Source organism: Salvia miltiorrhiza, chromosome 1 (assembly GCF_028751815.1).
Source record: "Salvia miltiorrhiza cultivar Shanhuang (shh) chromosome 1, IMPLAD_Smil_shh, whole genome shotgun sequence".
NCBI lineage: Eukaryota > Viridiplantae > Streptophyta > Magnoliopsida > Lamiales > Lamiaceae > Salvia > Salvia miltiorrhiza.
In genome coordinates, this window is record NC_080387.1 from 46,517,635 (window position 1) to 46,639,648 (window position 122,014).

General features: G+C 34.3%; 7 protein-coding genes and 1 non-coding gene across 10 annotated transcripts; 5 read left to right on the plus strand and 3 right to left on the minus strand.

Annotated features, from left to right (window-relative positions):
- Positions 1-34,400: 34,400 nt before the first annotated feature.
- Positions 34,401-34,534, plus strand: LOC131007423 (small nucleolar RNA snoR83). The gene has a single exon (XR_009096124.1). It is a non-coding gene; the product is annotated as a small nucleolar RNA snoR83 (small nucleolar RNA).
- An 18,577-nt stretch (positions 34,535-53,111) lies between these two features.
- Positions 53,112-55,593, plus strand: LOC130987049 (uncharacterized). Its single transcript, XM_057910608.1, has one exon. The coding sequence runs from the start codon at positions 53,337-53,339 to the stop codon at positions 55,185-55,187; it is 1,851 nt and encodes a 616-aa protein (XP_057766591.1). The 5' UTR covers positions 53,112-53,336; the 3' UTR covers positions 55,188-55,593.
- A 5,867-nt stretch (positions 55,594-61,460) lies between these two features.
- On the plus strand, positions 61,461-76,002 carry LOC130987055 (myosin-17-like). Of its 2 annotated transcripts, XM_057910631.1 has the most exons (40): positions 61,489-61,646; positions 61,731-61,886; positions 63,622-63,750; positions 64,541-64,684; positions 64,787-64,932; positions 65,056-65,212; positions 65,346-65,404; positions 65,568-65,727; positions 65,824-65,973; positions 66,060-66,196; positions 66,280-66,426; positions 66,543-66,644; positions 66,724-66,781; positions 66,871-66,972; positions 67,134-67,171; positions 67,385-67,511; positions 67,611-67,781; positions 68,656-68,787; positions 68,884-68,993; positions 69,120-69,180; positions 69,679-69,856; positions 70,204-70,409; positions 70,506-70,625; positions 70,710-70,808; positions 70,900-71,121; positions 71,515-71,654; positions 72,610-72,727; positions 72,803-72,853; positions 72,942-73,022; positions 73,141-73,311; positions 73,467-73,622; positions 73,711-73,920; positions 74,255-74,392; positions 74,503-74,573; positions 74,686-74,785; positions 74,860-74,916; positions 75,011-75,067; positions 75,168-75,248; positions 75,342-75,427; positions 75,518-76,002. In XM_057910631.1, exons 2-40 carry the CDS (start codon positions 61,884-61,886, stop codon positions 75,639-75,641), a joined length of 4,599 nt encoding a protein of 1,532 aa, XP_057766614.1. In that variant the 5' UTR covers positions 61,489-61,646; positions 61,731-61,883; the 3' UTR covers positions 75,642-76,002. The 2 variants fall into 2 exon arrangements, with proteins under 2 accessions (XP_057766603.1, XP_057766614.1); XM_057910620.1 differs by having other exon boundaries at positions 61,461-61,886.
- A 210-nt stretch (positions 76,003-76,212) lies between these two features.
- LOC130987064 (vacuolar protein sorting-associated protein 52 A) lies at positions 76,213-84,217 on the plus strand. Its single transcript, XM_057910645.1, has 20 exons — positions 76,213-76,439; positions 76,614-76,696; positions 76,796-76,856; positions 76,961-77,056; positions 77,359-77,460; positions 77,834-77,917; positions 78,415-78,495; positions 78,612-78,755; positions 79,080-79,171; positions 80,290-80,371; positions 80,829-81,008; positions 81,463-81,578; positions 81,917-81,975; positions 82,139-82,239; positions 82,526-82,576; positions 82,802-82,981; positions 83,095-83,229; positions 83,356-83,430; positions 83,698-83,755; positions 83,852-84,217. Exons 1-20 carry the CDS (start codon positions 76,413-76,415, stop codon positions 84,154-84,156), a joined length of 2,112 nt encoding a protein of 703 aa, XP_057766628.1. The 5' UTR covers positions 76,213-76,412; the 3' UTR covers positions 84,157-84,217.
- LOC130987068 (glycerophosphocholine acyltransferase 1-like) lies at positions 84,139-87,378 on the minus strand. Its single transcript, XM_057910657.1, has 8 exons — positions 86,987-87,378; positions 86,706-86,825; positions 86,314-86,371; positions 86,123-86,223; positions 85,600-85,695; positions 85,419-85,512; positions 84,767-85,004; positions 84,139-84,675 (listed from the first exon to the last, which is right to left on the minus strand). The coding sequence occupies exons 1-8, from the start codon at positions 87,080-87,082 to the stop codon at positions 84,315-84,317; spliced, it is 1,164 nt and encodes a 387-aa protein (XP_057766640.1). The 5' UTR covers positions 87,083-87,378; the 3' UTR covers positions 84,139-84,314.
- An 11,518-nt stretch (positions 87,379-98,896) lies between these two features.
- LOC130987075 (protein PLASTID MOVEMENT IMPAIRED 1-RELATED 1-like) lies at positions 98,897-103,034 on the plus strand. 2 transcript variants are annotated; one of them, XM_057910670.1, is made up of 3 exons: positions 98,897-99,021; positions 99,395-101,642; positions 101,734-103,034. In XM_057910670.1, exons 2-3 carry the CDS (start codon positions 99,409-99,411, stop codon positions 102,875-102,877), a joined length of 3,378 nt encoding a protein of 1,125 aa, XP_057766653.1. In that variant the 5' UTR covers positions 98,897-99,021; positions 99,395-99,408; the 3' UTR covers positions 102,878-103,034. The 2 variants fall into 2 exon arrangements, with proteins under 2 accessions (XP_057766653.1, XP_057766659.1); XM_057910676.1 differs by having other exon boundaries at positions 98,945-101,642.
- Positions 103,035-103,126: 92 nt separating this feature from the next.
- Positions 103,127-105,306, minus strand: LOC130987085 (ankyrin repeat-containing protein BDA1-like). The gene is made up of 2 exons (XM_057910691.1): positions 104,354-105,306; positions 103,127-104,054 (listed from the first exon to the last, which is right to left on the minus strand). Exons 1-2 carry the CDS (start codon positions 104,942-104,944, stop codon positions 103,239-103,241), a joined length of 1,407 nt encoding a protein of 468 aa, XP_057766674.1. The 5' UTR covers positions 104,945-105,306; the 3' UTR covers positions 103,127-103,238.
- A 2,843-nt stretch (positions 105,307-108,149) lies between these two features.
- LOC130987090 (PHD finger protein ALFIN-LIKE 4-like) lies at positions 108,150-111,465 on the minus strand. The gene is made up of 5 exons (XM_057910703.1): positions 111,120-111,465; positions 110,842-110,874; positions 109,903-110,131; positions 109,110-109,245; positions 108,150-108,653 (listed from the first exon to the last, which is right to left on the minus strand). The coding sequence occupies exons 1-5, from the start codon at positions 111,214-111,216 to the stop codon at positions 108,402-108,404; spliced, it is 747 nt and encodes a 248-aa protein (XP_057766686.1). The 5' UTR covers positions 111,217-111,465; the 3' UTR covers positions 108,150-108,401.
- Between the last annotated feature and the right edge of the window lie 10,549 nt (positions 111,466-122,014).

Sequence of the window (122,014 nt, forward strand, 5' to 3'; positions counted from 1 at the left end):
TTGTTGCCGGAGGTCCGCATTTGCCATGTCAAGCGAGATCACAATGTAATCGCTCATTGTTTAGCGAAGTTAGCGAGAGATTTTCTTTCACATCATGTTTGGAATGAACCCCCAGTTTCTGTGGTGGGTCATCTCCATGTTCCATGTTCGTGTGATAAATAAATCGGTCTCTCGTTTCTCCTCAAAAAAAAAATATTTATATATGAAAGTTTGTGTAATTATTTTATGAAAAAATGTACATACACTGAAATAGAATATATATACATACGAGCAATAATTATTTTTTAAAAGTTCCTATATTGTTGGTACGTGATAAACAATGTCGTAGTGTATTTTAATGACAATAAAAAAATTAAATTAAATTAAATTAAAGAAACTACGGTAAAAATGATGTAGACCTTGTGAAATGTGAAATCTTGCTAAGGAATAATTAAAGTTAAAAGAGAATCCTGAAAATCTGAGCTTTTCCATCAAGTGAATTTTGAAGCCACGAATTTAAAATCAGCGTGTGTACATTTTTCATACAAGCATGAGAAAATGTGGCCGGAAACTGTTTCCGTGATTAAAATCAGAAATAATTAAAAGATTCAATATTTATTAGTAGAATTTTTTTATTAAAAGTTAAAATTAAAATATATTCAAAATTCATGATTTTATAAATATAATTAAAATATGCTTAAAATTCGTAATTTTACGTATGATTAACTCTTTTGAAAAAAAAAAGAATATAAATCGAGTTTGTAAAATTACGAATAACTTGTTCATTTAATATTTTATGTAATTTTTAAATTCTTGAATTCGCTTTGCACATCACTTTTGCAATTATGCTCGCCCGAGTTATGCGTGAAGGCAAATAATATTATTATCACGCAATGAAAGAAATTTGACTAGTATTTGTAATGCAGACAGAAAGGAGAGAATTAATTTAAGTTGAGTTTATCCATAATTAACTTGATTGGTTAATATTTAATTATCAGAGTTCGAAATTTTATTGTCACGTGAGAAAACGACACAGGCTGCCAATTCCAGCTGTTGAGGATTGCTTCGTGGTCGTGGGGGATCATTGTCTTCTTCCCAACCTGTCCCTTTTTCTATTTAATACTATTATTTTTATTTTAAATTTGATCAAATTACATCAAACCTGCAATCCGACACGTGGGTAATTTATTTTCCATAATCATACAATATTCACGCAAAGAACTCATTAATGTTCTGATCATTTTTATCAATCATAAACGATAGTGACAACTGATTAATTACTAAAGTTTTCTTGAGTATCTTCATAGTATCACGTATATTTATTCTAACACTATTTGGAAAAATGCTCAAGTACAATTAAACTAAGACCATCCACAGCGGGATCCAATAGGGGGAATTCGAGTCACCCCCGAAATCGGGTCGCCCACTGCAGGATGAAGGAACTCGAGGGAGGCCTGATAGCCAAAATCGGACGCGCGTGCTATGCACGTGCTGTATTTAAAACAAATAATAATAAAATTAAAATTTGAAATTTGAAATAGCAGTTAACCTCATTTTTAGTTTTTTTTTTTTAATTCCAACGGCTTCATAGCCGTTTGTCCACTTTTCCTTTTTTTTTTCCCTCTCTCTTTTATAAATACATCCACTCATTTCTTCATTCACACACAAATTTATTTCTCTTTCAATCTTCTTTCATTTCTCCTTCAATCTTTTTATTCTCTTTTTCTTAAAAAAATGGAATGGTTCGATGATAATTCGTCGTCTTCCTCCGACGAGGTAGCGCAGACGATCAACGATGAGATCCAAGAGCAGAAACAATTGCTTGCTCAAATGTACTCCCAACCGACGCCAGAACGTGTTGTTCGTCACCGATAATACGTCCACCGTGATCGTGAGGCTGCCCATTTACGTCTTATGTAAGACTACTTCAACGACAATCCGACGTACGAGCCTATATTTTTTCGACGTCATTTTCGGATGCAGAAGGAGTTGTTCTTGTGCATCGTCGAGGCTGTTCAAGGTGAAGATACTTATTTCCAGATGAGCCATGATGCACGAGGTCGGGACTCTCTCACGCCTTTGCAGAAATGCACGACGGCCATCCGTCAATTAGCCACCGGCGTCAGTGCGGATACTTTCGATGAGTATCTCAAGGTCGCCAACACGACGTGGCGTCTATGCCTCAAGAGATTCTGCAAGGCTGTCATCCGGGCTTACTCAGGCGAGTATCTTCGACGTTCGACGCAGGCGGACATCCAACGCCTTCTTCAAATGCACGAGGCGCAACACGGATTTCCCGGGATGCTTGGGAGTCTCGATTGTATGCATTGAGCGTGGAAGAATTGCCCAAAGGCGTGGCATGACGCATATACACGCGATGATCAAGGGGAGCCCGCCTTGATCTTGGAGGTCGTTGCATTCCACGATATGTGGATTTCGCACGCCTTCTTCGGTGTCGTCGGTTCGAACAACGACATCAACGTTCTGAACCAGTCGCCTCTGTTCTCCGACGTGTTGGATGGAACGGCGACGCAGGTGATCTTTGAGGCCAACCGACACTACTACCAGATGAGCTACTACTTATGCGACAACATATATCCGGAGTGGCGCTGCTTTGTCAAGAGTCTGCCGATAGCGACCAATCAAAAGGAGGCGAGGTTCAAGAAAATGCAAGAATCAACACGGAAGGATGTCGATCGAACGTGCCTTTGGAGTGCTTCAAGCTTGATGAGGAATCATTCGAGCTCCGGCGCTGGAATGGTACGTCGAGAATCTCAAGGAAATCATGATGTGTTGCATCATTCTCCACAACATGATTGTTGAGAACGAAGGTGAAAGAGCTGCCCATTGGAGAGATGGCACGTCTAGCAGTGACTCGTCCGAGAGTGCTCGAGCAACACCAAATTGCAATTTAAATTTTTAAGATTTATGTAATTTTTTATGTAATTTTTAGGATTTTAAAATTAATGCAATTTAAATTTGAAGTAAATTGTGTTATTTAAATTTGTGCAATTAAAATTAAATAAAAAATACAAAAATCAAAACTAAAAAGATCAGAGTCATCCCACTGTGAATTCTCTAAGCTTGCTCTTGTTAAATTGCATGCTTGCTAATCTATATTTATATAAAAGAGCGGTTTAACTGTAACTTTTTCCTGGCAAATTTTTTAAACTCCATAAAAAGATTAAGAGAAGAATGAGAATTAATTGACAAAGAAAATGGAAATTTAAAGTACACAAAAGAAATTCAAGTGAAAAGTAAATTAATTGATGAAAACTTAAAAAGAACATACACGAAATTCCGGCAAAAGAAATGGAAAGAAGAATCACCAGGCTTCATCTCCAACATACTCATTATTTTGCAACTTACTGCAAAAATGCATTTTGCATAACATACCAACTCGATCCATAAGACCAACTCAAACGGCACTACAAAACGCAAAATGCAATGAGAAATTGGCTCCAATGATACTCCAAATCGCATGGCATTTTGCATTTTTTGTCAGGTTTCAACAATAGATTTGCAATTTTACGTTTCTACTGTTCCAAACACACATCTTTTTCAATTTCTAAAATAGTGCATTTGAGTCCCAAACCTTTTTGTATTTCAAAGAAATATCGAATAAAAGATAAATTTCGAAGATGAAGAAGAAGCCTTGGGGAAAAAAAATCTGTAAAGAGAATAAGCTTGGTGTGGCGGTTCAGAGAAGTGAGCGTGAAGAAGAAGAAGAGCGGTCGGCGATTCTGAGAAAGGCGGCGTGAAGAAACACATTTGACTTTTAGATTAGGGATAGTTTCTTTTATTGCTTGCATTTTATGATTTTTGGGCCTAAATTAATTGTTAGATATAATTAATTTGGGCTTCAAATTAATTGTTGTATTTCTTGGCTTTGAATATACATTCTGGGCTATTATAATTTTGTTAAATGTGAGCTTATACATTTTTTAGCTATTAATTTAATATATTGATTTATTCATGCGTTTTATTTCATTTGAATCACATGTTTATTCTATGAATTAATACAAATATCAATAATGATTTCATAACGAATTTTACGTTTGGGGCAATAGACGCATTCCACTTTATATATGTGTCAAAATTAAAAATTCACCTCTATTATTTATAAGAATTAAGAAAAATATGATTGATGGATGAAGGAGAAGAAGAATAATAAAGAAGAAAAAGATGTGTAGTGATTATTTTGCAAAAGATGCACAAAGAAGAAGATGTATAACGACATACCACTGGATTTGGACGAATTAAATGAATTGGGACTTAACTATTTAGATATAAACTTTAACAATAATATAGTTTACAGTTATTTTTGCTTAATTTAATTATGCGTTTAAAATTGTTGATTTTAGTGTGGCTACCGATTAAAATCATAACATTGACATTATTACAATAAGGTTAGTATATATAATTTATACTATTTTATAAGGTTATAGGTTTTATAATAATTAAATTGGTGAACTGTCATTAAGTTGACTTTCATATTGGAATATGAAACATTTTAGGATTTTGATTTTATATGTTTTAGTTGTGAAAAGGTGGGAAGTGAAGATTAAAGCTTTTATTTATAGGTTGGTCACCTCTTCTATATTTCAAAATAACTTCACTTAAAAATTTATATTTAAATAAAATGATGGAATAAATATAATTTGAATGCCCGTTGAAAAAATATGTATAAATTATATGCAAATAGATGATTTTAGAATATCTTTTATTTCTGATGAATTTATATATTTAAGCTTGTTGGTTGGGCTTCTTGGGGGTCGAAAATGAATTGGCTTTCATGTTTTAAGCCTTATATAGTTTGAAGTGGTCGAAGATTGAAGAAAAAAAAGTTCAAAAAAGTATGTTGAATTGTTATCAAGGATACCAAATTCATTGAGCGATGCAGTTGGGATCATAGAGTTAGAATATGAAAACAAAGTTAGCAATATAAGATCCAATTATCCAACGTTGCTCACTCATATAATATGACTACTTAATCCTCCTTTGAATGGCATGCAGTCTGTGTAGTTTGATATGAATGACGTGGAAGCCTCCTTACCTGACCAACATCTTCATATTAAAGCTTACACTTGACAATGTATAGCCTTATACTCTCGCTCACAACCTCCTATCCCTAACCATGCCCACCCTGCACCCCACCTCAGGTAACGGCGGATGGAACTGTAAGAGAAAGATCAGTAGTGGACAAATGAATTATAATATTATAAACAATCATCCAAATGTCATTCAAATTTAACAACATATATTTGTGGCGATTCAAGTAAGGCCATGACACAAGTCACTAGACAATTTTTAATGTCAATTGAATTGATAGACTCAGTACTAAAGTTAGGACATAAAAATATAAATATAAATAATATTCCCTTCATCCGCTTATAACGTTTCCAAAAAAATGGAGCATGCAAATTTAAAAATGTATATAAAATAAATAAAGAGAAAAATAGAGAAAATAATGAACAAAATAAAGGGATAATCGCACGTAAATACACAAACTTTGACCAAAATTTATTTTTGACGCGTATTTTAAAAAGTTCAATAAAATACATTCACTTTATTACTTGTTCAATTTTGACTCCAATTTCATTTTTTTCAAGTTAAAAAATGACATGACGTCTACGTGGCTCGTCAGGATTGACATGCGTCTACATGGCATCTACGTGGCTCATCGGAGTCAAAATTTGGCAACTAATAAAGTTCGTGTATTCTATTAAACTTTTCTAAGTACGCATCAAAAATAAATGTTAGCCAAATTTTGTGTATATTCCTACAAGTAACCCAAAAACAAATGAATATGAAGTAAATGAGGAGAGAGAAAGAGAGAGTAGATAAAGTACTAATTTATTTTCTTTTTTGGATTGAGACATTATAAAAGGGACGTCCAAAAAGAAAATTGGGACGCTATAAGCAGAACGAATGGAGTATATATTACTTATAACTTAAATGGATCTATAAGTCAGATTGGATCTAAAAAATCATAATCCAAATTCAAATCCAAAATTTAGAGCCCTAGCCCAAATTTAGATCCATTGGATCCTATTTTTGGAAGGTCCAAATTCGAAAGAATGGATTTGGATCCACAGATTTAAACTGGGTCCAAGATCCATTGCCATCGTATGATGGGCGAAATGAGTAATTTTTTAAAATTTTATATATGCACTTTTATGTTTATCATTATGCATTTTTGTGTTTACATTATGTATTTTTGTGTTTATGATTAAGCGAAAAAAATTTAAATATGCTCGGACTTCATGATGAAATATTAAAATCGGAAGAGATAAGTTCCCGATTATAGTTACTAGTATAATTTTTTGAAAATATCCAAGCATTTTTTAATACAACTCTATACATATTGGTATAATGGTATTTTAACGTATTTATGTTTTACACTGTGCATCCTAAAAATGCATTAAGAACTTAAAAAATGTAAAAACTCTCAATTATCATATATTTATATATGGAACAATTATATCCTTTAACTCTAAAACTCAATAAAGACTTTAAAAACGCGAAAACATCTCGGCCATCAATTTTTTAAGATGTGTAGTTAAGAGACCTATATGATTTCAGCTCGAAAATTACATATGTAATTTATCGTGGTCTTCTCGAGAATACAAATAAATTACTATTGGATTTTTCACACTCAAATCCTTTAATTAACCTGAGCTTCTTTAAAAATCTTCAAGTCTTAATTTCTCATCCCATATTTCATAGTGTATTACTCTTTTGCAATCTCCATGTGCAAATTTAGGGCGTAATCAAGACCAAGTCAAGTCTAGAATTTGAAACTTGAATCTTTGAATGTGTATGTGGCTCACTTAATTGTTAAGTTCACTTCAACTTTAATTTATCAATTATTTTTAGGACCCATACGTCTATTTAAGGTCACTCGAGCCCTAAGAAGGAAATATCTTCTTTAAAACACAATATATAGTTACCTTTTTTTTTCTAGAATTACAAGATATATTATATAATTAAATTAAATAAGCAACTCGCACGAAGGCATAACCTTTACATCACACAAAGGTGGGAAAATTATCCGCACGCAGACGGAATTGAATCCAAGACCTCTCACAAAGAAGAGTCTTTGAGTCCCTCAACTTTGTCAAGCTCAAACTTGAGCTAGGCCTTATCGACACAATATATAATTACTTAAACATGCATGTTATTTTCTTACAATGATAAGGCTAACTCTATCATTGTTTATTTATTTCTAATAGAAGTAATATGGAAAATAACCTAAATATCACATTAGTTCTTTAATTTTTTTTAAGACAACCTATTGTTTTCGAATGAGTTTGTTCAGGAATTCATGGGTCACGTATTATAATTTTCAATTCCAAGCTTAATTAACCTATTTTATCATTGATAATCCTTCTTGAATGAGTTCGTGCAAGCTTGTAAAACTCAGCTGATTTAAATGCAATGATAAAATTCAAAATTAGCCCAAAATATGTATTCTCTCCTACTTATGAGGTTTGTCCCATTTCTTTTGAGCACGATTATTAAGGACATTATAATTAGTGTAGTAAAAGTGTAAAGGTGTGGAACGATATTGTTTGTAGGGTAAAATTATTACCCAATATAAAAACAAGACAAGATCAATGGAACAATCCAAAAATAAAAATAAGAAAAAATTACGCTTGAATAGCTTCAAATTCCCCCTCGTAGTATGTCATAGCACAACGAGATATTAATTATATTTAGTATTAAGTACAAATTACAAGCCAAAATGTTAACTACAAAAAAATGATGATATAAATAATACCCTCTCCGTCTTATAAAAATATGAATATTTGTCAGTGGCACGAGTTTTAAAAAATATTAGATAAAAATGTATTGTGAGTGAAAAATGGGTCTCACTTTATAAAAAAACAGAGATAAAAAATAAAGAAATTGTGGTGGGGTAGCGTGTAAAAATAAAAATATTTATATTTTTATGAGACAATTCAAAATAGCAAAAAGTTTATGTTTTTGTGAGAAGATTGAGTATTAGTATAATATAAGTGAATAAACTTCAATGTAGAATATTTCAAAATGTAAATAAACTCTAAAAATATGCACATATGCTTTCATAATTTTGGGTGATAAAGTGGAAGAAATACATCCGACTTTTCCTTCGCATCAATGATTACACAACCCCACAAGTAATAATATACTATCGTATAAACTAAGTCGTAAAATAAAATATGAGGACGTTTGTACTTCCATACTTTGCTCATAAAATCAATCAAATCTTTTAATTTGGATTGCCATTGCGTCCCGCCAAGGAATAAAATAGTTGAATTTATATATATATATATAAGAATAAAATAGTTAAACTTGTGATTATTAATTGAGAGCAGCTGTGGAGAACTCCCAGCCACATATTATACATTACTTCCTAATTAATTATTAGAAATTTAGAATGATTCAAACAAGATAATGTTATTTGCATTTTACACCCTTATAATAACTAACTTTGGAAATTATCTTATCCGACATAGAAATATGTCTGATCAACATTTATATATATCGCATCGCACGTACTTCAAATAAGTACAATTACTTATAAAAACAAAAATTAATATATAGCTCGCAAAGTATATCGATGCAAAAAATTTCAAGACAAAGCATCAATACATAAATACATAGTAGAATCCCCCTATAGAAATAAGTACTTTATATAAGAATAAATTTTAGAGTGGATTTTGAAAATAGCCACTTTGGAATAGTAAATTTAAAAATTGTCCATTAAAATAAAAATTTTAAAAATTATTTATACTTCCCATTTTACCCTTTAAAAAATTCGCGCATTTCACAACCAGTCGAATTTACAATCAGAATTTATTTTGGTTGTGAATTCAAGTAGTTGTGAATTTGAATTTTAAAGTTTGAATTCACAACTAAAAATAGTGTTATTCGTGAATTCGCGTAAATTCACAACTAGAAATATTGTTAGTCGTGAATTCAAGCTTTAAAACTCAAATTCACGACTACTTGAATTCACAACTAACAATAGAGTTGGTCGTGAATTCGATATTTAAAACTCGAATTCACAACTAACACTAGCAATTCAGTCGTAAATTCATCAAACTGGTTGTGAATTCTAATTTTAAAACTCGAATTCACAACCAAAACAACTAGTTGTGAATTTGAGCTTTAAATCTCGAATTCACAACCAACACTAACGATTCAGCTGTGAATTCATCGAGCTGGTTGTGAATTCTAGTTTTAGTTGTGAATTCATATATCTGGTTTTGAATTCAGGAATATTAAGTTGTGAATTCATCGAGCTGGTTGTGAATTCAAGAACATTAAATTGTGAATCATCGAGCTGACTGTGAATTCATAGATCTAGTTGTGAATTTAAAAACATTAATTTGTGAATTCATAAATCTGGTTGTGAATAAAAAAAAATTAAGTTGTGAATTTATAGATCTTGTTGTGAATTCAAGAACATTAAAAAAACAATTGGTGCTATTCGTAAACATTAAAAAAATATTAAATTCATCATATTCAAAAGTCAGCCATGTCGAGTGAGATCCATACCTGCCATCTCGTCGTCGGGCGAGATCCGAAGAAACTTAAGCTTATGCAAAGCGTAATTGAAACAGAATCGATAGAGAGAGAGAGAGAATCGAAAAGAAGAACCTTTACCCCTACTGCTGCACATTCTACCCTTCTCACAACACATACCAGCACTCTCACAACTCACACATCCAAATGTCGCTGCCTTCCTCCATTCTCTCAAATTTTCCAGCGAGCAACGGCGGAGCTATTGCCATCACAACTCCCCCAAATCTCTCTCCCATCTCTCTCTTAACACTCAGCCCTAGATTGAAAATTGCCGCCTCCAATTTTGATTCTCGGCGCCGACAATCACAGGCCGCCACCGCCGTCGCTCCCTCTTACCTCTGATGGCACGGCTACAAGCAACTCCTCCACTTCAAGCTCAACATCCCAGACCCCTTAGTCTCCCTCCTTCTTCACCGACAGACCACATCGTGAATTTTTTAAAATTTTTGAGGGAGGGGTATTTCTGACTTTTTACATAAAAATTGGCCAGTTTTTTAAATTTTCATTTTGTAGACCAAATTTTAAGTTTATTATATAAAACTGGCCAAATCTATATATTGCCTCTAAATTTTATATGATAAAATAATCACGGTCCGACTCAAACCAATTATATTTAGGAATAAACTCCTTTTTTCCAATTTATATATCTTAAGGATTTATGTCTTCATATAGGAACAAATAATAATATTTAAAAATATATTTATCTCCCTTCCAAGGAACGTCTCTTATCTCGAGGAGTTTTGGTTGGAGGCGAGTGTCCGATTTGTGGTGTTGGGTATGAGAATTTGTGGCACTCTTTCTTGTTCTGTCCTTTTGCAGAAGATATTTGGAGGCTTAGTAAGTTGAATGTGGAGATCAACATTATTGTCTCGAGCTGTGATTCTTTTGGCTCTGCTCTTTTTCAGATTATTGGTCATTCGAGTGGTGATTTTAAGGTGCGAGCTTGTATGTTACTTTGGCAAATCTAGAAAGATAGGAATGGTGTTGTTTGGAATAATACGACGCCTATTCCTGCGCGTTCGGTGGTGGCTGCAGGGACGGCATTGGCTGACTGGAAGCTTGCTCGGGACTTACCTGCTGCCAGCAGTCTGATACCCCCTCATCTAACTCCATGTCTTGGTTGGCATTCTCTTCCTATGGGATCTTTCAAGTGTAATGTTGATGCTGCTTTTTTTGCCGAAGAAAATACGATGGGTGTTGGGATGGTGATCCGAGACCATGAGGGGAGGTTTGTGGTTGGAAAATCTGTTAAAATGTTGGGCTGTCGAGGCATTGAAGAAGGGGAGTTGCTGGGCATAAATGAAGCTTTATCTTGGTTCAAAGACCTTGGCTATACGAAAGGAATAGTGGAGTCCAATTGTAAGCGTGTCTGTGATGCCATTAGTTCGAAAGAGAGGAATATTTCAGAGTTGGGAATCATCGCTTCTCTATGCCGGAATGAGCTCGCTTTGTTGCCGGAGGTCCGCATTTGCCATGTCAAGCGAGATCACAATGTAATCGCTCATTGTTTAGCGAAGTTAGCGAGAGATTTTCTTTCACATCATGTTTGGAATGAACCCCCAGTTTCTGTGGTGGGTCATCTCCATGTTCCATGTTCGTGTGATAAATAAATCGGTCTCTCGTTTCTCCTCAAAAAAAAAATATTTATATATGAAAGTTTGTGTAATTATTTTATGAAAAAATGTACATACACTGAAATAGAATATATATACATACGAGCAATAATTATTTTTTAAAAGTTCCTATATTGTTGGTACGTGATAAACAATGTCGTAGTGTATTTTAATGACAATAAAAAAATTAAATTAAATTAAATTAAAGAAACTACGGTAAAAATGATGTAGACCTTGTGAAATGTGAAATCTTGCTAAGGAATAATTAAAGTTAAAAGAGAATCCTGAAAATCTGAGCTTTTCCATCAAGTGAATTTTGAAGCCACGAATTTAAAATCAGCGTGTGTACATTTTTCATACAAGCATGAGAAAATGTGGCCGGAAACTGTTTCCGTGATTAAAATCAGAAATAATTAAAAGATTCAATATTTATTAGTAGAATTTTTTTATTAAAAGTTAAAATTAAAATATATTCAAAATTCATGATTTTATAAATATAATTAAAATATGCTTAAAATTCGTAATTTTACGTATTATTAACTCTTTTGAAAAAAAAAGAATATAAATCGAGTTTGTAAAATTACGAATAACTTGTTCATTTAATATTTTATGTAATTTTTAAATTCTTGAATTCGCTTTGCACATCACTTTTGCAATTATGCTCGCCCGAGTTATGCGTGAAGGCAAATAATATTATTATCACGCAATGAAAGAAATTTGACTAGTATTTGTAATGCAGACAGAAAGGAGAGAATTAATTTAAGTTGAGTTTATCCATAATTAACTTGATTGGTTAATATTTAATTATCAGAGTTCGAAATTTTATTGTCACGTGAGAAAACGACACAGGCTGCCAATTCCAGCTGTTGAGGATTGCTTCGTGGTCGTGGGGGATCATTGTCTTCTTCCCAACCTGTCCCTTTTTCTATTTAATACTATTATTTTTATTTTAAATTTGATCAAATTACATCAAACCTGCAATCCGACACGTGGGTAATTTATTTTCCATAATCATACAATATTCACGCAAAGAACTCATTAATGTTCTGATCATTTTTATCAATCATAAACGATAGTGACAACTGATTAATTACTAAAGTTTTCTTGAGTATCTTCATAGTATCACGTATATTTATTCTAACACTATTTGGAAAAATGCTCAAGTACAATTAAACTAAGACCATCCACAGCGGGATCCAATAGGGGGAATTCGAGTCACCCCCGAAATCGGATCGCCCACTGCAGGATGAAGGAACTCGAGGGAGGCCTGATAGCCAAAATCGGACGCGCGTGCTATGCACGTGCTGTATTTAAAACAAATAATAATAAAATTAAAATTTGAAATTTGAAATAGCAGTTAACCTCATTTTTAGTTTTTTTTTTTTAATTCCAACGGCTTCATAGCCGTTTGTCCACTTTTCCTTTTTTTTTTCCCTCTCTCTTTTATAAATACATCCACTCATTTCTTCATTCACACACAAATTTATTTCTCTTTCAATCTTCTTTCATTTCTCCTTCAATCTTTTTATTCTCTTTTTCTTAAAAAAATGGAATGGTTCGATGATAATTCGTCGTCTTCCTCCGACGAGGTAGCGCAGACGATCAACGATGAGATCCAAGAGCAGAAACAATTGCTTGCTCAAATGTACTCCCAACCGACGCCAGAACGTGTTGTTCGTCACCGATAATACGTCCACCGTGATCGTGAGGCTGCCCATTTACGTCTTATGTAAGACTACTTCAACGACAATCCGACGTACGAGCCTATATTTTTTCGACGTCATTTTCGGATGCAGAAGGAGTTGTTCTTGTGCATCGTCGAGGCTGTTCAAGGTGAAGATACTTATTTCCAGATGAGCCATGATGCACGAGGTCGGGACTCTCTCACGCCTTTGCAGAAATGCACGACGGCCATCCGTCAATTAGCCACCGGCGTCAGTGCGGATACTTTCGATGAGTATCTCAAGGTCGCCAACACGACGTGGCGTCTATGCCTCAAGAGATTCTGCAAGGCTGTCATCCGGGCTTACTCAGGCGAGTATCTTCGACGTTCGACGCAGGCGGACATCCAACGCCTTCTTCAAATGCACGAGGCGCAACACGGATTTCCCGGGATGCTTGGGAGTCTCGATTGTATGCATTGAGCGTGGAAGAATTGCCCAAAGGCGTGGCATGACGCATATACACGCGATGATCAAGGGGAGCCCGCCTTGATCTTGGAGGTCGTTGCATTCCACGATATGTGGATTTCGCACGCCTTCTTCGGTGTCGTCGGTTCGAACAACGACATCAACGTTCTGAACCAGTCGCCTCTGTTCTCCGACGTGTTGGATGGAACGGCGACGCAGGTGATCTTTGAGGCCAACCGACACTACTACCAGATGAGCTACTACTTATGCGACAACATATATCCGGAGTGGCGCTGCTTTGTCAAGAGTCTGCCGATAGCGACCAATCAAAAGGAGGCGAGGTTCAAGAAAATGCAAGAATCAACACGGAAGGATGTCGATCGAACGTGCCTTTGGAGTGCTTCAAGCTTGATGAGGAATCATTCGAGCTCCGGCGCTGGAATGGTACGTCGAGAATCTCAAGGAAATCATGATGTGTTGCATCATTCTCCACAACATGATTGTTGAGAACGAAGGTGAAAGAGCTGCCCATTGGAGAGATGGCACGTCTAGCAGTGACTCGTCCGAGAGTGCTCGAGCAACACCAAATTGCAATTTAAATTTTTAAGATTTATGTAATTTTTTATGTAATTTTTAGGATTTTAAAATTAATGCAATTTAAATTTGAAGTAAATTGTGTTATTTAAATTTGTGCAATTAAAATTAAATAAAAAATACAAAAATCAAAACTAAAAAGATCAGAGTCATCCCACTGTGAATTCTCTAAGCTTGCTCTTGTTAAATTGCATGCTTGCTAATCTATATTTATATAAAAGAGCGGTTTAACTGTAACTTTTTCCTGGCAAATTTTTTAAACTCCATAAAAAGATTAAGAGAAGAATGAGAATTAATTGACAAAGAAAATGGAAATTTAAAGTACACAAAAGAAATTCAAGTGAAAAGTAAATTAATTGATGAAAACTTAAAAAGAACATACACGAAATTCCGGCAAAAGAAATGGAAAGAAGAATCACCAGGCTTCATCTCCAACATACTCATTATTTTGCAACTTACTGCAAAAATGCATTTTGCATAACATACCAACTCGATCCATAAGACCAACTCAAACGGCACTACAAAACGCAAAATGCAATGAGAAATTGGCTCCAATGATACTCCAAATCGCATGGCATTTTGCATTTTTTGTCAGGTTTCAACAATAGATTTGCAATTTTACGTTTCTACTGTTCCAAACACACATCTTTTTCAATTTCTAAAATAGTGCATTTGAGTCCCAAACCTTTTTGTATTTCAAAGAAATATCGAATAAAAGATAAATTTCGAAGATGAAGAAGAAGCCTTGGGGAAAAAAAATCTGTAAAGAGAATAAGCTTGGTGTGGCGGTTCAGAGAAGTGAGCGTGAAGAAGAAGAAGAGCGGTCGGCGATTCTGAGAAAGGCGGCGTGAAGAAACACATTTGACTTTTAGATTAGGGATAGTTTCTTTTATTGCTTGCATTTTATGATTTTTGGGCCTAAATTAATTGTTAGATATAATTAATTTGGGCTTCAAATTAATTGTTGTATTTCTTGGCTTTGAATATACATTCTGGGCTATTATAATTTTGTTAAATGTGAGCTTATACATTTTTTAGCTATTAATTTAATATATTGATTTATTCATGCGTTTTATTTCATTTGAATCACATGTTTATTCTATGAATTAATACAAATATCAATAATGATTTCATAACGAATTTTACGTTTGGGGCAATAGACGCATTCCACTTTATATATGTGTCAAAATTAAAAATTCACCTCTATTATTTATAAGAATTAAGAAAAATATGATTGATGGATGAAGGAGAAGAAGAATAATAAAGAAGAAAAAGATGTGTAGTGATTATTTTGCAAAAGATGCACAAAGAAGAAGATGTATAACGACATACCACTGGATTTGGACGAATTAAATGAATTGGGACTTAACTATTTAGATATAAACTTTAACAATAATATAGTTTACAGTTATTTTTGCTTAATTTAATTATGCGTTTAAAATTGTTGATTTTAGTGTGGCTACCGATTAAAATCATAACATTGACATTATTACAATAAGGTTAGTATATATAATTTATACTATTTTATAAGGTTATAGGTTTTATAATAATTAAATTGGTGAACTGTCATTAAGTTGACTTTCATATTGGAATATGAAACATTTTAGGATTTTGATTTTATATGTTTTAGTTGTGAAAAGGTGGGAAGTGAAGATTAAAGCTTTTATTTATAGGTTGGTCACCTCTTCTATATTTCAAAATAACTTCACTTAAAAATTTATATTTAAATAAAATGATGGAATAAATATAATTTGAATGCCCGTTGAAAAAATATGTATAAATTATATGCAAATAGATGATTTTAGAATATCTTTTATTTCTGATGAATTTATATATTTAAGCTTGTTGGTTGGGCTTCTTGGGGGTCGAAAATGAATTGGCTTTCATGTTTTAAGCCTTATATAGTTTGAAGTGGTCGAAGATTGAAGAAAAAAAAGTTCAAAAAAGTATGTTGAATTGTTATCAAGGATACCAAATTCATTGAGCGATGCAGTTGGGATCATAGAGTTAGAATATGAAAACAAAGTTAGCAATATAAGATCCAATCCAACGTTCCTCACTCATATGAATGGGAAGAAGACGTGGAAGCCTCCTTACCTGACCAACATCTTCATATTAAAGCTTACACTTGACAATGTATAGCCTTATTGTTAGAAGTAATTCATGTAATTACCACAAAGTCTATGATGATAAACTGAAATTAATTAAACCATAATCACTAACCTGAAGTCATGATGTTTTCTGTATGAAGATTTGATCTTCCAGGAATACAGTATCTTCTTTTAGCGTATTTCTTTTGATGGGAAAAGAATACAGAACGGTACAGTTTCCCGGGGACCAGACCCCATATTTATAACTTCTCAAGTTATTCATATTTATTATTTGGTCCCTCAACAAATAATAAATATAACATTTAATATATACATAATATGATAGTATTTATTTACATTAATTATATATATATATATATATATATATTTGTCCACTAATTGGATTAATTAAGAATTTAATCCAACAATCTCCCACTTGGACAACATATATAACATAATAAATGTAAGACTTTATGAGCTCTTAATCTGCTATCATAAAATGTATATTCTTTAACAATCTCGTCCATCAACTATATACATATAGGATCAAAGCAGTTTTCGTCATAAAAAACATGACTTAACTCATCAATGGTCACATATACAAATATAGTCAAATGACATAGATCAATGGTCAAACGAAAATAACACGCAATGTTAATCAAACATGTATATTTTCGACTGGTCCTCTTTAAACTAAAGTGAGGTCACAAAAGAGTGAAATACTTAATACTTTATTTCTGCAGAAAATACTCAAATACACAAGCATCTGAAACCAATATAAAACAAATGGAATACAAACTCCCACTAAACCATAATATCATCAAATGATACAACACCCATACGAGCAACATGCTCATGAAAGACCTTGGGTGGTAAGCCTTTTGTTAACGGATCCGCAATCATGGAGTTTGTCCCAATATGCTCTATAGATATTTGTTTATTTTGCACTCTTTCTTTAACAACAAGGAACTTTATGTCGATGTGTTTTGACTTTGACGAGCTCTTGTTGTTGTTGGAATACAGTACTGCTGATTTGTTGTCACAGAATAGCTTGAGTGGTCTTTCAACATTCTCCAAAACGCGCAGCCCAGTGACAAAATTTCGCAACCATATTCCATGGTTTGATGCCTCATAGCATGCTACAAACTCTGCTTCCATGGTTGAAGAAGCTACTAGTGTCTGTTTGACACTTTTCCAAGATATAGCTCCTCCAGCCAATAGATAAACATAGCCTGATGTAGATTTATGACTATCTTGGCATCCAGCAAAATCAGAATCCGAATATCCTACGACCTCCAAATTATCTGATTTTCTATATGTGAGCATGTAATCTTTTGTTCTCTGAAGATACCTTAAAACCCTTTTGGCTGCTCTCCAATGTTCCATACCATGGTTGCTTAAATATCTTCCTAACATCCCAACAATGTACGAAATATCCGGACGCGTACATACTTGAGCATACATAAGACTTCCAACTACTGATGCATATGGAATCTTCTGCATTTCTTGAATTTCAAGGTTACCTTTTGGGCATTGTTTTAGACTAAACTTGTCTCCTTTAGAAATAGGGGTATCACCTGGTTTACAATCTTGCATGCCGAACCTTTTGAGTATTTTATTGATATAGCTCTTTTGTGATAATCCGAGGATGCCTCGAGAACGATCACGATGTATCTCAATACCCAAAACAAAAGAGGCTTCTCCAAGATCTTTCATCTCAAATTTGTTTGATAGAAATCTCTTGGTTTCGTGCAATAAGCCCATATCATTAGTGGCAAGCAATATGTCATCGACATATAAAACCAGAAATATACACTTACTCCCACTGAACTTGTGATATACACAATCATCGGCAACGTTCGTCTCAAAACCAAATGAGATAATTACCTGATGAAATTTGTGGTACCATTGACGAGAAGCTTGTTTGAGTCCATAGATGGATTTCTCTAATTTGCAAACCATTTTCTTTGGGTCTCCCACCTCAAAGTGTTCTGGTTGCCACATATAAATTGTTTCTTCAATGTCTCCATTGAGAAACGCAGTCTTTACATCCATCTGATGTAACTCAAGATCAAGATGAGCAACAAGCGCCATAATTATCCTAAAAGAGTCTTTCGATGAAACTGGAGAGAAAGTCTCATTGAAATCGATGCCTTCTTTCTGAGTATAGCCTTTGGCTACAAGGCGTGCCCTATACCTCTCCACATTACCATTTGCATCCCTTTTGGTTTTAAATAGCCATTTACGACCAATTGGTTCAACACCTTCGGATAATGGGACAATTCTCCAAACGGTATTATATTGCATAGCATCAAACTCTTCTTTCATGGCATCCATCCAATTTTGAGAGTTAGAACTTTTCAAGGCTTGATGAGAGTTGATAGGATCATCTTCCATCATTCCATTGTCCTCATGTTCAAGAAGAAATATAATGTAATCATCCGAAATTGCATTTCTCCTTTCTCTCGTGGATCTCCTTAATGACACTTGTTCTTGAGGTTGTTGAGGTTGCACTTCTGGAATGGAGATTTCAACATTGTCTTGTTGAGGTTCTGGATTCACTTCTTGATCAATGGTAGGTGCGGACACCTGAACATCGTCAAAAGTGATAGTAGGAACTGAAGTAGAACTCAATTCCTCCTCAAAGACAATGTCTCTAACCTTATTTCTCCCCCCAAACTCAACATCCTCAAAGAACACTGCAGTTCCCGTCTCAAAAATATTTCTGGATGTGGGATCATAAAACTTATAGCCCCTAGATCTCTCAGAGTAACCAATAAAATAGCTGCTAACTGTTTTGGAGTCCAATTTCTTTTCATGTGGCCTATAAGGCTTTGCCTCAGCAGGACATCCCCAAATATGAAAGTGATTTAGACTAGGCTTTCGACCAGTCCAAAGCTCATAAGGTGTTTTAGCTGCTACTTTAGTTGATACTCGATTTAGAATGTAAGCTGCTGTCTTTAATGCTTCTCCCCAGAGGGACTCGGGTAAGGTAGAATGAGCAATCATGCTCCTCACCATATCCTTAAGAGTCCTATTTCGTCTTTCAGATACACCATTCATGCTAGGCGACCCTGGCATTGTGTATTGTGGGATGATACCACATTCCTCTAGGAATTTAGCAAATGGTCCTGGACGTTGTTCACCTGATCCATCATATCTACCGTAGTATTCACCACCACGATCAGATCTGACGATCTTAATTCTTTTGTTGAGTTGATTCTCAACTTCAGCTTTATAAGCTTTGAACACGTCCAAAGATTGAGATTTCTCATGAATTAGATATAGGTAGCCATAACGTGAATAGTCGTCTGTAAATGTAATGAAATATTGTTGACCATTCCAAGATGCTGTAGGGAATGGCCCACAAATATCAGTATGAATTAATTCTAAGACGTCTGTAGTTCTGTTGGCACCTAATCTCTTAATTTTGGTCTGTTTTCCCTTTATGCAATCTACACAGACATTAAAGTCTGTGAAGTCAAGTGATTCCAAAATGCCATCATGCACAAGACGTTCAACTCTACCTCTTGAGATATGACCTAAACGCTTGTGCCATAATGATGCAGAATTTTCTTTATTTAATTTGCGTTTAGTACCACGTGATTCCACGTGCAAGATTTCATTATATGATGCAATTGTTCCCAACAAATAAAGGTTGTCATAGGCACTTAAATAACCGGTTCCAACAACATTTGAATTCAAAGACAAAGTAAACTGATTGTTTCCAAATGAACAACAATAACCAAATTTGTCCAACAAGGAAACAGAAACCAAATTCCGTCTAAAAGACGGTACAACAAATGTGTCTTTCAAATCCAAATAAAAACCAGTTTCTAATAACAACCTAAAATGTCCAATTGCTTCCACTTCCACCGAATTTCCATCGCCCATAAAGATGTGTCTTTCATCATCACTCGGCTTTCGGCAGCTCAGACAACCCTGCATAGAAATACTTATGTGAGTAGTAGCACCAGTATCTATCCACCAAGTATTTCTAGGTACTGAAGTCAAATTAACCTCAGAACAGACCATAGCAAGAATGTCACCTTTCTTTGCACGCCAAGCGCGATATTTGGGACATTCTTTCTTCATGTGATCAGTCTTGTTACAAAAGAAACAAGCTTTTGGAGCTTGTTGTTGTGTCTTTTGAGTCGGACCCTTAGCAGCTTCATTTGTATACTTTCTTTTCTTGCCCTTATCTTTGGATGTACTAGTATAGTGAGCACTTTCAGTCTTATCACGCTTCAACCTTTCTTCCTCTTGCACACAATGAGAAATGAGCTCGTTTAGAGACCATTTCTCCTTTTGACAGTTGTAACTAATTTTAAATTGGTTAAACTGTGGTGGAAGCGAAACCAAGACCATAAGAACGAGCAATTCTTCAGAAAGCTCAATCTTAAGTGCCTTGAGTTTTGAAGCAAGATGAAACATCTCCATAATGTACTCCCTTACGTTTCCTTGACCCTTATACTTCATAGACATCAAAGAAGTCAGAAGTGATGTCATTTCAACCTTATCGTTTTTCGCAAAACGTTGTTCAATTTCGTCAAGGAAATCTTTAGCACTAGTAATCTCCTCAGAATCTGGACCCCTAAAGGCATCCGGAATGCTGTGTTTCATGATCATTAGACTCATGCGGTTAGAACGGTCCCACCTCTCAAAATCCCTTTTATCATCAAGGGCGTTGTCTGCGGTGAGAGGTGCGGGTTGTTCCGCCCTAAGTGCAATGTCTAATTCCATACAGCCAAGCACTATCATCAAGTGCCTTTTCCATTCCTTGAAATTAGTCCCATTAAGCATGGGCACAGAATTGATGTTAGAAGATATTGTGGCAGCGGAAGACGAAGAAGCTGAATATAAAACAAAAGAAATAAAAACAAGTTCACATCAATATCCATAATTGGATAATAAATTCAAAATAATGGTTAATCCCATCTCAAGATACCAAACACAACATTAATATCATATCTTTGGATAGTAATATTAATTGTAAACGGTACTCTTGTTGCAGTAATCAAACATTGACAATAAGATATGTCGAACAACAAATTAATCTTTGGATTAACATGTTGCCCACATATAATACATATAACTGTCACACATTTATTACCACAAGTGTGTATATAATTCTGCCAAGCATCAATTAACCTTTGGGTCAATTTATAAACGCATGAATTATAAACTCACAACCATACCAAATGTATTAAATAAATTGATCTACATAAAAGAGGTCACTTTGGCGACATTTTACTTCAATCAATTTATTTAATATACAACAAACAATAGATATTATTATTGGGAGACGATCCTTAAGACTTATTAAAATCTATTCCATAGGGAGAAGATCCTTAAGAAACTAATACATTTATCCCAACAAATAAAATCTCCTCAATAATCAAAATCGTATTATCAAATAAAACTTAGGTTTCTCCGCAAATACAGAAGATACAAACATATGCAGAATATAAAACTCGGGTTTCTTCCAAGATTTGATTACAACCAAATTTTGCTTTTAGAAAAAACTAGTTGCGTAACCACTTTTGAGCCATATATACTCCATAATGATTACAACCAATTTAACTATACAATTTGTTAAAACCAAATTTCAAAACTCACAGAAACAACTTTAGGAATTTCGAAGTGATTAGTGGGTTAAAAAATAATCATCACTTTTCAACCAAATTTTCGAAACACATGTTTTCGGAAATCACAAAAATTTGTGCGGCGCTTTGATTATTGAATTCAATCCAAGCGGCGAATTTTCCAGAGTACCAATTCTTTTATTCAAAATCACAAAATTTCGTGAACCATCACTGCGCATCAGTTCGTCAATTCACAAGAATCAAAATACCAAATTTCGTTATCCCAAGTCCCAAGAAACTAAATTCTGAAAGAATTCTTCACTTATACGAAAATTTTTAAATTTTCGTTACATATTCAAATTTCAGAAAATCATCAATAGAGTGGCTCTGATACCACTTGTTAGAAGTAATTCATGTAATTACCACAAAGTCTATGATGATAAACTGAAATTAATTAAACCATAATCACTAACCTGAAGTCATGATGTTTTCTGTATGAAGATTTGATCTTCCAGGAATACAGTATCTTCTTTTAGCGTATTTCTTTTGATGGGAAAAGAATACAGAACGGTACAGTTTCTCGGGGACCAGACCCCATATTTATAACTTCTCAAGTTATTCATATTTATTATTTGGTCCCTCAACAAATAATAAATATAACATTTAATATATACATAATATGATAGTATTTATTTACATTAATTATATATATATATATATATATATATATATAGGGTTGAGTTCAATAGAGAATTATCTTTTTCGAGAGAACGAACAAATCTATATATTTTACGAACAGATCAACATAAGTAATGAACAGACGTATTTAATAAAAATATAGAAAAATTCGCCACCAGCAGGATTCGAACCCGGGGCAAATTGTTGTTCATACGGTACATTGATCTGTTCATTAAAACTATAGATCTGTTCGTTTTTATTTTGCGAATTCTCTATTCTCCACAATATTTAGCTTCTCTGTTGAACCCTTCTCTATATATATATATATATATATTTGTCCACTAATTGGATTAATTAAGAATTTAATCCAACACTTATACTCTCGCTCACAACCTCCTATCCCTAACCATGCCCACCCTGCACCCCACCTCAGGTAACGGCGGATGGAACTGTAAGAGAAAGATCAGTAGTGGACAAATGAATTATAATATTATAAACAATCATCCAAATGTCATTCAAATTTAACAACATATATTTGTGGCGATTCAAGTAAGGCCATGACACAAGTCACTAGACAATTTTTAATGTCAATTGAATTGATAGACTCAGTACTAAAGTTAGGACATAAAAATATAAATATAAATAATATTCCCTTCATCCGCTTATAACGTTTCCAAAAAAATGGAGCATGCAAATTTAAAAATGTATATAAAATAAATAAAGAGAAAGATAGAGAAAATAGTGAACAAAATAAAGGGATAATCGCACGTAAATACACAAACTTTGACCAAAATTTATTTTTGACGCGTATTTTAAAAAGTTCAATAAAATACACTCACTTTATTAGTTGTTCAATTTTTACTCCAATTTCATTTTTTTCAAGTTAAAAAATGACATGACGTCTACGTGGCTCGTCAGGATTGACATGCGTCTACATGGCATCTACGTGGCTCATTTTTAAATTATACGTATTTATGTTTAACACTGCGCATCCTAAAAATGCATTAAGAACTTAAAAAATGTAAAAACTCTCAATTATCATATATTTATATATGGAACAATTATATCCTTTAACTCTAAAACTCAATAAAGACTTTAAAAACGCGAAAACATCTCGGCCATCAATTTTTTAAGATGTGTAGTTAAGAGACCTATATGATTTCAGCTCGAAAATTACATATGTAATTTATCGTGGTCTTCTCGAGAATACAAATAAATTACTATTGGATTTTTCACACTCAAATCCTTTAATTAACCTGAGCTTCTTTAAAAATCTTCAAGTCTTAATTTCTCATCCCATATTTCATAGTGTATTACTCTTTTGCAATCTCCATGTGCAAATTTAGGGCGTAATCAAGACCAAGTCAAGTCTAGAATTTGAAACTTGAATCTTTGAATGTGTATGTGGCTCACTTAATTGTTAAGTTCACTTCAACTTTAATTTATCAATTATTTTTAGGACCCATACGTCTATTTAAGGTCACTCGAGCCCTAAGAAGGAAATATCTTCTTTAAAACACAATATATAGTTACCTTTTTTTTTCTAGAATTACAAGATATATTATATAATTAAATTAAATAAGCAACTCGCACGAAGGCATAACCTTTACATCACACAAAGGTGGGAAAATTATCCGCACGCAGACGGAATTGAATCCAAGACCTCTCACAAAGAAGAGTCTTTGAGTCCCTCAACTTTGTCAAGCTCAAACTTGAGCTAGGCCTTATCGACACAATATATAATTACTTAAACATGCATGTTATTTTCTTACAATGATAAGGCTAACTCTATCATTGTTTATTTATTTCTAATAGAAGTAATATGGAAAATAACCTAAATATCACATTAGTTCTTTAAATTTTTTTAAGACAACCTATTGTTTTCGAATGAGTTTGTTCAGGAATTCATGGGTCACGTATTATAATTTTCAATTCCAAGCTTAATTAACCTATTTTATCATTGATAATCCTTCTTGAATGAGTTCGTGCAAGCTTGTAAAACTCAGCTGATTTAAATGCAATGATAAAATTCAAAATTAGCCCAAAATATGTATTCTCTCCTACTTATGAGGTTTGTCCCATTTCTTTTGAGCACGATTATTAAGGACATTATAATTAGTGTAGTAAAAGTGTAAAGGTGTGGAACGATATTGTTTGTAGGGTAAAATTATTACCCAATATAAAAACAAGACAAGATCAATGGAACAATCCAAAAATAAAAATAAGAAAAAATTACGCTTGAATAGCTTCAAATTCCCCCTCGTAGTATGTCATAGCACAACGAGATATTAATTATATTTAGTATTAAGTACAAATTACAAGCCAAAATGTTAACTACAAAAAAATGATGATATAAATAATACCCTCTCCGTCTTATAAAAATATGAATATTTGTCAGTGGCACGAGTTTTAAAAAATATTAGATAAAAATGTATTGTGAGTGAAAAATGGGTCTCACTTTATAAAAAAACAGAGATAAAAAATAAAGAAATTGTGGTGGGGTAGCGTGTAAAAATAAAATATTTATATTTTTATGAGACAATTCAAAATAGCAAAAAGTTTATGTTTTTGTGAGAAGATTGAGTATTAGTATAATATAAGTGAATAAACTTCAATGTAGAATATTTCAAAATGTAAATAAACTCTAAAAATATGCACATATGCTTTCATAATTTTGGGTGATAAAGTGGAAGAAATACATCCGACTTTTCCTTCGCATCAATGATTACACAACCCCACAAGTAATAATATACTATCGTATAAACTAAGTCGTAAAATAAAATATGAGGACGTTTGTACTTCCATACTTTGCTCATAAAATCAATCAAATCTTTTAATTTGGATTGCCATTGCGTCCCGCCAAGGAATAAAATAGTTGAATTTATATATATATATATAAGAATAAAATAGTTAAACTTGTGATTATTAATTGAGAGCAGCTGTGGAGAACTCCCAGCCACATATTATACATTACTTCCTAATTAATCATTAGAAATTTAGAATGATTCAAACAAGATAATGTTATTTGCATTTTACACCCTTATAATAACTAACTTTGGAAATTATCTTATCCGACATAGAAATATATCTGATCAACATTTATATATATCGCATCGCACGTACTTCAAATAAGTACAATTACTTATAAAAACAAAAATTAAAATATAGCTCTCAAAGTATATCGATGCAAAAAATTTCAAGACAAAGCATCAATACATAAATACATAGTAGAATCCCCCTATAGAAATAAGTACTTTATATAGGAATAAATTTTAGAGTGGATTTTGAAAATAGCCACTTTGAAATAGTAAATTTAAAAATTGTCCATTAAAATAAAAATTTAAAAAATTATTCACACTTACCATTTTATCCTTTAAAAAATTCGCGCATTTCACAACCAGTCGAATTTACAATCAGAATTTATTTTGGTTGTGAATTCAAGTAGTTGTGAATTTGAATTTTAAAGTTTGAATTCACAACTAAAAATAGTGTTATTCATGAATTCGCGTAAATTCACAACTAGAAATATTGTTAGTCGTGAATTCAAGCTTTAAAACTCAAATTCACGACTACTTGAATTCACAACTAACAATAGAGTTGGTTGTGAATTCGATATTTAAAACTCGAATTCACAACTAACACTAGCAATTCAGTCGTAAATTCATCAAACTGGTTGTGAATTCTAATTTTAAAACTCGAATTCACAACCAAAACAACTAGTTGTGAATTTGAGCTTTAAATCTCGAATTCACAACCAACACTAACGATTCAGCTGTGAATTCATCGAGCTGGTTGTGAATTCTAGTTTTAGTTGTGAATTCATATATCTGGTTTTGAATTCAGGAATATTAAGTTGTGAATTCATCGAGCTGGTTGTGAATTCAAGAACATTAAGTTGTGAATTCATCGAGCTGGCTGTGAATTCATAGATCTAGTTGTGAATTTAAAAACATTAATTTGTGAATTCATAAATTTGGTTGTGAATGTATAGATCTTGTTGTGAATTCAAGAACATTAAAAAAACAATTGGTGCTCTTCGTAAACTTTAAAAATATATTAAATTCATCATATTCAAAAGTCAGCCATGTCGAGTGAGATCCATACCTGCCATCTCGTCGTCGGGCAAGATCCGAAGAAACTTAAGCTTATGCAAAGCATAATTGAAACATAATCGATAGAGAGAGAGAGAGAGAGAATCGAAAAGAAGAACCTTTACCCCTACTGCTGCACATTCTACCCCTCTCACAACACATACCAGCACTCTCACGACTCACACATCCAAATGTCGCTGCCTTCCTCCATTCTTTCAAATTTTCCGGCGAGCAGCGGCGGAGCTGCTGCCATCACAACTCCCCCAAATCTCTTTCCCATCTCTCTCTCAACACTCAGCCCTAGATTGAAAATTGCCGCCTCCAATTTTGATTCTCGGCGCCGACAATCACAGGCCGCCACCGCCGTCGCTCCCCCTTACCTCTGATGCCACTAGGGGTGGGAAGATAGGGTTCGGGTATAGGGTACCCGATTACCCGACCCGAAAAAATTGGGTATCGGGTACCCTATACCCGAAAAATTAGGGGTCGGGGTCGGGTTCGGGTATTTAGGGTGCTAAAAAATCGGGTATCGGGTATACCCGAAATACCCGATTTTTTTAATTAATAATTTTAAATTATTTAATTAAATTTAATTTAAAAATCTCTAAAATTTTGAATTGAAATTCAATTTTAATTTCGGGTATTTTTTGAAAATTTTTCAAAAATTTTCGAAAATTTTCAAAAGAAAATAGGGTAATACCCGATTAAGCCAAATCGGGTACCCTAATACCCGAAATACCCGATTTTCACAGTTTGACTTGAAAGATGCAATTTTGACCGGGTAATTTAGGGTACCCGAATACCCGACTCGGGTACCCGAGTCGGGTATTAGGGTACTCGATTTTTTTTCGAGTTCGGGGTCGGGTATAGGGTTTTGGTTTTATTCGGGATCGGGTACCCGATCTCGACCCGATTCCCAGCTCTAGATGGCACGACTACAAGAAACTCCTCCACTTCAAGCTCAACATCCCAGACCCCTTAGTCTCCTCCTTCTTCACCGACAGACCACAGCGTGAATTTTTTAAAATTTTTGAAGGAGGGGTATTTCTGACTTTTTACATAAAAATTGGCCAGTTTATTAAGTTTTCATTTTATAGACCAAATTTTAAGTTTATTATATAAAATTGGCCAAATCTATATATTGCCTCTAAATTTTATATGATAAAATAATCACGGTCCGACTCAAACCAATTATATTTAGGAATAAACTCCTTTTTTTTCCAATTTATATATCTTAAGGATTTATGTCTTCATATAGGACCAAATAACAATATTTAAAAATATCCCTTTCAAGGAACGTCTCTTATCTCGAGGAGTTTTGGTTGGAGGCGAGTGTCCGATTTGTGGTGTTAGGTATGAGAATTTGTGGCACTCTTTCTTGTTCTGTCCTTTTGCAGAAGATATTTGGAGGGTTAGTAAGTTGAATGTGGAGATCAACACTATTGTCTCGAGCTGTGATTCTTTTAGCTCTGCTCTTTTTCAGATTATTGGTCATTCGAGCGGTGATTTTAAGGTACGAGCTTGTATGTTACTTTGGCAAATCTGGAAAGATAGGAATGGTGCTGTTTGGAATAATACAATGCCTGTTCCTGCGCGTTCAGTGGTGGCTGCTGGGACGGCATAGGCTGACTGGAAGCTTGCTCGGGACTTACCTGCTGCCAGCAGTCCGATACCCCCCCAGCTAACTCCCTGTCTTGGTTGGCATTCTCTTCCTATGGGATCTTTCAAGTTTAATGTTGATGCTGCTTTTTTTGCCGAAGAAAATACGATGGGTGTTGGGATGGTGATCCGAGACCATGAGGGGAGGTTTGTGGTTGGAAAATCTGTTAAAATGTTGGGCTGTCGAGGCATTGAAGAAGGGGAGCTGCTGGGCATAAAGGAAGCTTTATCTTGGTTCAAAGACCTTGGCTATACGAAAGGAATAGTGGAGTCCGACTGTAAGCGTGCCTGTGATGTCATTAGTTCGAAAGAGAGGAATATTTCAGAGTTCGGAATCATCGCTTCTCTATGCCGGAATGAGCTCGCTTTGTTGCCGGAGGTCCGCATTTGCCATGTCAAGCAAGATCACAATGTAATCGCTCATTGTTTAGTGAAGTTAGCGAGAGATTTTCTTTCACATCATGTTTGGAATGAACCCTCAGTTTCTATGGTGGGTCATCTTCATGTTCCATGTTCGTGTGATAAATAAATCGGTCTCTCGTTTCTCCTAAAAAAAATATATTTATATATATGAAAGTTTGTGTAATTATTTTATGAAAAAATGTACATACACTGAAATAGAATATATACACATACGAGCAATAATTATTTTTTAAAAGTTCCTATATTGTTGGTACGTGATAAACAATGTCGTAGTGTATTTTAATGACAATAAAAAAAATTAAATTAAATTAAATTAAAGAAACTACGGTAAAAATGATGTAGACCTTGTGAAATGTGAAATCTTGCTAAGGAATAATCTATATAATATATAAAAGAGGAGTTTTTCCCTTCATATTTTCCCTCTTTTTTTCTCACTCTTCTGTTAACCAATTTTCTACTATTTTTTTCTTTTTGTTTTTTATATTTTAATTCTTTTTTAAACATTGTCAAATTTGATTCATGAAAAAATATTTAATAGACAATTTAAATTTATTATAGTATAAAAAAATATCAAAAATGAATTTAAAACGAATAAGTTATAAAAAATTTAAAATTTTTTTTTCTCTCTCTGCATTAAAATTTTATAATTTTTTATGTTTGTATATGAAAATATTTATTATGACGCATCAAACGTGATAATACTCAATAATAATAATGTGTAATGTTAATTTTTATTACACTTAAAGTTGAAAATTACATTTTGAAATTCAAGCTTTTATTGAGTAATTGATGCGGATTATTTTATTTTTAAAACATGTTTCATATTTATTTATATGTTAATTTTATTTATTTAAATATGAGTATCATTTAATTTCGATGTTCGTCGTGCATCGCACGAATGAGCATATACTAGTTAAAGTTAAAAGAGAATCCTGAAAATCTAAGCTTTTCCACCAAGTGAATTTTGAAGCCACGAATTTAAAATCAGTGTGTGTACATTTTTCATACAAGCATGAGAAAATGTGGCCGGAAATTGTTTCCGTGATTAAAATCAGAAATAATTAAAAGATTCAATATTTATTAGTAGAATTTTTTTTATTAAAAGTTAAAATTAAAATATACTCAAAATTCATGATTTTATAAATATAATTAAAATATGCTTAAAATTCGTAATTTTACGTATTATTAACTCTTTTGAAAATAAGAATATAAATCGAGTTTGTAAAATTACGAATAACTTGTTCATTTAATATTTTATGTAATTTTTAAATTCTTGAATTCGCTTTGCACATCACTTTTGCAATTATGCTCGCCCGAGTTATGCGTGAAGGCAAATAATATTATCACGCAATGAAAAAAATTTGACTAGTATTTGTAATGCAGACAGAAAGGAGAGAATTAATTTAAGTTGAGTTTATCCATAATTAACTTGATTGGTTAATATTTAATTATCAGAGTTCGAAATTTTATTGTCACGTGAGAAAACGACACAGGCTGCCAATTCCAGCTGTTGAGGATTGCTTCGTGGTCGTGGGGGATCATTGTCTTCTTCCCAACCTGTCCCTTTTTCTATTTATTTTTATTTTAAATTTGATCAAATTACATCAAACCTGCAATCCGACACGTGGGTAATTTATTTTCCATAATCATACAATATTCACGCAAAGAACTCATTAATGTTCTGATCATTTTTATCAATCATAAACGATAGTGACAACTGAGATACCGATATCTACATTATACTTCCACCCTCGACGATAATTCAAACAAAGTTTTTGTTTGATATCCGATATATATTTTCATTTTTTTTTTTAACTTAGGGGATATTTTCAAAATTCTTATCCATTGTTACTTGCTAATCTTGATTATATAAACATAATATAAACAATGAAATGCAACTAAGTTAGTAAATACTCACTTTATCAAAAATAACCTGAAACTTTCGAAATGTTATTTAAACCCTCAAACTATTAAATTTTTATCAAATATATCCTGCATATATTTTCCGGTCACCAGAAATGTGATGTGGCTCACCAGATGCCACAATGTAATTTATATTCTATTTTTTTTAAAATGACATGGCAAAAACGACTTCGTTTCGTACCATATTCTATCGTGTTTATCCCTAATTCTAGGTTATTAGCGTGAATTTCAAACACGATATAAGTAAATTTTAAATTTCAGACTGGATTTTTTAAAATGATATGGTACGAAACGACGTCGTTTTTGCCATTGCATTTTAAAAAAATAGAATATAAATTACGTTGTGGCATCCGATGAGCCAAATCACGTTTTTGGTGACCGAAAAATAGATGTGGGATATATTTGATAAAAATCTGATAGTTTAAGGGTTTAGAGAACATTTTGAAAGTTTCAGGGTATTTTTGATAAAGCGGGTATACTTCAGGGGTTTTCATGATATTTACCCTTTTCTTTTTAACCAATTAATAGATTGTGAATTCGAGTAGTTTTAAAAGAACTAGTGCGCTTATGTAATCTAAAAAATATATAAAAATGTAATATAAGAAGTATTTCTAATATTTGCTAAAATTATGTCAATTTATTATCACATTGTCGCTAAAATTATAATTCTTTTGATATAAAATTAATTTGATTTCAAAATTATACTATTGATGCTAGCTTAATCATGGACAATGGTTAGTTTATTGGTAAAAGCATTACTTTCACTAAATGAGTCAATGACCACATTCATTTGGAAGGTTTTTATTATGAATGATAAGATATGGTTTATAAAATACTTTAATGATTTAATTTAATTAAGTGTTTAAATTGCATCATTCGGTTTGTGGTGGATAATTCGACTTGCATCTTAATCACGCAATTGAATTATTAATTATTTATCACTCCAACAATGAGTTGGTTATTTAATCATTATTCAATTTTATCAATCTTATCTATTACATTCATTGAATTAAGTATCTTATCAAATCCGACTTCCAAGTAGTTTCACAAGAAGAACGAGTAGCGAAATTCGCTAGACAATGGGCAGCTCTATTAGCCTCCGACGAACATGATAAAAATCATAAACAAAATACGCACGAGCATGAGCAAAGGCTTCAAAAAGATCATCACTAAGATTCAAAAAGATTTTCTAAAATTACATAAGACTTTTTTTTCTTTTTTTTTTCTGAACATAAATACATTATACATGGCCTTTCATTTTTTTTTTAATGGATGATTTTAAATTTCCCCAAAATGGAAGTTGAGTTGATAATTGAAAATTTCAATGTGGCTAAATCGACGATGTGAGAAAAAACGACATAGTTGAAACACATGTTTATAATTAATATAAGTTTCAAATTCAAGAAAACAACTTTATCTGCTATTGACGAGCTCAACGATGGTCTTAAAAAAATACCTCATCCTTCCCATAAATATGTCATCATGTTATGAATATTTTCTCGATCATGCTCTTGAAATATGATCCTCAACATAGTCGTAAATTCTTTTTTTAAACTCGTCGTGACTTCTTCTCAATTGAATAATTTGTGGATTTGAAATTCATATTTAATTATAAACGACAACGTTTTGATGTGTTTGAATATTATTATTTTTTTATCGTCGATCTGGTCGCGACGAAATTTTTGAGTGTGAACTCTGTTTTGATTTGAGAAAATTTGAAATCATGCGTAAAATATATATAAAAAACAGAAAATAAAAAATTGAATGCTACCTATTTCATTGTTCTATAATCTATATATAACGTGAATCGTGAGGGGCTCTTAAACTATTTTACTGCTTTTGATAGATGTAAATAAAATATTGGCAATGAAAATGTGTCATTATCCATAATGTGATTGATGCAATAATAATTACCATTATTTATTCGTCCAACAAAAGCAATAAAGATAATTACTAGGTCTATATAGAGGATCAAACCAGATTCACCCTTCAAAAAGATGATGTATCCGGATAGGATAGTTAATATAATATTGGAGTCTTCTATACTTGAATATAAAATAAAATTCTAATAGTGTGCCCCATACACAATAAATAAATAAATAAATAAAAGATAGGGACATTTACATCTAATGTAACTATAGTAGAGATTTCTTATCGTGAATCTTTTACGCATGAAACTTACTTGCTCTGTAGCTCTGATAATGTAGGAATTCATCCGCGACGCATAACATTACAAATTAATCCTAAGAAATTAAAGTGTCGAATCCCCTAAAAAGGAAATTATAGTATCAAATTTTAGGAACTTAATAATTAAAGTATAAAAGAGTGTTAGTTGCACCAAAAATAAAAATATTTATGCTAATTAAAATGCGTTTTCGACATGATTTTTTGAACAACACCTTTTGATTTTGGCGCGGACTAAACATATAGTAGTATGATTTTTTTTAATTTTTTTTTCCGGACGGTCGGACCTTCCTAATCTATATAATATATAAAAGAGGAGTTTTTTTTCTCCATTCTTTCCCTCTATTTTTTCTCTCTCTTCTTTCACCAAATTTTTCAGTATTTTCTCTTCTTTTTTATAATTTTAATTATTTTCTAAACATCACAAAATTTTATTTATGAAAAAAAAAATATTCAATATGCATCTTAAATTTAATTTTGTGACAAGTTTTTTAATATGGTAAAAACAAACAAATCATCAAAAATGAATTTAAAACGAATAAGTTATGAAAATTTTAAGATATTTTATTTTCTCTCTCTTCGCTAAAATTTTATAATTTTTTTTATTTATGTTAGTCCATGAGAATATTTATTCATTTAATATGTCGTGTAATACTTTATAATAATAATGTGTAATGTTAATTTTTATTATCAAAAAATTTGAGATTATTTAATAACTATGATTATCATTAGACATTATACAAAGTTAAAATTTGTAATTGATGAGGTTTATCTTTAATTTATTTTTAAAATATATTTTGTATTTAATTATAATTTATCTAATATTTATATATTTTTATTTAAAACATGTGGTTGATTTCGATGTTCGTCGTGCATCGCACGAATGGTCATACTAGTATTCTTATTAGTTAGGGTTAATGATTCTTTTTACTAGGGATGGCAATGGATCCTGGACCCGGTCCAGATCCGTGGATCCAGATCCGATTTTACGGATCTGGATCTCAAATTTTTGGATCCACGGATCTGGATCCGGATCTGGATCTCATTTTCTAAAACGGATCTGGATCTGGATCTGGAAATTTGAGATCCGGATCCGACCCAGATCCGACCCGTGGACCCGATTGTATTTAAAATATATTATTTAATTTTTATATTTATTTTATTAATAATATTAAATATATCAAAAATTAAAAATAATAGAAAATTTAGATTAACTTTGAAACCCTAGTTTCCAATTCTAATTTCCCCTAACATTTCTCGGTTCCTCCTCTTCCGCCGCCTCCTCACTCCTCAACCACTCCCATCTTCCTCTCGGCCTTTCCAGCCCGCCGCCCGCCGCCTCACTCCGATCTCCCTCCCCAGTCACCCGCCCGCCACCGGCGAAGGCGGGGACAGCAGCAACTGCAGCACGCGGTCTCCCTCTCTAGTTCGTGCGACTCTGCGCTGCCCATCTCCGGTCTCCCTCTCCAGCCCGCCGCCTCACTCCGGTCTCCCTCTCCAGTCCCCCGCCCACCGCCGACGAAGGCAGCGACAGTAGCAGCTGCAACACACGGTCTCCCTCTCCAGTTCGTGCGACTCTGCGTATTGCCCATCTCCATCTCCGGTCGCCTGCGACTCTGAATCAAAGGTTAAATATATGTTTTTCTATTTTCTTCCGGCTTTTAGGATTCATCTGCAATGTTTTTGTAACATAGGATTCTATGATTTCTCTGCATTTTATTTTTTGGGTTTCTTGGGTTTCTGTAACAACACGAATGGCGAGATTTGGGTCTCCGCTGCAGGGCCACCCCTCCGACGTGAAATATTTCTTTCGTTTGTTTTCGTTGATTTCATTAATTTTGATTGATATTCATTTTGTAGTTGAGTACGTGCCTTCATAATCCCAGATAAGCTAATTGATTTGGTTCTTATCTGATTCATGGGAGGCACAGATCAAAGTTCTGGGAGTTTCGCTAATAACGCCGTTTACTATTCTTAAAAGACGGCGTTTACTAGTAGCTTCACCATACATTATTTTCTCTTCTGTTTTTCCATTTCGTTTTTCGTTTTGCATTTTTCTTTCGAGTATTTGGGTTTTACTCTTTTTTTTTTACGAATGGCGAGATTTGGGATTTGTAGAGACCATTTTATTGTTTTATGAAAGGTTAAATATTTAAAATACGTTTGTTTATTATGTTTGTAGGTATGTATATGTATAAATTCAAACCCCATACTGTCAATCACACTATTATATCATTATTGCAAATTTATAGTGGACATTAATCATTATCATATAAAAGAAAGATCCAATCTTATAAATACCTATTATATATTCTTTTGTTTTTGAATTTAATTTGAAAACACTAGATCCATGGATCTGGACCCGCGGATCCGTGGATCTGACGGATCTGGATCCAAAATTTTCAGATCCGCGGATCTGGATCCGGATCTGGATCTGGTATATGAAAACGGATCTGGATCTGGTATTGACCAGACCCGGTCCAGATCCGGCCCGTTGCCATCCCTACTTTTTACCCATTTTCAAAGACAAAAAAAAAAAAATACCCATTATAAGAGAAAACTATAAAAACTGCACATTTTGAACTTGAAATGACAATATTACCCTTACTTAATTCATAAAAAATACTGAAATCGCGAACTTTGCTCGACATGCATTAGTAAAGCATTAGCGTATTCGTAATAAATATATTAATGCTCGACATGCTCGACTTCTGCGAGTCGAGCAATAGTGGTAAATACTCCAATGCTCGGCATGCTCAATCATTGCGAGTCAATCAATCGAGCATTTGTAGTCGAGCACTCTTAGAAAATACACTAATGCTCGATATTTATCGATTACAAGTCGAGCATCAGTGGTTGAGCATCAGTGCAAAATACACTAATGCTCGACATAAGCGCAAAAAATGTCCTAAATGAATATACTTATATATTTTATAAAAAGTGAATATTTTTTATATTTTATCTTTCAAAATGGTATATATCATTTTACCCGTTATTGTTATTTGTACACGAGTATACTGCCTCACAAAACATATCTACTTGGAACACAAATTAAAGTTGCCAGCATTAAAATCAAATTACCGAATTTTTTTTGGGCTTGTTAAATATCGTGTTCAATTTCTAAATTGAATCAATTGATGTAACGACTGTGGATTTTGGTGCAATAACCCTATAAAAATATCATTCAAAAGTAAAAATTGATACTTTCCAATAGAACTAATAAAATTTTCGATCCATTGTAAAAATGGATAATGGTGCGCAAGTATTTGAATCATTAAATAAAGTTAATTGCCAAAAGAATTTAAACCTTTCAAATTTGTTATAAATTAGGTCCAACTTATAAAATATTGCAATGATGTTTCTAATCGTTTTCTTTTAAGATAATGTTTCTAATGTTTGGTAATGTAGCAAATTCAATAATAATTCATCACCCCAAATTCTTTCGGCAATCTAAAAATAACGTGGCAATCAGAAAATTTGTGTGGAACAAAAATGATGTATTTGTAATAATAATAATAATAATAATAATAATAATAATAATAATAATAATAATAATAATAATAATCAAAAGTAAATTCTTCGACTCTCTCTCTCTATCTCTCCTTTCCCGTCTGAAATGTGGTAGACTGGTAGTGTCTCTCGCATTACCATTCCTCTTATCTCTTCCAATCTTTACGCCATTGTAGGTCCACTATATAAAAAAAAACAAAATTCACTAGTGACAACTGTGACATCATCTTGGTAGCTATTATGTGTGTCATAAAAATTAGTGATATTTGATAATGTATTTAATTATCAATAGTTATATTTTTAAATGTCACTAATTTTTATGACATGAATATTAGCTATCAAGTCTCATGTCACTAATAGAAATTTTTATTAACTTTTATTGTAGTGGTCGTGTCTAGTTTATAAAAGATCCACCCTTTATTTTATTTTTTAAAAAAAATACTTAGAACCGATCATTTTGAAAAGAAAAGGAATTGGCATCAATTGTTTTGTTCTGTGTGCGTTTTTTTTTTTTAAATAATTAATGTTCAAACTCATGATTTCTAGGAGTGCATTGTTATAAATGAAAAATAATAATAATAAATGTCATGTTTATTCAATTATTTTCAAATATTAAACTTGTAACTATTTCAATATATTGTGATTTTTCTGCACCGGATCCTAATTCATTACTTGTTGGACGTTGTGTCCATGTATGTCACTATGCTGGTCGTCAGATATATAATGAGAAGGGTAAACATCATTTTAAACCTTGAATTATTTTCACACTATTAATTATATTATTAATTATATTATGAATTATTTAAAATATAGTATAGCTTTTTATTTATGAACTATTCAATTTTATATTTTCTCCGTCTTATTATAAATGTCTAACTTTCCATAATGGGATGTCCCAATTACAAATGTCAAATTCTTTTTTTGATAACATATTCTCTTTCTGTATCTAATATTTAAATAATTTCCATCAATTCATTTTATCTATACTAATTACACATTTCTTAATCTCTATGCCCAAAAGTAATAAGACATTTGTAATTAATGGGATGGTGGGAGTATCAATTACACTTTGCGTTCATTTTTCGCCTTCAAAAAATTGACGTGACTCGTTAGATAACACGATGTATTTAATTTTCTTTAACTTACATGACACAAATTGAGCACAAAGCAACATTGTTTGTGTCAAATTGAAGAATTATCGAGGATTTTTTTCTTCTAATTAGTAAGACACAAAATGACATCGTTTTTTACGAGCCACATAGATTTTTTGGAGTCAAAAAATAGATGGGGTACAATTAATATAAAATAAATAATTCATTATTTTAAAAAAATATTTGACATAATTCAAGATATAAATAATTAATAATACGAAAATAATTTAGAGTTTAAAGTGATATTTACCTTTTTAAGAAATTATATCTAATTTGCAATTTTGATCAAATGTTGTGATTTATGGTACAATTAATTAAATCGGAATTTCATATTTTAAGTTTGATTGCATGTCAAACCTTTTATTGGCCTACGTGTAAAAATTAAATAATTTTGCTCGATTTTCAGTATTCGATTCGATTTTTTAATACTTGAAAATATATCGACCCACTGTTAATAAATAGTAAAATAATAATTAATATTTTAGAGTACGTTAATTACAATTTTATTATTCCAATATATCTTTCATGGATTGTATGAGTTGAAAGTATATTACGTGACGTAGATGAGTATATTGATATAAGATTATGAGTATAAGAAAGATTAGAAGTATTAGAGATATGCATGTATTGGGGTTGCTTGTGATTATGCAGTAGTTCGTAACTCAAAATCATGGGACCTTTGTTTTGTTTATATATTAAAAAATGAGCGAACCCCTCTCCAAAATGGACACGCCATCGATGAAATGGTTGTTATATTTTCTGATCATAACAGCTAGCTTTCCACCAAATTGTGCTTATTTTTATGCCCAATTTATGGGATGATTAACGAAATTCATACAATATGTACACGACTAATGAATGTATTTTTTAGGGTAGCTGTTTTGCGGAATCAATGAATTATTTCAAATATATATTTAATAACCTTAATTTGGAAGGATAAATGATGATTATGAATTTATATATGATGAGAAGTCCCTTGGCCATACTTTTATTGATTTTATAAAATTAAATGCTTCAGGGTTCGAAGCTTTAATGAATTATATATGCTATATTCGATTATTTAATTTTCATAAAGAAAATTCATATATCACTTCATAAAATTACTTTATATATACATATTTGTAAATTTATGTCATTCAATACTTGAAATGGTGAAAGCCTGCTCTTAGCTTACTGCGTTAATAATAATAATAATAATAATAATAATAATAATAATAATAATAATAGGGCAAATAACGTCAAAATTCATGTAGTTTCGCTCGTTTCGCATTTTTCCCATGACCTAAAAATTTCTCGTTAAAATTCATGATCGTTGCTCTGATTCTCGTTTTTCCCTTAGTGACGTTTTCCGGCCATTAATTAGATGACGTGTCACCAACGTAGCACACTTATACTGAGTAGAATAATTAGAAGCTAAACGGCATCATTTTGCGTCTAACCTAATAGCGTCAAAATCCCTGAAGTTTGGCGCGATTCTCGTTTTTCCCTTGATCTTAAAATCTCGCGCGAAGGAACTACGGAACAACACCAACATATTCTCCGACGCCCGAACGTTCGTTGGGTTGGAAACGAGAACGGATCCGCCGAAAACTCTGCAACAATTTAGAGCAGCGATCAATACTATCTTATACGTCTTCCATACTGTATAAAAACCTTAGTATAGGGAGAGAGAGAGAGAGAGAGAGAGAGAGAGAGAGCGCTCATCACGAATTGAAAACCACAATTCCATGGCCATGACCACATACTACTCGAGCGTCGGGGTGACAGTTTTCAGGGGCGGATCCAGAATTTGCCGACAGGGGGACTGACCTTGAAGGTATTAAGTGGGGGTTCAGGGGCGGTAGCCCCCGAGCCAAAAATTTTGGACAGTCCGTATAGTTCATTTTTATGTTCAAGTAGAATTTTAATAGACTTAGTATTAAAATTCGATCACCTACTATAATAAATAATTATTCTCTTTCTATTGATTCAATAACATATACAATGAAAGCATATAAAAAACTACTGCTATATGTTTTTTAAAAAGTTAATCTAGCTTCTACAAGAATAAATTTATTTTTATTAGTATATTGAAAGGTATTTTTATCTTTTTCTGAAAGCTAGACTAGGCTAAGACTAAACTATATAGATATTAGGCTAAATATATTTAATATATATAAGACAAAATTTTGGGCTTGCAGCTCCCATGTAGATCCGCCCATGATGATGATGAGGAAGACATGACTATTTTTCGTCTTCAATGGCTGACAATGGTTTGGAGATTTTTTGGTGAAAAACCCCTAATTTCAATTTGATTTCATTTAATCCCCAAAGAAAATATAAAACAACAATGTTTTATATTATGAATTAAACACTGTCGTTCATTTCGCCGGAAAATTAAGCCTACGTGGATTTTCGATTTCCATGTCAGCATTTTATGGGAAAATTAATAATCGGGATTAAGTTCATGGATTTTAACGAGAAATTTTTAGGTCATGGGAAAAATGCGAAACGTACGAAACTACATGGATTTTAACGTTATTTGCCCATAATAATAATAATAATAATAATAATAATAATAATAATAATAATAATAATAATAATAACGTGAACTATAAAAAAAATTGAACTACGGAAATGTTACAAGTTCATACCATAGTCCATTACAAATACCATAGTCAAATATTTATTCCTGTGCTAATTTACAATATATGAATCAACATTTTAATTATAATTTTGTGTAAATAATCTTCGGTCCACTTTGGTTCGCTGGCTTCCTCCGGAGTCTCATTGGGTGAAGCTGAACATTGATGGTTCATTCGATTCACACACACAGCATGGTGCGGATGGAGGAGTGGTTCGTGATCATACGAGAGCTCTCATTATTGCCTTTTGCACCCCTTGTGATGCTACTTCTAGTTTTAATGCTGAGCTAGCTGCTCTGCTCGAGGGTATTAGGTTGGCTATCACTCTCTTTACTCATATCTGGGTTGAGATGGATGCAGTGACGATCGTGTTGCTCATGTCCGCTAGACGTCATGGTCACGCTAGTATTCGTCATACTGTTGCTTGGGCCCGACTGCTTACTCAGCTTCGGTGAGTCCGTTTCACTCGCATCCTCCGCGAGGGAAACCGACCTGCTGATTTTATGGCAAGAAGAGGGCATCAGGTTCAGACGTTAACTACTTTTGACTGCTCTTATGCTCCTCAGCAAGTTCTTGCTCTGGTTAGGATGTATCAGCTTGGCTATCCTAATTTTAGATTCAGTTTTCATGTTGATAGCTAGTTTGCTTTGGCTTGTTTCCTTTCTGATTTCGTTTCTTTTGTCTTGTGGATGTAGCCACTCTTGAGTTACGTCTCTTTATATTTTTGTTCGGTTTGTTTTATGTGTCTCTTTGTTTAAGACCTCTGGGCGTTGTTACTTTTGGGCACCGCCTTGTATGGGACAATGGTTGATGATTTATTTATAGGTTGGGAGTCTGCCTAACCCCTCACCCTCTTGGGTGTTGTTTTTTTTTTTAAAAAAAAAAAACAAATCTCAATATGTTCATATCTTATTTCCAAGGAAAATATGTTAGCTAGGCTACAATAATTGATTAAGTATCCAATGAAAAACACAGATGATTAGTAGGTGTTAAGTTTATTTTAAAGAGCTTATAAGCTTTAACAACTTATAAAATATTTCAACAGTTTATAAGATTCAAATTATCAAAAGTTTATAAACTATCAAAGTGTTTAGATAATTAAGGTTATAAGCATCAACATTGGTTGAGTTTCTCCTTGGATCATCCATGCTTTGGTCCCACTTATGAGCCAACTGCTGCATTAGTTTGACTCATAATGCCGACTAATATAAATTAGTTTTGATTTTTTGAATTTGAATTTAATTTAAATAAGAAAATTATATTTAGGCCATTACATAAATTTAAATAAGGCAATTAATTAAATTTAAATTTAATAAATTTAAATAATGAAAATCAAACAAGTCCTGCTCCCCTTCGTGCGAGAATTCTGTTGACCCTTTGCGCTGTATTTCTATCTGTTCCGTTGTCGTTCTCGACATATTCATGAATTTAGAATTTTGTTGTCATCACTACCTTGCGTTTGAGTCGGTCCTTCTCCTTGTTGATCTCGGCGAGTGCAGGGAGATTGACTTGTATCTCGCCCAAAAAGTTCAAAATCTCAGTGGAGAACATCGAGGCTTAAGTTCCTTTTCCCTTGGCCGCTGCCCTCGCTATCGTCTTCGCCGCCTTGTTACCTATTGGCCGGGTAGATGAAATTTGTTCACCCGACGCAGATATTGTTAAATCGCCGTCATCTGACGTTTTTGTCCTCTTTGAGGAATGAACATCGCTCTCGAGATACAATGATTTGAACTTTCGGTTGTGTTGTAGAATCTTCCACACATTCCACCACTTGAACGGAACACCCTTATTTATGGTTGTGAACAAGGTTTGCGCTTTCTCCCATCGCTATGGTCACTCGGCCACTTGGCATGAGCTTCAACCCATGTTGTCTTCCAAAGTTTCACTTTGACGATGACACGCCCCCAATGATTTTTCACCTGTCACTGCGTGAACAGCTCAGGCACCATCGCGTTGATCTGTTCCATCACCCTCCCCAAATAAGCATCACCTATTTGGTCGACACTATGTATGACATCGTTCGTTTCGTCGATTCAAATTTAGGTGAAGAGGTCAGTTTCTTCGATCATGTATGACGCCCCTTTTTACCGGCCTTTTCCCCTTCCTCTGTGGCCGCCTTTACCATTCTGGAACATGAGGTGACCGTTGGATGGCAATTTTTCATTTTCCTTTATTAATTTTCAACGTATTGCACTGCGCTTCAACTCACCTTTACCCGCATCGACGAGCTCAACGCCAAGGTCGGTGATAAGCCCCAACCGATGCATATGCTTTAAGCTAGATAAAGATTTTTGCGCTAGAGATAAAATCCTTATTACAATGCATAATGAAAATAACAAATCAAAGTAGATTGATTTTTGTAAAATAATTATTGTATATAAGAAATTTATTTTTTGAGATCTTCTAAGTTGTTGGAGTTTATTTTTACAATTTATAAATTGATTAGGAATTTATTTTGTCAAATACTTTGAATAAATTTATAAATTCTTTAATTTTTCTTTTACAAAATTCTTTAAAATAACTTTAAAAAGCTTATATGCTCAGTCAATCACCCTAGAATGATTAATGGAGTATCTTTTTATACCACTGTATTCAAATCAAGCTATATGAATCTTTTACAATCCAAGAAAAATATATATTTATATACACGCAGCTTTTCAAAGAAAAACGTTGCATAACTTTTGCCACACACTAAGAGCCATGCATGGATTATTAGGATTTCTTTTGCAATTTTACGCGGAAAACATGATTTATAACGAAAAGTCGGCTTAATAATGCAGCATATGTACTCAATCCACAAAAACCATCAAAGAAATTATATTTAATCGTTTTAATTAATTAAATTAATAATCAATATAACCGAAAAGAAGTAATTAAACAAACAAAAGTTTTTGTTGGTTGCAAAATCCACACAAGAAGCAAAAACAAGTTGCTGGTGGCTTTTGACACTGCCATTTAAAGAATAGAAAGCTCCCACCAATCGCAAAGTTGAGCTTAAATTACTACTTTTAATGTAAAGATGAGGATTAATTACCTAGCATTAGAGGAATAGGTGGGATGTGCAGGTAAAGAATACGTGGAATGTGTGAATGTAGAACAATTAATAATTAGGATCAAATAAATAGTGAAAAAAATAAAGAAAAGTGATTTTGGCATGGGTAGCTTTCGAGAAAGTTGGATGATGTAAAGGCGTAGAGAGGTGTGTTATTTCCTTTTTATTTTAAAAGCTTTAATAGGGCCGCAGCTCAATCATTTCAACCACGCTCCAATCACACAGAATGGTGAACTGTCTAAACTATGCATTAAAAATGCTAATAGAATTTATATTATTGGTACGGCGTGATGTTATTATTTATGTGCAATCAAAATTTATATTTTTTTTTGACGAAATCAAAATTTATATTTACATTAGTGTATTTATAATTTCTTTTACAAGATACAAAAAGCATGTGTCCTTTTGGAAATCTTATTTGTAAATAATTTGATCGATTGTTAAATCGTTCTCTTTTCAGATTTTTTTTAGTTTGAGTTAATTACGCCAAAAATCATGAACTATGCCTCAATTTTCAACTTTTTCATGATTTTTTTTTTGTATAAAAAAATTCCTGAATTTAATGTGTTGAACAATTTTTCCATAACTTTCAAGAATCCCCAAATTGAGTGCTGACATGGCATAGTGATAACACTAATTTTTCCATGGTTTTTAATGTTCATATAATGTCATTTTTATAAGGAATTGAGTGTTGGATGATTGTTTTGTGCTTTTATTGCTTTATCTTGTGAACTATGTTACTTGCTCGAACTTTGATAGATTTTACAGGATTTTCAAGATGGAATTTGGAAATATTGTCAGAAATAGAAGTTGTAGTTGGTCTCAAGAGGAGTTTGCGAGCGCAAATGGATCGTAAATCGAAGTTTGGACGAGAAAGTTATGGTCAAAACAAGAAAGTCGCGCACAGTAGTGAATAGTGTTGACGGAAATTTCCGAATTTTCGGGAATTTTATATTTTCTCAGTATTTTCGAGTTCTACACTGTATTTCTCAGAATAGGGTTTGTACATAGCTGATTAATTATGTGTGTATGATTTATTGATATCAATTTGCCCTCCAACTTATGATTCATGATTCCTGGTGCTTAATTTCTTGTGAATTATTTGGCCAATAATTTACATGTCTAACTGTTCAATTTGAGTCTTAAATGCGATAATTGTTCAGCCGATTCAGGAATGCATGTTATAGTAGTAGCCTTGACACTTGAATGAGATAGGTGAAACTATAGGAAGCTATTCTTTGTGTGCTATTTGAAATTAATTTATTCTTTGGAGTCTTGAATGTGAAGGGGGGTAAATTAATCTACTTTCATAGGTGTTCGTTAGAGAAGCTTGTGAATAGTTCTGTGATCTCTCATCAGGGTTCGATTAAATTGGTAATTGAATCAATATATTAAATGCATGTAATTAATTAGTAAAAGTACATCTCTAGGGTCAGAGTCTTTTAATATTTGATTTATTTATCATTATTTTTCTGTTGTTTAGATTTTTTTTATTAAGTTTAGTATTTGATTCTCCGTCTTATTTGCTTTGCCTGTCTACTGTGAGTGTCTGTTTAGGGAATAGCTAAAGTAATTTCAATTTTACAGTCTCTGTGGATACGATACTCGATTGCTTATTATTTGCTACAATTGCTTGTGTTACAGTTTTTGTTGTTAAGAAAAATAGTGATCACATAGCCGGCGGCGAATAGAAATGACGTCGTTTAATTGGGAGTAAAACGACGTCGTTTTGAGCCAGAAGTCGAACAACAGCAGTCGAGCCCAACCATGCTGCGAGCCCACTATTTGATCTGGGAGGTGGCGAATCTACGGGGTGGTTGGTGGCGGCGGATCTGGTGATGGTGGTGGAGGAGGGCGGTGGAAAGAGAGGGGGTGGTGGCGTACGTCAAGAAAATTTATCCCTCCGATGATTTCTTCTACACCATCCTTACTATCGCCGCCATTCTACACCGTCGATTCCTCTTCTCCACCTCCACCTCAGTCGCGAGTCGTCGGCAGACACCACCCGAATCAGAAACAACCCTAATTGCTCGATCCATGGAAATAACCCTAATTGCTTGACGTCTAGAATGGCAGCAGTGGCGGAGGCACGACGGAAGAGGTAGGGTTTTGATTAAGGCGTCTGCTGAAATTGGGGGCAGCGAGCACAACAGCGGCGGCCCCTTCGCGTCCCCGTCTTTCACCGCCGGTCTTCGTGTCTGAGATCTAGGGAAGCGGCGGTCGAAGACGAAGGCGGTGGTCCTCGCCGCCGCTTCGGCGGAGGAAATCATGGATTTTTTATTTTTTTGTTTATTTTTTTTTCAAGTAGGCGCCATGTCACCTCGATATTACCACGTAGGCGCTATGTCACCTCAGTATTACCACGTAGGCGACAACTCAGCCCGGAGCTTCACCGGAGGAAAAATTGTTCAACGCATTAAATTTAGGGAATTTTTGATTAAAAAAAAGTTCATGAAAAAGTTGAAAATGGGGGTATAGTTCATGGTTTTTGGCGTAATTAACCCTTTTAGTTTTAATCTATTGATCATCTTCTTATCTCTTTCTACTGCGATATGTTCATATATTATTGGTGTTATTGTTGTTGTTGCGTTTGAGTGCAAAGCGTATAAGGCTCCAATGATGACTGTGTAGTGCTGCTGACGTCGGTCGAACCGGAGATTTGGAGTGGTGATGACAACATCGACGATGTTAGACTGTTGTTGGTCGTGAGTCAAAGGTGAGACAACGACATCGAACATTGGCGCAATTATGAGGGTGTTTGGCTAAACTTATTTTAAAGAGTTTATAAACTCTTGAAGCTTATAAGATGTTTCAATAGCTTATAAGATGTACTAGGTTCATAAGAGTTTATAAGAGCATCCGTAATGGGGGCTCGAGCCTCCCAATTCGCGAGCCCCCCATTGCCGCACCCAGGGCTCGCGAGCCTACTCCTCTGCAGCGCTCCAGGCGCAATTGTTGAAATAGTTGGGCGCGTGTTGTGCACCCTCCCATTGTTGAGCCCCCTCCTTACAAATTTAAGGTTGGCTCTCCCATAATGGAGGTGGGCTCTTAAATGGTGGAGACCACATTTAAGAGTCCACCCTTGGCACTACAAGAAATTGAGTTTTTACCCACACATAATTACCCACACATAATAAAGAGCATCCAAAATGGTTGAGTAAGCTATTTTCATTTAACTTTAATTGCACTGATTTAAATAACACAATTACTTTAAATTAAAATTGAATTAATTTAAAAAACTTACAAATTTCATAAAAAAAAAACTAAAGACATAATTAAAAATTACTTTTAAAAAACCTACAAATTTCTCTCATCCATTTGCCTAGCTAAAATCTTCGCCACCCGTGCCTTGTGGAGTTCTAGTTGATCCGGCGTTATGTCGAATGTCTTCATGAACAAGATCCGATTGTCGTGGATCTCCCGCTTGAGCTCATTCTTCTTGGCGTACTCGGCGATAATTCTTTCAAGCTTGTTGTCGGACTTGTAGTACTCCTTCCATTCGGGTGGAGGCTCCGAGGCTCAAACGGTCAAATGAAAAAAGAAGGGAAAAAAAAGGTGAAACGGTCGAATCATATTTTGAAAATTTCGATTTTTTATGCAGTGCGTGTAAGCACGCACCTCTCAAAATCGGTGTCGAGTCTTACTCTAAAAATCAAGTCATACTCGAGCAAGGAGGGTGCCACAGTGGGCTTACTCGATCTCTCCCTTACTTGAGTAAGGGAGAACGAGCCACCATTGTGGATGCTCTAAGTGTCAAAGTGTTTGGATAATCGAACTTATAAATTAGAGAAATAAAATCTTTGTTAGAGATAAAATTGAAGAGATATGAAATTATAGAATGATATATATATGATGAAAACAAAAAATTATAGTTGAATTACTTTTGTAAAATGAGTGTTGCTTATAGATAATGAGAAAATCAGTCATGGTAGAGGAACTTATATTTTGAGGAGTTATAAGCTCTTAGAACTTATTTGTATAGCTTATAAGCTCTTTGAGAGCTTATTTTTCCAAACACTTAATTTGAAGGAGCTAATAAGCTCAGGTAAATACTCTCCAAATCAGCCGATTGCGCAAGCTGTTTGGTGGAGAATAGAGACAACAAGTAGCGGTGGCCGCGCCGATGGTAGACATACCTGACTCGTTGCCCCGTGTCGGTGGACATCCTAAAAAATTAAAATATATCTTACATAAAGTTGTTTGAACACAATATGCACATAGTTAAACACAAATATGTACAAGTCTAACATTCACGTGAGTTTAATATATAATACACCTATACGTTTTTGTGCTTGAAATTGCTATTCATATATTTTACACTCCGCGACACATTTTTCATTTTTACTGTGCCATATACATAAACACAATATGTATTGTATGATTCAAATTTGGATCTATATACTATATAAGGATTATGCTATAATAAAATTGTTATTTTTCGTGAGATGTGAGATTAATGAATGAATCAGTATATAGTATGAATAAGACAGTATATAATGTTGGATTACAATATTCAAATCCAAGATTCGAACCTAGCTAGATAAAAAATTTCTTCCTCCAGATAAATATCAACCTTAGAATACATTAAATCAAAATTTACAAATCAACCTAAGATCTCACCAGATACGAGAGATCTCATTGGAACTATTCCATATATATATATGGTGCACATATATTACATGCAAAATTATGTTTTTTAGTGTATGCAGCGTGTACAAATATGACACATACAATTTACTATATATCAATTGTAACAGTGATCCGATTCCGTGCTGCTCTTGATCTTAACAGTTTACAGTATGATTTTATATACGTGTAATCAGTAATGTGGTTTTAATTATTAAACTGTGGATTTTATCGTCAAGACAAAGAACAAGTTTGACAGTTAGGACGAGTTTTCAATAATTAATAGAGTACCTATTTTTAAAATATTAATAAAGCCAAGGCCAGCTCAAATTCTCATCTACCAAAACAAGTCCCAGAAAAATTTGTACTTGAGCCCTACTTCATCAAGCTACCAACTCACCCTACTTTATTTATTTTTTGAGCTCCTTCTATATTTTTCATTTCTTCTTCTAGTTTAAATATACATAAATCATAAAATTTGAAAGAAATTATAAAATGTTCGATGGTTGAAAAGTTAAGAATTAATCGACTAAAAAAAATATAATTATATCAAGATTAATATCGTATCAAATGTACAATATAATTATTTTTTGTCAATAAAAAGTTCATTATTTTAAATTGCACCATTTAAATTCTGCAATAAGGGAAAGTACTACTATGAAATTTCAAAATGTTAAAGCCGAAAAGAAAAACAATAGCAAATGAAAAAAACACAGTCAAAGTAGAGGAACAGAATTAATTCGAAGTGCATGGCCACACTAGAAATCTATTTATTATATAAAAACACAGTTTGTGGCAAAATTGTAATTAAAGAATCAATCAAATGATATTTATAAAACTCAACAAATCCCATATATTTTCTCTCTCCTCTCTCCTCTTTTTCATCATATGCATTCTTCAATTTTCTATACTCTCTCTTTCATATTCTCTTTTTCATATTTTGATGATTTTTTAAAAAAATCAAATTTTATTTATAAAAAAATATTCTATATATATATATATATCTTAAATTAAAGATAAATACAAGATCTTTGATTCGGTATCAAATAATTATTCAACTCTTTTATTAGTATTCTAATAAATTCTAATAATATAATTTATTTTCCTACTTATCAATTGAAGCTTTTCTAATAAGATGACATAGGTAATGAGCTAACTTAGAAAAAATAATTTTATGCATGATTAGCTCATGTTTTAAAAATATACATTGTGATGTGAAAACTCTTTTTTTTTATTATTTCTTCGTTTTTTTTTAATTTGAATGATGTGTTTATTCTATAATTTTAGGGAAGAAAATAAAGTCTTCCATCAAATAGATGGAAAATTAAAAACGATACTTTTCAAAATTATAAAATAAAATTAAGGATCTTTACTGAGTAATTGATGTAGATTATTTTATTTTTTAAGAAAAAATAATTTACATTTACTTATATTCTAACTATATTTAATATTTATTTTTTATTTATTTGATACATTATTTAATTTATTTATTTTTGATAAATTAACATGATTAAATAAAGAAATTTAAAGGCCACGCCACAGGGGGCTCGAACACCTTCGGTTTTAGACATTAACCCCTAATCGCATAATCGATACACACACTACATCGTTTAATTTTGATGCAAAACTATGTTCGTCGTGCATCGCACGGGTGAATGTACTAGTAATTAAGAAAGCTAAGTTTTAAATAGAACTAATAATTATGATAATTTGCTAACAATAGAAAAACAGATCTTTCGATGCAACGACCAAAATTAGCATATTTCTCATTTAGATAATCAAAAGTGAAGTATTTTGACATTTCAAACTTTAATTAGTGTTATCTCGAGTAAGATAATTAGTAGATAACCAAGTGTATTTATATATATATATATGGAGAGGTTCAAGAAAGAACCATAAATAAAAAAAGAACGGAGAATCATTTTTAGTCATTCGATCATCAAGATCTACGGTGGATGTATCATCTTGTTGGATGAATGCAGATCCTGGGTTCGAATCCTGAAGGGAGCTTTTATTTTTTGAGTGCATTAATTTTAACAACGAATGCATTAATTTTTACAGTGAATGCATTAGACTTGATGGTTCTCACGTTCTTACAAATAATGCAGTTCTCTCTAGAACCTTAATATAAAAGATAGAGAATGGTGACCTTTTTTTGATAAATTTACAATATTAAATAAATAAATCAAAAAGCCGCGCCACAGGGGACTTGAACCCAAAACCTTTGACCTTAGGCATTAACCCCTTACTGGATTTGCACCACTTGGTCTTTGTGGAAAGGTAGGAACGACTGTAGATTCAATCAAGGTAAATGGAATTTAGACAAAATGTTGGCGGAGATTAAGTCGAGAGTTTGGGGATGGAATGAAGTTTATGGCCTGATGTCACGTTCGATGGAGTTTAGAGCTTGGTTCTCAAGCACAAACCTTCTTGACTAGCTGCTGTGTTGATGTTTGTTTTGGGGTCTGTTGTTTGCTTTGCTCTTTCTTTGTTTTTTGCTCTCTTTTCCTGAAGAATTGGTCCCTGTTTTGGGTGCCTTTTTTCTTCTCTTGTACTGTGCTGGTACTGCTGGTACCATTGTGGTTAATTTTATTCCCTCTTTTTCTGATAAAAAAAAATGCATTAACCCCTTACTGCTTGGCCAACACACGCACACTAGAATGGTGACATTTGAACCTAGCTAAACTTGTTCAATATTTATAAAAAGGCAGCGCTAAAGTATTACATGATCATGCATATGTGTAGGTTGCCTATTTAATTTTAGGGCAAAGGTGCAGATAGGTCCATGAACTAGACCCCCTTAGAGCGTTGACCCCCCACACTCGACCCAGGCGTAAAAACCTCCCCCATAGTCAATGAAAAATGTGCAACTAAACCCTCGCATTAAACGGCCTTTTCTTAAAATAAAATAAAAAGTTGTTTTTGTTTTTTGTTTTTGAGGTTGTCGTGCTCACATGCCTCCACAAGCTCTCCGACAGGGACACCTACGCCACCGCGTCGGAGCTCGAGTCCATCGCCTGCAGCCTTCCCGACGACGCCCTCCCTTCATCTCATTCATCGCCGCCATAGCCGAACAAATGATAGTAGTAGCAGAAATTTGCAAAAACTGATTAAGAGAATGAAGGATTTTGAGAAGAAAATATGGAGATTCAAGCTGAAGAAAAACAAGAAATAGGCACAAAAATCAACACCACCAACAAAACAATTTTGGGATTGCTCCGTAGATTTCTCGTTGTTCAGCAGCGCCACGCCCTCGCTTATGTCCGGCTCAAATGGTATTCTTTCTCTCTCCCTGTAGCCACCACCGACTCCTTGAGTCCATCACCGCTGAGTTGGTATTCTTTCTCTCTCTCTGCAGCCGCCACCGACTCCTCGAGTCCATCGCCGCGCGGACGGAGGAGTTCGGGTCGCGCTGCCACTGCATCCGCCTCGTCTCCGTCCTTGCCGCCGCCCACGGCGACGCCATCTCGCCGCATATCTCGAGAATCCTCTCCGCCGTGGCCCTCCGCCTCCATGACCTAGACTCCTCTATCTGCGCGACTTGCATCGCGGCTGCCCTCTCCCTCACGTCGCATCTGGCCTCCGCGCCATTCACCATCGTGGCCAAACCCTTCCTCGAGTCCCTCTTCGCCGAGCAGGAGGCGAACGCCCAAAACGACGCCGTAGTGATGAGCGCTTAGGGTTGTGACAATTTTTGGGGAGAAGGAGGCGGCGGCGGATGAGGAGGTTATCAGTGGGAGGAAGAAATGGGGACAGACAGAAAGAGCTAATATTGGGGTGGGGCCTACTTGAAATAATAATAAAAAAATTTAGTTAAACGGCGTTAGAAGGCCGTTTAACGCGAGGGTTTAGTTGCACATTTTTCATTGACTATAGGGGAGGTTTTTGCGCCTGGGTCGAGTGTGGGGGGATCAACGCTCTAGGGGGGTCGAGTTCAGGGACTAATCTGCACATTTTCTCTTAATTTTATGGAGTATTAGAGCACCCACAGTGGGTCACCCACTGCAGCGATGGAGGATTTGAGTGTGACCTGATAGATCATGCTTGGTATGATCTCCTTTAATTCAGCCGCGTGTTTTACACGGTCCTATTTATAAAAAAAAATGAATTTTCGGCCAATTCCCCCCTCCCCCATAAAGACCTCTCACTCATTTCTTCATTCACACACACAAATAATTCTCTCTTTCAATCTTCATCCATTTCTCCTTCAATCTTCCTCTCTTTTTCTTTAAAAAATGGAATGGTTCGATGATACTTCTTTAAATTTATGTAATTTTTTTAATGTAATTTTTAGGATTTTAAAATTAATGCAATTTAAATTTGAAGTAAATTGTGTTATTTAAATTTGTGCAGTTAAATTTAAATGAAAAATACAAAAATCAAAACTAAAAAGATGAGGTCAACTATAAGGTCACCCCACTGTGACCTCTTGACTCAATGTAATCCACCTTCTATCAGGTCAGCTATCATGTCACTCTCATCGTGGATTCTCTTAAATATTTATTGTATACTCCCTCCGTCCCTGAAATAAGTTCCTCTTTTTCCTTTTTGGGACGTCCCCCAAATAAGTTCCTCTTTCTTTCTTTCCATTTTTGGCAACTAACCCACCACTAATAATACATTATTTATTCTTACTTTTCACTATTTCACCATTCCCAATACTAATTATAACACTTTTTCACCTTTTCACCACTCTCAATACTAATTATAACATATTTTTCTCTACTATCAATACACTTTACCATTTTTTCTTAAAACCCGTGCCGTCCCCAAAGAGGAACTTATTTTGGGGACGGAGGGAGTATATTTTTTTAAAGTATTACATGATCACGTCATAATATCTTTGACTAACTATTATTCGTCCCTGCTTATTTGATTGAAGGACAATAAGGTTTCAACATTGAATTTCCTCAATAAATTATAATCGTTACATAACTAATGCTCGAGGCGTTTGAAATGGAGGATGTAACAGACATACATTTGATATAGTTATTAGTATTAATAGTATGATACTACAGAAAATAATGACTCTCAATGTACAGTGCTTTTAGGTAATTTAATATTTAATAACAGTGACAATTCAAAATGTGATGTCCATATATTCTACCACACTGTAGAAGGACTACCCAAAAACAATCTGTTAATAAAAAAAATATAAATTAATAAACCTGAAATTAACTTGTTCACTATATAATCTTCTCAATATATGTATTGCTCTTAGTTATATATCTAGATTAACCTTTAACAATCCTAGATGATTCCACATGTAACAGCAGTACTATACACAAAATTTGTCCAGACAAAATATAGTTAAATACTTTATAAAATAAATGTATTTAAAAATTTTGGTTCAAAATAAAATACTAGGAGTAGAATTTAACTAGTTTTATTGTTTTCTTTATATTGTAATTTTTTTGTAATTTTTTAATAACCTTTTTAATTATTATTATTTTTAAAGTACACAAATTACAAATAAAATAACAAAAAAAAATGTTAAAAAATTATGAAAAAACTACAATATGGAGAAAACAACAAAACTAACTAAATTTTTTACAACTTGAATCAAAATTTATAAATAAATTGATTTTTTAAAAAAATTAACCTTATTTTTGTCCGGACAAATTTTGTCCAAATAACAGTACTCTTATTCCATTATTGCGATGAATCCTTACCGTCAAAGATAAAAAAGAAAAATGAAACATTTTATTTCTAACTAAATTAAAATTCAAAACCTATTGGTATATAGAGTGTAGTATATGTCTGTCATGCATTGTTAATTCCCATTCACCAAAACAAGCTTTATATATAAACTCTCAAAAGCAAAGCAACCTCCCAACCACAGAACGAAGCTCATGGAACCCAACGGCGACTCCTTCTGGTTTCAACCCCCCGCCGTGCTCCACCCCCGCCGCCGCCGTCCTCAGCCGGCTCCGCTCGTCAATCCGGTGGCTCTAATCCTTACCATTCCAATTATCGCTCTGCTCATACTGTTTTTTGTGCTACCTCCATTTATCTCTCACACGAATCAAATCCTCAGACCCAATTCGGTTAAGAAGAGCTGGGATTCGCTCAACATCGTCTTGGTTTTGTTCGCCATTCTCTGCGGCGTCTTCGCGCGACGGAACGACGAAGCTCCGCCGTCTGAAGAGGCGGTTGCCGCTGACGATCGCCGAATTCCGGCTGCGGCGGCTACTGTTTCGAACTTTGTGGACAGGCCTAGGCAGTCTGTTCCGGCGTGGATGGATTTTCCGGATCAGAGAGACTACAACAGCATCGGTAGTGGCAGCAGCGTTGGCGGCGGTGGGCTGCGGCGGAGCAGCAGTTCTTATCCCGATCTCCGGCAGGAGTCGGTGTGGGAGAGTGAAGGTGGAAACAGGAACAGGTTTTTTGATGATTTTGAGGTGAATTTCTACCGGTCTCCGCCTCGGGAAGAAAATTATGAGCTCCGCCGTAGGCGGAGCCATGAGGCGGAGAGGCAGGAGGCTGAGCCGGTTGTTAGGGAAATTCATGTGGATAAATTTGAGATCAGCTCGGCTCCATCGCCGCCGCCGCCGCCGCCACCACCTCCTAAATCCGCGACTCCTCCGCCTCCCCCGCCGCCTCCGCCCACTTTGAAGCGGAGGCGATCCCTCCATAGTGTGCCACGTGCGGAAATCGTTGACACGCGCAAAGATGAAGCTGAAGTTAGCCAGCACGGACGGCGGCATCCTCCTCTTCCAGCATCGCCCCCTCCGCCGTCTGCGGCGCCGGAATTTGAGTATCCGGAGGAAGTAAGCGTGAAGATCAACCGGAAAAAGAGTGGTACGAAAGAATTCACGACGGCAATAGCTTCGTTGTACAAAGGTCGGGGGAAGAGAAAGAAGAGAGTGAAAAGTAGAAATATCTACGAGATTGCCGCTGAGAATTCCTCTCCACCTTCCGCTGTGGAATCACAATCCGCTCCTCCTCCCCCACCACCACCACCGCCGCCGCCTCCCCCACCTCCCCCTCCTCCGCCAGCTAAGGTGTTACAAAACCTGTTCAAAAAGAGCGGTAAAAGCAAGCGCGTACATTCTATTCCCACCACCACGAGCGCCGCCCCGCCCCCACCGCCACCGCCCCCGCCCCCGAACTCGATTTTCAACAATCTATTCAAAACAGGCAGCAAAAGCAAGCGGTTCCTCCACTCATCCGCAGCTCCAGTACCGCCCCCTCCACCTCCACCGCCGCCTTCGTCAATTCTCAACACATTATTCAAAACCGGAAGCAAAAGCCGGCGCTTCAAGAACGCCACAACTAGCCCGCCACAGGCGCCTCCACTACCGCCGTCACGGCGGCGGCAGCCCAGCACCGGCAAGCCTCCCAAACCCACGAAACCGGCGGAACATCAGTACGAGATTATCGCCCCAGCGTCGCCGTTGATCCCACTTCCGCCGCCGCCGCCGCCATTCAGAATGCCGGAAGTGAGATTCGTGGCCCGAGGCGACTTCGTGAGAATCCGCAGCACGCATAGCTCCCGGTGCAGCTCGCCGGACCTAGAGGACGTAGACAGCATGTCAGTTAAATCCGACGGCGGAGATTCAATAGGGCCGTCGGTTTCTTGTCCCAGCCCGGATGTGAACGCCAAGGCCGACTCCTTCATCGCCCGCCTCCGAGATGAGTGGAGGCTCGAGAAGATCAATTCAGTAAAAGAGAAACGCATATCCACCGACGCCCACCATTAACCTCAATCTCACTTCACTTCACTTCTACTGTGCTCGCTTTTTTTCCACACATTCATTCTTTTTTCTTTTTTCTTTTTTCTTTGTTCTTTCTTGGTTTTGTTTTTTTGGGGTCTTCTTATACACAGAAAAAGACTTGATTACATTATGGTACAATAGTATAAAAATGAATGGTGATGATGAGATGGTATTGGTAGAGTTGAAATTTGTACAAGAGAGTTAATGATGTGGCTCCAATTTGTGGTTTTTTTGTTATCAAATCTGGAGGCCCTTGAGTAGTAGAGGAATGTGGAGTTTGAGCTCATCATGTTCACTACTACTGTGTTTGGATTGTCTGTGTTGCAGAGCTGCTATACAAAGTGAGATGTAATCTAATGTATGTATCTATTCACCTTTTCCCTACTGTAAATCATGCTGTTTCAAAAGTTTTATTTTGGAATTTTCATGGAAAATGTGGCTTCAGGTTTCCACTAATTTTTTCTTTTTTCACTTTGGTTAATCCTCCCCCTCCTTTCCCCTTCAGAATCCTATGTCTATTTCACTCGAGGGAATTCTTATACCTACCTGCACATATAATTAATTCAATGATTTTACTTCTCCATTTTCATAAAAAACTGTTGTCCAATAAAAAAATTGGTGTAGTACACATAAACATGCCTGTAAGCATTGGCGGAGCCAAGGGGAGCTCAAGTGAGCTTAAGCACCCCTCAGCTATTTTTTTTGGTTTTGTATAGTTTTTAACATTAAAATTTATATGTTTTTCTTAAAAAAATTAAGATATTAACACCATCATAGTTGATTTTTCGTCTTTAGCTCTCTTCATGGTATAGCTCCGCCCCTAATTGCCTGTAAGAAATTGAATAATTTGATTTGTGGTTTGCATTATTACATGTTCCCACTCTGAATTGTTAAGATTGTAGCTATGCTTGAGCCAAGTTAAACAATTTGCAGTTGGAAAACCCACTTGGGAATATCCTTGAGATAAACTTGACACACTAACATATTATATAATATGTGAACATTATATGGTCCCTATATGTGGTCACTATACAGCTTTTTTATTTCCTTGATTTAGTTGTTATAATATAATTTAATAAAATAGGTGCAGCTTAAATGCAGGAGAAAAAGGAGGTTAAATATGATAGGTAGTTTTCGTGACCGAGAGACTTAACCAGGCAACAACAACTACTATGTGAGGTGGATTTTAAAACGCCCAAAATAGCTCAAAAAATGTTGGCGCCATCACCATGCCATCAACCTCGTTTCTTTTTTATTTTTTTGAGTTGGTTTCGTGGGCCTATGCTTTTTGCCTTTTTATAAGTCCAAGGTCCCAATTTGTTGAGTAGTCTATGATATGTATGAGTGATCGATCAAGCTCCGCATACAAGCTTTCAGGCTTTATTCATACCAGAATTTACTACACATTGAATGTTGGATTAGATAGAATTTGGTGAATAAATAGTTGATGGAAGTCTATTTTTTTTAAGAGATTGTGAGGACTTAAATTTTCAATGATGAGGTCTAATTCAAATATTAAAAATTAGGCACGATGATGAGGTCTTTGGTTTAGGTCCTATCTACGTTTGACTTGTATTCTCATTCTATATGGATATTGTCTAGTTTGTGCTACTTCAATTCACAATATGATATGTATACTTCGACTCGTTAAGGAGAATCCAAAATCATAACTAGCATCTGTAGTGGCAAAAATTTATTGGTTTAGGCGTCGAAAGATAGGTTAGCTATTGATCCAAAATCTGAAAGATGAAAATCATCAACACGAGTTATTGAAATTATGGTAAATATCAATAGAAGATTTTTTTTTTTCTTAAAAAAAAAATTACTCCCTCCGTCCACTAATTCAAGACTTAAGAGGCAAAACACGGGTTTTAAGAAAAAGTGTATTTTTATTAGTTGAGTGGAGAAAAAAAAATATTTTTATTAGTTGAGTGGAAAAAGGACCCACATTTTAATTAGTTGAGTGGAGAAATGACCCACATTTGACTTTTTGGATTAAAATATGAATAAAAGTTTACTAAAAATAGATAGGTCTTGAGTTGGTGGACGTCCCAAAAAGGAAAGAAAGCCTTGAATTAGTGGACGGAGGGAGTACAAAAAGTATCCAATATATAATCAAATAAGCAACATGCACGCATACGGGACTTCTACGTCACAAATGTAGAAAAACTACCCGCACACATGCGAGGTTAATTACTACCCACACAAACCTTTGAACCCAAGACCTCTTACAAAGAAGAATTTGGGTGCCTCAACTTTGTCACGTGAGCTAGCTAGCTAGGCCTCATCGACAATATCAATCAAAGACTTAAATATTGGATTGAGTTGCAAATATATCCTAACTGATAATATCAATCAAAAGTCTACATTATAAGTTGAACCACAAAAATGTCCTAATTAAATTATTGATAATATCAATCAAAGACATGAACTATTAAGTTTGTATAAAATACGATCAGAATTATATTTTCCATCACAAAAAGATGATGTGTATTTTTTGATTTTTTTAATACTTATTGGACAAAATGACACTGTTTTCCCAATTTTTTCATTCAGATATTGCTCAAATTTTTGCTCACACAATATTGAAAGAAAGTCTCAGGCACATCAAATTAAATACTCAAATTTTCTCTCACGCATGTCAAATATTTTTTTAAAAACCATTTATTCATTAGTTTAATTTTTCAGAAGGCATGGTGCATGTTCTAACTTATTTCAGGCTAGATAAAGAATTGGATTGCTTCTATATGATTATGAAAACGTGTATGCGAGCTATGTTATGCGTTGACACTCCACTGTTATATTTGATCTTTTTGTACAAATGTTTGAGCGAAAATATGAGCAATCTAAGCTAAAAAATAAAGCAGAGTGGTGTTGTTTTGCTAGATCAGCTTAAAAAAAACTCAATAAAAACATGCAGTGGCGGAGCCAGATTTTTTTTTTTTTGGGGGGGGGGGGGGGGGGGGGGCTGAACTGTTACGGGGGTTCGGGGGCGGCAGCCCTCGATTTTTTTTTTTTGGGGCATTCAATACATTTTAAACATTTTTTACTAAAATACAAATATAATAATAATAATAACAACATTTTCATAGATAATATAGTTCAAAACATTTACTAAATTTTTTTTTGGGGCATTCAATACATTTTAGACATTTTTTTTACTAAAATACAAATATAATAATAGTAATAACAACATTTTCATAGATAATATAGTTCAAAACATTTACTAAAATTTTTTTTGGGGGCATTCAATACATTTTAGACATTTTTTTACTAAAATACAAATATAATAATAATAATAATAACAACATTTTCATAGATAATATAGTTCAAAACATTTACTAAAATTTTTTTGGGGGGCATTCAATACATTTTAGACATTTTTTACTAAAATACAAATATAATAATAATAATAATAATAATAATAATAATAATAATAATAATAATAATAATAATAATAATAATAATAACAACATTTTCATAGATAATATAGTTCAAAACATTTACTAAATTTTTTTTTGGGGGCATTCAATACATTTAGGCATTTTTTACTAAAATACAAATATAATAATAATAATAACATTTTCATAGATAATATAGTTCAACATTTACTATTTTTTTTTGGGGCATTCATTACATTTTAGACATTTTTTACTAAAATACAAATATAATAACAATAATAACAATATTTTTAGACATATTATAATTTTTTTTTTCAAAATTTGGGGGGGGGGGCTCTAGCCCCCCCTGGCTACGCCCCTGAAAACATGTAATCTTTCTGCGACAAAAAATGTAACTTGGGTTATATTTAACATTACAAACTTGATAGTTTGATTTTTCATTGCTCTTATCAATAGTTTAGAACATATTTATATGATTCAAGACATATTTGGTTCTTTAATTGATTGATATTATCAATAATTTAGAACATATTTGTGACTCTACGTACCCATAATTTAGGTCTTTGATCGATAGGTACCCTTAAACTATCAAATCTAAGAGTCAATAAGCCATGTATATGTACTCTTTATTTATTCTCAATACTTTTATGTTAAGTTTCAATAAAAATTTATTCATTAATCATCTATCGAATAATCATTAAAGAGAAGAACTGGAACACGTTATATATTTTTTAATTAGTCTCATATTGATACTTTTCATATTTCACGTTTTTGACTAGTAGCTAAGCACTGTTAATTTAAGGCTTTGATCGACGTCACGATCACTGCCAAAGAAAAAATGAATAATGATGGACCTTAGGTTATTCACGTATTTAACATAAAATAGAAAAGTTCAAACATAAGCAAAAAATGAAAATTTAAAGTAATCCACCGGTATCCAATAAAACAAACACAATCTTATTATATGCCAAGCTAGTCCTCGTGTGATGTGTTGTACCATGTCACAACTCTATATTGTTTTTTTTTTTGAATTTGACAACTCTATATTGTTGGAAACTTGGAAGTGATATTATCTTATTTGGTGTCATAATAACTTCACCAAAATTGCCTCTCTCTTATGTTCCACTTCTCACTTGTAGAAATTTGCTTCCCTTTATATATCTAATTAATTAAAAGTTTCTACACTTTTTATATATCAAGATTCAAAAATCTTGATTACTTTTGAGAGTTGCTTATCTAATGGAAGCCGATCGCGACAAGACTATAACTTCCTCCAACAAAAGGCCTAAAGCGTTTTCAGAAACGCGGCAGCAACAAGTTTGTTATATTAATTTCTTAATCAAAATGTATAACTTAAACAATTTATTGAACTCTTGTACGTAAATTTAGAACTTATTTTATAAGATGCTACACTCGAAGAAATTCACGGCATAAGAAAATAAGTTATAAAAAAAAGCGTGAAAATTTTATCACATTTTTGTGGTCTCTATCCTTTTCATTCCATGTTCTTTTGGTAGAATAAAAAAAATTATCATATCTTAAACACTGAAAAATATTATCACATCAATATTCCATGATAATATTTACATGAATTGAAGTGAAAAGGAGGGAAATAAGTTGTCCAATTTTTAACTCCATCCGTCCCTTTAGACTTGTCCCATTTCTTTTGGACACGGTTATTAAGAAGAGTATAATTAGTGTAATAAAAGTGTGTAAATGTGTGGTGCCATATTGTTTGTAGTGTAAAATCATTATCAAATATAGAAACAAGACAAGATTAATGAGACAATCCAAAAAGGAAAACAGAACAAAATCAATGGGACGGATTGAGTATTTTTTATCATAGTCAAAAAAAATTATCCACTCTACAAAATATATAAAAAAAGTTAAAAAAATATATATATATTTTCATCCTTCTCCATCAAGTATTGTTATTATTATTATAAGTAAATGAATTGCTAGAAAAAAGAGTCTTTGGCGCTTGGATTTTTTTTTTTTTTTTTTTGAGGAATTTGGCGCTTGGATTATTTGAACATGGCCTTGAATTATTTGTTAAATTATTTAGTGTATTTGATTGTGAGCCCAAAATTTATGTTACGGACCATATCCCAATTGTTGGTCCATAGAAAATACAGCCCATATTTCTGGGTAGTTGAGTCTTGAGATCTCTGGCCCGAAGCAGACGTCTCATCTGAATTCATGATTTTCAAAACAAAATGTACCATATAACTTGTGTAGTCAATATGATGAAAGCTACTCACAATTTTATTTTTATTTTTATTATTATTATTATAATAATAATTCACAACACAAAACTTCATAATCATGGATTAAGGTTAAATCACGTGAATTAAGGGCCCGTTTGATTTTCAGTATTGAATTAATCAGGATATAAATTATCCTGATAATTTAGTGTGGATTAGTCATGATTTTTAATCTCAGATGGGTGTTTGATATCATTGGTAATTAATCCTAAAAAGTGTTTGGTATCCATTGAAATAGGTTGGATTAACATATCAAATACCTAAATTAGTAGCCTATGGAGGGGGTGGAATAATTAGTGTGGGTTAATCCCATGGGGAGGTGGGATAATTAGTATGGGTTAATCTCACAAAATAAACCAGAGTATTGGGATAAACCTGAAGTTGACCATAATAGTAACACATAATATCAAACACTACATAAATCCATATTAATTTAACTTATCATGCTTTTAAACCCATATCAAACAAGCCGAGTAAAATAATAATTTATGTCTTTACGACTATTTTTTTATTTTTACAATAATAAAATTGATATTCTGGTTTAATTAGAGAGTAGCTAATTACGTGTTTTTACGTAAATGGCGCATTAACGTCGTCATTTTGTCCGTGCGTGTGGGACTCCACGAACCTCTCTCCCTTGTCCTAACAACATAGAAACTATAAACATTATCACGCAAAGAAGAAATTTCAAAAAAATTGCTCTCAGATAAATTTCAAAACGAACAAACTAACACAGGGAGAGAAAACAAACTCAACCAAATTCCTCAAGAGAGAGACAGGTTAGACTGTGACGACGACAAATCCCACCGTTCTCTCTCAATTTGTATTTTGCTTATTTTGTTGGATTTGGTGGAGGGGAACAGAAGAAGTTGTTGAGTTGATAGCCGGAAGAGCTAAAGTTGTGTTTGAATTTCAATAGTTGGCGACTCGAAGTTGGAGCTGATCTGACTCAGTGAGTCAAAGCTCGGCCGCCGTTTTCTTGATGAGCTGGAGATCGACTCTTTGAGTTTTCAACTATGGTAAGTTTGCTGCTTCCAACCTCTCCCCATTTCTCCGACTAGCTTTCAACTCTTTCTTTTCACTGCTTTCATCTTGAGGTGGAATTTGAATTTAAATTTAGTGCAGCTATGAATAAACTTTGATGTCTGACATAGGAATTGCGTATTGTTTGGTTGGGAAATGAGTTAATAGCTGCAATTAAATGTTATCTAATTTTCTGTTTTCCAGCCAGTCTCGTGTAATTTTGTTGCTCGTTTAACTGTATTCTTCTTGGGACATTGACTAAATCTTCTGACATATTTATTGAGCTTAGATTGAGTGAGAATTATGCAGTATTACAGTTGGTACTTGATAGTATATCAATTGTAATAAAGCCTTCCATTAGCTGTTAAAAGAAAAACTTCTAATATGAAGTATTGCTTATGAAGTCATGGTGTGTTTTTTAGTTTGTGTTTCTGATTGAATAGTTATTTGGCCTTCTAGAGAAAGAATTAAAGTTAAGGATTGCGACTGGCTCCAATTGAGATTGGATCAGTGATTCGTCACAAATAACTGAAAATAGCTTAAAATCCTAAAAGAATGTTTTTTTTTTTGTTTCTTTTTGTTCTTTTTGAGAATTGAGATGACTAAAGAAAGATTTTGATTTTATAGTAATCAATAATTTTCTAAACACATGCAAGAGATCTATTGTTATGAATTTGAAATCTTTAACTCTCTTAAGTCTCCTGTGAAACCACAAACCTTTAATGCACATCATATAAGTAGACTAGCTTCCCCTATAATTTGTGGTGTTGAAATACGACCAGACCTTCAAGTTTACCACTTGTGCAGTTGTGCATAATTTCCTTGGTACTACTAACCAAGGTTGGTCATCAACTGTAATGTTGCAAGCTGCTAAATTTACTTGTGCTCTTAAGCGAAGATCATTCTTTATTCTGTAGGTTACTAGTTCTTGGTTAATATGATTCCTAAGAGTAACCATCTTTTTTAAAGGAAACCAAGCTGTTTCTTAATTAAAAGAACCTTCTTAATAGGAAATCATGTAGAATTTAAAACTGGGATTAAGAAAAGTGTTTAACCCCTGCCTCACACTCTTTGGTCAGAATAGATTTATACACAGAAATCCCTTACTTTTTTTTAAAAAAGATAATGTTCCTGCAAACTTGGGTTCAACCATATGTCTCTACCCCCTCAAAGTTGGCACATTAGTAAGTTGGAGTGCACATGGGCAAAGCGGCACAGTCTGGGAGTGTTTATGATCCTAACACTATACAATTTTTTAGAATATAAATCTTATGTGTTAACATGTTAGCTTCTTTTCTTTTTCTTTTTCTTTTTTAAAAAGAAAAAAAAGAAAAAGGGGTGCAAGTGTTAACATGTTAGTTGACTAAGTAGTCTTATAGCATGTTGAAATGTTTTCTTCATTTTTCCTACGGGGTTAAGTCAAGCATTTAATGCATATTTTGAGAATATTATATTAAGAAATATTTCCTGTTGGACACTGTTCCTCTCTGTCTTGTTTTCACTCTTTTACCACTTTTTTTTTGTTTTCCATTGGACTGGTATTATATTTAGTAAGTCTAAATGGAAAATGAAGATCGTGTGCGTTTTGAAGTGTCTATATGCTAGTTTTGGTTTTCATCCTGAATCTGACTACACTAGGTCCTTCTGCGAGTGAGCCTATTGGAGTAAGTTGTGCAAAATTAATTTTTTATCACACATCTAATGAACTTTTTCCTTTATTTGTTTCTGCAGGCATCATTAGTTAACATTATAGTGGGTTCTCATGTATGGGTTGAGGATCCAGTGTTGGCATGGATTGATGGAGAAGTAAAACGGATAGATGGCCAAGATGTTCATGTTCAAACTACAAATGGGAAAAAGGTAAGTACTGAAGGCAGCAAGGCAGCATCTTACGTGTTCTCTTCACTGGCATGGATGTATTAAGCATTTAATTGTGAAAATTTATTGCCATTAGTTAGAGTACTATTTCTTCATTCTGTTTATTTATGGGAAATTAGTTGTCTTGCTTATGCTTCACTAACAGGATTCCGAAAGTCTTGATCTGAAACTTTCTTCTGCATACTTAATTAATCACCTCATGTTAGTTTATATACTTTTGCTCAAAAGTCAAAACTCTTTAAGTAGACTGCTATACCAGCTGATGAATATGCATTCTGATATTGTTGAGATAATATAATTTTAATCACATTAATGATATGTTGTGAATCTTGGTTTCCTCACAATTTTAATTTTATGAATGAGGGTGGTTTGATATCTGAATAAGACTATGCTTAATTTCATTGATGTTGTTCCTGTGCTTTATGCTCTTGCCTTTTCAAGCTATTAATTAATAAAACAGTTTCTTTTCCTGACAATGTTACTCGTATTGTTTTCCACTTCCTTTGCACAAATGAACTTCTTTTTCAACATTCACAATCTTTAGAAAAACTACTTTGTTTTTGTTTGTTCTGAGATTTTACATTTGTTTTAATGTTTCTTATATTCTTTAGACCTTTATTGATGCTCTTTGCCTGATGTAATATAGAAATTGTTCTAGTATTTCTTGCTTCCTTCCTAAACCCTGAAGTTCTGGCTTAGAACCTGTGTTTTTTTATGGTATAAAAGATCTTTTCATTTAGCAGTTTGAAATCTTAAGGCCTCCAACTTGCAGGTTGTTGCAAATATCACAAGAGTGTTTCCCAAGGACACAGAAGCACCACCCGGAGGTGAGGATGACATGACTAAGCTTTCATATTTGCACGAACCTGGTGTCCTACAAAACCTGGCTACTAGATATGAACTCAATGAAATTTATGTAAGCTTTCTGATATGCCTCCTACAAAAACTGTGAACGGTTTTTTCTCATTAATATAACTATACAAAGTCAATAATATAAGTTTTAATGCATCTTTCTCAGACATATACTGGAAATATTCTGATCGCAATAAACCCTTTCCAAAGATTGCCTCATCTATATGATACTCACATGATGGAGCAATACAAAGGGGCTGCACTTGGAGAGCTCAGTCCTCATGTGTTTGCTATAGGAGATGTTGCTTACAGGTAATATTCTGGAAAATGCAGCATGAGTTTATTTGTATGAGGTTGTCGTTAGGAAGGTGTAGTGATGTTTTGCCGGAGTGAGGGAGGCATTATCACCTGTTGCTCATGAGTTTCTGCATTCAGGGCAATGATCAATGAGGGAAAGAGCAACTCGATTCTGGTTAGCGGAGAAAGTGGTGCCGGTAAAACCGAAACAACGAAAATGCTGATGCGATATCTTGCTTATTTGGGTGGTCGATCTGGAGTAGAAGGACGAACTGTTGAACAACAAGTTTTAGAAGTGAGATTATAGTTAAATAGATGTGGCCTGCATTTAGCTTTTCTTCTGAAACAAATTATCTCACCAACAAACTAAATGGTGTTGAAACTTACTTCTGAGTTGTTTTCTTTTGGTAAATGTTAATGGTTGACAGTCAAATCCAGTTCTTGAAGCATTTGGGAATGCTAAAACCGTCAGGAATAATAATTCCAGGTCAGTAGTTATTCAAACTTTACCCGAGACTAATAGGCACATCTTTTCTTTGACCATGCTCGAGCAAAATATGTCATTTTATGTTTTGAATGCTTCACATTTGGTTTATATATCAGAAGTAAGCCATAAGAGCAATACAATTGATAGTTTTTTCATTGTGCAGTCGTTTTGGTAAATTTGTTGAAATTCAATTTGATAAAAGTGGGAGAATCTCTGGAGCAGCCATTAGAACTTACTTGCTGGAGAGATCCCGTGTTTGCCAAATATCAGATCCTGAAAGAAATTATCATTGCTTTTATCTTCTATGTGCAGCACCTCCTGAGGTATTGTAGTTTTGTTTGTAATTCACTGTAAAGATTTGGCATGGCACCTGTATCTGCAGGTGCTTCAATGACCTATTAAGAATTGTCTGTCTGCAGGAAAGGGAGAAATATAAGCTAGGAAGCCCAGAAACTTTTCATTATCTCAACCAGTCCAAATGTTATAAACTTGATGGCGTAAATGATACAGAAGAATATCTCGCAACCAGAAGGGCTATGGATATAGTCGGAATCAGTGAGGAAGAGCAGGTTGCCCTTTCCAGAGAAGCTACTGTGGGTTAAATTTCGGTACTATCATTTTATCTGTGTTTTCTAAAAGTATAATTGTATTTCAGGACGCAATATTTAAAGTGGTTGCTGCGATTCTTCATCTTGGTAATATTGAATTTGCTAAGGGTAAAGAGATTGATTCTTCGGTTATCAAGGACGAGAAGTCAAGGTTTCATCTTGATATGACTGCTGAATTGCTCAAGTAGGATCATTGTCCTTATTTTACCTTTTCATTTTGGCTTTTGGGCGGATGTACAAGGAATGGTGACAATTTGAATTTAATAGATGTGATGCCAAGAGCTTGGAGGATGCTATGATTAAGCGTGTAATGGTAACACCTGAGGAAATTATCACAAGGACCCTTGACCCAGAAGCTGCACTGGGTAGCAGGGATGCTCTTGCAAAGACTATATATTCTCGGCTATTTGACTGGTAAGGATATACTGGCCTTTTCTTTTACACTGTCATTTAACTTGTATGAACTATTATCATGTTATTTAAAATAGCAATACTTGCCATTATGAACTCTTACAGTTTCTCTTTCCCAGGATAGTGGAAAAGATAAATACATCCATTGGTCAGGATCCACACTCGAAAGCAATAATTGGGGTTCTTGACATATACGGTTTTGAGAGTTTTAAGCACAACAGGCAAGCTCTGGCCTAGAAATCTCATTTGCATATTATGGTGAAGATATTGGTTTTCTGCTGACATTTGCATATATCACAGTTTTGAGCAGTTCTGCATCAATTTCACCAATGAAAAACTGCAGCAACATTTTAACCAGGTAATTCCTGTTCTTGTGGAGTCTTCCTACTTGGTGCTTTAAGTACAATATTTTCATCTGCTAATTGAAGGTTTCTATTCTTATTTCAGCATGTTTTCAAGATGGAACAAGAAGATTATGAAAAAGAGAAGATAGACTGGAGCTACATAGAGTTTGTTGATAACCAAGATGTTCTTGATCTAATTGAGAAGGTCTGGTACTATAAGGATTACTTCATCTGTACCTTTTCTCTTTATATATTATTCTGTATAAGTATACTCGGCCATATTTCCATGAATTTTCCATTGACTATATTCTTTCTCATTTTTCTTTTCATATTATGACTTTAATTACTAAACTAATCTTTTTGCAGAAACCAGGAGGAATAATTGCACTACTAGATGAAGCTTGGTATATCTTCCTATGTTCTTATTTGCGATACTTTATAGATCTTCATTATTGTTAATATCTTTCTTTTTCCTCCTTTATTTTTAAGATGGTTGGGTTTTCATGTTGTCTTTCTATTTCCATTAGTAATTTATGGAAACATTAATGCACATTCTTTTTCCCTTTATCATCTGCTTATGGATACACATTTGATATTAACAATAACTTCTATGGCAGTATGTTTCCTAAGTCTACCCATGAGACATTTGCTCAGAAGTTGTATCAGACCTTTGCTAAAAACCAGCGTTTCATCAAGCCCAAGCTTTCACGTACCAGTTTCACAATATCTCACTATGCTGGGGAGGTAATTGGATGCAATCTTAATTCGTTTTGCCAAGAAAAAACCAGGGAAAGAAAGCAATCAACTACAGATATATGTTAAAACCATAACCTGTTTTGGCAGGTAACTTATATGGCAGATCTGTTCCTGGATAAGAACAAAGATTATGTTGTTGCAGAACATCAAGATTTATTAACAGCCTCAAAGTGCACTTTTGTTGCTGGTTTATTTCCTGCTCTTCCTGAAGAATCATCTAAATCTTCGAAATTTTCTTCCATAGGATCACGCTTCAAGGTGCTCTATAATCTCTATATGTATCCAAATTTTATATTAGTGATCGTTCATCTGCTCTATCAATATTAAAGGTCTTTGTACATGATTGGCCGCTGTTGGTGACGTGAAATTCGTCCTTGTTGAATACTTCTCTTGATGCTTTATTATTAGTCTGGATTTATAGTTTGTAGACGGAATCTGGTATGTGACTTACATAATTGATCTTTTATGACCCTTATGAGTTTTTAGCTCTTACTTCATTTGTATCGATATGCTGGTAACTTTCTAGTTTTGCATCTAGTTCCAATTGTTTCACAAGATTATGCACAAGAATTAATGTCTCTGTCTCCATTTTATATGATTTTGCTCTTTCATGATTTGTGTATTGAGATCTCAGATCAGAAGTCAGAAGTTAGTATATTAGATGTTTTTTTGTTTTTTTTTTAATAACTTGGATGGAGAATGTACATGTTTATATTACGATTCCTTTCACTACTGACGCACATGGTCCTTCCACCTCTCCTGGATACAATACAACTAGGACATGCTCTTCTCCATCTGTCTTACATGATAGAACTTTAGACCAATGGATTCGTTGATGTTAGTTGTGTATAGTTATTAGACTGATCGCTTATTTGTACTTCTGAGATGATGCCGTGTATGCTGAAGTGGAAACACTGTGGATGGTCAACTTAGTAAGAATTTTTTGGTTGAACATTTGATTTATGAATCTTTACTCTCTCTCTATCTGGGAGAAATCTTTGCTCCTTTAAGTTCATTGCTCTTGGTTTGTTATGTTCTTGACTCCCTTTGAGGTGGAATGCTAGATATATTCTGTTTGTGTCTCCAGTTATTGGGAGGTATAATGTGTAATTTTATATTTTTCTTCTGGCAGCTGCAACTACAATCTTTAATGGAAACCTTAAGTTCGACAGAACCTCACTATATCAGGTGTGTAAAACCAAATCATGTGCTGAAGCCTGCGATTTTCGAGAATCTTAATGTAATTCAGCAACTGCGGTGTGGTGTAAGTATTTTCGATCTCGACACTTGTCATGACTGCCAATTTTATAGAGTTTAGTTGTTCTGTCAATCTCTGTGGTAAAGTTTAACTATCATATAGGGTGTTCTTGAGGCTATCAGAATCAGTTGTGCTGGATACCCCACTAGACGTACATTTGACGAGTTTCTTCTCCGATTTGGTGTTCTCGCCCCTGAAGTTTTGGAAGGAAAGTAAGTCTCTTTCAAATGCAAGTTGTTTCTCCGTTTGACCTCAGTGCTTATCTCCTTGCATCCTGCTTTGATTTTCCCTAATGATTATATTTTTATCTTGACATAGACTCAATCTTTGTTCTGCAGCTCTGATGACAAGGTTGCATGTCAGATGATTTTGGATAAAATGGGATTGAAAGGATATCAAGTAAACTTCATGATACTTTGGTTTTACTAAATGTTACTGCATAACTGTATTATTATTTACTCTCATCTTAATGTTAGTCCCAAACTGGACCAGTACATTTCATTTTAGGAATATTTTGTGGATTATTTTGTATATGGAATACCATCTGATGTGTATTCATACGTGCTAATATATATACTCCCTCTGTCCCCTAAAAACATGCGCAATTTACCATTTTGGTACGTCCCTCAAAAACACTCACTTTCCATTTGTGGACTGCACTCCACTCACAACAAAGTGGGGCCCTTCTCAACTCACACACATTCATCTAACATTTATTAAAACCCATGTCACCAAAAATGCCGCATGTTATTAGGGGACGGTGGGAGTATTTGTTATGAAGCCACACTGCGTGCTCAGATTCTGGAAGTCTTGGGGCATGGAACACTTTTCTTTCTATTTCTTGGTTCACAATTGTGCTCTGAAGATATATCGTATGACGTTGTGTATGCTTTGCAGTTAGGTAAGACAAAAGTGTTCCTACGAGCTGGCCAGATGGCTGAGCTGGATGCAAGGAGAGCAGAAGTTCTTGGAAATGCAGCCAAAACAATTCAAAGGCAAATCCGTACCTATATTTCTCGGAAAGAATTCGTCTCATTGCGCCATGCTGCCATCCTTTTACAATCTTCTTGGAGAGGTAACTCTTATTAGGCACTCTTTAGGTGGAAAATTCATATTACAATCTTCTTCAAGAGGTAACTCTTACTAGGTTCTCTTTAAGAATAACATCGAATACCGAGTATGTATATTCTTAGAGATTAGGAACACTGTTCATGATTTTATAGAAAGTTCAGTATCTTAATAGATTATTTATTATGTATATTACTCTTATATGATAGAATGGCTGTTCCTAAGCATTTTCCTGTAATTTTGGTCCGTCTTAATATTTGTATTTGTATGCAGCCATCAATTTTATCGTGCTAGACTGCTTTACCGGGTTCTATAAAAATTATGGAAATAACAGCTTTTTCTTGTAATTTTCAGCTATATCTGCTCGCAAACTCTATGAAGAATTGCGGTCTGAAGCAGCCTCTCTGAAGATTCAGAAGAACTTCAGGTGTCATATTGCTCGGAAATCCTACCAAAGATTGCAGCATTCTGCTATCATAGTGCAGACTGGCATGAGAGCAATGATTGCTCGCAATGAATTCAGATTCAGGAAGCAGACTAAGGCTTCAATCAGGATTCAGGTCTTGTTTACTCTTACGTACTGGAAAACCCGAAAAAATAATCATGAACTGGACTTTTAAGAAAATTGGTCTTTTGGATTGTTGCTCTTTGTGCAGGCTCACTTGCGCTGTCATAGAGAATATGCTTATTACAAGAGTCTCCAGAAGGCTGCTATTGTTACCCAATGTGGTTGGCGGCGACGAGTAGCACGCAAAGAGCTTAGAATGCTTAGAATGGTTCTTCTCAATTCTTGAAGATATTTATTTCTTGAAATAGTTTTTTTTCCTTGCACTTTACTTGGTGCTTTTCCCATTTCTCAGGCTTCAAGGGAAACTGGAGCCCTGAAAGAAGCCAAAGATAAGCTAGAAAAGAAAGTAGAGGAGCTTACGTGGCGCTTGCAGTTTGAGAAGCGACTTAGGGTATTCATTTTGGCATTTTTGAATGATGTGCATGTCCTATAAATGTACAAAACATGACCACCTACGTGTCCTTTTATCTTGATAATTGCAGACAGAGTTGGAGGATACAAAAGCACAAGAAACTGCAAAATTACAGGAGGCTTTGAAAGCAATGCAAATACAGGTAGAGGAAGCAAATGCTCGAGCATTAAAAGAACGAGAAGCTGCAAGAAAAGCAATTGAAGAAGCTCCTCCAGTCATTAAAGAAACCCCAGTTGTGGTTCAAGACACAGCAAAGATTGATGCACTGGCAGTCGAGATAGAGACTCTGAAGGTAAGACTTACTGTGACAAGGACAAGTACATGCTGTATATCAACGCGGACTAGACATTTGCATAGATGTTGCTATCCTTGCTAAAACTGGAGTCTGTTTACCTAGTCCAAGGCTATCATCTCTTGCTCTTGCATATTTTGCTAAATTTTATTTTAGTTAGTTTACTTCTGAAACTTCCATACATGGACCAGTTTCTTTAGTGGCATGACTATCAACTAATGAGGCAATGGCTTCTCATTAAGGGGATATTTATCCTTCTTTTTAGATTGAACAGATCTCCTTCAAAAAATTTATGTCATGAGTTTGTCAGTCTTTATGATGCTATCCATCTTCCAAAAGCATAAACATGGACATGTAACTTTGTTATTATAACCAGATTTATTATATATACAGGCTTCATTGCAATCAGAAAAAGTCACTGCAGAAGAGGCCAAAAAGGCTTGTTCAGATGCTGAGATTAGAAATATAAATTTGGCAAAAAAGCTCGAGGAAGCAGAGGGTAAAGTGGATAAGCTTCAAGATTCCATACAGAGGTAATTTGATTAAAATGCATTTGCTTTATAAACATTTATCTTGAACAAGTACCCATAAAACATTTCTTTCTCCCCGTGAGTGATCCCTTTATATTTATCATCTGTTTTTGGTTACTCACCTGGGTCGAAGAGGGGAGAAAGCTATAACTTAGGTTTTCTTAGTTATTCTGCTAGTTGACATAAGTTGAGAGAGGGGCCAGGCCGGAGGGCTTTCTTTTGGCATATATTATATTTATTACTTTATGTTGGGATATTTTTTATGCCTCCTATTTATTGTTGATTACTATTTTTTCAGCCTGTATGCCTATATATGTCTCATTCGAACAATTTCACACAAAAGATAACAATAAATAGAAAGGAAAATATACTAATTTATGATGCAGGTCTATTTTTTTTAAGTGTTTGGATTGTTTAGTAATACTTATTAGTTTTTGTTTTGGTTACTTAAAGTGAATTTGGGTGTGAGTGCTTGAAGTTTAATTTAGTTTTACTTTTTTTTTTTGGTGGTCGACAATGATTAAGTTTTGAAGCATTATTTACTGTAACTCAATTTATATTTGCTTTTGGCTGCTGATTTATTTATTTACCAAGTCATTTAAACTTGTGACGCTTCACTCCATCCAAAAAAAAAAAAACGGAAAAAAAATTATAGGTCCAGGCTTTGTGGCCCTTGCATAACTTTTGTTTGTCAATGGTCAATATAGACTTCCTTGTGTCCCGTTTGTGCAATTCTACTTTGCAATTAGAGTTTCTTACTATGTCTAAGGACCATAATCTTTCTGATTGATTTCCGTTTTCATGTCATTGCTCAACAATTTCTGCTTGGGACTCCAATACCCACTAAAAGAATAAATTGGAACAATGAGGGACCTCCTGCATTCAAAGTGCCCACTATGCTATCTACCTCTGGCAGTCATTATGTGCTTTATTCACCATTATTTGTTTTCCTCTGCAGGCTTGAGGAGAAGCTATCGAACTCCGAGTCTGAGAATCAAGTGCTTCGTCAACAAGCTTTGACCATGTCACCGACAGGGAAGGCTATATCTGCCCGGCCCAGGATGACTATACTTCAGGTATTGAGATTTGATTTCTTTTCACTGTATTAGTTGCTAGTGGGGATATTCTTATTTTTCGTTATAATGTTACAGAGAACGCCAGAGAATGGTAATGTTCTTAATGGAGAAACAAAGTCTAAACATGTAAGAGTACATCACTGTATTTTGTTAATATAAAGTGGGCATTTTGATGTTTCTGGAAACTAGTGCTCAAGTCTATTGCTTGTGATAGGAAACGGCACTTGCTATGGCGAATCCCAAGGAGCCTGAAACTGAGGAAAAACCTCAGAAGTCTCTCAACGAGAAGCAGCAAGTAAGTCGCTACGATCTATTTATCAAAGTCGCAGCTGATGGATATTGTATATGTTATGTAACTTATGTGTATGATTTATACTTTTTACGTGTCCCCTTAAATCTCGTTGGCTCCACAGGAGAACCAGGACCTCCTGATAAAGTGTATCTCTCAAGATTTGGGATTTTCCAGTGGCAAACCCATTGCTGCATGTGTCATTTACAAATGCCTTCTCCACTGGAGGTCATTTGAGGTTGAGAGGACCGGTGTGTTTGACCGTATAATTCAAACCATTGGTTCATCAGTTGACGTAAGTAATTGAATGTCGATCTGTCTATATGTTTGTTGCTACTGTCTTCAGTTCATTTTTATTCCCAGATACATTATTAGATTGACAGTCTGCTTGATGGGTTCTCATACAAAGAAGCATGCATTATAGAACCCTAAGTTTAATTCTTTTTGAAGGTTGCCGACAACAATGATGTGCTAGCCTATTGGTTATGTAATACATCTACACTGCTGATGCTGCTACAACACACACTAAAAGCAAGTGGAGCAGCTAGCTTGACCCCTCAAAGGCGAAGGTCATCATCGGCTTCTCTTTTAGGGAGGATGTCTCAAGTATACACTAGTTTCACTTGCATTCTAATGTCCATGCTACCCACATATTCTAATTCATTTGCATGTATGATCTCTTTTACTTATGAAGGGATTAAGGGCATCCCCTCAAGGTGCTGCTGGACTTTCGTTCCTCAATAATCGGTTGCTTGGTAGACTTGATGACTTGCGGCAAGTTGAGGCGAAATATCCTGCTTTATTGTTCAAGCAGCAGCTTACTGCCTACCTCGAGAAGATATATGGAATGATCAGGGACAATCTAAAGAAAGAGATTTCCCCTTTGATTGGTTTGTGCATCCAGGTTAGTCTAGATTTATATATTTGAGCAGGTTGTTAAGGTAACCATTATCCGGTTTCTGTGTGATGGATTCACATTCCTTTGTCTTTTGCATCGCACGTGCCCTTCTATTTGTGTACATACGGCCTACCAGCTTTTAGTAGTTTCTGTGCCATGAAGAGAATGTGAGAATTTCAATTTTAATCAAAATAAGGAACTTGCTTCTTGTGTGCGCGTCTTTTGGTTTCCTCGACTGTTCCAATCTTACCTTCTCCGTTTATTTGGTAATGGTTCCATGTGAAGATAGGTTGATAGTATCATTCATTTCTCTATTTTGCCGGAAAAAATTACAATGCAGGCACCTCGAACATCTCGTTCAAGTTTAGGTAAAGGACGTTCCCAAGCTAATGCTGTTGCTCAACAAGCGGTTATTGCTCACTGGCAGAGCATCGTAAAGTGCCTAGATAAGTACTTGAAAACGATGAATGCAAATTATGTAAGATTTGAGATTAGCTTAAAAGGGAAACCCCTCCCAATACTTTTCCGTCTATCTCTATTATTACTCCATCTTTACTGTTTGTTAATTTTATAACAACATCATTATAGGTTCCTGCATTCCTTGTGCGGAAGGTTTTTGCTCAAACATTCTCATTTATCAATGTCCAATTATTCAACAGGTAGGTTAACTCTTTTCTGCAGTGACCTTTGGGACTAGAATTATCTATCCTTGAAAATATTTCTGGTGATGATGGCTCATTTGATGCCTTTTTTTCATTCAATTGTTTTCAGTCTTCTTTTACGACGCGAGTGCTGCTCATTCAGTAATGGCGAGTATGTGAAAGCAGGGTTGGCTGAATTAGAGCAATGGTGTTGTTATGCAACTGAGGAAGTAAGGTTTCACTTTTGTAGTTTTCTATTATTTACCTGCCTCGTCTTAGCTCACTTGAATCTTCTGTTATGCAGTATGTTGGCTCATCTTGGGATGAACTGAAGCATATCAGACAGGCTGTTGGATTTTTGGTAGGAAACAGTTCCCCAGTCTCTCATTTTCAGACTCAAGTTTCTTTCCTACGTATTTCACCCGAATCTTTACCCTATTTATCTTTGTTTGCAGGTTATACATCAAAAGCCCAAGAAGACCTTAAATGAAATCACAAATGAGCTTTGCCCGGTGAGTGATAGCTTGTTGCACCTTCCCCCAGCTCCCATTTCTGCTTCTGATCTAGTCTTTCTCAATGCATCATGAAACTTCGATATTTTTACTTTTGCAGGTTTTAAGCATACAACAAATATACAGGATTAGCACGATGTATTGGGATGACAAATATGGCACTCATAGCGTTGCTCCAGATGTACGTTAGTTCCCTAACTTGTGTTTCCCTCTCCGTTGATACATCACTTAGCGCTTTACGCATAATTTTGGCGTTCTTGGTGTTCGGATGCAGGTCATTTCGAGCATGAGAATCATGATGACAGAGGACAACAACAACAACGCTCTGAGCAGCTCGTTCTTGCTAGACGACGACTCAAGGTGATTACTATTCTTTTCGTAATTGAGAGCAGTGAATTTTTTAGTGGATGTGGTTTCTTGAAACGCCTTTGCGCCATCAAACTTTTGCAGCATTCCATTCTCCATCGATGACCTGTCTAAATCCATGCCAACCGTAGAAGTGGCTGATGTCGAACCTCCCCCATTGATCCGCGAAAACTCCGGCTTCGTCTTCTTGCATCAACGATCCGATTGATGATGGCTGGCTGCAAGGAAGTATGGATGTGGTTGAATCTGCTGCAAGTGAACCAATATGCAGATATTTTGTGCATACATTAGTATTACTATGTCCGAAGTGAATTGTATATTTTCATTACAATTTGCTTGAACGACAGTCATTAGTCGTTTTGTTGGTCAATTCAATATTTTTTTTTCCTCCTCCCAACTTTTCAACTGTGAGGAGACATTATTAGAAGTTAGAAGATTGTAGGGTTTTTGATCTTGATGTGCAAGGTATGCTTGCCATGTTTCTTGTTTTGGTGTAAAAATGACAGAAACTGGTGTTGCTTGTTATTAGTCTTAAAAGTAATTAATATAAGGGTATTGTATTTTTCTTATTTCCTTGGACCTTTCGTTACCTGCCGATATATATGCTATAGACATAGTTTTCCCTTAATTCTGTAATGTAAATTATATATTCCGTCAATTTTGAGGTATATAGTTTTTTTAGAATTTTAAAAATATTATATTTATCTTGATTGCATTTAAAAAGTTGAAACTAGACGTACAATGTGCCACAATAGGCTTGAAAAGAATAAAAACAATAGAGGATTCATTGAATAACTACTTAATCCAAATCATATAGTGTTAATTGTCAAATAAACACTATCTTTAACAAATTTGCAAATTCAAACAAATATCTGATCCGAATTTTGAGATCCTCGCTCCATTTCAATCCATATTGAGTTTGTATTTTTGATCCATTGAGGCAGTTGATTAATGCACAAGAAAAATACATTTCATCCACATGACTGAGGTGATTTCAGATCAATCAGTAAGCACTTGCTTCTCTCTCTTTCGTTTTTGTCGATGCTATATTTGATGAATCATACAACTACACTATTCAGTAGTTAGGATACATGGTGTAATTTGATCACATCGCATCTGCAATTCCTGTAATTTCTGTTTGGCATTTGCATGCAGCATTAATATCGATATGCATATATAGGTTGAGGCAAATGACGATTCGAAAAATGTGGTGGATCTGGGATTGGTTGTTGGCGAATTGACACTGGAAGATGATGCAGTCAGGTTCAAAATTCTCAGATTCTAATCGTTGAGCTAGTATTACATGCAAATTTTGTTAGTTAATCTTTGTTCCCTACATATTTCTTGTTTTGCTTTTATTAGTGACGATGAGGTTTCATTGGAGGGGCTAGAACAAGAGCTACAAGATTATAAAACTGATGATGTTTGTGTTCGGCAATTTTCTGCACTCTGCTTGTTCACGATATGCATACTCTGCCTCCAAATATTTATATGTTTTCTTGGGTTTTCTTTTGTTTGCAATTGAAGGTAGTTACCATGATACTGTCGAAAGGGACAACATCCCGGAACTACACTAAGGATGTGGAGCACAATCTAAGGCGGATAGAGCTCGACTCTATTCAGGTTCTGGTTAAACGCACTAGTTCATTTTTTACATTGTCAATGATGCATACTTGTTCTTGCGATATTGTTTGACCCTATTGTGAACTTTTTTTTTACTGGGATTTTGATATTACTTCTGGATATTTTGGCATTAATGGAAGTTGATGTGTAAGATACAAGTAAATCTGTATGTTTTCTGAAATTCACGTAGTGGTGGATTTGTGGGTCGCATTGGCTTGAACTGTGATATCTATACATCTTGAACAACTATGTTCATGACTCATTTCAGCTTTGCTTGTTTTACCCTTTTTGGTCGATGTCAGGATTATATCAAAGAAAGTGACAATCTAATATCACTTCATGATCAAATTTATGATTGTAATATCATCCTATTGCAAATGGAAAAGCTTTTAAGTGGATTTCAGGTATGACATCTCATATTCAATCACTATCCATCCACTTCTTATTTACTGGATCTTATGTGTGTTACCTAGTATGTTATCAATAACAGCCATTCAAGCGTATAAGTCACATCAATATACCATATTTTAACAACTTGTACCCGATCTACATCAGAGTTAATAAGAGGCATATCTATTGTCTTTGCTAGTTGGTGGAGCTATGCAGGTTCTATTGCTACAAAATTCTGGCTGACCATTATTTGTTTTTGATGTTACATGATTGTTTTTTTTTTTTTTGCTTTCAATAATTTTCAACCAGTAATTTCTAGCTTCTGTATGGTGATATATATGGAAGTTGCAAACAAAACATCATGATTTATATCATTCTTTTTGGTAGGCTGAGATAGGTTCAATAAGTTCAGATATAAAGGTTCTTCAAGAAAGGTCTTTGGATATGGGGCTAAAGCTAAAGAATCGCAAGGTGATGCTCTTCATCTAACCTTTGTGTGTAAACAGTGCATAACAAGACCTTTTTTTCTGCCCTCGGATTTCCTTTGTGGCTTTAACAAAAACTTGGTATGAATTGTTTGCTTATGCCATTTTCCTGTGTTTCTGGAAAGATTATCATTATTTGACTTATATTGTAAAACTGACACTTTTTAAACCTTTTGACTTGCACATTTTTAATTTAACAGAATCTAAAAATAGAATTGACTCAAAGAAGGAACATGTTAAAAAGGTCTGCCAAATATTCATTTTCCAAAGACTCAAAATCCCCCAACAATCCTATACACATTTACTGTCCATGTTTGAACAAGAGGTTTACAATGTACCAAATTGTACTCAATTCTAGTTTCCATACAGAGATTTTTTTCGTACAGTCCACAAAATGTTATCATAAGATTTTTGTATGGCTAATTTGCTACCTTGTTCCCTTATAGTAGATTCCATTAAGTTCTTGTTCATGCAACTTATCAGGCAGCTGAATCAAAACTGGCTAAATTTGTCGAGGACATCATTGTGCCGCCAAGGATGATAGAGATAATAGTCGATGGAGAGGTAATCTAGGGTTTTGTTAGTGCAGCTCCTACAACATGTTTTATTGATTATATATTTCATCTCCAAAATCATATAATATGTTGATGTTTCATTATGCCAAAGTTAAATATCTACAGGTGAATGAGGAATACTTGAGAACGCTTGAGATTCTTAGTAGGAAGCTACAATTTGTTGAAAGTGACTCCATGTTGAAAACTTCCAAAGTGATAACTAATGTACAGCCTGAAGTTGAAAAGCTTCACCAAAAAGCAGTTTCTAAGGTACATCTATTAAATAATCATATACTTTTACTGATCTTGTTCTCTTATAATTATCATGAATCTTCTACTTTCCACATTTATTGGTTTATCCTGATTTTCTGAATGCCAAGATTTTTCAGTTGGAGATATTCACATCACCATGGTTGTTCACAAATTATCATCCCATATAGCAATTCTGTACATAATGGGCCGCATGCAGCAAGACCTTATAACTTAATATACATTTTTGGGGGAACAGTCTATGATTAGTTGATTTAAAATTGGGGGACTAATTTAATTTGCACCTTAACCTGATTTTTTTTTTCTTTCTGCCCCTTTCAAAAGGTATTTGACTTCATCATTCAGAAACTAAATGCATTGAGGAGGCCCAAGACTAATGTTCAGATCCTTCAACAGAGTGTTCTTCTGAAATACAAGTAAGTTTTGGACATAAATATGATAAATGCATCATATTGTTTCTCTTGACCAATTTGACTGCTTAATTTAGCTATGACCATTTTAGTTGCTTTGATTTTATATAGACATAATCCAATTTGCTTTATTTTTCTTCACATGTTATGTCATTAATATGAAATCGTTTACAAATCCAAAAATTCGTTGTGTTTAATGTGGACATGATTCTATTTTCTTTATATTCGTTCATAAGATGTGACCTTAGCATGCCACTACTTTCTGTGGAGAAATATTAATGGGATTTCCAGAATTCATCTTTTACTTCTGGATCTGCGAAACAAACATAATGATTATGAGTACGTGTGTTCGGAGCCTGCACCTTTATCTTTGCATTTTTTATCTACATAATTATTCACATCTTATTATCTAATGCAACACGTTATATTGAATAAGTTGGAATAACATATCGTTTGCTAGACTGGAGTATATTCTTAAGGATGAGTTACTAGTTTCTGCATCTAGATTCAACCTAGAGTGTTTTGTCTATTAGATATGAATCATTGAATTCTTTTTTGAACATGCAGTCCAGCCTCATTTGTGATATTAGTTGCTTATAAAGAAATATGTCAATTCTAAACAAATAAGATATTTCTAGGTGATATCCCCAAGCCAGTTTTTCAGGGATGATAGATAGCTTGATATTAGTGTGTTGATCATTGACTTCACCTTATGACAATATACATTGGCCAACGTCTTGTATGAAAAAATAGATCTTGCAAAATCTAATCATTTTCTTACTGTAAATGCATACTATTTATTTGCCCATATTCTTGGTAGAATGATCAATGCTCTAGCAATTTTGTAGACTTTCCTGATTGGTTGAGAATTTGGTCTTATGGTAAAAAATTACTAGGAACTATGATAAGCATTTCATGATCTTCTTTACTATGTAGGAGTACTGGGTGATGTGCTCATTGCGCTAACATATTTTTAACATACACATATATCTATTATGTTATTGTGAGTTCACAGTTTTCTAGATAACACTTGAGATACAATATTTTATTCATTTAGCACACATGCAGATATGTAATAATGTTTCTCAAGGATACAATATTTTATTCATTTAGCACACATGCAGATACGTAATAATGTTTCTCAAGGAGCACAACAAAGAGGTATATCTTGACATCCGTGCTGCATATATTGACACCATGAATAAGGTAAATCACTTACGGCTCTAGCTTAATAGTTAAATGGTGAACATCACCTACCTTCCGATTGGTAGTTAGTTTCTTGAATTGATTGTATAAGTCTATTCTTAATATACTCAATAATACCAACTTCTATATTTTTTAGGCAAAGTTAGTTTATTGTTACCTTTTGTATTTGAATTCTCGTATGTCCAGTGCAAGATCACCTTGATAAACATTCCAATGCTGCAATACTCACCTTCAATTTGTAATCTGGTGCTAGTAGACCACTAGATCTATGATACCCTTCAACTACAATACTTCATATAATGTCTCACTTCACTATGAGTGAGGTTCCATATGAGTAATTAATTTATCTTAGACTTTTAGGGTTAGTATTCCCACAGACACTTCATCTCTTTTCCTTTTATACCAATCTCACTTTAATTGGCATTAGCATAAACCATATCCTTATACATGTTCACAGGTTTTAGGTACAAATATCCATGCTTATATTCAAGCCTTAGAGAAGTTGCAACTAGACATAGCTACAGCTGCTGATTTGATTGGTGTTGAAACCAGAAGTACTAGTTTATTCTTGAGAGGGGAACCTTTGAAGAATCGGTCTGCTGTTTTTGCTTTGGGAGATAGGATAAATATTCTTAAGGTGTGGTAAGCCCTTATCATAATTTATTTTTTTTAATGCTCAAATCACCCATGTCTCACTAATTGTATTTTCTTTGGCATTTGTCTATTAACCTCAAGCCTTACTTTAATTTCTTTACCTCTTTCTCTCGTCGTCTTTTCCCTGTGATTTAATGAGCACAAAATATAGCATGAGTACTTTAACCTCGAGTGCACTTTAATGTATCATGAGCTAATATAGGATCAAAGGAGATTTTAGCACTTACAATTGCTAGTGGGAGGTTACATTAAAGAACAGTCACTCTAATATGTTAAACATCATATAAGCTCTACCGACCACGTTTCACATGTAGTTTAGGCTCCGGTTGGTTGAATGTTGTCACAACCAGACTCTTATACTTCAAAATATGCTGGTGTTGTAGATTCTTATTGTACATTGCATCCGACCTTTCGATTCTACTTTCATTTTTTCACAGGAAATTGATGAGCCTGCATTGATTCCGCATATCGCTGAAGCCAGCTCTAAAAAGTATCCTTATGAAGTCCTATTCAGGAGCTTGCATAAGCTGCTTATGGATACCGCTGCTTCTGAGTACTATCATACTCCCTCCGTCCCATCTTAAATGTCCTCCTTCTTTTGGGCACGCTTATTAAGGATGCATTATCTACCTAATCTAGTAGAATATTAAGGAAATTTCAATTTCTACTAGATTAGGCAGCATATAAGATTCAATGACATTTCATGGCATAATTTCAGTTTCTACTAGATTAGGTAGATAATGCATCCTTAATAAGCGTGCCGAAAAGAAACAGGACATTTAAGATGGGACGGAGGGAGTACTATTTTATCTGATATAGTATATTAATTTTAATTTGTTCAAATTGGACATCCATCTTTATTATATTGAATTACCTGGTTCTATCTTTCAGATATCTTTTCTGCGATGAATTCTTCAGAGACCAGTCTATGTTTTATGACATTTTTGCAGGTATCTGCAATTTTTTCTCATCTTACAAGTTTCCAATAACCATAGTCTTGAAAGTTGTAATTAAAAAATAACATGTTGAGTTTTCTTTATACAAAAACTATTTGAAATAACAAATAAGTCGCCATAATAAGATATTGAGGCACTACATTTGTTAAATTGTCAGGCCCCTTCACAGTAATTGATGAACACCTGAATACAGTTCTACCAAATTTTTATGATGCAATTGGTCTGATGCTCATGATTCGCATTATACACCAGAATCAGGTAGCATGATGAGCTGAAAATATTATATTGTATATTCTGAATTTTTATATACCAAATATGATGATGCAGTTGGTTCTAAAGTTATACTCTTTTTTTCTCCCATAAATTGCAAGTGTTGCACTTGGTTATCTAATTTTACCATATTCAATGGCATGTATATTACGTATACTATGTTTAAAGTTATATTTTTGAAATTTCAAGTCCATGTATATGGGTATATTATGTATGTTTATGTTCTAAATTTCTTCAGTTTATAGCTTTTGAATTTCTTATATTTTCTTGTTAGCTAATAATGTCTCGGAGGCGACTACCATGTCTGGATTCGTACTGGGATAAGGTATGTGCAATCAATTTCACATATTCAACATGTGCCAAGGTCTCAGCATTATGAATATAATTGCCATAACTCACTGCATGTGCCTTCTGTAACTGCTCTGAAATATTTGGTATTTTACTGTAGAGCTGACTTTATATTATTTACTTATTTGTTTAATTTTGTCCATAACTTTAAACAACCATACCTGCACGAATCAAATAACTCATCCTCTTATGAATCGACAAGGTTAACATTTCTCTATGGCCGCGATTCAAGATGGTATTTGACATGCACCTCAGCAGCCTACGCAATGCGAATATCCGGACATTATGGGAAGATGATGTTCATCCACATTATGTCATGAGACGCTATGCAGAGTTTACAGCATCTCTGATTCAGCTTAATGTTGACTATGGGGATGGTCAGGTAAGAAATATGCAACTACTCTTAACTTATCAACCATTGATAGTGTATATTTCGACAATCAGACTTGCACCGCCATTCATACATTTTGTGTTGAACTGGGCAAATCTTGTCAGCTTGAACTCAACTTGGAAAGACTGTGGCTGGCTGCAGATGATTTGCTTGTCAAGCTTGCTACACTGTTCCAGAAATCAAAGCAGCAGACTGTGTTTGTCATAAATAACTATGACATGACAATCTCTATACTGAAGGTAAATTCTGTTTCTGAGTGAAACATGACCAGAAGATGTTGATCGGGACATTTTAGCAGATTGCTTTCCGTTACTCGTACGTTATAAAACACATATCAATTCAAAACATCGTCATTTATGTTTCAGGAAGCTGGTCCTGAGGGGGGTAGAATCCAAATGCACCTCGAAGAGCTGCTCAAGAGCAATACAACTATTTATGTGGTAAACTGAGAAATGATATGAATCTTATGAAGTCTACTTGATCTCATCTTGTCTCCTGATTACTTGTACTCGATGGCATCCTTCCAATTTGAAAGAATCTATGTCTATAAAGGCAAACACTATCTCAATCACTAAATAAGAAATATTTCTGGGGCCTAATGTTTATAAGCTTCCATTTCCCAAATTGCTATGAGCAATTTGGCCAATCAGCACATGATCATAAACTAGTTGAATATGCTCTTGGGGTGATGAAAATGTTTATTGCAGGAGGAGCTACTACTCCAACACTTCAGTGACTTGATCAAGTTTGTCAAAACTAGAGCCTGTATGTGAAGTTAAATATTCTCCAATTCAGGTCATATAATAATGCATATTTATGTTTTTGTCAACCAATATGTTTGACATGTCCCTGTGTTTGCAGGTGAGGACGCAAGCTTTGGTTCAGGGCACCCGATTGGCGCGACAGAGGTTGAGCCCATTGTAAAGGACTTCGCGAGCAGATGGAAAGCCGCGATAGAGCTGATGCACAGCGACGTCATTACTTCTTTCAGCAACTTCTTGTGTGGTATGGAAATTCTCAGAGCTGCATTGACTCAGCTATTGCTTTACTACACCAGGCTCTCAGATTGCATGAAGAACATTCCTGGTGGATCTGCTCTAAACAAAGATTTAATTTCCATATCTTCAATTATGTACGAAATTAGGAAATTCTCAAGAACCTTTTAGTAGATAAAAGGGTGTCAAACGACCATCATTTTTCAATATACAATCAAACTATTTTCTCCAACATCAAGATTCATCACTTCCCCCAACTGTACTATTGAAACAGGGAAAAATCTGCAGGAATGAATTAAATCAAGAAACAAGGTTCATTTAAACGGATGCTACTGGGATTCTACTACATGAGATGAACCATTTTCTCCGGTTGAATCACCGGGTGCTGGTTGGTCTATCTGAGCATTGAGCGGTTGCATCTCCATTTTCTTTCTCTCTTTCATAACAACTTGCCTTGGCATCACTTCTAGCAAGAAGTTACCTCCATTCCATACAGATGCAGAGATCTTGAGCAACTGGAACGTCACGTGCAGTTCGTATGACAAGAATATAGGGACTGTGAGCGCCGTGGTTGCCACAGTGAACATAGCCTGTAGCAGAATATACATGAACAAGCGATTCTGGTCACCGAGCAACCCACTAAACCGCCACCACATGTTGTTTGCTTTCTGTGCTTTTTTTGAGAGTTCCCTGTATCATTCGAAATTGGAAGACTCAAAATCCTAACTATGCAAACAAAAAATGAAAGGATAGCAAGAGGAAGAAGAGAAAAGATGGAAACCTGTAGGAAGTCATGACTTCTGGATCTCGGAGTAGTCTTTGTCGACGCAGGACATCTACAATGAGAAAATAGAGAATCTGCCAAACAATATAAGCAACTAACGGAACAAGGAAAAGCCAAGTCCATAGATATGATTTGCTTTCCGTATAAGCCCAAGATGATCTACTAGTGGAGCCATCAGGACGCATGGCTTCGACAAACACAGGGTCCCACCATCTTATAGTGAAGAAAACTAATCCTGAAAGCAATATCAGCATTGGCTAAATTAGGATCAATTGAGAAGCAAACACTTCATGTTGTTATACATTCAATCATACTCTGTAATATATCCGACTGAACTTTCAGTGTGCCAGAAAGACATGCTATGTAAGCACTCCCACACTATTTCTGTGATCCGGCATCTAGCTTAAGATGAGAAAATCAACTTCAAAAGTAAAGAAAGATACGTAAACCCTAAATCTTTTAGATGGGTGCCGATTTAAAGATATAAATACCATGAAGGCCACATAAACACCAGCATCTATTAACCAGACAACTGAGCATAGCATAAAAAGGAATATTCTTTCCTCAGTTTTGGTATGAATCAATTGCTCCACAAATGATCAGAAACAATACAATTAATTCTGAGAAATAGAAATTCGAGTTGTCTTACCTGGCAAGAGATGTATGAAGACGCTTACAATTTTGTCCACAGAATTGAAAACCAAGCTACAACGCCAAACAATCAGTGCCCATGCCAACGGCCCCTGCACCCAGGATTATATGACCAAAAAGAAAAAAGGTCACAAGAACTGATTATATCAATACAGAGGAGCACTGATCGGGTTGCTTACCTCTGCAAATGAGAAGCAAACCATGAAAAGCTTCTCGTTCCTCGGACAAAACAGCAGCATAATCAAGAAGATTGTATTGGCATAATAACAAAAATCCTGTGTTACAAGAAGTTGAGTGAGTCTGAATTTCCTCATCCAATTATTCTTTTTGAGACTCAAATGACATGTTGGAAACTAGAAACTCAAACGAGTAGGCCACCAGAAATTTAAACTCAGATAAAATCAGCTCTCACAGGACGCAGGAAGTCTGCATTTCTGAATAAAAACTAATTATTTTGGGGGAAATATGCATATTGCTAAGCTTGTCAACCAACTTCAGTTGTAACACTACTATTGCATTATCATTATTACATTTCTCTACTGCTACGTGTATAAATGAACTCTAAGTCAAAGCTGCTAGAAAATCAAATAATATGACTATCGTCACATTATTCCTTTAGCTTAAGAACCAAAATCAAATTTAAGAAATGAGGTGATATTCCCTGCCAAGACAGGTAAAGTGTGCTATGAATAAGAAACTTACCAGAAGATAATAGTGCCATTTCTTGTATCTGTAATATATCCATCGAAGGGGCACAAATATCACGTAGAACAAACAATACAGGTACCGGACATCCTGTGGCCCTGGACAAATAGAACTAAATCATGACACCAATATTATCAAACATTTCAGCAATTCGTAAAAGAACTCAAGGCAAGAGTTAGTCTACCCACTTGCTCCCAAGACAAAGCAAAAGCCTCCAAAGCCAAGAACACCTATCAAGTGTGTCACCTGCACACCATTGCCACCACCACAATCATCACCACTTCTTCACATCAAACATCATATATAATCTGCCTAAACTTCTATTACTTTTTGTGATAGATTAGATTCATAAAACATATGACTGAGTACTTCAAGGATTAGATGATCATACGAGTTCAGATTTGATCAATCCATGGTAGATTAGACTATATTAATTTTATCACTCAAAGTAGACGGAGCGTCCCTTATAAGCAATATAATTAGAGCAAGTTCACAGCTAGTTCACTGCTAACACATGTCTATTTTCCTGCCTAAATGGAACAAAATACCCCTATCAGCACACACACACATATATATATACCTTGTTGATGAATCTTTCGTGCTCTTCAGCCTGTTTGGCAATCTTGAGTGCCTGTTTGGACAAGATGTCTCTGGTCTGCACTGCTTGTTTAGACAGCATCTGCTTCGTCTGAGCCACTTTCTACTCCAAAACCCAAACACCCCACCATCAGTATCAAATTCAAAATCAAACCCAAGTCCCAAAATCAAGAAAACATGCAAAAACACTCAACAAAATATCCATCTTTCTAATTTGTCTTTTATAAAGTACTCCGGTGAGAAAAAAAAATATATATCTGAAACCTTGGATGGATCTCCCAGCCTCAGCCTGATGTTCCCATGCGAATCCCGGTTGCCGTTGGCATCTTCCAACTCCACCGTTTCTTCATTAGTCGTCATTTAATCTCAGCGGCAATCCACTTCTAAAGACGAGGGGGTTTGAGAAGGTGAGTGTGGATTGGTTTGGGTTGTGTGTGCGCTGGTGCGTGCCTAAAAAGAAAGGGATCGTCTCCCTCTTTACTCTTTAGGTGTATGGGTTCATTAAATATTACAAAGAAATTTGGCAATCTTTCTGATAGGCGGTGGCACTCTCTGGATGATTGCATTACATTTACCACCTGATGGATTGCTATTTATGATAGAATCCTACATTTTTCGTGGGTTTTTTCGTATTCTTAAAATTTGGGATTGATTTTATTGCACTCGGAAAATAGTTTGTGGGCTACTTCTTTTCTTACGTGTCGTCACAAGGGGAAGAGATTTTTTTTTTTTTTTTTTTTTCACGAGGGGAAGGAAGAGATTTGGCTACTCATTTGTTTAGGGTGCATTTACATTAACGGAAAATTTGAAAATATATTTTTTTTTCTCATCATTTTTATATATTTATTATGATAGATTTTATTTTTCGAGTAGAATATAGTATTTTTTTCGAGCATCTTCTTTTCACTTATTTTCTATCCAATATTAAATAATATCTTTTGAATATAACATTTTCTCATATTTTCTTATCCATCATTTTCTAATAAAAATTTTATAACTAAAATAAATGCACTCTTAATATAAAACTTGTATATCCGGCCAAATCTAAATTGAATGAGATATTAAATACATATATATATATATATATATATTAAATAAAATTAAAATATAAATAAATGTATATTGTTTAAAAAAAAGTAATTCATATCAATTACTCAGTAAATAATTTAAACATGAAAACATATAAATTTTCAACTTTATATAAAATATAATGATAATATAATTATTAAATAATTTAAATATTCTATATAATAATATTAAGATATTGTAAATACAAAAGTAAAAGTTATACATCATCCATCCACTAAAATTTGTGGTGTGATTTGGGACACCAATTTTAATAACTAGTTGTGAGATGTGTATGGCAAAATAAAATTGTAAAAGACCATTAAAATTGAGTGGATAAATGGACCCATTAAAATTAATATATTAAATAATTTGATTTTTTATATATATAAATATTGAGCGCAAATGAACTTTAAAATAGAAGGGGAAGTGCATCAAAATGGAAACACCGTAATTTTGATGTATTAAGATCAAAATAAGTATATAATTATTAAAATAGAAAATTAATCAATCAGAATCACTTATTAAGCTATTAATATTTGTATTTTTTTTATTATGTAGTATTTTTTTAATCTTGTAATATAGATGCATAAGAAGATGAAGAAATATGATTATCTAAGAAAAACTCAAATGTTGTTGATGTGGAATCTTTTGAATCTTGATCATTGATGATATTTAGTATTTATTGTTAGGACTTTAAATTTGTTTAAATACTTTAAAGTGTGTTTAAATACTTTAAAGTGTGTTTAAACCCTTATTCGTCTCAGATATTCCAAGTATCGCTAGGCATGCTCGCGTTATAAAAAATTTCGCCAGAAACTTTGGAGCCAAATACATATTTGAGGCCTTAAACAATCTCTTTTGACTCCAGATCCTGAAATATGATCTCTTCGTCTTCGAAAGAACTTTTATGTGGCCTCTTGAATCACCTCAATCTAAAATTTGTAGCAAAAGTTAAATAGTTCTACGAAAACTGCAAAAATAATGAAAGTGACGATATAGTAGTGACGGCATACGATGAAGTTCACCGAATTCTGGCGAGGCAGGTTGTGTTTTCGCCGGCATGAGGAGCTTACTCAATCACTGTAGATGCTCTTATACTATAATTTATTGTATATATATATATCATAACATGTTTGGTCACATGTTATTTTATTTACAAATACATCAAATATGATATCCGAATCCATTTATTATGTCCGCTGGTTGCAGTTCATTTCATTTTGTGAGAGAAACTTAGTCACTAAGATTTTGCTGACTTTGTCAAATTTAAAAGTGGGACAAAGGAAATTAAGGATCTGTATATTTTGTGGTGGTCAACAACTCGCATCTGATATTTTCATAAACAATACTTAAGTCCTAATTAAGTGAATCTCGTCAAATTGCATATCTTTTAGTAATAAACAAAAATGAAGAACAAATACGATTTTATGTGCTACCTGCAACCTTCTTTGTTAAGAATCCCACATTATGATATATGAATATATTTCATCACAATGAATAGCAGATTAGCAGGCAGGTCTAATTAAGAGAGTTCTTGAGCCACAATATCTATAGTAATGACTAATGGTTTAAAGCAACCAACAATTGGTTGTGCTAATTTGGAGGGAGCACAATAACATGCGCTGTCCAACCAGACACCACACTTTAAGCTTATTTGAATTTTTGTGAATAATGACAATTTAATTATTTCGAATCATTGTCCTTTTTACAGAATGCCCTTTTTGTCTAATAATTTAGAGCAAATCACCGGAGTCGAAAAATACTTTTAATTAAGGTGGTTTTGTTTTCTCTCTCTTTAAATATAGGGACCGTATAAATTTATTATTTTAAGTATTGATTATATTTTATTTATTTTAAATAATAGTAATATATTTAGAGGTAAAATTTGAAATAGTCATTATAAATAGTAGAAATTAAAAGGTGACCATCAACTAATTTCAATAAATTGTAGTCAATTTTTAAAAATTTCGATAAAATTGCCCTTTATAGTAAATTAGGACAAAATTGTAATCATACTAATACGAATAAGATGATTTGCATTGGTCGTTCCAATTAGTAGCACCAATCAGTGGTACGACTTGTATGAATGGAGACTATTCGTATCAGGTGTACCGTTGCGTACCACGATTGGTACGAATTCGTACAATTATATGAAGTTAAAGTAAAAGTATTAAGTCTCTTATTGTCAAAATTGACTAAAAGTATTGAAATTAAGTTGATCGCTAGTAGTATTTGACTTTCATAATTTATTTTACATATTTTGCATTATTAATATATATATATATATATATATATATATATATATATATATATAGGGGAGAATTCAATGGAGACCACTCCCCTATATAGAGAATGAAGACCAAATCTGGTTCCTTGATCTAACTTAATCTAATGGTGGTAATTTAATTGATTAATTTTATTAATTTTCATTTATTTTATAATCAAAAGGTGAAGCATGTCATTTTCTATTTAACCCTAATCTCACTCACTCTCTCTCATTCACGCTCTCTCTCTATCTCTCACTCTCAATCACTCTCCCCCCTCCCCCGCCGCCTCCATATCTGCTGCTCCGCCGCCTCCCCATCTCTCCTACTGCTCCGCCGCCTTCCTCCCTCCGTCGCCGCTTCTGCTCCGCCGCCATCCCCTCCATTCTCCCTTCCACCGCCTCCCTCCCCTATCGCCTCCATCTCTTCTTCCTCCTCCTGCTGCTCCGCCGGCGTCGCAGGCAGAGGGATTCTCGAGGCTGTGCTGCCCCGGCGTCGTCAGGGTGAAGCCGATGAAGACGACGATGGTAGAACGCTTGTGGTGGCGACCGTCGCGCCGCGCCGTCGCCGGATTTGCAGATCTGCATATCGTCAATGAAGTGTTCGCAGAAAATATCAATGAACATACTGATGTTCGTTAATATGTTCGTAGAAAATCAATGAACATACTGATGTTCGTCGATATGTTCGTAGAAAAACCAATGAACATACTAATGTTCATCGAAATGTTCGTGGGAAAACAATGAATATATTAATGTTCATCTATTATGTTCATTGACGGATCAGGTCCCAGAATTGGAAGAGAATAATTTTCGGGATTTGTTCAACCAGATGCCATAATTCGTGGATTTGAGTGGACGTTTTTGCCCTTTTTGGATTAAATAAATGTAATTAACCATTATTTAATTACATGAAAAATCAAATCAGGAAATAATCTGGATCATTGATTGGATTGAGATGAATGGCCTTGATTTGGTCTTCATTCTCTATATAAGAATTGGTCTCCATTGAATGCGACCCTATATATATATATATATATATATATCACTCTTTATGAAATGGTACAAAATCATATAAATTTTCTACATAAACTCTACTAAAATAGTGCAAGTTATTGAATTGCCTAAATACTTTGTCTCATGTTCCTACTAGTTTGAATTAATAGTTGACTTAAATAATAAGGGTAATTGCCCCTGAATACATTATCTTTCCCCATTTTCTGGAATTGCACACTACCTTTAAATTCGCTTCATAATACATAACCTTTATTTTTCTTTTGAAATTACACATGGTCAGCCAACCACCAACCGGAAAAATGACGTGGATGCCGGAAACGCCACATATACACGCCGAAAAAAAAAATTGATGTGGCAGCCATATAATTTTTTTTTTTTTTGCTATTAAATTCTAATTTTCAGAATATAGAACTAAAGCATTAATTTCTCAAATCTCCAATTTTCCCCTAAATTCCCTAGCTTTACAATTTCCCACTTTTTACAATTGCCCTATGGTCCAGACTTGAATTTCAATCTGTTCCACATTGCCCTAGCTCCAGCGATTACACCAACACCAAGAAAGGTTCCAGCTCCGACGATTACACTTGCTTTAGCGATTACACCAACACGAATCAGCGACGAAGGCTCCGGTGCACGCGATGAACTGGCGACCAAGGCTCTGGCGCACGGGACGAACCAGGCAGGAAGACGAACGTGTCGCCGCTGATTTAACTTAGATTGCGATCTTTCCCCTAACATCAACTGCTAATTTGCATAGATTCCACAAACTCAATTAAAGCGAACAAGCCAACAATTTGAATTATTCATTATGCATTTGGCGTGGGTTGCTTTCTTTATTCAGGGCCTACTGTGCTGAAAACTTAGTTGATATAATCCTTTTTTGGCTGGTTTAAATGCATTTATTGTTGTCGTGTTGTTGATTATGGTAGAACTGCAAGGGTGATGGGAAATTGCTATTTTCGTGGGATCTAGTGAGAGAAGGTTGCGATCAGCGATGTCAGGACTCAGGAGGCCAACCATCGGGTTCGACACAAGCCGATAAAGATCCGTCCGTTCGACAATTTGTTGCGAATGAGAAAATTGTAAAACTAGGGGATTTAGGGGAAAATTGGGGATTTGAGAAATTAATGCCTTAATTCTATATTCTGGAAATTCGAATTTAATAGCAAAAAATAAATAAAAAAATTCTACATGGCTGTCACATCAATTAATTTTTTTTCCGGCGTGTATATGTGGCGTTTCCGGCATCCACGTCATTTTTTCGGTTGGTGGTTGGCTAACTATGTGCAATTCCAGAAGAAAAAAAAAAGTTATGTATTATGAGGCGGATTTTAAAGGTGACGTCCAATTTCAGAAAATGGGAAAAGATAATGTATTTAGGAACAACTACCCTAATAATAATATGAATAAAGCTACAACCGTACATTGTATATTAAATCATAAATTAAAACTATTAGAGAATATTGATGCTCTTGTTTTCTTCTCTTTTTTCAACTACTACTAGTATGCCCTCCCGTGCGTTGCACGGATCATGATATATTTTATATTTTTTAAAAAAATGTATAAAAATATCATTATTTATGACTTCAATCGATTGATATACATTTAAATTATTTTACTTAAATTATTGTATAATAATAATAATAATACTATTATCAACTCAATAAATATAATATTAAATTTAATGAGTATCTTATACTAATAATTAAATTATAAAGTAAAAAAGAAAAATAGAATCATAATAATAGTAACACAAATTGAGTTTTATTTTTTTATATAAACCAATTATTGCATATACAAACACAGATTTAATAGTAGACAGTCCATTTATACTCCCCACGTCCCAATTCAATATTCTACATTTTCCTATTTGGACGTATGATTTTTATAGGCTATTTCATAAAATAAAAAATCAATTCATAACAAATACCCTCATATATATAGCTCATTATTGACATTAAATATCATTATTGTCCATAAATAATTAACTCTCTTTTCACTTAAAAATAATATTTTTCTTTCGCTCTCCTATTTTTTTGACAAATATAAAAACACAAAAAGTTATTTTTTTTTCTCATATTATACTACAAAATATTCGTTTCTTAACATCAGTGTCCATGGCCTTGTGACCTATTTAATTGGGACGAATGGATTATATAACTAATTGTGAAATAATATGTGACCTATTTAATTGGGACGGAGGGAGTATGTAACTAACTGTGAAATAATTATTATATCACGTAATTATTTCAACCATATATCAAAATTTAACACGTCGCTGGAAATTTTAAAACTAAGCAGTAAATGTATATTTACTATTATGTTTTTATATAAATTTAATTTTAGATTGATATTTATATATAAATATCAATAAATAAATAAATATTATATAGAAAAACATAACTACAAATTAAATAAATTAAATTGTATTCTTTAGATATATAACTAATTATTCATCTACAAATTTATATTAACATTAATACAAAATCTACTTTTTAAAATTTTATTTTCAAGAATAGAGAGTCCTAAAATAAATTAATGCAATTTCATTCTTATTAGTTGCTTTAATAATTAATAACTATTATAATTAAAAAGTATATAAATTAAAAATATAAAAATAGATATTTAACAAAAATATAAGAAACATAATAAAATTAATATAGAAAAGGATAACAAAGATAGCATAAAGATGTAATGGATTTTGACTTAACCAATATCCTCATATATTTACAGCAAGAACAATAAGACACATGTCATTTAGGCCAAAATTGATATTGAGTTGCTTGGCATTGTTGTCCATCACATAAGCAAAAAAGAGCACTGAGTCACGGAAAAAGGAAAATCCATAAAACAGAAGAATACAATCCTACAGCCAAGATGCCTTAGTAACCACCCTTGAGATTATTATTATTATTTTTTTTTTAGATCAATGAAAAATTCATTTCTAATGGGAACAATTCACAAATTCTGGTAGGACACCAGAGAAGTAAAAATCAGAACAGCTAGAGAGAGCAAACTTTGCAAGCTGATCTGCTAAAGAGATATAGGACCACCTAACCTAACTCCCACGAACATCTACTTCTATCGCAAGCTCTCTAGCTAATATCTTCCAACAAAAATTCAAGGGGTGAGAAATTCAGAAGTTGAAGTTTGAGTTTTGAAAATTAGCTCCTGCAGTCAGTCTCAACCACCAAGCCTTAGAATCCTTTATTCTTCACCACCAAGAGACCTTCACGAATTGCCATCCCTTCACCCATTGCAACAGTAGTTGCTCTATTCATCAACAGAAATAATAACAAATAAAAAAAGAACTTACGTGCAGACAAGGTGTAGAGGATTTACTCCAACATTTTTCTCACCCAAGGCAAGCCCAATACAGTTCTCAATTATTTCCTCAGGAATAGGTTTATCATGAAAGAAAAGAGATTCAAGATTACTTATTCGCCTCACATCCCCAGCAAAAACAAAATTGAAATGTTTATCAGAGAACTTATAATGGCAGTATATCCTAAACAACAGACAAAAAACGAACACACACACACACACATATATATATGGTTGGAAGAATCATGAACTTTGTCCATCTCCAATGACGCCGCCTTTTCTGAGTCACACACAAGGCTGCAAAATACAGCTACATAATCTTAATTTTATCAAGCTAGCATCACAAAGAATAGAGTATTTGCGAGTGCGACAGTTACCAAAATTACAGTCCTAAGTTACAATGTTGGAGCTACTGTTCTTCATCATTGTACACATTAATTTTCAACTACTTATGTTAAGTATTACCGCCTTTCTCATACTAATACTCATAAACAAAGGCTCCTGCTAGTCAACTATTCAAGCATTCAACAATAGATTGCAACTAAAAAAACATTTATGTTTTATCACCATAGATGCGTGATCTAATTTGAGAACCAAAAACATCAATAAATCCGCGCACAACAAAGGCAATAAGCAATGCCATCAATATTTAAGCAGCAAACTTTTACTCAATCAAAACAATACATAAGCACACATACACTGCTCCTTTGTGCAAAACTCATTCAAAATAAATGCTAGAAGAGACTTCGAAATTTTTAACAATAAAATAGTTGCAACATTTATTTATACCAATTTCCATAAAGTTTCCGCTGTATAATTCCATAAAAGATTTCATCAGATTCAATTTCGCAAATAATCAATTGACCTTTAACAAATGAAAAGGCCAAACAAAACTTCAAATCCTAAAATCATAAAATTGAAACATGTGGCGATTGGCGAGGAATTTATCGGTAAAAGGATTGACGTGTTTATGACCAAAGGTTTTGGCCACAATTATAGTAGAGAACTCGTGAGAAATTTGCATCGGCTCGGCCGGATTATAATCTGCAATTTTAATCACACTTTTTTTTGTTATGGATTGAATCTAGAAGAAGAAGAAGAAAATCACGTATTAATAAAATTATGGAGAAAAGAGAATGAATGGAGCGGTAAAAACTACATAGTTAGTGTACTCTCGGTTCCCATTCCCTGAAAACATACGCACAAACAGATTGCTATAAACATATTGCCTCGCTCTAATATTGCAACAGAAATAGATCTAATCAATATTTTAATTAAGAGTAGAAACTGAGAGATCGCTATTGTTGTGTTGTTGTTGAAGAAACCCTAGATTTCTCTGTTATCGGATCAAAATTTTAATTGAAAGTAGAAATTGAGAGATCACCTGTTGTTGCTGCAGAAAACCTAGAGTGTTTCTCTTCAGAGTTAAGCGATTGAAGAACGGGATGAGCCGCAGAAACTTTTATATGAAGAAGATATAAATGATTCTTCTTAAAATAACTGATCACTATATCACACGATTTTTTGAAATAAACTGCCAAATTTGGTGCAGGATAATAATTGCTTCAGAGAGATTGGGGGAGAACGTGAAGAAGAAGAAGAGAACGTGTGTGAGAAACCGTATCATTAAATTTTGCCGCGAAAAAGTATCCGTTAAACTGCTGTTTTATATAATATATAGATATCCTCACACGTGTGCTTTTAGTTCAACGAAGTAACGAACAAATAGTACATCATATGTATAAGTACACACGTCATCTACTCGCTTTTGATATTGAAAGTTTTTTAGTGTTATGTTTATTAGAAATTAAACTATATGGAGTATATATTATTGCATATATTGCTAAATTATTACATACTACTTACATTATCAATAATTAACTGTTTATTATTACTATACTAGTGTATTACCCGTCGAAATTCGACGGGTACATATTTTCTTGTAATTTATATATTTTATGTTATTCTTATGATAATTATATAAAATAGTAATTTTTATGTAAATTATTTATATAATTAATTACATTAAATTAAATTAGTAATACATTTTAAATTATATTAATCTCGACAACTTTTAGCAATTAAATTATTAATTTTGTTGAGATCATAAAAATACCCATTAGTTTTCATATGAAATTTTATAAAAAGTTGACGCGTAAGAAAAAAGAGAGAGTAGAAATACATATAAATTTGACATTGGTATGATGGAGGATTGATTTGTTGCATTTGTTGTTACAAGATTTATTAATTTTGTTTAATTTTTTTTTTTTTGCTATTTGACCATAATTTTATATGGAGTTTGAAAATCATAATTGAATTGTGAGTATCATATAATTCTGAACTTCTAAAAGCATAACTAATTATGAAAATAATATCGCCTGATATTTAAAAGACCATAACAGATTTATCGAACATCGTATCATTTGGAGTTTTAAGACCAACCAAGTTGTGGGCATCATCTCGTCGCAAAACTTGACAGATCAGATCTCTAACTTCTGAGCATCATCTTGTCTAAAACTTGAAAGAGAATTATCTCGTCTAAAACTGGAAAGAGCATCATCTCGTCTGGAGTTTTGAGCATCATCTCATCTAGAGTTTGAGAGAGCATCATCAAATATGAAATTATATTTAATCATGACTCCAATTGTCAACTATCTAACAAACATAACTCTAACAATTTAGATATTTTATTTATATATGTAATTTTATTAGTTCAAACTCTAGAGATAAAGGAAAGAGAAGAGTTCTTAAAGCAGTAAAAGAGAGAGCATGTGCTTTATTTCATCATCGTAGGTATTTATAGACATTACAGTCGGGGTAAAGAGAGAGCGTGTGCTTTATTTCATCATCGTAGGTATTTATAGGCATTACAGACGGCGGCGATGGGGTGAGGAAGAGGGAGGCGTGAGGAAGAGGGAGGCGTGACTTTTGTTTTAAAAGTGAGAATGAGAATATATAGATTGGATTCTCAAATGCCACGTGGAGATTGAGATTGAAAAGAAAGAATTTGAGGCCTGCCACGTAGGCTAAGGCCTAATCGTATTATAGAATAGATATTATTATTATTATCATTATTATTATTATTATTATTATTATTATTATTATTATTATTATTATTATTATTATTATTATTATTATTATTGTTGTTGTTGTTGTTGTTGTTGTAGTAATGGACGAACAGAAATGAAAAATATATTTTTCTTTCCTATATAAATAAAATGTATGGATTTATTTTATAAAAAATAAAAAAAAATATATTAAAAGTTTTTGATATTTTTCTTTCCTATATAATCAACGAAGTAACGAACAAATAGTACATCATATGTATAAGTACACACGTCATCTACTCGCTTTTGATATTGAAAGTTTTTTAGTGTTATGTTTATTAGAAATTAAACTATATGGAGTATATATTATTGCATATATTGCTAAATTATTACATACTACTTACATTATCAATAATTAACTGTTTATTATTACTATATTTTATCCACTAGTAATATATATATTGACGATGAAACACAGTTTATTCGATAAAACATTTATCTTCCAATTAATTGAATCCCCGATTCACGGGCGAAAAATTAGTGCTTGTGAGTATTTATTCAAATAATAAAATTTTAAAAAGCTATAAAATGCACTACTAATATATCATTATATTTATTTTAACCACCGTCAAATTTTTGCCATATATGTTTATATTGTAATTTTTATTGTTACGCCTAATATATATAATTCAATCATTTTAAATACGTGATGTAACATTATATCGTATTAAATTCATATTAAATTTAAACACCTGAAAATGTATTGCAACTTGCAAGTGCGTTTATAAACATATTTTAAGCTTATAGATATATGAGATATGATATTTTATAGTACTAGCTCCTATTAGAAAAATCAAATTGAGTATAATTAAAAATGTGCTTTATATGATTTAAACATATAATAATACGCCATATTTTTTTATCTTATAAAATTCCTAATTAATTTAATATAAATATTTAAAAATATTATTATTATTATTATTATTATTATTATTATCATCATCATCATCATCATCATCATCATTATTATTATTATTATTATTCATCCGTCCACAAAAAATAATAATTTATTTTTACTATTTTGAGATGTCCACAAAAATTAGTCAATTTCATTTTTGGAAACTATCTATCACATGTTGGGCCCTATTCCCCACTCACAATACAAATAATAATCATTATAAACACTATTTTTAAATGAGACTCTTTCTCCACTCATAATACAATAATTATTTTTATTAAAGTTCATGCCGCCTCTTATTTGGATTATTTTTATGTGGACGGATGAAGTATAAAAGTAAATATTTTATCTGAATTAAACAATAAATTTCTCTGAATCATAATATAGTTTATATATAAGTATTTGTTTGTGTGCTATTGTAGTTTTATGATAAGGAAAGTAAACGGGGTGAGAGTGAGATTTTGATGTAGTGTAGGGGCACCAACAAAAACGTTTATTTCTTTATTCAAAACTCAAAAAACTTTGAATTAAACACGCAGAGAGAGAGAGAGAGAGAGAGAGACTTCTTCAGACACAAATCTAGGAGCGGAAGCTACGCCCCAACTATCGAATGATTTCATTTGTAAGATTCTTCACCTCCTTTTCTCTGCTTGGAAGGATTCTTCATCTTGCCTTCTTCTTACGTGAAATATGCTTTTCTTGTTGATTTATTTTCTGGTGTGCTGCGATGAAGCCTATGATTAATTTGGGATTTTTGTCTTAAGACTTTTCCGCTCACTGAATCCAATCTCCGAAATCAAGTCTTGTATCTGTTGCTTTTAGTTCTTCTTATATAGTCCAAGTCTGTATGTTATCACAAAAAACAGCGGATTAGATTATCAAATTTTTAATTTGGTGATGTTTCAATACTGGGTTCTTAGCATAGTAAGTGATTCATGAAGATTTTTGGTGTATGGTTTTGTAATCTCTCGGAATTCTTGTGTTAATTTATGTAGTTTTGGAGGTAAAGATGTTATCAAAGGCAGATAGCAGAAAGAAGGGTGGTGGGGTTTCAGGACATGGGAGGGTTTTAAGTGATATTGAAGCGATAAATAAGACATTTTATTCGGACAAGACGTTAACTAGGCTTGCTAGTTCTACGGCTAGTAGTCGAGCCAAGTCCATTGGAAAGTCTCATGTTCAAGAATCTGCTAAAGATTCATCTGAGAGGGATAAGAAGTCATCTATTTGGAGTTGGAAAGGTCTCAAGGCCTTGACCCAAGTCCGGAACCGCAGGTTCAGTTGTTGCTTCTCTCTCCAAGTCCACTCCATTGATGGCTTGCCTGCGCTCTTTGATGGTTCTTGTCTCGTTGTGCACTGGAAGAGGCGGGATTCTGAGCAGATGACACGCCCGGTTAGGGTTTGTAAAGGAGTAGCTGAGTTTGAGGACCAGCTGACTCATTCTTGCTCTGTCTATGGTAGCAGAAGTGGCCCTCACCATTCGGCAAAGTATGAGGCGAAGCATTCCTTGTTGTTTGTTTCTGCCTATGATGCCCCTGAGCTGGACTTGGGGAAGCATCGAGTTGACTTGACTAGATTGCTTCCCATAACATTGGAGGAGCTGGAGGAGGAGAAGAGCTCGGGGAAATGGACGACTAGTTTCAGGTTGTCAGGTAAAGCGAGAGGCGCAACAATGAACGTCAGTTTTGGATACGTTATTCAAAACAGTAACACTGAGTGGTCTTGTGGAAAGAGTGTTTCTGAGATCCCCAGCTTGCAGCGTAATAGTGCAAGGACGGAAAAGCCCCTGGGGCCTTCTGACCAAATGGCTAAACCAGACATTTATCGAGCGGGAAGTCTTCCTGCCAAGTTGTCTGCCTCAAACCAGTATCCAGAAGACATAAAGGATCTTCATGAGGTTTTGCCAATGCCAAGGTCGGAATTGCTTGAGTCAATGAGTATACTCTATCAGAAATTGGATGAAGAGGTTTCTAAAACTCCGGTTGAGAATAAAATTGAGGCTGATTCTTTATCTATTTCCCTGCACAAAGTGGATCAGTCCAGACCACCTGATGCTGGGGAAGAAAATTGTGGAACTGAATGTGAAATTGCTGAGTTTTCTGTCATAGATAAGGGGATAGAAGAGTTGAGCAAAGAACACGTGGGACCAGAAGGCGAGATATTAAAGTTTGCTCAAGCTACTGGTGATGGTCTAGAAGCTGACTTTGATGTCGAGGTGATCCTTGGCTCGGCTAACTCCTCTGATTCCTCACCAATAGAGGCATCGTCTCAAGCTGACGAGCAATCAATACAAGCAGAGAAAGAAAAAGACATCTCCTTAGAGGAGGTCCCAGAGCAAGAAATGGAGTCGCCGTTAAGTTGCATAACAGACCTGGCGAATGAAAAATTAGAATCTCAAAATGAAGAGACTGATGCTATACACTTGGCAAATTATTTGGAGGCTAATTCTAATTACAGAGATTGCAGCAAGGGAAAATCGCTTAATTTGGATGATGTTACTAACTCGGTGGCTACTGATTTCTTGGAGATGCTGGGTATAGATCACAGTCCATTTAGCTTGAGTTCCGAAAGTGAGCCTGATTCTCCAAGAGAGCGTCTACTGAGGCAATTTGAGAAGGAGGCTCTCACCAATGGAGGTTTACTCAACTTCGATATTGAGAATTATCCAGTAGAACTTGTTCCAACGGGATCTTCCTGGGGAACTGTCTCTGAGGATTTCCTTAATCCACCGATATTTGATGGTTTTGAGGAGATGTCTAAGATGGAAATGGATGCATTCGGGGCGAAAACTAGGGCCTTGAGGATGGAAGATTTGGAAACTGAAGCTTTGATGCGTGAGTGGGGATTAAACGAGAAGGCATTTCAACACTCTCCGCCTGGTGGCTCTGGTTTTGGCAGTCCAATTGACATGCCTCCTGACAATCCTCAGCAGCTGCCTCCCCTGGCAGAAGGTTTGGGTTCCTTTGTGCAGACGAGAGACGGTGGATTTCTGCGATCTATGGATCCTGCACTTTTCAGGAATGCCAAGAGTGGTGGGAGCTTAATTATGCAGGTGTCCAATCCTGTGGTGGTGCCTGCAGTAATGGGCTCCGGCGTAATGGACATACTTCAAGGTCTGGCATCTATCGGGATTGAGAAGCTCTCTATGCAGGCTAAGAAATTAATGCCTTTGGAAGATCTAACAGGGAAGACCGTCCAACAAATAGCTTGGGAAGGCGAACTGCGTCTGGAGGGACCTGAGAGGTTTGTTGTTGTTATTTAAGCATTGTTTTCTTGCTTCGGTGCTAATTTATAACCATGCAGTTACCTCATAAAGTGTCTCGTCCTATTTCAGGCCAGAGTTGGTGCATCAGGAAACCGAAGTGATGAAGAATGTGCATCATGAAAACAAGAGCGTGAAAGGTGCATCCCGTGTCCAATCCCTTAAAAGGGATACAGAATATGTGTCTTTAGAGGATCTCGCCCCTCTGGCCATGGATAAAATCGAAGCTCTTTCAGTCGAGGGCTTGAGGATACAGTCCGGCATGTCGGATGAAGATGCTCCTTCAAATATTAGTGCACAGTCGATTGGTGAATTTTCTGCACTCAAGGGAAAGACAGTCGATGTCAGTGGGTCCATAGGTCTCGATGGCAGTTGTGGATTGCAGCTACTTGATGTTAAAGATAATGGTGAAGATGTTGATGGGTTGATGGGTCTGTCCCTAACACTCGATGAATGGATGAAGCTGGATTCCGGTGAAATTGATGACGATGATCTTGCAAGTGAGCGAACCTCCAAAATACTGGCGGCCCATCACGCTACTTCTCTAGACCATTTCCAAGGGAGATCAAAGGGGGAGAAGAGACGGGGAAGGAGTAGGAAGTATGGTTTGTTAGGCAACAATTTCACCGTTGCGTTAATGGTGCAGCTGCGCGACCCTCTGCGTGACTATGAGCCAGTTGGCACCCCGATGCTTGCTCTTATTCAAGTCGAGAGAGTGTTTGTTCCTCCAAAGCCTAGAATCTACAACACTGTTTCTATGTGGAGGAGCTCCGATGATGATGACGAGGATAAAGCAGCTAAGGGCGCCAAAGAGGAGAATGTTGGTGAAAAGCTAGTAGAAGAAAAGATTAATGAGGAAGAACTGATTCCCCAATACAAGATAACTGAGGTACATGTGGCTGGATTGAAGGCAGAGCAGGGTAAAAAGAAGCTATGGGGTTCCACGAATCAGCAACAGTCTGGCTCCCGTTGGTTGCTCGCGAATGGGATGGGGAAGAAGAATAAGCATCCATTAATGAAGTCGAAGGCTGTTCCGAAATCATCTGCTTCTGCCTCTGCGCCAAGCACAACGACTGTGCAGCCGGGAGAGACGCTGTGGAGCATTTCTTCTCGTGTCAACGGATCAGGGGCGAAATGGAAGGAACTGGCAGCACTTAATCCACATATTAGAAATCCAAACGTTATCCTTCCCAATGAAACTATCAGATTACGCTAGGAGGTTGAAGCTTCATTTTGATGTATATATATAGAGTGGATGATGATACCCCTCTGTATCACTCTTGTTTGAAGAGCAAAGTGAACTAAAGAATTCATTCTTGCTAATGTAAAAACTATTGAAACAGAGAATATAGTTTTGTTGTTTTTACCTTTCATTTATGATTTCTTGACTTCTGAGATCTTCTTTCCTCAGCTATAGACTATAGTTGTTATAAGTGATGTTGCAGCAAACACATTTCAGACTCTGTGAATGAGAAAGGGCACTAATTTATGGATTTCTGTAGTTTCCTTGTTTGTAACTTGTATATTTGGTTAGTAAAATCGAGGAAAAAAAAATTTGGTTACAGAATATGGCAAGTCTATTCAAATACATCTTCCTGAATATCTTGTGAATCCCCCCTCCTCTCTTCCCCTTTGATAAGTCCATACTTTCTCAGAACCCACAAATTCAAACGGACCACATTCCCGATGAACACAACGGCGATGAGCGTGAGCCACGTCAGCACCGATATCTCAGTGACTTCGCGCAGCGTCCCAGCCATGTCACCAGGCGACATGTGCCTGAGCGTGACAAAGTAGGTGGCGACCTGAGCGCTGATGGCGACCCACATAATGACCATCTGCAGCCACATCCACTTCCTCTGGTTGAGAGGCAGCCCACTCACCAGCAGAAGAATTATGCTCAACGATGCAAGGAAAGCAATGGTGTTGAAGATCATGAATGCGCCGTACACTCGAGGCTCTTGGTACGCCATCACAGAGTGGCCCGCAGAGTGAGGATCGCTCACATTCTGCCCGTTCTCGTCCACAAAGTAGTCGTCTTCCCACACGCCTCCAGGCGGGGTCAGCCCCGCCTGGAAGGCTACCGTTGCGATCAGTGACGCCACCACCATCAATGCACTCCGCCTCCTTCCCAGCCAGTCCGTGGGCTTGCGCTCCACGGCTGCGCGGCTCTGCTGAGAGGAGAGCCTCCCTTGAGCCTTTCCTTCAACCTGTTCATCGGTGATCAAATGCAGATCCTTAGCAGACGAAGCACCCGAGCTTAGAAGCGCCTCCTCGATTTCCATATCTCTTTTGTCTCGAGGGCTTTGTCTCAGTAGATCCAATGCAGTCAGCCTATTCTTGTTCAACGCATTCACTTCTACTTCCTTTTGTTCAAGTAAAAATTTGATGATCTGCTCCACCAAAACAACTTCCATAGTTAGACTTCACTTTTAGTAGATTTTAATTATGATTAATAAATTCTAACTCGGGATTGGTGTCTCCTTGAAAGTGGGATTTGAGAAGCGCCCCTAAGTTTTTTAGGTTTAATAATTAAGCAGTTCAAACATTCTCAAATAAACAAATTAATACATTCCATTGCCCTATATTTAGCATAGGACTAGGTCATAAGAATGTAATCATTAAATTCAAAACAATTAATATCAACTTTGAGTAGATATGCATTCTACAAAAATTAGGGCTAGAAACAGACCTCAAAATGCTTCTCGGCAACTGCAATATGCAAAGCAGTATTTCCAATACAATCCTTCCAATTCAGTGAGCTATCATCAGCATCAGATTCATCACTACCTTTCCTCATCTCCTCACTCAACAATTTCACCGCCTCATACCGATTCCACTTCACACAGAGGTGCAAAGCGGTCTCGCTTCGATCGGTCAGCACCCGAGTCAGACCCGGAGCGAGTCCGAGTAACTCGGTCAACACGCCCTCCCGTCCCTTCACCGCCGCCACGTGCAGCGCCGTCCTCCCATCCAAATTCCGCAGCGATGCCACGTCACTGTTCACGAGAAGCAGCTCCTTCACGACGTCCGCGTGTCCCTTCGCCGCAGCCAGGTGCAGCGGCGAGCATCCGCGCGAGTCCGACTCGGCCGCGAGCTCCGGTTTCCGATTCAGCAGCTCCTTGACAAAGCTGAGGTGGCCGAGCACGGCGGCTGCGTGGAGCGGCGTTTCGTCGACGCAGGAAGCTGTGATCCTGTCCAGAATCAAGGGATCCTCTTCCACGATCTTGTGTAGGTCGATCAGATCTCCTCGAAAAGCTGCTTCAGATAATCTCCTCTCCATAATGGTAGCTACAATTCTTCAGCTGCTGTACAAATTTAGCTTTGCAAAACGGTTGTTGAAGTAATGAGCGGTGCTTAAAATGGAAGTATGAATTGAGTTGATCATGTTGAAAGACGAGGAGTGGAAGAAATGAATGGTCTTCCAGAAGAGGTTGACGAATAAAGGTCGTTTCTACTATTCCACTCGCATATCAAGTTTTCAATATTCTTGTACCAATACTTTTTAATTCTTTTTTAACTCGGGAAGAATGTATATTTAATTTACTCTTACTTTTTCCCCTTTTAAATTATTGTTGTATTCTAAAATATGTGAGTATAAAACTATATGCCAATAAACCTTTCTTGAAACACGTTTGCCGTGAATTATATGAACACGTACTGTATGTTTGTTATCTTTATATTATATATAGGTCGTCTCAATCTCAATTGATTCAAAACAAAATTAAAGTTGGGAAAATATTTGTCTACATATTATGAAACGCAAAACAGGTGTGCAGCTTTTGGCAAGCAATAATCCTCAGAAATTGTGAAATTAGGTTGTGATTGCAAAGGAGGGTTTGGCTTCAACTTCATGCATCTGTTGGAAACAAGTACTTCCTCCGTCCACGAAAAAGTGCCCCATTTAGGTGCTGGCACGGGTTTTAAGAAAGCTGAAAAAGGTGGTGTAAAAGACTAAAAGGGTAGTGTTAATGTATTGTGGTTACTTTTACTAATCTTGCACTAACTATTTGACATTATTTTATTAGGTGAAAATTCAGAAAATAAATATATAAATAAAATGGAAAATAAATAAACTGGAAATAAATAAATAAATAAATAAATAAACTGGAAAATAAATAAACTGAAAATTCAAAAATAAATAAATAAATAAACTTGAAATTCAGAAAATAAATAAATAAATAAACTGAAAATTCAGAAAATAAATATATAAAAAAATGGAAAATAAATAAACTGGAAATAAATAAATAAACTGAAAATTCAGAAAATAAACAAATAAACTGGAAATAAATAGATAAATAAATAAAATGGAAATAAATAAACTAAATATTCGAAAATAAATAAATAAATAAACTGAAAATTGAGAAAATAAATAAATAAACTGGAAATAAATAAATAAATAAGTAAATAAACTAGAAAATAAATAAACTGAAAATTCAAAAATAAATAAATAACTAAACTTGAAATTCAGAAAATAAATAAATAAATAAACTGAAAATTCAGAAAATAAATAAATAAATAAACTGGAAAATAAATAAACTGGAAATAAATAAATAAATAAGTAAATAAACTGGAAATAAATAAATTGGAAAATAAATAAACTGAAAATTCAAAAATAAATAAATAAATAAACTTGAAATTCAGAAAATAAATAAATAAATAAACTGAAAATTCAGAAAATAAATATATAAATAAACTGGAAATAAATAAACTGAAAATTCAGAAAATAAATAAATAAACTGGAAATAAATAAATAAATAAACTGGAAATAAATAAACTGAAAATTCAAAAATAAATAAATAAATAAACTTGAAATTCAGAAAATAAATAAATAAATAAACTGAAAATTCAGAAAATAAATATATAAATAAAATGGAAAATAAATAAACTGGAAATAAATAAATAAATAAACTGAAAATTCAAAAAATAAATAAATAAACTGGAAATAAATAAATAAATAAACTGGAAATAAATAAACTAAAAATTCAAAAATAAATAAATAAATAAACTTGAAATTCAGAAAATAAATAAATAAATAAACTGAAAATTAAGAAAATAAATAAATAAATGGGATTAATTGTGTGGGTTAATTGCATAGATTAAATAAAAGTGTGGATTTATTAATGACATAAGTTGTAAATAAATTGAAAAGTAAAGGGTATGAATGTACAAAAAGGTAAACATGGCACTTTTTCGTGGACAAAAAAAAAGGGGTAAGTAGGGCACTTTTTCGTAGACAGAGGGAGTAGGTTTTATCGTCGCTATTCTTATTTGGTACTAGTATTTGTTTGTGAGGTTGAGTTGAGTGCACAATTTACCTAAATTTTGCACCACTTTCTGATTTTGGTGTCGATTATATATGCACATTTTTTGGTGGGTATCGGATTTTGACAAAGTTGGCACCATTTTTTTTTTTTTTTGTGATGTCAATTATATATATGGTTAATCGAATTTTGATGTTCCTTTTCATGTCTATATTATATATTAGTATATATATGATTTTTTTTTGGATCAAATATAGAAATAAAAAGAAAATTTGATCGCCTCGTCAACCCTATGTTCTTGTACGTGTGTGGACCGTTGACATATGATTAATTTGCACCTTAGGGTCCTTTAATAGAAAAGGAGAGAAAAGAAATATATTTTTACTATTTCTCCACTATTTTCAGATGTTTATTATGATAAAAAAAAAATTCTGAGCAAAATGAAATAATGCCTGCTCCTAAACTCATCAACTTGGACGTCATCATAATGCCTCTCATTCTATCCGTTCCCAAATAATTTTCTAACCTTCGTTTTTGGTTCATCCCTAAAAAAATTTCACTTTCTAGTTTTAAATTATAATACCTCATTACTAATAATACCACATTTATCCTTACTTTTTATTTTTTCACCATTTACTTTATTTTAGTCTAAAAATCTTTGCACCTCCTCTCTCTTGTGAAATAATTTGCTTTATTTTAGTCTTAAAATCTTTGCACCTCCTCTCTCTTGTGAAATAATTTGGACGGAGGGAGTATAAGATATTTTGCATGCATAGTATCCAGTCATTTAGATAATTAAATTCAGTGGTGTGCGTGCGTTGTATAATTGTATTAGTTACTAAATACTAATATAAAAGGTAGGACCTACAAAAGCATATGAAACCAAGATTATAACTTATAAGATATAAAGCAGGTCAAAGGCAAGTGGCCGGTATTTCAGGTGCACAATAGATATAGAATATTCATTATCTACAACATGCACATTACATGTGGCCGGTAGGGTTGTTAGTGTTTGTGTTTTGTGGTTAATAAAAAACACAAATAAGTGAGACTGTCTCACGAATTAAATTTTTGTGTAGTTATTATGTTGAAATCCAAATATGTCCGTAATTTTCTTCATATTTGTCTGTGAGGTGCGACAATCTCGTGCAATACGGTTAAAATAGCTACTCATATGGATAGTAAATAATGTAGTGTATATAAAAGTATTCCAACAGCAAGAGATGAAGGCAAGGAACGTAAATTGGATAAATAAATGTTAATGACAGCAAAGTGCAGATGTTTCAAGCTTACAAACCCTCTACAACGACCTATTACATCTAAAGAAACAGAGCAAGAGTAGCTAACTATCCTCACAAATACCACTGACTATTAAATAGTGTGCTCAGACATAGATTCTTCTTCTTCTTCACACAAGGGGACAACTAGATGGTTAGCAGCAGCCATGGCGATACCATTAGACCTAGAGACAAATCATCAAGGCCGTGCTCTTTTATTAGAACATGATGGGCATTTGTATTGCTTGATGTGCTCAGCCCTAGCAGGAGTTATCTTCACGCATTTCCCATGGAACCATCTCTCGCATATGTCACAGCAGATCCAGAACTCGTCCTGTGCATAGTTTTCTCCACATGCTCCACACAAGGTATCGCCATGCTCCTCCTCCTCCTCCTCTTCTTCATCTAATCCCTCACCCTCATCCTTGCTTGGGGGCTTGGACAATTTTTCCTGTGATTCACAAATGCAAGGTCCAATAATTAGATCGATCATAAAAATTTGAGTGAATTTGTCGAACAATTCGATTAACACAAAAGGAAACAATTATATAAAGAAGCCATCATTTCATTTTCCTAGAATTACCACCGCACATCACAAGCTCAAGAAATGAATCCAAAAAAAAAGGTCGCATACATCACTTTGCATAGTGTAGGCTACAGTAGCCTGCAATCCGTACTGTGTGCGTTTATGTATATACAAATACTTCAACGAGAGCATTAAATACAACTATTTCATGAACCTGCACGGAAGACCAAATGTTTACTACTTTGTACAGCCCTGCTTATCTTGCACTGAGGCCAATGCTAGACAAAGTAAGCAGTCAAACCAAATACAGTAAATTTTATGAATTATATTGAACGACAGTAATATCCAAGTCCTCATGATGACTGAGAAAAGCATTTTTACCATTTTTAAGTTTGGCTTAGATTTGCTTCCACTGTGAGTTGTGACAGCCACTTTATCCTTGAATTGCATCTTTGAAGCCCCAGTCACAACTTCAAAAATTGTAGGAAGATCGTTTATCATATTGAATAGGCGTTTCCTGCATCCAGAAACCATGGGGGAGAAAAGCTAAATATAAAAGCAAACAAGCTCAAAAATTTACAAGCAAGTCCTAATTCTGTTTCCAAATGGCAAAAGTGTTACTCAAGTACCAAGAGTAAGGAAATCTTACAGAAGATATAATATGAACTTTGTATAACCCAAAACTGGGTAGATGTTATCTAAACATCACTTCGAACCCCTTGTTCAAAAGAATGGCACCTCACAAGACAATTAACAACATCAAATAGAACTCTTTTATACTGCAATCCCAATGATACATTAGAAAAATGAAGGTGTAAGTTCAGTAACACAACCAACTGCCAAAGAGTTTCAATTATAATCAATACTTGGGATAAAGTTTATTGAAAAGTTGTATTCATAAGAGGACAGCCAAGTGAGTGGAAGAAACTAGAAAGAACACAAATAATTATTCAAATCATCAAGACGCGGAGACACACACCTAACAAGTATTTGTAATGCAAAATTAAGTGGTAATATCAAGTCATATCTCCAGCAGAAACAAAGCGACTTTCCTTCAAATAATACCTAACCTCACAAAGATGACAAAACAAAAGAACTCCACATTGAGGACACGTTTTTTTTTTCTTTTCAAATAGCATATTCTAAAGAGTTCATAATTTACCAATAACCCTACCTGTCAGCTTTATCAAAACCAAATCTTGCACCAAAATAGAAAGCAACAGAAAGTAGCCATGCATCGCTGTGGACAGCAACTAGAGCCAACCAGTCTTTCTCTTGCATGCCATCTCTAGCAAAGTTTATACCTAAAGCGGGCTCCGGTAGCTCTGGAGGCACCTCCTCCGCAGGCAGATTAACTTCCCACTGCTCGGTAGGAAATCCATAAAGGCATAGATTCTCCTTCTCTACAAAATAATCAAGGTTTGACAATGCAAATATGATTAGAGCTTACATGCAAATGCTTCCACATGGAAACAACTTCTGTGGACTAGTTAGTGCAGAAGATACCAAATATAAGCTGTGTTAACAAACCAAATGACACTCTGATATGCCAAAAAACAAGCACTAACAGTTACTGAACGAGCATGAGCACAACATTATACACTACAACTAGAAAGGTAGGGCAAAACAGTAAATCGACTCTTAAGATTGCATGAAAAAATAAACAAACATATTAGGATAACTGCAGCAAAATGTTCGAGCATTGGATACATGGACAATTGAAACAGATGTGCAAAGTTAAAAAAAAGGGGGACTATAAGCAATAACTCATCCTTTCCAGTCTTCCAGAAAAAGATTGTGTGGAAAGACTTACATAGGTAACTAAAGTCAAATTATATTGTAAGCATTGCTCTTTTATGCAAATGATTTTATCACATACTATCCCATCATGACAACAAAGTTATTATCAGATCCCCCAACCTAGTTTCTTAAAATACTCAACCGTGGAACAGCTCATATCTTGTAGATTTTTTATAAGTTGATTGCAACTTGCACCGTCATATCCACACAAAAGAAAGGAAATTAATACACCAAATAAGAAACAAACAACAAAATCATCCAAAAAATCACTCTAATGAACCACTCTATCAACCACACAACTCCAATTACTCACCAGGATCGCACCGTTGAAAAAATTCTTCAACATCTGAAAAGGGAAAAAAACAAGGGCAAATTCAGTAAGACTAAAAGCGCTATAAACCAAACAAATAGAAAACCCTAAAGCTAGAAATTACATCGAAAAGCTACAGACTATTAGAAACTAGTCAATTAGACCAGAAACCCTAAATCTCGAAAAACGCAAAGAAGAGCTAGAGACAATTCGAAATAGCCAATTGAAGCAACGAGAAATGACAAAATTGAGACGCAAAATATGAGAAATGAAAAACATACCGGTGGTGAGAGCTTTGATCAAGCCAATACGCCTGCCCTTGAAATCTCTGAAGACCTCTTCCACAGTGCGAGGGCTGTTGTTGGCGCCAACCTCCATAGCTTCTCCGTACAATTTTTCACGCACAAACACGCTGCAGTGTGTGTGTTTCTGTTGCAGCAGTGGTTTCAAAAATAAACTGGGAAAGTCAAGTCAGGAGAGGGAGGACAAAGAAGGGGGAATGTTAAGGGCATTACCGGTATTCTGTGGATTTATTGGGGGCAACTTTGGGATATCAAGAAATGAGGGTGGAATTGGACAGGAGATTTTTGGAAAATTGCACTTTCATCCCTTTACTAAATGCTCTTCATCGCTATGCCCCTCAATTCAAAGAAACACAAACACGGCTAACTTCGTACAATACACTATACAACACAGGCTTGGCATACAAAGGAATACTATACTAATTTAACTTAATTTATTTTTTTGCTTCATAAACAAATCACAAGTTGTAGTCATTGTATTTGCGATCGGATTCTTTATGTGGAAATTGCAGTGAAATGTGTTGTCAATTTATTTACGAACTCGAATGTCTATATAAGCTCAATTTTCTTTCATACATATATATAGATGTTAGGTTCAACGGAGAATTCTCTATTAATCGTTTCGAATAAATTAAAAAAATTCTGAATAAATTAAGAGACCGCACAAACAGACATTTACGCATAAAACACGACATCTCTAGGATATGAACTCAGGCAAAAATGTATGTTCAGTAAAAGTATTGGCGTATTTGAAACGGTTAGAAATTCATTCTACATTCTCTCTATATTTAGCATTCTTTATATATATATATATATATATATATATATATATATATATATATATATATATATATATATATGGGAGGGCTAAGATGAAAACTCCCCTTAGAGTATAAAATAAGAATATATATTGGCCATAGATCTACCTATAATCAACGGTCTAGATTTGAAATTACCTAATCTTCATAATTCGTTTGATTAAAAGGAAATGATTCGTAGCAAATCTAGTTGTAAGGGTAAGAGAGTAAAACATTAATTGTGACTTACCGTGTCTATATCTTTCATCCCCAAATCTGACGCCCAATTATATGGAAATTTATATTTTCCATATCTGAAATAATTAATTCATATGATTGCAATATTAACTATGGAAATTTATATTTTTCATATCTGAAATAATTAATTCATATCAATGTAATACTTTTAAAATAACTAATGATTCAGATCACGTTAGGGTATAATTCGTAAAAAAAAACTTACTATAATTCGTCCAGATATGAGACAAATGCATTTTAAGATTTGGTGCAGTGAGAAACTTATTTTCTAAACTTTATTTTTTTCGTGATACATGTAAACATAATACACGATATTTAAATGAAAATTTCACAATATAAATGAGAGTTTAGAAATCCATTACTTCATATTTCCCTTGTTACAAGAAACAATAGTATAAACAAATTATATTTTTTTAGCACCAAAATGAAATTGTGATATAAATATCATGTAATGACTAATCGCATTCATATGTATGAATTATATGCCAAAAATTTATGAATGCTTGATTTTCATATTTTAATTGTGACAGAAAAACAACAGTACTATACACAAATTATATTATTTTGAGTACCAAAATAGAATTGTGATATAAATATATTGTAATGAATTGTCGCATTCATATATGAATTTTATGTCAATACTATTTGAATTAATTTTTTTATTTACATACGAATTATTTTTTATTTACGTATGAATTATTTATTTTAGCCTCACCCTATATGTGTTGCATGAATTATTTTTGGTTTTTGTACGAATTATTTTTTATTGACGTACGAATTATTTTTGGTTTAAGTATGAATTGTTTTGGTTTTCGTACGAATTATTTTAGCCTCAACTATAATTGTATGAATTGTTTTTAGTTTTTATACGAATTATTTTTGTACGAATTATTTTTGTGTGTATGGAATGTTATGTATTTGCTAAAACGCAACTTCTTTATTTAAGGAAAAGATAACTGTTAAAATATTGAAATTACCATTCTAGACTAATAGTACATCTGACATTAATTGCATACTTTAAGATCATTAAGATCTGGCCGTTGAAATATGAAAATCTTAGGGTCTATAATGGTTCTTATTTTATAGCTTAAATTTGGTTTTTATTTTAGCCTCTCCCTATATATATATATATATATATATATAGGGGAGGGCTACGGTAAAAACACTTCTTAAAATATAAATATAAACATTTTTTAATGTACGAATTTTATCCAACAGGGTTACGAATTCATCAAACATGGTTACGAATTGTGAAAAATAATTTTTTGCTACCTTTGGGATTCGAACTCAGGACCACGAATTCATCCAACATGGTTACGAATCAACCGTAGATCTTGATGATCTAAGGGCTGAAAATTATTTATATTTTATACACTTAAGAGTGTTTTTATTCTAGCCCTCCCCTATATATATATATATATATATATATATATATATATTATAGGGTGTGGTTCTAGAGAAAACTACATTATTTGTGAGAACGGGAGAACCATCAAATCTAATGCATCCACTGTAAAAATTAATGCATTCGCTGTTAAAATTAATGCACTAAATTTTTTTTAAAAAAATGCTCCCTTCAGGATTCGAACCCAGGATCTGCATTCATCCAACAAGATGATGCATCCACCGTAGATCTTGATGATCGAATGGCTGAAAATGGTTCTCCGGTCTTCTTTTTTTATGGTTCTTTCTTGAACCTCTCCCTATATATATATATATTATATATATAATTTTTTAACACAAAAATTTTCATACAGTATTGAAATCTAACATTGCACTTGAATCTCATTACAATGCGTGTGAATGTGATTTGAAAATTTTCATGAAAGAGATGGAATCTTAATTGTCGTGCAAATTTAACTTGGCTTGCTAATAAAAATTCATATAGTAATTTTTTTTTTGATAAATTATATAAGTAAAATTCATGTAAACGACGTCCTCGGTAGAGCTGCCAAAATTGATCCGGCCTGACGGACCAGCCCGGCCGGTCCGTGTTTAGGGCTGGGCTGTACAAAATGTAGGCCCAAAAAAACTCTGGCCTACAATGCCCGCCCAATCAGTCCGTCGGGCTGATCGAGCCCGGGGCTAAAAAGCTCGTGGTTTTCAAGCTAAAAAGCCCGCTCGATTTATTTTAATATTTTATTTTTATTAATAATTATTCTAATTTTATTACTTAAGTTTTTATTTGAAAGTTGAAACTTGAAATCCTAAATTTTATTTTGTTTCTTATTTTTGTTTCTGTTTAATTTTCAGTTCCCCATTTCACAATAAACTCTATTAATCATTGACAAAGAAGAAGAAATATAAAAGTATAGCAGTAAAAACGAAATAAAGTAAAACTACACAGACATTAAACTAAACAACACTTTTATCTTTACATGCACGTGACTCAAGGAAATGACTCTAGAGTCTATTGTTTATGCTTACAGCCTACGTGAAATAGATAATTTACTTTTTAATTATTGTTTATGCCTACAGTCTATTTTTATTTGTAAAAATAAAAAGAATTTAGTGAAAATAAATTATTGGACGGGTTTGGCCCGACCGCCTGATAGCCCGGTCGAGGCTGAGCTGGGTCTGAAAATTGGCAGCCCGGTTGAATTCCCCGACCGGTCAATCTCAAAAGCTCGTTGGGCCGGGCTGGGCTGGCCCGGTCCGCCCGTTTTGCCATCTCTAGTCCTAGGAGCCGAATATCTCAACAAGGCCAATAGGCTAAAAGGCAGCGAATAGAGGCAAGGAGAAAGGAAAGAAGAAGGTCGAGACATCAATCGAATGAAAGAAACATGAAAGAATCGTTGTGGCCATGAAAATATGGTCAAAGTCATGGATGTAACCGAATATCTCAACAAGGCCAATAGGCTAAAAGATGGCGAAAAGAGACAAGGGGAAATGGAAGACGAAGGCTGAGACGTCGATCGCAGTGGAGAAATTGAAAGAGTCGTCATGGCCATGAAAAATATGGTCAAAGTCATGAATGTTTTCTTCTGAACACGACAAAATCTTGCTGACTCATCCTCGTGAGCAAGGATACGTCAGGATTGATAGTTGCGGCAATTCAACGTCGCCAAGATGGCAAGAATAGTGAATTTTATTTTTATTGTAATTTTATTTTTTTTAATTAATGTAGGATTTAATTTTTACTTTAATGTAATTTTTTAAATTAATATAATGTTCAATTTTAATTTTAATGAAATTTATATTTTTAAAATAAATATTTAATTTAAAAACATTTAAAATAAAATTAAAATTTAATAGTCCAAATATAGAGAGCTCCATATATTGTGGAAAAATAGCTTTTAAGTGGTAGAGATCGCCTAAAAGCCCATTTTCAAGGGGCCTTAACTACTGTCAATACTCTTATCCATTAGATCGAACAACAATAGAATCTTCAAGGGGCCTTAGAGCATCCACAGTGCAACCAAATAAGGCCCGGGTCGATCCGGGAAAGGTGGCGCACCGCGCGCTGGAGGACCACAGCGGTGCGCCCCCAGGCCTTAGCATGGTGCCGGTGCTTGTGGGGGAGAAAGTGAATTTCGTGCGCTACACGCGCGAAATATATATATATATATATATATATATATATATATATATATAGGGGTGGGCTACCGTGAGATAACATCTTAAAATAAGAAATAAGAGCAATTTTTAATGTATGAATTTTATGTAGAATACGTATGAATTCGTTATATAAAGGTATGAATTGTGAAAATAATTTTTTGCTACCTTTGGGATTTGAACTCAGGACCATAAATCCATCCAACAGGATTACGAATCAACCGTAGATCTTGATGATCTAAGGGCTGAGAATGATTCTTATATATATATAGGGGCATGCTCCAGTGATACCCCCTATTTTTCGTGTAACATGAGGACAATGAATAAGACATATAATACTAATGAACAAGACGTATATCAGCCCTTAGATCATCAAGATCGATGGTTGATTCGTAATCCTGTTGGATGGATTTATGGTCCTGAGTTCGAATCCCAAAGTTGCAAAAATTTATTTTTCACAATTCATACATTTATACGGCGAATTCATACGTGTTCTACATAAAATTCATACATTAAAAATTGTTCTTATTTCTTATTTTAAGATGTGCTCTCACGGTAGCCCACCCCTATATATATATATATAGAGAGAGGTGGGCTAAAATAAAAACAGTTTTTTTTGTATAAAATAGGAATGAATCTCACCACTTTATTTTTATAGATCCTATGGCTTGATTTCATCCTAAAGATCTCCCTTAAGATTAACGTTTATAGGCTTAGAGTATTAATTTGTCATTTTAATTTTTCAGAGTCGGTTATCATTGATTCTTTATATTCTTCCCATATCAAAACATATCTTTACATTATCAAGAAGATTAAAATATATCTCTGCAAATTAAATCTCAATTTACACATAAAACACCTACTTATCTGCTATTATCTTCTCCACACACGAAACAAATTTTTAATCCACAATTCAATTCGTCATTTTAGAGCTGCACATGGAGTCGTCTGGTACGGTATTATTCTCAGTTCTCTCTTCTCTGTATCCTACTTATTTGATTTCTAGATTAATTCGGCAACAACACATACACTTGAATACAAATTCTTGATTGTATAATAATTGTTGGAATTCGTTCAAAAAATTAGTTTATCATTCTCTTACTTGTGGAGAAAGAACTTTCAATTAGTAATATGTAATATGGGATAGGTACATAATAATTTTCGTGAACAAAAACACTGCTTTTTACGACATTATTTCCTGGAATTATTAGTCCTACACAAATGGCATGAATTACGTGTTGATACAGAACAAATCGAAAATTAATTTGCATGAATCACCCGTTGATACAACACGAATCAATAATAATCCAAGGTCTGTATTCATGCAATGAACTATGTGATTCATGCAGACAATTATGTAATTCATTAGTATTGTGAATTTTGTGGTGATTTTAGTGCTTACTCATGAATTAAGTTATGTCTCATGCTTTTACTTAACAATCATTGAATCATTGTCACAATACTCTTATGGCTCTAATTAAGTTCTTACAGAGGAAGAGATTTGCTATTGTTGAAAAGGCTGCTGCAGAAGGAATTGAGGAGGCTGTTTCAGATGCTGTTGGACATAATTTTGTTTCTTATGTTAATAAAAGGAAAATGGGTTTAGCGTAGGGACTTTGCTAAATTATTTTGATATTTGTTGCTAGATCTGGAGTTATATCGTTTTAGCCCAGTGTGTAGGAAATATATAATTTTTAATAGATCGTGCATTTTTGTGATGAATTCTCAAAAATGTATATAATGTAGATCAATTCAACTCGTTTAATACGCACATTCATGTACAAATCCAAAAAATGTAGATCAATTCATGCCGATTAAGTCAAAGATTCATGCAATTGTATGTAATAAATGTACCACATGTGCCGCCAATTCATACCATTCCTCGACTGTTTAAAAATTATACACACACACATGAACTGTCCATATACTTTAACACCCCCCATCATAAAAAAAATACTTACACTGCATTACTTTCTAAAATAACATTATCTAATTAATGGGCATTGATGTTCACGAATCGAAGTAATAATATGTAAATGTTGTATAAAAAATGAACATTGATATCACTAAAGGTGATACAAAATATTTATTCGATCCCTAAATTTTTCATTAGACAAGTTCAAGTAGCCATTATATTTCGTACAAATTGTGATGGAAAATGACAACCAACTTACAAAAATTCAATTATTATAGTCATTCTTAAAAAAGAAATGTCTCAACAATATGAAATCCTTATTGATACTAAACAGAGCAAAAAAGTTTGCCATGAAATCAAGTAAATAATCAAATCTCAATGTCGCCATTGCCTCCCTTTGACGATCGTTCATCTCTTTCACAGCTTTCACGAAGACACAAGGAGTAGTCATCGTAAACAATGACGAATAATCCTCAGGACGTTTGACAACCCATTCCTTGTAATTCACCATCGCCGCTTTGCGTTTTTCATATCTTGTCTTCTTGACAGCAGCAACAGGAGACCCTCCACCATCAGCCAAGGCGTTTGATGCCTAATCGACAGATTGCTTAACAACCTCCATTTTCTTCCTCTTATTCAATACTACTGATTCATTCAAACAACAAACGAAATCAAAATATACACACTGATAATCTAACACATATAATCAAACAATGCATAAATTCACACACGTATATTTGAATATGAAATTTAAATCTTATTACATAAAGTCCAAGCAATTTATATTACAGTATGTATATGAAAACAAAAACTTAAAACAATATAATTCATGTAAAAATATAATAAACGAAAACAAACCTTCACTTGTCTGTCTATTTGCATATCCTTCAACGTCCCTCTCCCGAATTACTATACCTTTTCCCCCTTTTTTGGGCACGTTGAGCTGCTTTACACGCGCAAATTCCTTTTGTTAGGCACTCATAATATGAATTAGTAGAAACTTGTTCATAGAAATTTAAATATATATCACTACAATTTTCAACGCGGAGTGAATGATCAATGCATTTTTCGCACTCATGAATTACTCAATGTAAACAATATTTCACACCCAAACTACTTAAATGCAAAACAAGTAAACAGTAAAAACCTACCTATCTAACGTGCAATTCATTCATGAAAAGCTAGAATTTATTACCCATGCACACATAGATTTTTAGATTACCACATAGTCCACGCTCATCAGCCGCATAACAAAATACAAAAACACCCAAAGAATGATTACAACACAAAGAGTCACCATAAAATTCATACATGCATTTTGTAAGCCAATTAATTCACACACCATTTGATAGTGATTCACGTTAAAACTATCCAGATTCATGGATCCATATGCAAAGTAAAAAATAAAAAACACAGAGGTCAATGTCATAACCTTGAAACATGTCATCTTCATGTTCATTCGTAGCAAAAAAAAAAAACACTTCATACAGCAGTGTCCTTCGAACACTAAGATTGATGAAACATTCGATTTATAAGCCAACTCGATATATAAAATGCAGAAAAAAGGGTATGAAAATTTTGATTCATACGTGACATAGTTGGGTATGAACCATTTGATTCATAAACCAAAAAATTAGATATGAACCAATCAATTCATACACAGCTGCTAAAAAGTTCGATTAATAGAAGACGAACGATTATTGAACCCAAAAAAACCCACAAACAACAAAGCTATAAATATTTGCATGACAAAACAAAATTAAAAAAAAGGAAAGAAACCCATCTCAGTCGCACTCACCAGCTTGTTTCGATTTCGTAATAGCCATTGTTTATCACCAAAACCCTAGCCCGTTGTGCTCTTTAAAAAAAAGGAATCAGAACCAGTCAACTTAGAGTGGCCGAAACTCTCTATAAAAGGGACTAGTTCATACGCCGGAAGTTCTTGAGCGAGATAATAATAACAAAGCCCTATAATTTGTGGTTCCTACTGTATTTGAATAAAAATTTTACATCCTTCACTGAATCCAATATTTCTGCATTAATGGTCAAAGATTGGAGTGATTCTGTGTTATCTCACCATTTTTTCAAAACCAATCATATACGGAATATATTCTCCTAATAAAGGCATCACTATTATCGGAGGGAAGTTGGTGCAAGTGAAGGGCCGAAAATTGAAGGCCAAAAATACCCTCAATCGAAAATTATGTATGCATTCTCTAGTATATTTAATTTGAACCAATTAATTAAAAAACTTTCAATCTACATCGTTAATCTAACTAGATCTATGGTTAGGATTTATACTTATTTTATACACTAAGGGGTGTTTTCACCCTAGCCCACCCCTATATATATATATATATATATATATATATATATATATATATATATATAGGGTTAGGTTTTATTGAGAAGCTCAAATGTGTTGAGAAGTTGAGAAGCAATCTAATAGATGAACATGTCAATTAGTTTTTATGAACGCGGGTTTGATCTGGGGTTCGATAATTGGCGGTGGTGTATTTTTTAACAAATTAAATAGATTCGTATGTTCGTCAGTTATATTTGGTATGTTCAAAGAATTTATTGATCTGGGATCTAATTGCCATGTTCATCAAAATGTACTGACATGTTCATCTATTAGTTTGCTTCTCAACTTCTCAACACATTTGAGCTTCTCAATTGAACCACTCCCTATATATATATATATATATATATATATATATATGTAGGGGTGGGCTACCGTGAGAGCACATCTTAAAATAAGAAATAAGAGCAATATTTAATGTATGAATTTTATGTAGAACACGTATGAATTCGTTGTATAAAGGTATGAATTGTGAAAAATAAATTTTTGTTACCTTTGGGATTCGAACTCAGGACCATAAATCCATCCAACAGGATTACGAATCAACTGTAGGTCTTGATGATCTAAGGGCTGAAAATGATTCTTATTTTATATCTTAAGAAATGCTCTTATTTTAGCCCTTCCCTATATATATATATATATATATATATATATATATATATATATATATAAATCATCTGAAACCACGATCAACTCAAAATTCATGTGAAACCTATCTAGATTTGAAGACGAAACTTGTTGTTATTGGAGAAACTTGCTATTGTGGAGAAGACGAAAATTCGTCTGAAACCTTCTTCAGGTTTAAGTTTGGGGCGGTGGGAGTGAGGTTTGGGTTGGGGTGGCTGGGGGTATTGGTGGAGGTATTGTTTTAATTTTTTATAATTTTTTTATATAATTTTTTAATCTCAATTTTTAATTTGTTTTAAAATTCTAAATTTTTATTGTAATTTTTTTTTTATTATGTAATCTTTTCAGTTATTTAAATTATGTATTTTATATTTTTAATGTAATGTTTAATTTTAATTTCAATGAAAATTTCAAATTTTAAAATAAAAGTGTAGAAATAGAATAAAATGAAAATGAGGATTTAAGCACTTGTGCATTGGAGATGGGAGGTGCTTAGATGGTGTTGGGAACCTTGTGGAATATCATAATCCTTATTTTGATGATACCAAAATTCATAGGTCTTAATTGTAATAGACTAGAACAGTTTTGAAATCAAGTGTTAGAGTTCGTTTCTAGTTTAGCTTGCGGTTCTGAAGACTGAAGACTGAAGGGCGAAGGACTGAAAACTGAAGACTGAAGATACCAACTGAAGTATCAGTTGAAGAATCAGTTCGGAACTGATTACTTAATGCGTGCCGCGTGGACTCAGCGGACTGATACTAAAGTCAAGTATCAGTTAAACATTCTTCCTCGGACTGAACTTCCAACGTTCAAAGGAAGCCACGTACTCACAAAAGTACAGCCGCATTAAATGCAGAGATCTCAGGATCTCCTTATCTCTGCAGAGGTCATTCCTATTTGGTGGCTACTTTATCAGAGACGTCACATCTCCTGTCACTCAAGAGAGCCGTTTCCACCAAACAAGGAACCTTGAAGATTGAAGCCTCAGCCCAAATTCGAATTGCTCTCCAACGGAAGAAATCTTGAGGACGTTCTACGCCAACGGATCTATTCAAGAGTTCTCCTATAAATAGCGCTCGAGGATCACTTCAATCTTTACCGATTCAACGACATAAGCTGAAGCTCTGCCAAAATTGCTACTCAGCCTAAAGCTTAACCTCCCCAAAGCTTGAATCGAAGAAGAGAATTCCAAAGCCAAAATCAGTCACTGCTGATTACATACATTCTCTTAGACCTTAGGCAAACCTCTGTTTACTCAGAAGCAAAGGTCAAACTTGCTACAAAGAACTTGTTCTTTGCAGTATAGTTGGCACCCGTTCAAACCTCCTTTCAGGAAGAAAGATTAGAGTGTTTGAGTGAT

What these genes read in the sequence shown, in the direction of transcription:
- LOC130987049 (XM_057910608.1), top strand. Translation starts at nt 53,337, where the DNA reads ATGGAACCCAACGGCGACTCCTTCTGGTTTCAACCCCCCGCCGTGCTC.
- LOC130987085 (XM_057910691.1), bottom strand. Translation starts at nt 104,944, where the DNA reads ATGGAGAGGAGATTATCTGAAGCAGCTTTTCGAGGAGATCTGATCGAC. An exon ending in TTGCCGAGAAGCATTTTGAG is followed by an intron (nt 104,055 to 104,353) that starts GTCTGTTTCTAG and finishes TTGGTGGAGCAG; the next exon opens with ATCATCAAATTTTTACTTGA.
- LOC130987055 (XM_057910620.1), top strand. An exon ending in AAACTACAAATGGGAAAAAG is followed by an intron (nt 63,751 to 64,540) that starts GTAAGTACTGAA and finishes TCCAACTTGCAG; the next exon opens with GTTGTTGCAAATATCACAAG. An exon ending in ATGAACTCAATGAAATTTAT is followed by an intron (nt 64,685 to 64,786) that starts GTAAGCTTTCTG and finishes CATCTTTCTCAG; the next exon opens with ACATATACTGGAAATATTCT.
- LOC130987064 (XM_057910645.1), top strand. Translation starts at nt 76,413, where the DNA reads ATGACTGAGGTGATTTCAGATCAATCA. An exon ending in TAGAGCTCGACTCTATTCAG is followed by an intron (nt 77,057 to 77,358) that starts GTTCTGGTTAAA and finishes GGTCGATGTCAG; the next exon opens with GATTATATCAAAGAAAGTGA. An exon ending in TGGATTCGTACTGGGATAAG is followed by an intron (nt 82,577 to 82,801) that starts GTATGTGCAATC and finishes TGAATCGACAAG; the next exon opens with GTTAACATTTCTCTATGGCC.
- LOC130987068 (XM_057910657.1), bottom strand. Translation starts at nt 87,082, where the DNA reads ATGACGACTAATGAAGAAACGGTGGAGTTGGAAGATGCCAACGGCAAC. An exon ending in AATGGCACTATTATCTTCTG is followed by an intron (nt 85,696 to 86,122) that starts GTAAGTTTCTTA and finishes CTTGTAACACAG; the next exon opens with GATTTTTGTTATTATGCCAA. An exon ending in CTTCATACATCTCTTGCCAG is followed by an intron (nt 85,005 to 85,418) that starts GTAAGACAACTC and finishes TATTGCTTTCAG; the next exon opens with GATTAGTTTTCTTCACTATA.
- LOC130987090 (XM_057910703.1), bottom strand. Translation starts at nt 111,216, where the DNA reads ATGGAGGTTGGCGCCAACAACAGCCCTCGCACTGTGGAAGAGGTCTTC. An exon ending in GGTTTTGATAAAGCTGACAG is followed by an intron (nt 109,246 to 109,902) that starts GTAGGGTTATTG and finishes TTCTGGATGCAG; the next exon opens with GAAACGCCTATTCAATATGA. An exon ending in CTAAGCCAAACTTAAAAATG is followed by an intron (nt 108,654 to 109,109) that starts GTAAAAATGCTT and finishes TGTGAATCACAG; the next exon opens with GAAAAATTGTCCAAGCCCCC.
- LOC130987075 (XM_057910670.1), top strand. Translation starts at nt 99,409, where the DNA reads ATGTTATCAAAGGCAGATAGCAGAAAGAAGGGTGGTGGGGTTTCAGGA. An exon ending in CGTCTGGAGGGACCTGAGAG is followed by an intron (nt 101,643 to 101,733) that starts GTTTGTTGTTGT and finishes GTCCTATTTCAG; the next exon opens with GCCAGAGTTGGTGCATCAGG.